This window comes from Spermophilus citellus, assembly GCF_964194105.1.
Source record: "Spermophilus citellus genome assembly, chromosome: 10".
NCBI lineage: Eukaryota > Metazoa > Chordata > Mammalia > Rodentia > Sciuridae > Spermophilus > Spermophilus citellus.
In genome coordinates this window covers 58,879,578-59,023,756 of record NC_138197.1, presented here as the reverse complement: position 1 = coordinate 59,023,756, position 144,179 = coordinate 58,879,578, and positions in this window count along the sequence as shown.

The window sequence follows — 144,179 nt, the reverse complement described above, 5'->3', positions numbered from 1 at the left end:
TCACCAGGGGCATACCCTTTCCTTTTAAAGACATAGTCTACATGATTTATACACCATTTCCATTTCCATTTCTTAGTTACAAGTTTGTTATATGACTACATTTACAAGGAAGGATATTTTTATTCAGGGTAGCCATGTTCCAGGAACAGCCATCATTCTATGTTATAATTTCAATGTTCCTATTAGTATGTTTTATATATGAATTTAAATTTTATTATAACGAAGTTCTCTAAGACAGTGGTACCTAAACTTTTCTTACAATGAAATGTGAAACCCAACATACGAACTGGAGAAAGTTGAGCTACTTGATTACAATGGTGGGTGTAGAAATGTAACCTGTGTCACTCATGTGCTCCTTCCCCCACCATAGACCCATTCTCACAAAAGAGCTGGAGTGATCTAGGGATTTGTAATTCAGTATGAAAAATACTCTATAGTTTTAAATATGTTTCAATGTAAAATAAAGAGAATATTTTGACAAATGCTTTTAAAAATGAACAGACATTGTCAAGAAGAATAAAAATAATTTCACTGTGAATAAAACAGATTCAGATACAATTGCTTCAATGTTTGGTTAAATAATTTTACAAGTAGTATCCATGTTGTGATGCTTAGGAAAATCAAGCAATATATGATTATGAGCAAATATTTACAATAACTTCTTTAAATCATGAAGCAATTATTAATTCATAATTATCAAATTTCTATAGACGCTTCATTGTATTTTTGTTTAAAATAAAAAATTGCAATTAAAGAAATAACCATGGGGCTGGGGATGTGGCTCAAGCGGTAGCGTGCTCGCCTGGCATGCGTGCGGCCCGGGTTCGATCCTCAGCACCACATACAAACAAAGATGTTGTGTCCGCCAAAATAAAAAATAATTATAAAAAAAAAAGAAATAACCAGATATTTTTTAAAGCTTAATTAGTGGCTTTTCTATGTCAATTACAATCTCTGACTTTGGAAAATGTTTTCACATTTCATCCTTAAAACATATCTGCAAGCATTCCAGTTGTTTTAGTTAGCATTTTCATTGCTATAAACACCTAACAAGAACAACACAGAAGAGTAAAAGTTTATTTTAGTGCACAGAGTTATAGAGGTCTTGATCCATAGATGACTGACTCCACAGCTCTGGGCCTAAGTTAATGCAGAACATCATGGCAAAAGGGCATGTCAATAGGAAGGAGAGAGGGAGAGAGGGACATAGGAAAAGAAGGAGAGAGCGTGAGAGGAAGAGGGAGAGGGTGAGTGTTTTACTTACCAGAGACAAAATATGAACCCCAAAGGCATGCTCCTCTGGCCACAACTTACCTGCCTACATTTACAAACCAGTTAGTCTATCAGTGTATGAACACACTGACTAGGTCAAGGTTTATATAATCCAATCATTTCACTTTTGAATTGTCTCATATGTGAGAGTTTGGGGGATACCTCATATCTAAACCATAACACCAACTAAATAAGATATTTTGAGCATAACTTTAAATCTTCAAATACAATAAAGATAGCCTTGCTTTTATGATTTTCACAAGAAATTTTATTATAAGAAAGCAATCTAATTCTGTGCTTTGAGCTACATCAATGGAGAACCATATGGTTTTATAAACACATGTTCAAAAGTAATTTATAAGGGTCAAGTACAATGATGACCAATTAAATGTACTCTAATACTAAAGGATCCAAGCCATTGATGAACTTCTACAGGGGTGGGCTTGAATTAAAGAATATATACATTATCACCTCAATGTAATTTTGCTTTTTTTCTGTTTCTATATTATCTTTTTGGAAGACCAAACTTATTATTATTTCCTTAAAAATAGATATAGTACCCGGGTGGGGTGGCATAGCCCTGTAATCCCTGTGGCTCCAGAGGCTGAGATAGGAGGATAGTAAGTTCAAAGCCAACCTCAGCAAAAGTGAAGTACTAAGCAACTCAATGAGGCCCTGTCTCTAAATAAAATACAAAATTGGGCTGGGGATGTGGCTCAGTGGCTGAGTCCCCTGAGTTCAGTCCTCATTACCCTCACCCCCAGAATAAAGAAATAAATAAAATAGGGTATAGGAATAACTTGAAGACAGAAAATGTTAAATTACTGAGCCTAATTATACTTGCTTATTTTTTTAAGGTGACAAATAATTGTCTCATAATCTATGGCCTCTGAGGAAATTACTTGGGAATAAATTTAATAGTGACTTGATGTAGCTACACGGAAGGCAGTACTTAGATTTCTAGATTCTAGAGATACACCCAGATGATTTGGGAGCAAATATTGCAAAATTATTCTGAATATCATAGTTGTAGGGCTCCTTTTTATTAAATCTATTAGAAAGTTTTTCAGCAAATAAGCTATCTGATTAGAATGGTAGAATGTGGAGTTAAGTTCTAACCTAGATAATCTAGGGAAAATAAAGTTTGCATTATGTTCTTATTACTGCTCTAAAAGTTGCCAAAGTTTGATGTTTTAAAACAATACATATTTATTTTCTTACGATTCTTGAAGTCATATCTTCTAATCAGTTCACCAAGCTAAAGTTAAGGTACCAGCAGGGACATGATTCCTATTGGAGGCTACAGGAGAGAATTCATTTCCATTAACTTCCTCATTCCTTTAAAATCAGAAGCATCAGGGGGCTGGAGATGTGGCTCAAGCGATAGCGCGCTTGCCTGGCATGCGTGCGGCCCGGGTTCGAGCCTCAGCACCACATACCAACAAAGATGTTGTGTCCGCCGAGAACTAAAAAATAAATATTAAAAATTCTCTCTCTCTCCTCTCTAAATATTAAAAATTCTCTCTCTCTCCCCTCTCTCACTCTCTCTTTAAAAAAAAAAAAAGAAGCATCAGGTCAAGTGCTTAAAACATCACAATACTTTAACTTCCTTTTCTGCCCCCACTTCATATGTGAGGACTTTTGTATATAGATATCTACTGGATAATTCAGGATAATCTCCCTAGTTTAATGTTACTTGATTAATGAACTTAATTCCTTCTATAACTGCAATTCCTACTATAATTTGCCATTTAACTTTACATGCACACAGATTCTGGGGACTAGGAAATATGAACCTTTAAAGGACTATCATCCTGCCTACCACAGGATTTTAGTCAGTATTTTCAAAATCTTGCAAAAAACATTTTACAAAGTTATTAACCATATTGTACATGGAGCTGAAATCTTTAGGAAGGAGTATTGTATTTTCTGATCAGATTTAATTAAGTAACAAGGAAGAAAAGGCACTAAGCTATATTTTTAATCTCTCAATTCAGTTAACATAAAACATATCTTCTATTTACCTATCTTTGTACTTAATTAAAGTAAAATCAGCTGGGTGTGATTTCACATGCCTATAATACCATCAGCTCAGGAGGCTGACACAGGAGAATTGCAAGTTGAAGACCAGCCTTGACACACTTAAGGCCTGGTGGGCAACTTAGTGAGACTCTGTATCAAAATAAAAAAAATTTTAAAAAATGACTGGAGGTGTAGTTCAGTGGTAAAGTGCCCGGGGTTCAATACCCATAACCACCCCACCCTCCCAAAAAAGGATAGTTCACAACATGGAGCCATGAAGTCAAACTAAAATCTCACCATGCTAGAGGTTTTATGATGAATTAGGAATTAAAATCTAGGAGGCAGATTTACTTGTTAAAATTACTAGAACTAGTAAAAATGTTGTCAGCATCACTGAAGGCTGCAAGTCGGTTCAGAAAGGTTATTGCTCTTATTAGTAATGTTTTTGTTTCCTTGAAAATGGTTGTGTTTATGCCCTCCCATAATACAATCAGCATCTGTGTTCTATTTTTGCGCCCCCACGGGTAAGAAAACTGTGTCAAATTCTTTCCCCAGATTTGGAACTCATCAGTCACTTTCAGCAGAGGGCCTTCACAATGCACAGTCATACAATATGTTTTATGGGCTTGAAAACATTATATAAAAGTAACACATGTTTCTGGTTCTAGAAAATCAGTTAAAGCTATAACACAATTTAGAAAAACTGAAGGGAACTTATGATCCTCCAAATCATCACTATACAGTGACCCCATGTCTGTAAAGGAAAAGAAAGGGGACTATATGAAATGTGGCAAAAAACAAATTATGATAAAAACTGGCAGCATTTTCATTAAGATGGTAATTTTAGATATGAATTGAGTCCAAATTCATTGACATAGTTACTCTGCCTGTAGCAGATTATGCCTCCTCCATGATGGCTGAGGAAGAAGAAGATTCTGCTGGTTAAGCCTGCAGTTGGGGTTTTTACTAATGTATGGACATCCAACATGCAACCTATCTGAGAGTTTTTCAGTGAAACAAAAGTATTTTCTAATTAGTAAGTCCAAATGAATGTTAGTCCTACAATGTTCAAGTCAGATCTTCAAGAAAAGTTGTGCCTGCCACTAACTGTCAAAGGTTGAGTCACCAGGTCAAGAACAATTACTGGTTTTAAAGGGAGGTGAAAGTAAATGATTATGAATTAGAATTGTTCAAGTTTAATGTCAGTAATATCCTGAAGTGGCACACCGTGGGTGAAAATCGTCATGGATAAATAAATGCACTGGTTTGGAGTTAGAGTCATGTACAGCATCCACATGACAAGTAAACATCTCTCTTTACAATAGGTAATGTGAAGTTCATATGGCACATTCACATAGCACACAAGCTAAGATGCCTCACCACTTAACAAATCAGCTGTTAGCTGATTACAGCTGTGGGAGAAACCTTACTAAAATGAACTGATATTTTCAAAGGAGTAATAGTGTTTTTTGTTTTTTTTTTTTTTTTTTGATCTTGACTTGGCATCATAATGTGACTACTTTCTTTCTTCCTTTTTTTTTCTCCAGAAAGGATTCTTTTTTGATTCTGGCTACTGGCATACTTGTTTGCCACTCTTAGCAGACGTTTAACAATTACATTTATAATCTTGACAAGAAACTTTTAGAAATTGCCTGAGAGTCTATAATTGGGTTCATTTTTCTTCCTTCTGTTTCCTCTTCATAATAAGATGTTTGTTCCTTGTAAATAACTTCCTTAACGGTGTTTTCACTTCAGGGAGACCATGCAGTCACTGTGACCCAGCAGTCTTGTTAGGGTGGTGAGGCCCTGGTATCAGGCAATAGCCAGACCAGCCAGGTCCCCATTGTCACCTTTTTCATGGCTGCTTGCCACGTGTCACAGCTGGATATAAATAGCAGCAGCAATTACTAGTTCTCCAAAGGTAGGCATGGAGAATTCTTTAAAAAAAATAAAGTTAATAACGATACACCTATAGAAAAATAGAATAGATTTGAAATGTCAAAAGGAAACTTATCTTTGAAGAAATAATTTATTCTCTTTCCTCTCTTTCTTCCTCACCTCTCTTTTCCTCATTATTATTTAACAGTCCTTTCTTATGTTTTCTGAAGAACAAATCATATATCATTCTTTTTTATTAACTCCATCCCATCTATAGCTACAAACCCTCTATGAGACATAAATTAACATAGGTGTACTCATATCTGCAACACATAATTTTCTGTGGTTATTTGAGGTATTACAATAGAGAAAAACAGCCTTCTCATGGGTACTCTTCATCTATTTTGTGTTGCTATAACAAAATACCACAGACTGCGTAATTTATAACAAACAAAAATTTGGCTTATAGTTTCACAGGCTGGAAGTCTAAAGTGAGGACCTGACACCTGTTGAGGGTCTTCTTGCTGTGTCATTGCATGGCAGAAGGGAAAATTAAACATGAAAGAGGGGAAAAGAGAAGGTGAAAGGGAGAGGGGGAAAGAGAGCCAAACTCACCCTTTCATAAAGAACCCACTCTCTGCATAATAAATCCATTCCTGCCATCACCGCATTAATCCAGTCAAGAGGACAGAGCTTTTCTGGTTTAGTCACCTCTTAAAGGTCCCACGTTTTAAAACTGTTTCAATGTCAATTAAATTTCCTCATGAATTTTGGAGCAGATCAACATTCAGACCATAACAGCTATCTATGGATGGTGGCTCAGTCTTCTCCTCCCAGAGTGGGCTAGGTAAGAGCTGCTCTACTGTCAGTCAGTGGAGCCCTGTTAATTCTGTCCATCCTGTGGCCACCAAGAAGGGCTTCCTTGCAGGGCCTCAAAGAAGCTTGGTCTCCCTTCTAGTCCCTCAGGTCACTGAGCTGATAGATGAAATAATATATGTCACTGTGTCTCAGTCTGCTTGGGCTGCCATGAAAAACAAACAAAACCACCACGACAAAAACACCATAGACTGTGCAGATTAAGCAACAGAATTTTCTTTCTCATTGTTCTGGTAGCTCCAATTCCAGCCCAAGATCTGGCATTACTGGTTTTGATAAGGGCTCTCTTCCTGGTTTGTGGATGGCCACCTTCTTGTGTGCTCACATGACCTTTCCTCAGGATATGCTGGTGGAGAGGGTGAGAGGGAGTGCCCTTATGTCTCTTTTTATAAGGGCACAAATTCATTCATACTAGGGCCTGCCCTTTATAATCTAATTATCTTCAAAAGACTTCCATCTCCAGATACTATTATTTTGGGAGTTAGTGCTTCAACATAGGAATTTTGTGGGGAAACATATATTCAGTCCATAATATACTTTTTTTTTCTGAATTGCCTACTCACAGGAAATACTTGGGAGCTTATAAAATAAACAACCTAAGCAAATCCCAGAAATACAAAACATTTTAAGTGGGTCTGAGTATACATTGCCAATAAAAGTGGAAAAATCTGTTGGTATAATTATTTTCCAGTGAATGGACAGGTCAGCATATAGTTTACTATCTATAATTATAGTCATCATTCTTTAATTGGGGGTGTAGCTCTGTAGTAGAATGTTTGCCCACCATGCATGAAACCCTGAGTTAGATTCTCAGTAACGAACAAACAAATAAATAAAAACATGTTATTCATGTTGTCTTTTCCCTTAAAATTATTCAGAATCATATTACACTCTGGTAATATCCAAAAACAGATTCTAGGTAATGGTACTTTGTTGAGTGCAAAATTTTGAAAAACCACAAATTAAAAAAATATTGTAGGCTTTAGCCAGCTTTGCATCAAGGAACCCTTATTAGAAATAAATATATTTACACCATGTATTGTGCATGAACATGCATATTAATTTTAATTGGAGTTTAAGTATTAACACCATCTAAATTTACATAGGTTTGTTTTGCCTCTGTACCTGTGGTATTTATGATGTGTCAAATTTATTGACATTTTTCAGTGTTTCTCTCCCCCCCACACACACACAAACTAAAACTGTTATTACATGGTATTTAAAATGTTAGTTTATTTAGTTAATTAAAGGTGGATCAAAGTAACTAAACACTGTTACATTTTATCTTTTCAGCTCAGGGGACATCTAACTCTCTGTGGATGAAGTTTGCAGCCAAATTGTAGAAGAATCTTGCTTAAGGACCATACTTATCTTTCCTTAAGTCTTGTAAAGTTATACAACTTTTCTTGGGGTGGGGAGATAGGGAGAAATGTCTCTTTGGTAATTAGTATTCTCAAGTCACACATTCTTCTTGAATGCATAGTCAAAGTCATACTTTGGCTGCTTTGCCTAGTTCTGATCAGTTCTGTGCCTGATCTGTATGTATTTTGTCAGTGATGCCACAAGTAATAGAGTTGAATAAAGCATATTTTATAGACACTACTGAATCAGTCCCTTTATATTTCTCAAATTCTGTTAGAAGATTTTGTTTCTTTATTTGTTTTTAAACAGTTCATGAAATACTATTTATAATAAAGGCATATTTTCCTTTATAAATATTGTTAAGTTAGTTGGCAAAATATACAGATAGGTTTTGGAAATCTGGACTTAAAACCTAAAGAGAGAAACTTTTGAGTTGGAAACAGAAGTAAAATACTGTTTTCAGAACCTAAGCTATAAGCATGTAGTAATCATGATTGAAAATTCATTTATTGTTCATGATTTGGGGCCAAATAAATGCATTAAAGTGTGGAAAAAGAGCAGCTTAAAACTTTATTTTCCAATTCAAATATTGGAAACTACAAAAAAATAATATATTAAGGCTAATACTTTTTTGAGTTTTAGGATTATGATGATATGTAACATTGTTATTCATATGAGCAGCTCTGAAAAGAAACAATTCTCTACTAACAATGTGAGTAGTCTGGAGGCAGTATGATATTGATTTAGGTTTGGAAGCATTAACATATATTTTTGGATTGCATTATAAATTTAAATTCAAGAATAAAAAGTGAACTGTCTATTGCTTAAAGGTATCATCATTAATGAGATTTGGTGCTCAGAAATAAGACTGTGCCCAAGAATTTCTGTTTTACTTTTTTATATTTTGACTTCTTAAGATATTTTTTATTAAAAGTTATTTATCTTATGTTAATAACAGATTTAACACTAAATATTCTCACAAAAAGCAATTAAATAATTTTTTTCAATCTATGCAGTCATCCATCCATATCTGTAGAGGATTGCTTCCAGAGCTCCTGATAATACTAAAATCTGTGGATGCATAAACTCCTTACATAAAATCTGTACTAGTTTCATAAAATTTATTCATGTCCTCCTGTATATTTGAAATCATATCTAGATTTCTAATACCAACACAAAGTAAATGCTCTATAAATAATTGTTATACTGTATTGTTCAGGGAATAATTACTGCATTGCTTAGAAATAAAAATATGTACCTGTTCAGTCCAGATGTGATTTTTTTTCAAATATTTCATGAGTTACAACAAATTCTAACATGTAAAATCCACAGATACACAGGAGTGACTACATGTGTATGTATGATGTTCTCAGAATTGGTTAATACAAAAAGAAATGATATTGCATTATCAAATTAATCTTCTTATTAATGATTAAGCTTTGAGGATCTAAAATTTGGTAATTTATGATAATAAACACTTTCATTCTTCCTTCCTTTTTCTGTTGTGGTGCAGAGATTGAACCCAGGACCTTGCATGTGCCAGGGAAACATTCTACCACTGAGCTAAATCCCTGATCCTCATTCTTCTTGAAGAATTAAGTTTTAAATGTGCCATTGGTGTATTGATTAAATAAATGGCTATCTTTTTACATATCATGTTCTTATCATTGTAGAATTGAAAAATCGTAAGCCTTGGTAAGTTGGGAACCATTTTTTAGTATCTGTCAAGTAGATAAAATATCTGGAGAACTCAACTTATACAGGCTCATTCAAATGTTCAACATTGAATTTTAAAAAATCTTAACATTTCAGTATAATGGTATCAATGATTGCAGTACTGATAAAAAGCATATTTATTAATATATTAAGAAAAGGAAGGAAGATAATAAGTAATTAACTTCATAGCTGATAAATATGGCAAAAATATGGAGGAATTATGTAATTCCCCCTCAATCTCCTTTTTCTACTCCACTGATCTTATATTTAGCCCTAATGCAGGTCCCTGTTGAAGCAGCACAACTATCATGTTGTGGATATTTTGCTGTACCGTGAAGACTATGAAAATCTCTCTGCCTTTCAAGAGTGAGCAGACATTGAGGAAAGTGACATGATACCATTTGTACAACAATTCCCTATTTCTCCTTCCTCCCAGATCTTTGCAAACACCATTCTACTGTTTTTATGAGTTTGGCTATTTAGATACCTCATATTGTAGATTTTGAAAATATTTAAGCATGACTCAAGTGGGAACATTTAGGTTGTTTACCAGGTTTTTGTTATTATAAATAAATTGATAAATAACTTACTTTGGAAATCTTCGGAAATATTTCAGGTTTTTTTTTGTTGTTGTTGTTGTTGAACTTGCAATCCTCCCGTCTCTTCCTCCTGAGCAGCTGGGATTACAGGTCTGTGCCACCACGACAGATTATTTTTTAAATGAACTTAAAAATGTATAAGTGAGTCAAGAAACAAGGAGATTTAAAATTTTTTTAAGAGATACATACCATTTCATTTAGCTTTCAATATGGATGACATATGTACAACCATGATTTTTTCATTTTTCATTTCATGGTAGACATGACACAATTTTGGTAGTAAAATACTTATTTTAAATTCTTGTCAAGAGTTGTTCTGTCCTAAATCTAAAGTAAATTTTGCATTTTTTTTTTGTTTGGTTTGGTTAAAACCAAGAGTTATGTTAGAGCAACACAGTGACTGGATTCACATGGCCCTGGGCAACACTTGTCTCAGCTGATTAGCTTTCAAAATATGTTTCATATTTGCTTTTAAAAACATATTTCTAAAAAAATCGTGGTAGCCCAGGGATAATAAGAGGGAAGCTGAAATCAATAAAGTAAGCCTGAAGTGTTTAAGGAGAGGGGAGAGAGATTATGACCCTGAAGAAAATGGCTGAAGTTCAGGAAAGCAAAATTTGGGGAAAGGTAAAAAGAAGGGAAATCTGAAATATGAAGGGAAGACTAATATGATTTCAGAACAGAAGGGAAATTTGTATGCAGGTTGGGATGGGTTAAATGACTGACTAGTCTAGAAATAACTTTAGAAATGACAGGAACAAGCCCATTCTATCTTCAGGCAAATCCTTAGTTCCCCTGAAGCCTGCAAGAAATTCAGGATGAGCTGAGGCATGAGAGGCTAACACAGCTCTTGTCTACCCTAGAACCAGATGGGCTGATCCTGGCAGGTATACTCTGTGGCTGTGGACCTGGCCTCCTGCTGTGAAGATATTTCTTCAGGAGACAACTTTGGAAGATTGTCAAGGACTGGGAGCCAAGTTCATATATCTTTTTAATCACTTACACACAGAGCAAATATTTGTTGAATGATTATTTGGGTCAGACAGTACAGTAGCTTCTAGATGTACCTGCAAACCAATACAATTTTTGCTTAATATAGATTAGTTCTAAGAGCGGGAGGGAGGAAGGAGTGGAGGAAAAGATATAAAGAGAGACTGTTCAAATAATCACATACTAAATGGATACTTGCAAATTGGAATAATGCATAAAGGCTTTCAGGTCATATAACAATAGGGAGACTGTGTGGTCTTAGGAGCCACAAGGAAGTAATTCTAGAGGAATGACTGAAGGAAGAAAAAAAATAGAAGACGACTAGTAAGACATTCAGAGTTAAAGGGTATCATAGAATTGGTAAGACTGGTGGATAAAAATTATTATGGTCAAAGGCCCTGAGATAGAATAAAACCTACATATTCCAAGAAGTGAAGGAGAGCCATTGTGGCTAGACTACATAAAGTGAGTCCAGAAAATATGACTGGCTAAAAGGATCTATTACCCCTAGGTATAAGTAAATCATTAAACTTAAAGGCATTATCATCTCTAGAGATCTTATATTGTACCAGAGTAGGACCACTGAAAACAAGGAGTTTATATTAAATTATAAAACTTCAAATATTGCCAAATTGCTTAAAGTTCCACTGGTGAGTAAAAAAGCTTTCATGACACTCTTGAAATATATCAATTAACTATTTGTAATGACACTTCTATTTAAAGGTACTGAATTTATTGATTTCATAATTAGGTCATCATCATATAAAAATTTGATGGCTCAGTGTAGAGCGTGCACCTAGCACATGCGAGGACCTGGGTTTGATCCTCATCACCACATAAAAATAAATAAAATAAAGGTATTGTGTCCAACTACAACTAAAAAATAAATATTTTTAAAAAATAAAAAAATATAAATTTGACATATAGAAGAAAGTGAGAAATAGCTACAGAAATAAATTTTGATTTGCCAATAACAACAACTCCCTTAAACCAACAAACAGATATCAGAGAAACAAAGCAGATTCTCAGATCTTTTTACCTCTAACAATGAGTAGGGTTCTTTATAAGTGAACATTATTACCCATTTTTCTTACAGTTCACTTGCTAGTTATTTTCTCTATTGGAAAGTTCTTTAAACTTACTGTTATTAATCCTTTGTTGCTTAGCTGTAGTTCATGAATTTCATGTTGACCTTTGCCTCAGTGAAGAGCAACTGTATGTGAATAAACATTTCTAAAGTAATACAGAATGAGGTGGTTGCACAACACATGTAGTTGTTATTAGTATCATTTATAATGCATTTATAATTGGTATAAAAGAATGTGTAAAATATTTTTTCATTCCTAACTGGAGTGTAATCTGTTTGACCTACTCTTGATCATTTTTGTGTCAGTTATAACTATTTTAACAGAATATAATGCTGCTTGAGTTTCATATATCTGTTAGTGGTACATTGTAGTCTTAGGGGAAGATTCCTCCTTCTCTCTGCTTTGGAGGAACCTCTGGCTCTGTGAAAACTATATGGTCCTTTTAAGACAAGCTCTGTGCCAGCCCATAGGAAGATGCACTTCCTCCCGTGTTTTCCTTGGATATGCTATGACTTCACTCTTCTTGCCTTCCATGAAATAGAACATGGGGATAAGAGCACAGTTGATGTTGGGAGAAAGGCTCCCAGGACAGTGTTTCACATGCCTTTTGTGTATTAATGTTCCTGATGATATATATTACATAGCATGGTGGTACAGAACAATTTGAGGGCCAATAGAAACTAGTAACAAGGTGTGACTTCATCTGGAATGTTTTATTTTTATATCAAAGCTTAACATACATGTTACGAATGACTAATCATCAGTTTATAATTATTTGTCTATAAGTGTTTGTTTCTACAGATACTCTTTCCCATGTCTTCTTTTTAACTTAGACAAAACATACAACAACTTATTTTATCTTTGAAAATATGCAAGTTCTTTTTTTTTCCCTCATAGTAAATTGTAGGGTCCTAGAGAGAAGGGGCCACATTTCCTTAGTTTTCCCCACAGGACTTAGTATCTTATTCTTGATACTTATTAGACCAGGGTTTAACATTTGGTGGATTAATGAAAGATAACCAATCCACTGGAATGTCCTACTCCATTTGTCTTATTGTCCTCTAGTACCCAGAGGTTCATCCTCTCTGTGTCACCATAGAACTGAGTGAGGAGTTCCAGGAAGTTGCCTAGAGCCCTGAAAATGTTCTGTCAACCTACAAAGGCACGCAGGGACTGATGTGTGAAACTCATCAACAAACCTTGAGACAGAAAGCATGCTTTTCTTCATAGAGGGAAACCTCAGCAATTTTTGGTGGTTCTAAATATAAAAGCATGACTATAGTAGTATTTAAAATGAAGAGATGACTCACAGAAGAAAGAAACATTATTAAATGTCTGGAGATAAGGTCTGTGAGGGAAGGTTTAAGGATTCAACTGGAAAACAAAAGAAGTCCTTTAAGAAAAATAGACATTTCCCACAAAAGATTTATACTTAGAAATGCCCTTAGGTGCAATAAAACAGTCTGTTAAACATAAAAAGACTAGACTTTTTCATAAATGTTTGAAAATTTCATTTGATTGGAAATAGACTGATGAGTAGATATTATAAGGAAGTAGATAATTGCCTCAATATAAGATAAATGCTCTGTTTATGTCAGAAACTGAAATGAATCATACTGGGAGAAAAGACAGTCCCGGTTGCTCAGTGCAGATTTTTAGAGAAAATGCGGAGGTCACACGTGAAGGATTTTTCAAGGCTTTTCTGGATATCCTCCAAAGATCTTTCCCAACTCTAATCTGATGAAATGAAAAATTATCTAGACAAGAGGAAAGATTGTGTATGTAATTGTCTCTTGAACTCTTCTTGTTTCTGGATATTTTCATGTTATGTCTTTGATTCCTTTATGAGTACTGATGAGAAGGCACTTAAGGTAAATGAAGAGCTGAACTATCTAAATAACCTTTTGCAAGACTGAAAGGACTGCATAAGCAAAATAAGGGACTGCCCTATGGGGTCCAGTCAGCTTGATCAAACTTGACAGTAGCAAGGTGATACTCTGTTCATCTTCCAAGAACTTTCCTTCCCCACCAGTGGAAATCCCTTTGTTATTTTGTTGATTATATATGTTTTCATTAAATATGCTAAATATAAAAATAATATAAACAGGACTGTATAAGATTATATTCTACAATCAATTTACTAACCTAATAACAAAGTATATTTTGATTTTAATATACTTGTATATAAAAATTTTTAAACATACACATGAATAAATGTTATTGTATTCCATATACTGTTTTTTAATCTGTGATTTTGAAATTGAAATATGTTATGAATATTTTTTATGCCAATACTTGTTGAAATACTTTGCCTTTGAGATGGATCCATAGTAGCCATTACTTGAGTGTGTGTCATTATATAAATGTTTTTATTATTTCATTTTTTATTTTTAATTTTGTTTTCTTTTTCTTTCTTTCTGCACTCATTTAATTATTCTTTAAATCAGTACTTCTTCCACTTTTTGGACTATTTTATTCTCTTCAAAGTTATTACTAAGGAAAAAGAAAGAAAAAAAATACTGCCAGTATTTGACTGTGAAAAATATGACTACCAGAAAAGTTTGATGTTGCTGCCTTGATTAATGACTAAGATGTCAGCTACTTTATGCACCCTTGCCTTTGATCATTAGTACAAGTGTCAACCAAGAACAAAAGGCAAACATCTTAGTATTATCACAAAAATAATTTTCATATCACCAAAGTTCTCTGAGACCTTTGGAGACCTCCAGGTTTCAATGGATAACTTTGAGAAAACCTGTTTGAATACATGACCAGAAATAGCATTGCTTTGTTAAATGGTATGTTTCTAGATTGAGGAATAGTGCTTCTGACTGGATTCTTCACTGGGTACCAGTTTATATTGGAATTGATGGATTATAAGTACATTTATTCAAAGACATCTTTTACAACACTCAACTAACTTGGGGAATAAAAATCAGAATCTCCATAAGATTTTCAGTGGGGAAAAAAATCTGGATTTGTCTTACCACTGCTCCCAGGAGATACATAAAGGGGAAGTTGAACACAGATTCTCATTAGTTTTTAAAACATTTTACTATTTTCCTCCTGAACACTTTCCTTTGTGCTCCTAAGTTCATGTTTCTTAGTCTAGAAATCAAGATTATTTACAAACTTTCTGCAACCTACCTTTCGAGGGATATGTATGTTCTTTTTTTGCATATTCTTTTGTTCTAGCTAAACAGAAATATTCCCAGCTTTTCTAATGTGACACCCTTCCCTATGTTTTGGTTGCTCTGTGGTCTCAGTCCACCATTCTCTCTTCCCTCTTTGACCTATACAAATCCTCTTTGCACTTGAAGACCCAGAACAATTCCACCTTTTCTATGAAACTTCTGTCATCATCTCTATCAAAATGAAGGAATTCAGTGGAGAAAATAAGAATCACAAACAAAAATTGAAAAATAGTACAAGACAATCTTTCTTGCTAGCTCTTCTGCAAAAACAGTTTCTTCCTCTTAGAGAAAGAGAACATGTTAATTTCCTAATTAGATTGTAGAATATTAAAGCACAAGAAGCACATATTACCCTCATTTCAGTATAGCTAGTCAATTGCTTGAGTGAATTAAGAAAAATGGTGCTGGGTTTTGGAAAAGATGAAGTCCATAACTATGTTAGAGTTGCTACATATGTGCCTCTTCTTTTTGGTTTCCTGCATTTAATCTGTTCTTCTTTGACTTTCTCCCTTCACTGAATTTCTGTATGATTTTATCTGTTACACAATTTAACATGTGATATAGTATTCTATTATATTATTTTGCATGCATAAGTTTTATTTATTCTATTTCCTTCATCAAAATTGAGAGTGTGAAATATACTGTGCTATAGTTTAGTTGTTGAATGTCCTTCAAAAGTCCATGCATTGAATGCTTGGTTTCCGGGTTGGCACTATTGGGAGATGGTTTAGGAAGTGGGGCCTAGTGAGATGTTCTTAGGTAAGAAGTTCTTAGGTAAAAAGTTTTTAGAAATTAAAGGAAGAGAAAAAACCCATATTCCACAATTCCCTTTGAGAACACACTATGACCTAATAACAAAGTATATTTTGATTTTAATGTACTTGTTTCAAAAGGGAATTGTGGGATATGGGTTTCTTCTCTTCCTTTAATTTCTAAATTTATGATTAAGCAGGATTGTTCCATCACATATTCCCACCATGATTTACTGCCTTAATACAGGCCCAAAGACAAAGACCATGAACTGAAGCCTCCAGAAGAATCTTTTTCTCTTTATAAGATAGTTATAGCAGGTAGTGTATTATAGTAATAGAAAACTGAGACACACACTACTCCATAATATATGATAAAATAGAAAATGGCATAGTCTCTGCTTGGTTAAGATCAAGCCTCTGAGCTCACATTTCTGTGAGTTGAATAAGGATAACAATATTTGTAAAACCAAATATTGGATGTTTGTTGCTTAACTGAAGAATAATTGAGGTAATGGTGATTCACCATATCTTGTATCCAGTGTAAAACTCTTGTACCCATGTCTTTTTATAGACCTTGCATGATAGTTGAGATTGTCATGTCACTTGCCTGGATTGAAATTCCAGTCTAACAATTAAAAATTGAGCTGGGCCTGGTGGTGCACCCTGTAATACCAGCCACTTGGGAGGCTGAGACAGGAGAATCACAAGTTCAAAGCCAGGCCCAGCAAAAGAGAGGCACTAAAAGACTCAGTGAGACCCTGTCTCTTAATAAAATACAAAATAGGGCTGGGTATGTGGTTCAGTGGTCTAGTGCACCTGAGTTCAATCCCCGGTACCCAATACATAAATAATAAATAAATAAATAAGTGACCTTTAATGTTTCTTAATCTCTCCAAACTTTGGAAACAGAACATAATCATACCTATTTATGGAATTATTATTTAACTTAAGAATTAATATACAAGATGGTTAATACATGAGTAGCAGTAATACCAACAGAAGACTTAATGCTTTGAAATTATCTCTGCATGAGTTTTCTTCATTGTAGAGAATAGTCACAGTCTGAAACAACATATTCTATCTCATGTCTAGAATAATGATCAGAGTAAACTGATCTTTATATGTCCATAATGGGGCAGAGAAATTTCTACATTACAGAAATCCATGGGACAATTATTTTTAACTTCTAAGAATTTTGGTTGGTTTTAAACCATTTTATAATTCTTATCTTTTTACCAAAATAGAGTAAGTGAAGAAAATTGCCCAGATAATTTATCCAATGAATTATTAGCCAGTGAATTAATAAATTCACCAGCTGATTCCTTTATAGAGCTCTGAGGAAACAATATTTTTAAATGAGTTAAGCTTAAATTTTAGATCAGACATTGCTATGATTTGAAAATTCTTTCCCAAGTTCCATATGTTGCAAATTTAATCCCATATTTATGTATTAGTGGTATTTGGAGGTAGTTGGAGTTATATGAAGCTATGAGTGTGGGGTCTCAATCATGGCATTGGTGGCATTATAATAAGAGAAAGAGAGACCTGAAGTGACACTTGCTCTGTCTTGCCAAGTGATCCCTCTGCCATGTTTGATGCATCAGGAAGGCCCCCATCAGATGCTGAGCAAATGCTGATGTCACACTCTTAGACTTTTCAGCCTCCAAAACTATAAGCCAAATAATCTTCTACTCGATAAACTTCCCAGTTTCAGGTATATTGTTATAGCAACAGAAAGCCAACTCAGACAGACATTAAATTTTATCTTCAAACAGGTATTATGGTACATACCTGTAATTCCAATGGTTCAGGAGGCTAAGGCTGGAGGGTCGCAGGTGCAAAGGCAGCCTCAGCAACTTAGCAAGACTCTGAGCAACCTAGGAATACCTTGTCTCAAAATGAAAAATAAAAAGGGCTGGGGATGTGACTTAATGGTTAAGCACCCCTGGGTTCAATCCTTGGTACCAAAAAATAAAATTAAATTAAAAAAATATTTTTGCCTTCACCACTTACTATCTAAGAGAAAGTTCATTGCTTTGAATGTCAATTTCTTCAGTTTACAACATATACAATAATTAACACCCACAGAGTTATTGTGATAATAAAAAGTATTAACATATTAAGCACTTAGACTCTGGCAAATATTAGCCATGACTTAAATGTCAGAATAATTCTCTGTTCTTTCAGATCATTTAAATCAATATTTGATTATAGATAATCATATTATACATTGCCTCAAATTACATACAGACATACTTACACACATACACACAAGAGTGCAAGTATATGTGTCTTTGACACAAAACATAAAAAGCTGAGTGTTATAAAAATCTTTATAATTATCACTTATGACTTATTATTAGTTTCTGTCTGGCATCTCTCTACCTACCTATTTCGCTATTATCTATCTCAGTATACTATTTGGATAAATAAAGTAAAAGTCACATTTTTCATGAATGAGTTATGCATAAGTAGTGACTATCAAATGGCATGTAATATATTTAGAAAATTATCACAAAAACTAGTTGAGATGTCAAGGCCACCAAAGACTTGGTGTTCTTTTTCTGACATCTTGCCAAAGGTGACTGTGAAGATCCAAGGATCCATTTCTTTTGTTAAGATCAATATTTCACAGTCCATGATTAGGTGGGAGTAAAATTCTCATCAATGGAGAACACTAGTTTTCCTTTAGCCTGATTCTTGTGATTATAAAAGAGTAAAAGAGAGCACTTCTTCACATACTGTGTGTTTATAGATATGTTCCTTATTTAAATTGACCAAAAAACTGACTCAAGAAAAGCATTGTTCTGAAAATTCCAACTGAAAGAATAATAGAGGTTAGGTCAACAGTTCATAAGCCAGTTTCTTAAACCAGTTTAATCTACAAATATTTCAAAACACCTAAATTTATTACTATGGATCTTATAAATAAAGACACAGGAGGCTCTGAACCAAAATGACTACTATAAAAGAGGAGAGAGGAGAATGAAATGCTGATGGGAAAACAGTAAGCATTGTACTAGTCACAAATTTAATCTCATGTTCTTAAGACAGTAGCATAATGGACTCTATACAATGCTCCTCTAAAAAATATTTTCAGAGGAAAACCCAAGTCATTAAACTCCTTTGCTCCTTTTTTTATACAAAGGTATAAAAACTTTAATGGTTTGGAAATTTTTGTAGGTAAATTAAAATTTTCTGTCCTTACAGATGATAAGGACTTGCTTTTAACTTTTGTGCTAATATCCTTGGATCCTTCAAAATATTTACTCAATGTTTTCATTAGGGAGAGTGGAAAATGTCACTTCAGCTATAAATGGTAATATAAGTAGGTTTGAGGGGTGTTAGAAAGCAGTGTATGTGCATTAGAGAATTCAGAAATGTAAGAGTACTGGAAAGAAATTGCAACTGTCATGGACCTAATTTTAAGCCTTTGTTATCTTTCAGCTCTGACGTCAGAAATTAGAATTATGGGGATGTGGCTCAAGCGGTAGCGCACTCACCTCGCTTGCGTGCGGCCCGGGTTCGATCCTCAGCACCACATACCAACAAAGATGTTGTGTCCGCGGAGAACTAAAAAATAAATATTAAAAAAAAATTCTCTCTCTCTCTCTCTCTCTCTCTCTCTCTCTCTCCTCTCTCACTCTCTCTTAAAAAAAAAAAGAATTATGGAAGGACTGTACATCCTCAGACCCCAAGAAAACTCATGAAAATGTTGTAAAGTTTTACCATGACCATTGGCAGTGATTTCACTAGAAGTATCTGAGAGACTCTTATTTTCTGTGCCATCTGTGTCTTCAAGCCTGCAAGGTTTTGACTGAGGTGGCATAATGTGCCTTTTAGTGGATAGGAACTGACTCAGGGTTTAAAATAAATTGAGAATTACTTATTCTGGGGCTCTTTTTACATTCTCATTCTATCCACTAGATTATCCACAATGAATTGTATGCAATTCAATATGATCTAGGCAACTAATTTATTCCTTTGCCATTAAGAACTGGATGATTTACCACATGCAGTCACTTAACTAATTTTTGTGAAATGTCCCAATTGTTCTCTAAGTAGGACTAACACAATCTTGTGAAACAAAGACTGTGTTTTGTGTTCCATTAACAGTAGCAGTTTTTCCAATGGCTGGTATCTCTCAGAGCCAGAGGAACACAAATATTATCCTGACATAAGGAGAGCAAATCCTGCTCACATTAACTGCAAGTAGGCTAACCATAGACTGACTTGAATGTTTTGTAAATTGTCAATTCCATTCAGTCTTCTGGCTCTTAAAGTAGTTAAATCTCCTTGAAAATAGGTCTAAGACTAAATTGATCCCAAGATAAAAATGAACAAATATTTTAAAGATCAGCCTCCATGATGGCACAAGACTTATTTGAAAAAGGAATATGTATATTAAACCTGAGTGATAAATTTTGTTCTTTTTTTAAATGATGTGGTATTTTCTGATGCTTTGAATGGTCAGTAAGGAGATCAATGCAGATGGACTATAATGTGAGTGAGAGGTAGATTAGTAAGGGATGAGGAGAGAGAATTAACAGGAAGCAAGATGGCATGGAGCTTTGTAGGCTAATTTAAAGAAACCTGCTTGTATTCTAAGGCTATTAGGGGGTTAATAGTATTTTGAAATCTAAGTTATTAAGGGATTTTGAATATACAAGTAATGTGTTTGATTTATAGTGTTGAGAATACATAGGTGGGGGAGTGGCAAATGCTTAAGCTGAGACCAAATACAGGGTAATCTCAACAGCCTAGGCAAGAGGTGCTGGGGATGGTGAAACATGTTAGCATTTTTGCTAAATTTTTACTAAAGCCAAAGGACTGCCTGATGAATTTTAAGTAAGTCATAGGAGTAAAAGATGTCAAGAATAAATCCAAGAATGCTGAGCTGACGTGGATCTGGGGCGAACAGTCTGGGCCTCTCAGAACACACACTGAGCCCGGATCGGCTGAATTCAAGCTCCCGTTCGCCTGCTTCCCGCAGACAAACAGCTGTGACTCAGCACTAATCCATCCGGCTGAAACAACTGGTCAGCCCTTCTCATCCTACGGAGGTAAATGCCTACCAAGCCTTCATAGGTAGTGGCCACAGGTTTGAAACGGGGCTTGGGAGAGACAGTAAGGACCCACCCGTTGCATTGGTCACCCGGCAAAGGGAAACGAACTGTCGCCATTGGCAAGAGATACCACCATGGCAGAGAACTGACGGCATCAGACTGCGGCGGCAGAGGAGATAACTTCATTGAAACCTGTGGCTACAGGTGTGTAATTCCCTAGCCTTCCCTCTCCACACATCGGGGAAACCTTAAGGGCCCCTCCCAGCTCTCCCGTGAGCACCATAGCCAGACCGAGGGAATCAGAGGTGGCGCGGGACCCGTGGCGCGGAACTACCGCTCCCACCAGTGCGGACAGCTGAGGTCTCTTGCACTAGCTACCGGGGGCGTGGCTACCGGAGGGCAAGTAAAATTCGCTGAGGATTCTCAGCCCCAAGCTCTACAAACTTAGGGTCTGAGAGAATGGCAAACTGGAAGCGTGTGCCCAGTCGTTCATGAAAACAGGGCTCCCGGGAGCAGCAGACCTGGCGTGTAGCCAGTATTGTGGTGCGCGGCACCCGTGAGAGGGGCCTGGCTAGAGGAAAAGTGGGAAGAGACTAGACACAAGAGGAGGCCCTAGGCACTCAGGATTGTATTTCAAACACTGAAGGACAATGGATGCCGACCAAGAATTCTGCATCCAGCAAAATTAAGCTTCAGATATGACAACGAAATAAAAATCTTTCATGATAAACAAAAGTTAAAAGAATTTGCAGCCAGAAAACCAGCATTGCAAAGCATTTTGAGCAAAACACTACACGAGGAAGAAATGAAAAACAATAACCAAAACCATCAGTGGGAAGTGCCTCGGTAAAGACAGAGGGCGAGGGGAAAGATAATCATGGAGAAACAAACTAAATTTTTTAAAAAAAGGATAAATAATCAAACATGGCTGGAAGTACAAACCATATATCAATAGTAACTCTGAATGTGAATGGCTTAAACTCTCCAATAAAGCGACATAGGCTGGTATCATGGATTAAAAAAACAAATCCAACAATATGCTGCCTCCAGGAGACACATCTGATTGGAAAAGACATACACAGGCTGAAGGTGAAAGGACGGGAAAAAATATACCATGCACATGGTCCTCGTAAGCAAGCCGGGGTGGCCATCCTCATATCGAATAAAATCAACTTCAAGACTAAGTTAATCAAAAGGGATAAAGAAGGACATTATATACTGTTAAAAGGAACCATTCACCAACAAGACATAACAATTATCAATATTTATGCACCAAATAATGGTGCTGCGACATTCATAAAACAAATTCTCCTCAAGTTCAAGAATCAAATAGGCGACAACACAATAATTATGGGTGACTTCAACACACCTCTCTCACCATTGGACAGATCCTCCAAACAAAAGTTGAATAAAGAAACTATAGAACTCAATATCACAACCAATAACCTAGACTTAACTGACATATAGAGAATATATCAACCATCATCAAATGGATATACTTTTTTCTCAGCAGCACATGGATCCTTCGCAAAAATAGACCATATATTATGCCATAGGGCAACCCTCAGTAAATATAAAGGGGTGGAGATAATACCTTGCATTTTACCTGATCATAATGGAATGAAACTGGAAATCAATGATAAAAGAAGGAAGGAAAAATCCTACATCACATGGAAAATCAACAATATGTTACTGAATGATCAATGGGTTACAGAAGACATAAAGGAGGAAAACAAAAAATTCTTAGAGATAAATGAAAATACAGACACAACATATCAGAATCTATGGGACACAATGAAAGTAGTTTTAAGAGGAAAATTCATCGCCTGGTGGTCATTCCTCAAAAAAAGAAAAAACCAACAAATAAATGAGCTCACACTTCATCTCAAAGCCCTAGAAAAGGAAGAGCAAAACAACAGCACATGTAGCAGAAGGCAAGAAATAATTAAAATCAGAGCAGAAATCAATGAAATTGAAACAAAAGAAACTATTGAAAAAATTAACAAAACTAAAAGTTGGTTCTTTGAAAAAATAAATAAGATCGACAGACCTTTAGCCATGCTAATGAAGAGAAGAAGAGCGAGAACTCAAATTACTAACATATGGGATGAAAAAGGCAATATCACAACAGATGCTACAGAAATATAGAAGACAATTAGAAATTATTTTGAAAACCTATATTCCAATAAAATAGAAGATAGTGAAGATATCGATAAATTTCTTAAGTCATATGATTTGCCCAGACTGAGTCAGGAGGATACACACAATTTGAACAGACCAATATCAATGGATGAAATAGAAGAAGCAATCAAAAGACTACCAACCAAGAAAAGCCCAGGACCAGATGGGTATACAGCAGAGTTTTAAAGAAGAATTAATACCAATACTTTTCAAGTTATTTCAGGAAATAGAAAGAGGGAGCTCTTCCAAATTCATTCTATGAGGCCAACATCACCCTGATTCTGAAACCAGACAAAGACACCGCAAAGAAAGAAAACTACAGACCAATATCTCTAATGAACCTAGATGCAAAAATCCTCAATAAAATTCTGGTGAATCGAATACAAAAACATATCAAAAAACTTGTGCACCATGATCAAGTAGGATTCATCCCTGGGATGCAAGGATGGTTCAATATACGGAAATCAATAAATGTTATTCACCACATCAATAGACTTAAAGATAAGAACCATATGATCATCTCGATAGACGCAGAGAAAGCATTCGACAAAGTACAGCATCCCTTTATGTTCAAAACATTAGAAAAACTAGGGATAACAGGAACTTACCTTGACATTGTAAAAGCTATCTATGCTAAGCCTCAGGCTAGCATCATTCTGAATGGACAAAAGTTAAAGGCATTCCCTCTAAAATCTGGAACAAGACAGGGATGCCCTCTATCACCACTTCTATTCAATATAGTTCTCGAAACACTGGCCAGAGCAATTAGACAGATGAAAGAAATTAAAGGCATAAAAATAGGAAAAGAAGAACTTAAATTATCACTATTTGCAGATGACATGATTCTATACCTAGAAGACCCAAAAGGGTCTACAAAGAAACTACTAGAACTAATAAATGAATTCAGCAAAGTGGCAGGATACAAAATCAACACGCATAAATCAAAGGCATTTCTGTATATCAGTGAAAATCTTCTGAAACGGAAATGAGGAAAAACACTCCATTCACAATATCCTCAAAAAAAATAAAATACTTGGGAATCAACCTAACCAAAGAGGTGAAAGATTTATACAATGAAAACTACAGAACCCTAAAGAGACAAGTAGAAGAAGATCTTAGAAGATGGAAAAATATACCCTGTTCATGGATAGGCAGAAATAACATTATCAAAATGGCGATATTACCAAAAGTTCTCTATAGGTTTAATGCAATGCCAATCAAAATCCCAAGGGCATTTCTTGTAGAAATAGATAAAGCAATCATGAAATTCATATGGAAAAATAAAAGACCCAGAATAGCAAAAGCAATTCTAAGCAGGAAGTGTGAATTAGGCGGTATAGCGATACCAGATTTCAAACTATATTACAAAGCAATAGTGACAAAAACAGCATGGTACTGGTACCAAAACAGGCGGGTGGACCAATGGTATAGAATAGAGGACACAGAGACTAATCCACAAAGTTACAACTATCTTATATTTGATAAAGGGGCTAAAAGCATGCAATGGAGGAAGGATAGCATCTTCAACAAATGGTGTTGGGAAAACTGGAAATCCATATGCAACAAAATGAAACTGAATCCCTTTCTCTCGCCATGCACAAAAGTTAACTCAAAATGGATCAAGGAGCTTGATATCAAATCAGAGACTCTGCGTCTGATAGAAGAAAAAGTTGGCTCCGATCTACATATTGTGGGGTTAGGCTCCAAATTCCTTAATAGGACACCATAGCACAAGAGTTAATAACAAGAATCAACAAATGGGACTTACTTAAACTAAAAAGTTTTTTCTCATCAAGAGAAACAATAAGAAAGGTAAATAGGGAGCCTACATCCTGGGAACAAATTTTTACTCTTCACACTTCAGATAGAGCCCTAATATCCAGAGTATACAAAGAACTCAAAAAATTAGACAATAAGATAACAAATAACCCAATCAACAAATGGGCCAAGGATCTGAACAGACACTTCTCAGAGGAGGATATACAATCAATCAATAAGTACATGAAAAAATGCTCACCATCTCTAGCAGTCAGAGAAATGCAAATCAAAACCACCCTAAGATATCATCTCACTCCAGTAAGATTGGCAGCCACTATGAAGTCAAACAACAACAAGTGCTGGCTAGGATGTGGAGAAAAGGGTACACTTGTGCATTGCAGGAGGGACTGCAAATTGGTCCGGCCAATTTGGAAAGCAGTTTGGAGATTCCTGGGAAAGATGGGAATGGAACCACCATTTGACCCTGCTATTGCCCTTCTTGGACTATTCCCTGAAGACCTTAAAAGAGCATGCTACAGGGATACTGCCACATCGATGTTCATAGCAGCACAATTCACAATAGCTAGACTGTGGAAACAACCCAGATGCCCTTCAATAGATTAATGGATAAAAAAAAAAATGTGGCATCTATACACAATGGAGTACTATGCAGCAATAAAAAATGACAAAATCATAGAATTTGCAGGGAAATGGATGGCACTAGAGCAGATTATGCTTAGTGAAGCTAGCCAATCCCTAAAAAATAAATACCAAATGTCTTCTTTGATATAATGAGAGCAACTATGAACAGAGCAGGGAGGAAGAGCAGGAAGAAAAGATTAACATTTAACAGAGACATGAGTTGGGAGGGAAAGGGAGAGAAAAGGGAAGTTGCATGGAAATGAAGGGAGACCCTCATTGCTATACAAAATTACATATAAGAGGTTGTGAGGGGAATGGGAAAATAAACAAGGAAAGAAATTAATTACAGTAGATGGGGTAGAGAGAGAAGATGGGAGTGGAGGGGAGGGGGGATAGTAGGGGATAGGAAAGGTAGCAGAATACAACAATTACTAATAGGGCATTATGTAAAATTGTGGATGCGTAACCGATGTGATTCTGCAATCTGCATTTGGGGTAAAATTGGGGGTTCATAACCCACTTGAATCTAATGTATGAAATATGATATGTCAAGAGCTTTGTAATGTTGTGAACAACCAATAAAAAATTTTAAAAAAGAATAAATCTAAGGATAAATTCTTGTATAAAATACTTGGAAGGATATACAGTCAATCTTCTGTATACATAGATTCTGCATCCATGGACTGAACCAATCATGAGTCAAAAGTATTTGAAAAATAATTGTGTCTGTAATGAATATTTACATATTACCTAAACAATGGAGTACAACAATTACTTACCTATTCATTTAGGTATTATTAGTAATCTAGAGATGATTTAAAGTATAAAAGACAGACTGGAAAAAATGGTAAGCAAGTGGCATCCAGTGTGTACTGACTGCTGCCTGATATTAAATCAATTCAAGCAGCTGCACATTGAGGAAGGGGAGCTGTGGGAAAGTCCAACTCAGAGAGTCAACAACCATGTGAAACCCAGAAATAGAGGGCTTTTTAGAATAGTCAGAGAGTTACAGGAAGCAAAAGATACAGACTACATCAGTGTCAGGTGCCTGCCTGCATGGTGAAGCTCCCCTTCAGGCTGAAAAACAGAATGACAAAGATTTCAGGAAATGCAGACTCCAATGCAAGGTAAATGTGCAGTTTGAGCAGAATGGAGACTTAGGTACTGTGTAGTGAGAAGGTGTAGAAGAGCTGATCTGCATTAGTCTGTGGATTTGGTGAGATCTAGGAAGGAGAATATCAAAGAGAATTTCATAATCTAGGCTGTATGCACAGATCAGAAATCCCTGCATGCTTTTTACAACTTTTTATTTTTTTTTCTCTTAGCCAATGGATACCAAAACCAAAAATCAGCTCAGGCTCAGGAGTGATGCTGTGGCAAGAGCCCACTGGGAACACTAAGCTGAGGTAGGGTGATGGCAGGTCATTTGTACTTGCTGGCCCAGGACTACAGGGAGGTGTGCACATCTGCCCCGGTTTGGCATGGTTTAATCTGTCCCAATAGGGGGAACATCAAGCACCAGAATTCATTGCAAAACTTTCAGAGCCACCTTGGCTTCACCCTGGAGAAAGGAAGGGCAAGGTCTATATTGGTAACCTGGAAACACCATAGAAATATAAGAACTTCCCAAGTTCATGCCATAGGTAGGTAGGAGAAAGCTAGTGTGGATAGGAACAAGGACTTGAGTTCTTGGAAGCTTTTAAAATAGAAGGCTGAGCAAGATAGGAGAAAATTACGTATACAACTCCCCCAACCCAGTGCAGAGATGGCTGGTGCAATTGCTTCCTTTATGCCCAGAGACCTTCATCTAGTGGAATCCAAAACTAAAAGCCCCATGAGAATCTTTCCATGTCAAATATCTCAGCAAGGAGTAATTTTAGGTTTTGTAATCTAAAATTTTTAGATTTTTTATTTCTTCGGTATGGTCTTCTGTATTGATTTGATAGGTTCCCTGTCCCACTATTTGACATTATATGCCTTCATGCAATTTTGTGTATTCTTTTTAATATTAAAATTATTAAGTGGAGTTATTGGCTCTATCATTCTTCTATTTTTTAATACTCTCTTTTTTTTCTATCTTGTTTTCTTCTTCTATCTCTCTTCTAAATCTGTAAAGAACTAACACCAGTGCTCCTCAAATTATTTCATGAAATATAAAGGAAGTGAAGACTTACAAACTCATTCTAGAAAGCTGGCATCACCTTGATACCAAAACCAGATAAGAATACATTAAGAAAAGAAAATTATAGACAAAATCCTGGGTGAACAGAGATGCAAACATTCTTAATAAAATACTTGCAAATTGAATTCAGCAACACATTAAAATATCATAAATCATGATCAATTGGTTTCATCCTAGGGATGCAGGGATGGTTCAACATTCACAAATCAATAAACATGATACACCACATAAATAGAAAAAAGCACTAAATCACATGATCATCTTAATAGATGCAGGAAAAAATTGATAAAATTTAAAATTCCTTAATGATAAAAACTCTAAAGAAACTAGGGACATAAAAACTTACCCCAACACAATAAAGGTTATATAACATTATACTTAGTGGGGAAAAAACTAAAATTATCTTTTCTAAAATCAGGAATGAGACTAGGATATCCACAATCACCATTCTTATTCAATATAGAACGTCAAATTTGAGTGAGAAAAATTAGGAAAGAGAAAGAAAGAAAAGGGATCAAAATAGGAAAAAAAAGCAGTCAAATGATATCTATTTGCGAATTATATGATCTTTATAGTAAGAAAACCCTAAAGGCTCCACCAAAACACTTCTAGACCCAATAAACACATTCAGTAAAGTAGCAGAATACAAAATAAACATACAAGAATCAAGTTTATTACCTAAGAATAAATCTAACCAAGGTTGTGAAAGATTTCTACAAACAAAATTATAGAATGCTGAAAAAAAATAAAGAAGACAATAGAACATGAAAATATCTCCATATTCATAGACAGGCAGAATTAATTTCATTAAAATAGTCGTTTTGAAAACTTCTAAGATAGTTTATTGCCGAAGTCTGGCTGGGCAAAATAACCGGGAGGTGACAAGCAACTTGAAGGTTGAAGCAGGAACTGCTTTATTGCGAGGAAACTCAGCGGGAACTGAGCAGAAACTCAAGGTAGCGGGCACCCAACGTAGCAGGAGCTGCTTTATTACAAAGCAGCAGAGGTATATATACCTAACTGATTACCCATGGCTTGACTCAATTAGCATCATCCAGTTACAGCAATCAGCCAATAAGGAATCCCTACCATCTTAATGACTCGGTGGTGTTGCCTCACAAACCACTCCTCCTTGCAAACTGCCAGGCACCATCTTGACTTGATTTGTGGTCCCCAACAGTTTATTATCCATTTTTCAGATAAAAACAAATGGATCTGGGAATTTATTCTAATTAAAACATAGGGTAAAACCTGTTTTATCATAAACACCTATCTTAAATTCAAATAAATCCTATCTACCTATCAATCATTCAGTTTGAAACTAGGGAGGAGAGTGGGACTATGATGAGGATAGAAACTACAGTTCCTGACTCCCAAGTGTGGATCATATAACTTGGCTATTGTGAATTGTGCTGCCGTACACATACATGTGGGTTACCTGTATCTCTAAAGCATGCTGTCATTAATTTTTTGAGGTAACTCCATACTGATTTCCATAGTAAGTGTACTAAATTCACTTCCCACCCATGGTGTATAACAAGTTCTTTCCCCCTGCACCCTCACCTGCATTTGTTTTTATTTATTTGTTTATTTATTTATTTTGATGAATGCCAGTCTGAATAGAACAGATGGAATCTCAGAGTAGTTTTGATTTTCATTTCCCTAATTCTTAATGGTGTTGACTTTTTTGGTATAATTGTTGGCAATTTGTTCTTTTAGAAAGCATCAATTGAGTTTATTTGCCCATTTATTTAATGGGATACTTATTTAATGGATTGCCGCAGTCTTGGCTGGGCACAGAATCACGAGCCAATCAAGCAGGAACAAAACTTTATTTTGAAAAAGCCGCTAACACTCTCAGCGCCAGCAAGTCAAAAACCGGTCCTCCCACGAGGGTGTCCGACCGGAACCGCCCGCCGACCGGAACCCCCCCGTCTCCTCCCACCTCCTCCGGAATTCCCTCCTACTATCCTTCCCCAACCAATGGGAACTCTCCAGCAGTCCCGTAAAGTCCCGTAACTTGAGTCCGGTAGCAGGCCAAGGTGAACAGCGGGAGTCCAGTTTGCATATGAATGTAAATTTTAACATAATCATCTCAGTGGCTAGCTGGCGTCACTTTACAACCAAAGGTGCCATACATCGTATATATGCTTGTGGCTCCTAGCATCTGCCCCCTTCTGTTTAATTAAGCAACAAGCAATGTGGCTAGGGACCGTGCCTGGTAGGTTGTCCAATTTAACATATGGTTCTTACCCGTCATGGGAGAACTGACCTTTAGGCGTCAGCTTCCTGTCTTAGGTTGAATCCACTGTAATCAGAGCAACCCGTCGCTGACTACCGGTCCAGCATTCAGCCATGCTTGTGGATAGGCCTATGCACCAGTGGGGGGGTGAGGTTCTTGCCTCACCTCTGTTGGCCCCCAAATTTAGCCTTGGTGCCAGTGGGGGGGTGAGGTTCTTTGCCTCACCTCTGTTGGCCCCCAAATTTAGACCATCACTAGTAGAAGGGAGGAGGATACAGAAATGCCACGACACCAAGCCAATTGACGGCTCCTTTGGAAAAATTGCGTCACTGGTGACACCATCAGCAAAGATATGCCAGTATTACCACAATAAACATGGGGTGAGCTGGCAAGGAAATTGCATCACTGGTGACACCATCAGCAAAAATATGCCAGCAGTACCACAATTCGGTGCACCAGATGATATTTCACAATGTATGCAACTGATATATAGTCCAGGCAAGTTCTGCAAGCAGTTCAAATTGGAGGAGTCTATCAATATGTCCATATCCTCCCAAAGTAAATCAAGTCCTTGATTGAGCATTACTTGTTGAGTTATATTCATTGATGCATCAGTTTATACAGTTTACTGTGATAGCTATCATAGAAGCTGTAGTTTGGTTTTATCTCAGTCTTCACCGGAATTGGGATGGAGATGGAAATTCTGGCAATGATGGTAAAGAGACATTATCCTGAACAGAATTATTAAATATAATAAAAAGAAAAGGTGAAAGTAAACAAACAGATCTGTTAAACTCCTTTAAAAACAATCCTTAACAGCCGTTTACCAAATTTAAATTAGTAAACAAACAGATCTGTTAACCATCTTTAACAACAATCATAAACAGCTGTTCACCTAATTTAAATTAAACCATATAAATCACGTGAATAAAGAAAAAATTCGGATCCATTTTTTCATGAGCGCTCCTCATATAAGAAATATGGACATACACACATACAGACATACAACACAAAACAGAAGTGTGCACACAACATACAACACATAAGACAATAGTAAATAAAGGCCTTGTAACTATACTTAGGTGAAATCTCCATTGCAATGTTTAAAAACTCCACAGTCAAAAAAAAAAAAAAAAATAAATAAATAAATAAATAAATAAATAAATAAAAAATAAAACACAGTCAAAAAATAAAACTGATCAGAAAAACATTAACCTAGGTTTGTATGAGCTCAAAAATAAAATAGAACTTTATGATGTGGAAAAATGCAATAATAAAATAGATACTGAAAAAAAAAAAAAAACCTTGGTTAATCACTGTCGCAGATGTAAGAATAGCCAAGCTGGAGCTCTGGATGTCAGCTGTTATGGATTTGAGTCAAATCATCTTCTTTTTCTGTAGAAATTGTTTTAGTTAATCTCTCTGGAATCCAAATCGGTTGCTGTTCATCCTGTGGGAAAACACAGACAGCGCCCCGATTCCAGACTATCACTGGATCCGGGCCTTTCCATTGTCCTGTTAGAATATCTTTCCAAAGTACCTTAGGCTTATGTACATTTTTGGGGTACAAATGTCTTTCCGCAGCACTAAGTCCCGATGAATCTAAATTTAAAAAGTTTAGAGTAAAAAGGGTTATTTTAAGTTTATCTTTGGGGGATATATACCCCTTTCCAATTCCCTCCTTTTGTTTTAATAAGTACATTTTAATAGTTTGATGAGCTCTTTCAACTATGCCTTGTCCTTGTGGATTGTATGGAATTCCTGTTATGTGAGTAATACCAAATGATGAGCAAAATTGTTTAAAAGAGGAGGAAGTATAACCAGGACCGTTGTCCGTTTTTAACTGTTTTGGAACGCCCACAGTGGCAAAATTTTGTAAGCAATGAGCTATAACATCTTTAGTTTTTTCTCCGGCATGAAGGGAGCCCATCAAAAATCCGGAAGAGGTATCAACTGTAACATGTAAATATTTTAATTTTCCAAATTCTGGCAAGTGTGTGACGTCCATCTGCCAAATATGGTTAGGTATTAGTCCTCTAGGATTGACTCCAAGATTAACTTGTGGTAAAAATGTCACACAATTTTGACATTGTTTTATTATATGTCTGGCCTGTTCTTTAGTTATTTTAAAACGCTTTTGTAAAGTATTAGCATTGACATGGAACCTTTTATGAAAATTTATAGCTTCTTCTATTGTGGAGAAAATATGTATGTCATGTGTAGATTTATCTGCTAGTTCATTGCCCATACTAAGGGCTCCAGGCAATCCTGTATGTGCCCTGATATGACCTATGAAGAATGGATCTTTTCGGTCCCAGATTAGACTTTGTATAGCGGAAAACAAAGAGAAAACAGTAGAGGAAGGGGAAATCCTACCAGCATCTTCAAGGGAATTAATAGCATTAACTACATACTGACTATCAGAAAATAAATTAAATACAGAATCTTTAAACATCATAAAAGCTTGTAATACTGCATTAAGCTCTACCTTTTGAGCTGATTGTTTGGGTACTAAAAATGTAAAAGTTTGATCAGGAGTAACTACTGCTGCTGTACCATTGTTTGACCCATCAGTGAATATATTTGGAGCATTTATGATAGGGGTTTTTCTTGTCATTTTTGGAAAAACTACAGGATGCTTAGACCAAAAAGACAACAAAGGATTAGATGGTAAGTGATTATCAAATGAAACACTAGTTTTACACAGGATTATTGCCCAAGTATTTAACTCATTAGCTAACTCATCAATTTGATCCATAGTATATGGAGTAATAATTTTATTGGGAGAAATCCCAAACACTCCCTTAGCTGCTTTTATTCCTTTGAGTATTAATTGTCCTACAGCCTCAGGATATCTAGTAAGAATAGTGTTAGGGGAATAAGATAAATGTATCCACAATAATGGACCTTCTTGCCAAAATACTCCTGTAGGAATATTTTTTGTTGGTAGTACAATAAATAATAAAGGCAAACTTATATCAATTCTATCCAAATGCATATTTTCCATATATGTTTCAATGATTTTTAATACTTTTCTTGCTTCAGGCGTTAACATGCGGGGTGAATTTGGATCTGATGGACCTTTTAGAATATCAAATAAAGGTCCTAACTCTCCTGTTGGTATGCCTAGATAAGGCCTTATCCAATTTATGTCTCCCAATAACTTTTGAAAGTCATTAAGTGATTTGAGTTGATCTACTCGTATTTGAATTTTTGGTGGACGGACCATGGTTGAGGATAATAGAACTCCTAAATAATTAATTGGAAGATTTAATTGTACTTTATCTATTGCTATCTCTAGATTATAATTTTTCAATAAATTTGTAAGTGTGGCATAACATTCTAGTAATGTGTTTTTATCTTTATGTGCCAGTAACACATCATCCATATAGTGAAATATTTGTAGTTCAGGATTTTGGTTTCTAAGTGGCTGGATTGCTTTATTAACATAAATTTGACACATAGTTGGGCTGTTAGCCATCCCTTGAGGGAGTACTTTCCATTCATATCTCTGATCAGGACCTTCATGATTCAGTGCAGGGATAGTAAATGCAAAATGTGGACTATCCTCGGGATGAATTGGAATTGAAAAGAAACAATCTTTAATATCTATAACTAAAACATGCCAGGTTTTTGGTAAAGCAGACAATTGAGGAATCCCTGATTGAGCAGGTCCCATAATAACCATCTCATTATTAATGGCTCTTAAATCTTGTAATAATCTCCATTTACCAGATTTCTTTTTAATGACAAAAATGGGAGTATTATAGGGGGATACGGAAGGTTGTATATGTCCTTCCGCTAACTGTTGTCTGACCAAGTCATGGGCTACTTGTATCTTTTCTTTAGTCAAGGGCCACTGAGGAACCCACACTGGTCTTTCTGATTTCCAAGTAATTTTGATTGTCTCAGTGGCCCTTTCTGAAAACCCAATTCATGTCTATTTATTTCTTGATCTATTTGAATAGGTGCTGTCATACCTTGTTCTTGTTCTCTTAATCTTTTTTCTTTCCTAAAGCCTTGTTTAGCCCTAGTAGTGGGCGCGTTAGGATTGATGTTATTTGTTAATGTCAATCCTAATTGATCTAGGACATCTCGTCCCCATAAATTTACAGGAAGATGATCCAATACATAGGGCTGTATAGTTCCTTCACATCCTTCAGGATCCCTCCAATCTAATACCATAGCACTTCTATGGGGATTTGTTGCCACTCCTAGGCCTCGAAGCGTTTGAGTGGCTTGTTGTAATGGCCAATGTTCTGGCCATTCTTGACGAGATATGATGCTGAGGTCAGCTCCTGTGTCCAGCAGCCCATTAAAGTCATGTCCTTGAATTTTTAATTTTAGCATTGGGCGAGAATCTAAATTTAAAGACAGCATAGCCCAATCTACACCTGTGGAGCCTAATCCCTTGGAACCTCTTTCTACATTACAACTGGAAAATTTATCATGCAGGCTGGGTATTATTAATAACTGTGCTATTCTATCTCCTGGTGAAATTACTGATATACCTCTTGGAGAACTAGCTATAATTTTTATTTCACCTTCATAATCGGGATCAATTACCCCAGGACTTATCATAAGTCCTTTTAGTGTAGAAGAACTGCGTCCCAATAATAAGCCTACTGTTCCCTGGGGAAGAGGTCCTTTTACTCCTGTGGGAATGATTTGAATTCCCATCTCTGGGGTTAGTACTGCTCTGGCAGAGGCGCAGATGTCCAGCCCTGCGCTCCCTCTAGTTTGTCTGATGAGGGATTTAATGGATAATGCGTCCTGGGCACTACCTTGATGGGGCTGTTGGGTTCCTCCATTGCCCCATATATTTGTGGTTTGGGGCCCCGGGGCATTGGGCCCTCTAGTCCGTTTTTTGGCAATGGAGCTTGATACCTTTCTCCACGATATCGTGGGTAAACACTTGGTCCTTGTCCGTTTTTTGATAACGGAATACCCTCTATGGTGGTTTGAGAACGGCATTCATTAGCCCAATGTCTCCCTCTACGGCATCGTGGGCAAATACCTGGTATTCTATTCCTTTGATATCCAGCTTTGTTAAACCCTCCTCTTATGGGGCAACTCCTTTTAAAATGTCCTGTTTGATTACAATTATAGCATGTTCTTGGCCTGGCATCTAAAGCCTGTTGTACTGCTGCTAAGACTTGCCCCTGTTCATTAATGTCTCTACATAATTTAATATATGTGTTTAAATCCTCATGTCTCCATGGTCTAATGACCTCTCTGCAGCAACGATTTGCTTGGTCATAAGCCAGTTGTTTTATAAATGGCATTACCTGTTCTGTATTTCCAAATATCCTAGAGGCTGACTGAATAAGTCTATCTACAAATTCAGCATAAGGTTCATTAGTTCCTTGTATTACCTTAGATAATTGACCTTGTAAGTCTCCATGCCCCTGTAAAGTTTTCCATGCCCTAACTGCATCTACAGCAATTTGTGCGTACACACCAGGGTCATATTCAATTTGTTGTCTTTGACCCTCATAAGGTCCCTTCCCCAAAAGCATGTCCATATTTCTTTGAGGGTACCCAGCTTCTGCATTTCGCCTAGCTGTCTCCATGCAAAATTCCTCATTGGCAACCTTCCATAACAAATATTGTCCTCCGTTTAGCACAGATCGACACATGTTAGCCCAATCTGCTGGTGTCATGTCCAAGTTGGTAACAGATTCAACCATGCTTATTGTGAAGGGAGCTTGCGGCCCATAGGTCGTTACAGCCTCCTTTAATTGCTTTATTGTTTTGAAATCTAAAGCACGGTGAATTCGTTGCCCTCCTGCCTGCTCAAGTACAGGGCATGCTAATCTTTGGGGTCCTGCCTCAGAATTCCGTCCATCAACTACGGTAGTTGAGGGCCGCTCAGCGGTAGATGGAGCTGTTGGCTGAGTTACGCCCTCTGGTGATAGAACGGAGTTGGTAGCAACCTCCTGTTGTAATTCTCCACCTGATGGCTGCTTGTCCTCTAAGCTTGCTTTCTTTAAATTCTCCTCTGTCTGACTAGCTTGAGAGACCTTCTCTTTTGCTTGACCTAGCGTTTTTTCTACCATAGTCTGGACCTCTAACAATTTACTTAACAGTTTTTCGGTTTGTTTTTTATTGGATTCTAATCTACTATAACCTAACCCAATAAGGTAGGATAAAACAAAGCCGAAGCAGAATGAAACAAAGACGGAGCAGACAATGGTTGTATCAATTTTCTCTTTCTCAGGGCTGAATAACTTCAAACCTTGAGCCAACCATTTTTTCCAGTTCGCCTGAGAAAATTCTAGGGCTAGGGAGCTCGAAATGAAAACAAAATAAATCAAAACAAGAACACATTGTTTTCTGAGAAGGTCATCCATCCTGTCGCCTTCCCTCAGGGGCGAGCAATTTACTCACCTCTAAGCTTCAGGCGTTCCCCGCACGGGCCGCCAAATGCCGCAGTCTTGGCTGGGCACAGAATCACGAGCCAATCAAGCAGGAACAAAACTTTATTTTGAAAAAGCCGCTAACACTCTCAGCGCCAGCAAGTCAAAAACCGGTCCTCCCACGAGGGTGTCCGACCGGAACCGCCCGCCGACCGGAACCCCCCCGTCTCCTCCCACCTCCTCCGGAATTCCCTCCTACTATCCTTCCCCAACCAATGGGAACTCTCCAGCAGTCCCGTAAAGTCCCGTAACTTGAGTCCGGTAGCAGGCCAAGGTGAACAGCGGGAGTCCAGTTTGCATATGAATGTAAATTTTAACATAATCATCTCAGTGGCTAGCTGGCGTCACTTTACAACCAAAGGTGCCATACATCGTATATATGCTTGTGGCTCCTAGCAATGGATTACTTATATTATTTAATTTATATTGTTTATTTATAATAGTAAATGGATTTTGTTAGTGTTGAGGGTTATTTTTTTAGTTCTTTTTATATCTTGCACATTAATCCTCTGTCAGTAGTTGGAAAAGACTGGTGTTATTCTCTGAATTTTAGAAGTCCTACTTAGAAAATCTTTGCCTGTGTCTCTGCTGGAGTGCTGACCTTATAAAAACATAGGGTCCTATTTAACTCTCATTTGAATCTATGTCCTCTGAAACATATATGCCAATACTCTAACATAGCAGAAGCAATGACTTCCTCAATAGGACTCCTAAAGCTCAGAAAATAATAGCATAAATTAATAAATTGAATGACATCAAATTAAAAAGCTTCTGAACAGCACAAGAAATAGGAGCATGATGAGAGAACCTAGAGAAAGGAATGAAATCTTTACCAGCTACTTTTATGACAGAAGATTAATATCCAGGACTCAAAGAATTCCAAAAACTTATAACCCAAACAAACAAATTAAAAAAGTAACCCAATCAATAAATGGGCCAATCAACTAAATATTTTTCAAAAGAAGAAATATAAATGCCCCCCAAAATATGAAAAAAATGTTCAACATCCCTAGAAATTAGAATGGCAATCATTAAGAACACAAAAAATAATAAATGTTGGAAAGATTGTGGAGAAAAAGGAAAACTTATACAATCTTGGTTGGTTTTTAAATTATGTAACTAATATTAAAATCAGTATGGAGGATCCTTAAAAGACTAAGAACAGAACCATCTATGACCCATTTATACAAGCCCTTTGTACACAAGCCCAGCATACTACAGGGGCATGCATACCTATGTTTTATAGTAGCACAACTCATAATAGACAAATTATGGAACCAGCTAAGGTGTCCATTAGCAGGAGAATGGATAAAGAATGTGGTATGTATACACAATAGAATTTTATTCAGCCATAAAAATGAAATTATGTAATTGTTTGGAAAATGTATAGAACTTGAGACTATTATATTAAGTGAAGTAGCTAGACAGAAGACATCAAGGGTAACATGTTTTCTCTCATAGTGGAAACTAGAGAGAAGAAAAGGTAAAAAATGGGGGCGAGGGTTCCTTATAAAAATTGATTGAAGGAAGACCAATAGGGTAGAGGAAGGAGGAGGGGAAGAGAGAAGGAAAGGGAAATGTGAGATATTGGGGAATAAAATCGACCAAATTATATTATGTGCAAGTAAAAATATGTAAAACCAAATCCTACTATTACATATCATTATAATTCAACAATTTAAAAAAGATAAACAGAGGAAATGAAACTTTGAGTTGACTTTTGTTCAGGGTGAGAGATAGCTATTCTGTAAAGAAAACAAAAGGAGACAGAAGCAAGGTGCAGAGGCAAAGTGGCAGAATTGCAGAATGGCAGAATGTGTCCTTGTCCAAGTTGCCAGCTTTATTTATATCAATAGGTTACATCATGTGGCTGGCTTTAGTAGTACATTATTGTTCATTTTGTCATTAGGCACATTACAGAGTTAGTAAATTATGCAGCTTATTCCTCAGTTACATACTATAGTTGCAATGTGCAAAGTTAGGAGCTTTGTGTAGCTCTCAAGAAAGTCCATTGTTTAAAGGTACTATTATGTGGACAGGTTCAGGCACAGCTGAGCTTGGTGAAACATTGTAGTTGTCTAACAAGAGAGATTCTTTATTCCCAGGAGCTGAGTGCCTCTGATTAAGGTGTAGGCTGAGAAGAGTCTAGCACAGAGCTTCCTCTGCAGGACATTGATACAGCAGCTAGGCATCCTATGTCTTTATACAGAAAATTTCCTAGCAACTAAGCATTTCATACCTTTGCCTAGAAACTTTCCCAGGAGCTAAGCATGCCACAGCCATGAAGTCACCAGAGACCCCAATCCCAAACACAGAACCCTTACAGTGATCTTGTTTCATTCTTCTACATAAGCATATCTGATTTTTCTAGCACTATTTGTTAAAAAGGCTATTTTTTCTCCAGTGTACATTTTTGTCAAGGATCAGATGACTGTATTTGTGTGGGTTTGTCTCTATTCAATCCCATTGGTCTATATTCTATTTTATGCCAGTATGATGAATTTTTGTTACGACAGCATGGTGATATAATTTCAATTCCGGTATTGTAATGCCATCAGCATTGTTCTTTTTACTTAGCATTGCTTTGGCTATTTTAGGTCTTTTGTTCATCCAAATTAATTTTAAAATTTTTCTCCTAGTTCTGTGAAGAATGTCATTGTTAAGTTTTGCTTTTGTTTTCCTGTCTTTTTGGAATCTTATAAAAAATATTGTCATCTGCTCCAATGTCTTAAAGCATTTCTTCTGTGTTTTTCTTCAGTAGTATCAGAGTTCTGGGTGTGTTGTTGTTGTTGTTCCTTTTGGTTGTTATTCTTTTTAGTTATGCATGACAGCAGAATCCATTTTTACATCATTGTAAAAGCATGTAATATATCTTGTTCTAATTCACCCCCTAGTACCTTTCCTTCTACCACTTCTCTTCCCTTACCCCCTGCTCTCTTCCCTCCTTTGATCTTTCTGCTATTTAGCCATAGTTTATTTTTAATGTGGGTATACATGATGGTAAGATTCGCTGTGGGGTATTCTTAAATGTGCATGAAAAAGTTATGTCAGATTCATTCTACTGTATTTTCTTTCCCATTCCCCGTTCCCTTCATTTTCCTTGTCTACTCCACTGAACTGCTATTCTTTCCCCCTCCCATCTTACTGGAGTTAGCTTCCACATTCAGAGAAAACATTCTACCTTTGTGTTTGTTTTTTGTTTGTTTGTTTTTGTGATTGGCTTATTTCTCTTGGAGCCCAGGGTTTTACATTTAGGTCTTTGGTCCATCTTGAATTGGGTTTTGTACTGGGTGATAGAGAAGGTCAAGTTTCTGTCTTCTATATGTGGATATCCAGCTTTCCCAGTACCATTTAATAAAGAGCCTGTTCCTTTTTCAATATGTTTTTAACACCTGTGTCAAGGTGCTAACTTCAGGTACCTTTAAATGAATGGATTTATTTTTAGCATCTGTATTCTGTACAATTGATTTGTGTGTCTGTTTTTATGCCAATAGTGAAAGGAGACCTGGTTATACCTCAATTATAAAGTAGTCCAACCTCAATCGTAGGTGTCTGAATACAGAAAATGATGGCCTCCTGCCTTCTTCTCTGTGCTCATATTAAGCTAGTGCCAGTGAACTCTGATCAAATCAAATCTTCCCTTTTCCTCCCTGCCCCCTCACCCTTCCAAACCAATAGCAGATTATACATTCTTCTCAAGATACATGGAACATTTCTAAAAGTAGTCACATTCTGTGCTATAAAACATATATTAACAAATTTTAAAAATCAGAAATAATGCAATATCTTCTCTGATCACAATGGAATTAAACTAGCAATAATATAGAGAGAACTGAAAAATCCCAAAAGCCCTGGTGATTAAAAGATATATTTCTAAATAACACATGGGTCAAAGAAGAAATCTCAAGAAATTTAAAAAGTAAACTAAATGAAAATAAAAATATAACACCAAAATTTGTAAAAGCAGTGCTTAGAAGCAAATTTATAGTGGTATCCCGAATAATAGAAAAGTACTGAGTGTATATTACAAAACATATTACAAATCAATAATTTAAGCTGCTATCCTAGGAAAGTAGTAAAAGAAGAGTACAATAAATCTAAAGTACAAGAAAGGAAATTTTTAAAACTTTGAACATAAATCAAACAAATGGGAAACAGAAAAATCAATGGAAAAAATCAATAAGACCAAAAGCAGACTTATTGAAAAAATCAATAAAATCAATAAACCTCTACCCAGACTAAGAAAAAGGAGAGAAGAGACAAATTTATAGTATCAGAAATAAAGAATGGAATTGCTATAGACCTGTGGGCATTAAAAGAATAAAGAAGGAATATTGTGAACAAACACTCTACACCTATACATTTGATAACCTAAATGAAATGTGCTTACATTGCAGCCATATTTTACTCTAGTATTGGTGCTTGCTCATTCTCTTCATCCTGTGATTTATTTATTTTTCTTTATACTACATTTTTTTGACTTTATGATGGCTTTGTGAAAAGGTAGACATGATTATCGAATAAAGGAATTGTAATAAATAGGCATTCTATTATTCTGGGAGTAGGTCTTGGCCTTTGGTGAGTTTCTGCCTGAGGTATGAATGTGCTGTGATGCTTCTCAATACTCCCATTAGGTAGGACAAGATGGATCCCACTAGAACTTGGCATTTCCATTCTGCCAGATAGTTTAAGCTGTAATTTAACTCCATCTAAACAGTTTGCCATGAGGGAAAGTCTTTTAAAGTCCATCAGAATGCCCCAGTGTACACTTATGAGGATATATACTGGAAAACATGTAATGGGCGATTTCATCATTGTGTGAACCTCTTAGAGTGTGCTTACCCAAAGTAGATGGTATAGGTCAACCATGTGTCCTACCCCTTGATGCAACCAAGAGACAAGATAAACATGAGATGCCTGAGGAGGCTGCTGCCAGCATAACACAACATACTGTTTTACTTTGTCTTTTGAAATAAATAGAGGGCATACACATGAGAAAATAATTATGAAAAACAGTATAATATGGTGAATACATAGTCACTTATCATTATCAAGTTGTATGTGCTGTACACACCTGTTTGTTCTGGACTTTCACGTGACTGGCGGTGCAGCAGCACCACCACCAGCACGTGAGCCATGTGCTCCACTGCCACATTACAAAGCTGCAAGGCCATTAGGCGTTGGGAACTTTTCAGCTTCTTTGGAGAAGATCAACCAAAACGTGACTGTGGTTAAAAACAGGTTTCTTCTCTCCTCCCTCTACTAGAAGCAGGAGGGAATGAAGATCTGGTAGGAATCCAGAAAGGAAAACTCAGGAAGGTGTGGGCACCTCTATTTCTGAGTCCCTTTGGCATTTTTAATTCTCAGACTTGTACAACACTAAGCCAATTACAGTTCAGATTTTCCTCCCCCAGTACTGAACTCCATGGAGGTTTCTGCTCATGTGTTTTTGATTGAGTTAAGTTGTGCTTCTCTGTATCTGCCCATGTTTTTCTCCAATTTGGGGACAGCAGTGTGCTCTGTGACCTCACATCTATAATGGGTGTAAAAAAAGTTGATTTTTTCAGCTGGTTCAGCTTCTTAGTTGTTAAGACAGTGTAACAACTGTCTTATAATAAGTTTTTTACATGCCAGATCAGAAACTAGAAATATATTGATCCTTAAATCCAATGGATCTTGTGTAGTAGTATAACAATATGTCACTCCCTTCCCTGCCTAACTTGTTTCCATTGAAATGATTTGAATCAATTGCGGACATTCTTCTTTCTTCTTGTTCTGGACTATTTTGTCTAGAATCAGTTTCATTATTCGGTTAACTCAGTGGACATGTTTCTGAAAGGGACTTTTGAGTGAGTAGAATGTTTCATTATAAGAAAGGAAGTTTGAGTATTAATTCTGCATTCCAAAACTTAGCAAGGCTCATATAAGTGTAGTCCACTTATATGATTTATGCCCCTTTAACTCTGCTAAAATCATCTCAGACTTATTCAAGATGACATTATATGTAGCTAGATTTCAGCAAATTCCATATTTTACCTTTGTAACTGTCAATCACTTGATTCTCTCTCTGCTGAAATTACCTACCGTACTATCATGCAGTGAGGAATATCTACAATGTGTGAATTCCTTTTCTTTCACCTAAACTTTTAGAGCTCAGTACAAAGGGCAGGTTCTGAATTCCTCAGTAATAGTCCCGTCTGCATCAGTGCTCCTTTGCTATTCCTATTTCATCTCTTCTTCAATGCTAAGGCTTACGCTGAGGATATCCATGTTTGAATATAATTCTCTAATCATTTCTTTTTCTTTGGTCTTAAAGTCTAAATGGCTCCAGAAAAAAAATGAGACTAAGTTTTACAGCAACCAATAAACAAAATATCAACTCTTATAGAATTTCAGAAATATAATTTTAATAATTTTCTATACTGGCAGGAAGAATAATGCCTGGACTTAGTTCAGAGTCCCTGATTAGTAGTCCAGGTCCCAAAGGAAGATTTATTCTAACTATGTTTGTTTTGGAATCCAATGGGAAAGAAAAATAGAGCTGGAATTGAAGGAGAAACTAGAATAAGAAATTAAAAAGGCATTAGAACTATGTATTTAATCAATGCTTATCTTTTCAAGTCTGTGTCATCTCTTTTCCTGTAGGCTGCTTTTCTCTGTTTTCCCAGCTACCCTGCTGAGGGCCTGGCATTTGTTGCTGTTCGAGGGTGATAATTAATCATACCCTTTCCCCCCATTGGGAACCAATTTTAGAGTTACAGGAATCAGACAGATAAAGATAAAAATATCGGCTTTCTTCTTGGCAAGATTAGGTTGGAGAATGTGGGTTGGATTTAAGGCAGAATTAAATTTCCACTACTTTCTCTTCTGAATTAAACCCTCCCAGAGATACAGGCCTTACACCTGCAGAGACAGTCTCCCCAGGAAGCTGACATTATGAAGGAAGAGACAAGAAGAGCAGATCCTGGGGAGAGGAGCTACATATGTGCAAGGTTTTAATTCTGCTCAATAGAAAACCAAGGCACAACAAAAGTCAGAGTTTCACTAACCTGTCAGATAAATGATCATGTAATGCACAGACAGAGACTGAAACTATCGCTCTGGGAAAAGCTACCAGTGAGATGAAAAAGACTTGTATTTCTTTTGAAAGAAGTCATTTAGTCCTATTTTTTAAAAGGCTTGATTTTGGGTGAGGTATCTTCAGTTTAAAGTAGGGGTAACCAGGAGTGGAACACTGCTCAAGACAAATTTGACTGCCAAAAATTCTCCCTGTTGGATTGTGGGCAAGACCCCAGAGAAAAGCAAAAGCTATAAACTTGGCACACACCTAGAAATGTTTAATACAGGCTTCTGGCAGTCACAGAAGACCCCAGTATTTCTTTGATAACTTTTTTTTAATTCTCATATAATTTCTAGTGTACAAAAAACTGTACAGTATAAGGAAGTCCAGATTCATCCATGGTTGATACATTGTCCCAAGTGCCTTATCACTCTCTATGTATCTATAGTACTGAAAATTAGTTCTTTCTGGAACGTAATAGTAATTTGGAGATACCATGTATCTTTATCTCTTTGTAATTCACTGTATTTTTCCTAAGAAAAATGACATTCTCTAACATAACCATGAGATAATTATTATAATCAGGAAATTTAACATCAACATGACACTATTATTTAATCAACTTTGTTTTAGTTGTTCCAATATTGTTCTTACTAACAATCTTTTGCCCAGAACAGAACTTCTTTCAAGGTCGTATATTGCATTTAGTTGTCAAACATCTTATCTTCTTTAATGTGGAACAGTTCCTTAGCCTTTGTCTTCTTGAACTTGACATTTTTGTGGTGTACTGTTATTTGGTAGAATTTCCTAGAATACTAACTGAAGTTTCCTTAGATTTAGACTATTCTTTTCATTCAGAAATATCACTGAAGTGAGGCTATGTTCTTTGCCCTTTCCACATTTATATTAAATGTCACTTTAAACAAAAATTTAATTGAGCTCAATATTTATTATCAATGTTTTATATTAATATTTACATACAGCTAAAGATACCACTTTTTATTCTTTTTTGTTTTTGGATACTGGGGATTGAACTGAGGGGCATTCAACCACTTAGCCACATTCCCAGCCCTATTTTGTATTTTATTTAGAGAAAGGGCTTTACTGAGTTGCTTAGGAGCCTAGCTCTTGCTAAGGCTATCTTTGAACTCATGATCCTCCTGGCTTAGCCTCCAGAGCTCCTGGGATTACAGGAGTGTGCCACCACGCCCAGCAAGATACCAATCTTACATACCGATTTTCATAGTTTTTGATATACCTATTAGTGATCACACCTATGTAACCTAGTGATCACACCTATGTAATCTCTACCAAGACATGGAATATTTTCTTTACCCTAAAATGTTCCCTTATGGCTTTTACTGATATATTTTTTAACCACATAATAATTTTAGCTATTTTAGAACTTCATATAGATGAAATTACAGTTTGTATTCTCTGGGTCTGACTTCTTTTTACTAAACATGTCTAAAAATTCATCCATATGTTTAGGGTATAACAGTGTAGTAATTACTTATAGCTACTAATATTTCATTGCATGACCATGCCATATTTTAAAAAATTCATTTAATGACATTTGCATAGTTTTAAATAAAGCTACCGTAAGCCATAATACTTTCATTTTCCTTGGGTACATAATTAGAAATAGAGTCGCTCAGTTTATGCTTAATTTTATTAGAAACTGCAAATTTTACAACATTATTTTACTGTTTTACGTTTTTATTAGCAGGGTATGAGAGTTCCAGTTGCTCTGTGATTTCAACTATACTTGAGATAGCGAGCATTTGCCATTGTAACCATTCTAATGAATGTTATGACATTTCATTATGGTTTTAATTGTATTTTTCAGTAATTGATTATGTTGAGCATTTTCATATACTATCAATCATCTATCTTCTTTTGTAAACTAGGTATTTAATTATTTAGCTCTTTTAAAAAACTGTTTCCTGTCATTTATGTATTCTAAATATAAGTCCCTCATCAGATATCAGTATGTAAATATTCCCTCTCAATTCATGGCTTGCCTATTCACTTTCTTTTTTTGTGGGGTGGGTACCAAGGATTGAACTCAGAGACCACTGAGCCACATCCCCAGCCCATATTTTGTATTTTTTTAGAGATAGGGTTTATTGAGTTGCTTAGCACCTCACTTTTGCTGAGGCTGGCTTTGAACTTGCAATCCTCCTGCCTTAGCCTCCTGAGCTGCTGGGATTACTGGCATGTGCACCGTGTCTGGTTCATTTTCTTATGGTGCTTTTGGATAGGAAAATGTTTGTGCTTTTTGACAGTTTCTGACTTCCTGATTTTATTTTATGGTTATCACTTTCTGTGTGCTATAAAAAAAAACAAAACAAAAACCCCCAAACCAAAAGTCCTTTACCTGACTGAAAGACATGAAAATAATATCTCATATTTTCTTATATTTTATTCATTTTTAGTTGCTACATTTAGACCCTTGGGTAGTCTAGAATCAATATTTGTGTATACTGTGAGGTAATAATTGAGGGTCTTTTTATTCCACCTGAATATAGAGTTGTTAGTGCCACTTGTTGAAAATTTTAATTTCTCCCCTTGTGCTTATATTGGTGTCTCTGTCAGAAGTTAATAATGCATGTGCAGATCAAATTCTGGGCTCTAATCTTTTATTGTGTTATTGTAATATCAAACTATCTCGATTAATGAAGTTTTATGGTAATTCTTGAAAATTGCCATAAAAATGTAAATCCCTCAATATATTCCCCCCAATTTGCAGTCCCATCAACAATGTATGAGTCTAACTTTCTCCCCTCGCCAACATTTATTTTTAGTTTTGATAATTGCCATTCTTACTGGAATGAGATGGAATCTCTGTAGTTTTGATTTGCATTTCACTAATTACTAGAGGTGTTGAATTTTTTTTCATATAAAATTTGTTGACCATTCATATTTCTTCATCTGTGAAGTGCTTATTCAGTTTCTTTGCCCATGTATTGATCAGTTTTTTTTTTTTTGGTATTAAGTTGTATATGCTGGAGATTAGTGCTCCATCTGAGGTGTAAGTGGTAAAGATTTTCTCCCATTTGGTAGGCTCTCTCTTCACATTATTGATTGTTTGCTTTGCTGTGAAGAAGCTTTTTAGTTTCATACCATCCCATTTGTTGATATGTTTTTCAATTAATTAGTTAATTAATTAGTTCTAGTTTGTTATACATGACAGCAGAAAGCATTTCAGTTCATAGTACACAAATGGAGCACAAATTTTCATTTCTCTGGTTGCACACACAGTAGAGTCACACCATTTGTGTCTTCATACATGTACCTAGGGTAATGATGTCCATCTCATTCCACAATCTTTCCTACCCCTATGCCACTCCCTTCCCTTTCCTCCCCTTTGTCCTATCCAAAGTTCCTCTATTCCTCTCATGCTATCCCCCAACCCCCATTATGAATCAGCATCCACGTATCAGAGAAAACATTCAGCCTTTGGTGTTTTGGGATTGGCTTACTTCACTTAGCATGATATATATATATATATATATATATATATATATATATATATATATATTCCAATTCCATCCATTTACCTGCAAATACCATTATTTTATTCTTTTAATGCTGAGTAATATTCCATTGTGTATATATACCACAGTTTGTTTATCCATTTATCTATTGAAGGATATCTAGGTTGGTTCCACAATTTAGCTATTGTGAATTGAGCTGCTACAAACATTGATGTGGCTGCATTTCCATAGTATGTTGATTTTAAGTCCTTTGGGTATAGACCCAGGAGTGGGATAGCTGGGTCAAATAAATGGTGGTTCCATTATAAGTTTCCTAAGGAATCTCGATAGTGCTTTCCAGATTGGTTGCACCAATTTGCAGTCCTACCAGCAATGTAAGAGCCTGCCTTTTCCCCCACATTCTCACCAACACATATTGTTGCTTATATTATAACGGCCATCCTGACTGGAGTGAGATGAAATCTTAGAGTAGTTTGGATTCACATTTCTCTAATTGCTAGAGGTGTTGAACATCTTTTCATATATTTGTTGATTGATCATATTTCTTCTTCTGAGAAGTGTCTATTCAGTTCCTTAGCCCATTTATTGATTGAGTTGTTTGTTTTTGGTGTTAAGTTTTTTTTTAATTCTTCGTATATCTAATCTAAGCACTAATCTAATTTAAGCACTAATCTCTTTATATAGAGATTAGTGCTCTGAGATGCATGTGATAAAAATTTGCTCCCATTCTGTAGGCTCTCTCTTCACCCAATCAATTGTTTCTTTTGATGAGAAGAAGCTTTTCAGTTTGAAACCATCCCATTTATTGATTCTTGATTTTATTTCTTGCACTTTAGGAGTCTTGTTAAGGAAGTAGGGGCCTAAATCAACATGATGAAGATTTGAGCCTACTTTTTCTTTTATTAGATGCAGGGTCTGTGGTCTAATTCCTAGGTCCTTGATCCATTTTGAGTTGAGCTTTGTGCATGGTGAGAGATGGGGGCTTAATTTCATTTTGCTGCATATGAATTTTCAGTTTTCCCAGCACTATTTGTTGAAGAGGCTATCTTTTCTCTAATATATGTTTTTGGCACCTTTGTATAGTATTAGGAAACTGTATTTATGTGGGTTAGTCTCTGTGTTCTCTATTCCTTACCTTTGGTCTATAAGTCTATTTTGGTGCCCATACTCCATGCCATTTTTGTTACTATTGCTATGTAGTATAGTTTAAGGTTTGGTATAATGATGCCACCTACTTCACTCTTCTTGCTAAGGAGTGCTTTGGCTATTCTGTGTCTCTTAATTTCCAAATAAATTTCATAATTCCTTTTATATGAGGAATGTCATTGGAATTTTGATTGGAATTGCATTAAATCTGTATAGTGCTTTTGGTAGTATGGTCATTTTGACAATATTACTTCTATCCAAGCACAAGGGAGATTTTCCATTTTCTAAGGTCTTCTTTAATTTCTTTCCTTAGTGTTCTGTAATTTTCATTGTAGAAGTCTTTCACCTCTCTCATTAAGTTGATTTTTAAGTATTTTATTTTATTTCATTGTTTTGAGGCTATTGTAAATGGGGTAGTTTCCCTGGTTTCTCTTTCAGAGGATTCATTACTGATGTTCAGAAATGCATTTCATTTACAGGTATTGACATTATATCCTGCTACTTTGCTGAATTCATTAATTAATTCTAGAAGTTTTCTGGTGGAGTTTCTTGGATCCTCTCAGATAAAATCATGTTGTTGGTAAATAATTTGTTTTGTCTAATTCCTTTGGCTAGAGTTTCAAGGACTATGTTGAATAGAAGTGGTGAAGGAGGGCATCCCTGTCTTGTTCCAGTTTTTTAGAGGAAATGCTTCCAATTTTTCACTATTTAGAATGATTTTGGCCTTGGATGTATCATATATAGCTTTTACAATGTTGAGGTACATTCCTACTATTCCTAGTTTTTGTAGTGTTTTGAAAATGAAGGGTGCCATGTTTTGGCGAATGCTTTTTCTGCCTCTATTGAGATGATCATATGATTCATATCTTTAAGTCTATTGATGTGATAAATTACATTTATTGATTTCCATATGTTGAACCAACCTTGCATCCCTGGGATGAACTCCATTTGATCACGGTGTACTATCTTCTTAATATGTTTTTGTATTTGATGTACCAGAATTTTAGTGAGAATTTTTGCATATATGTTCATTAGAGATATTGGTTTGAAGTTTCTTTCTTTGATGTATCTTTGTCTGGTTTTGGAATCAGGGTGATATTGGCCACATAGAATGAGTTTGGAAGTGTTCCCTCTTTTTCTATTTTATGGAATAATTTTAGGAATATTGGTATTAGTTCTTCTTTGAAGATCTTGTAGAATTCAGCTGTGAATCCATGCAGTTCTGGGCTTTTCTTGGTTGGTAGGCTTTTGATGGCACCTTCTATTTCATTGCTTGAAATTGATCTGTTTAACTTGTGTATATCATTCTGATTCAATTTACGTAAGTCATATGACTCTAGAAATTTGTCAATGTTTTAATATTTTCTATTTTACTGAAGTACAAATTTTCAAAATAATTTCTAATTATCTTCTATATTTCTGAAGTGTCTATTGCGATATTTCCTTTTCCATCATGAATTTTAGTAATTTGAGTTTCTCTTTCCTTTTCTTCATTAGCATGGCTAAGGGTTTATCAATTTTATTTATTTTTTCAAAGAACCAACTTTTCTTTTTCTCAATTATTGATTTTACTTTTTGCCCTTTATGAATCTTATTGAGGAATTTGCTTCCTAAGCTGACATGATGATGAGTTGGGACTACTTGTTCTTCTAGTAACTGCAGGGTCTCTGCTCTGATGTCTAGGTCCTTGAATTCTTTGTGTTGAGTTTTGTATAGTGTGAGATATAGGGGTCAAATTAATTCTACTATATATGGATTTCCAGTTTTACCAGCACCATTTTTTGAAGAGGCTATCTTTCCTCCAATGTATGCTTATGGTGCCTTGGTCTGATATGAGATAACGGTATTTATGGGGGTTTGTCTCTGTGTCTTCTATTCTGCTCCACTGGTCTTCATGTCTTTTTTGTGCCAATACTATGCCATTATTAGGAAGGAACCACATTTGATTCAGTTATCCCACTCCTCAGTATATACCCAAAGGACTTAAAATCAGCATATTAGAGTGATGCAGCCACATCAACATTTATAGCAGCTCAATTCACAGTAGCCAAGCTATGGAATCAACCTAGGTATTCTTTATCAGATGAATGGATAAAGGAACTGTGGTACATATACACAATGGAAAATTACTCAGCCTTACACAAGAATGAAATTATGGAATTTGCCGATAAATGGATGAAACTACAGAATATCATGCTAAAGTAAATAAGCCAATTCCAAAAACAAAAGGCCAAATATTCTCTCTGATATGTGGATGCTAACCCACAACAAGGGAGGGTGGTAAGGGAAAGAATAGAAGTCCATTGGATTAGAGAAAGAGGAATGAAGGGAAGAGAGGAGAGAGGGGACTAGGAAAGACAGTGGACCTATTTTCCTGTCCTTGTATTTGAATACACAACCAGTGTGACTCCACATCATCTATAACCACAAAAATAGGATTCTAATTAGAATAAGTTATTCTCCATCATATGTATAATATGCCAAAAGACATTCTACTGTCATATATATCTAAAAAGATAAAATTAAAAAAAATAAAAAGGTTATATAGTGTTTTGTTTTTAATTTTCAATGCAGATGTTTTTCACTTGGTTTTTTAATTAATTGCTATGTATTTTATGTTTAGTTATATCATCCATAGAAAATTTTAAACTTCATTTTCCATTTTTTCCTGCTATTATACTGAAACACATAAATATAATTCAATTCTTGCATCTTATTATTTTGATAAATTTACATAGACTATATAAATATTTGTATTGTAGATTCCTTACAGAGGTTGACCATTATCATGATTTGGGTCTGGAATGTCCCCCAAAGGCTCATGTGTTGAAGTGTTTGTCCCCTATATGGCAATGTTCAGAAGTGTGGATTTGAGGAAGTGATTGGATCATAAGGGATGTGACCTTGTCAATGCATTCATCCACTGAATTTTTCATAATTTTATGGCATTATCAAGATGTGGTAGAAAATGTAGGAAATGGGGCCTAGTCAAAGGGAGTGGTTTACTGGGAATGGGTTCAGGAAGGTTATATCTTGTTCTGGCTCCTTCTTTTCTCTCTTTCTCTACTTCCCAGCTGCTTTGCTGTGAGCAGCTCTGTTCCCATGCCCTTTGGTCATGATGTTTTGGCCCACTTCAGATCCAAAGCAATGGAGATGGCCTGTTGTGGACTGTAACCTCTGAAATGAGTCAAAATAGAGCTTCGCTCCTTTTAATTATTTATGTCAGAGTAAGTCAAGTTATTTTGATCAGAGTGAACAAAAGATGACTAACACAAAATATATGGCATATATAACTAGTGAAGCCCACTGCTGAAATTTTTAAAAATATTTTTTTTAGTTGTGGATGGACACAATATATTTATTTATTTTTATGTGGTGCTGAGGATTGATCCTAGTACCTCATATGTGCATGGCAGATGCTCTACCACTGAGCTACAGCACAATGACAAAGATTTCTCAACATATTTAATTGCACCTTCAGTGAATAAAGCTTTATCTCTTTATTTCATATTTTCATGCCCTATATCTGACAGTTTATTTTTACTGTGTGAATATGAGTAGCAAAAATGACAATACTTGCTTTGACCTGTTCTGAATAAAACATAAGTATTTTATTATTAAATATGATATTGCTGTGTTCTTTTCTACTATAGCAAATGATTTGGAAGGTAGAAGTTGGATTATGTTTAAAAAGTAATTTTTGTAAATAAGAAGCTGTTGGTAAACATTGAAAGAGATGTTTCATTAGGTTGTAAAGCCAAAAAACAAAGAATATAATTTTCAAATTTAAAAACAATTTAACCAATACCTAACATTAAAATCATAGACATTTATGGGGTGTCATGTGATGTTTCAATATATCTATACATTTTGTAATATTTAAATCAGGTTAAACATATCTACTTCCCTAAACATTTATCATTTCTTTATACTGAAAACATTAAAAATCTTATTGTGTTTTGAAATATGGTTCCATTATCTATAGTCATTCTAGTAATCAATAGAACTTTTTATTACTAACTAGATGATTACACAAAGATTAAACCCCTCCTATAACTCCTTTTGTCCTAATATTCCTAATGAAGCTCAGCACTTTCACTTTTATCCATAATTTGCCAAGAATTATTATAAGAAATAAATTTTTACTGGAAATCCAAATGTATCAAAATGAAATTAAACCCTCTCAACCTTCACAAAAAGTATCTCAAAGTGGATCAAGGATTTAGGCACTAGAACAAAAACTCTGTAACTAATAGAAGAAAAAGTAGGCCCAAATCTCCACCATGTTGGCTTAGAAAATGATTTTCTTAACAAGACTCCTAAGTGTTAAGAATTAGAATCAAGAATCAATAAGTGGGATGGAATCAAACTAAAATCTTCTTCATAACAAAGGAAACAATCAATAACATGAAAAGAAAGCCTACAGATAGAAGAAAATCTTTACCATACATACCTCAGATAGAGCATTAATATCCGGGATTTATAAAGAATACAAAAATCTTAACATCAGAAATAGATATAACCTAATCAATAAATGGGCTAAGAAACTGAACAGACACTTCACAAAAGAAATACAATCAATCAACAAATATATGAAAAAATGTTCAACATCTCTAGCAATTAGCAAAATGAAAATTAAAACTACACTGATATTCTATCTCACTCCAGTCACAATGGCAATTATCAAGAATACAAGCAACAATAAATATTGGCGAGGATGAGGTACACTATATATTGCCAGTGGGTCAGCAAATTGGTGCAACCACTGTGGAAAGCAGTATGCAGATTCCTCAAAAAACTTGGAATGAAACCACCATTAGACACAGTTATCGTACTCCTAGGTTTATACCCAAAGGACTTAAAATTAGCATACTACAGTGACACAGCCACATCAATGTTATAGCAGCTCTAGTCACAATAGCTGAATTATGGAATCAATTTAGATGGCCTTCAACAGATTAATGGATAAAGAAAATGTGGTATACAGATAGAATGGAATATAAATCAGCCTTAAAGAAGAGTGAAATTATGGCATTTGCTGGTAAATGGATGGAACTATAGAATATTATGCTAAGTGAAATAAGCCAGTCCCAAAGAACCAAAGGCTTAATGTTTACTCTGATATGTGGATGCTGATTCACAATAAGGGGAGGGGTCTAGGGGAAAATAGAGGTACTTTGGATTAGACAAAGGGGAGTGAAGGGATGGGAGTGGGTATGGGGGTAGAAATGATAGTAGAATGAATAGGAAATTATTATCCCATGTGTATATATAATTACACAACTTGTGTAACTCTACATCATGTACAACCAGAGAATGGGAAGTTGTTCTCCATTTATAAATGATGTGTCAAAATGCAATCTACTAATGTATAATTAATTAGCACAAATAAAAAAATAAATGGGTTTTTATTAATCAAACATTTTTTCATCTATTGAGAACATATTTATTTTATCTTTTCTTCTGCTAGTACATTAAACTTCCTTAACTGAAATTTTATTATTTTTTTTTCTTCGTCTACCTTCTATTTTTTTAAAAGTCTTTTGAGTTCATTATAAGTCATACAAAATAGCACGATTTTTTTGACATCTCCATATGTGTATGCAACATAATTTACACCATTTTCAATCCCCTATACTTACACTTCCCCTCCCTTTCTCGCTCCTCTTTTTTTCCACTACTCTATTTAGATATTTGTTTATGAATATATTTATATATTTATATTTATTTATATGCATATATATGTAAATAATGTAATATATATATACATATATATATATATATATGTATATATATATATTTAATGTGGTGCTGAGAATCAAGCCCCTCATATGTGCTAAGCAAGTGTTAACTGAAATTTTAGACCTGAAACAGCTTTGAGTTTATAAGTAGAAAAATTTTAATAATAGTGTATTATATATTTTATACAGCACTGCATTATCTGCAAATATTTTAATGATGATTTTTATATTTATACAAATGGCATATTTTAAAATATTATTTGCTTAGAATATCTTCATTAGGTTTTATTATTGTGTTATGCCTGTCTAATCAAATAAGGCAGTGACTTAGGTAGCCCATGCTTTTAGGTTATTGTTGTTCTTTTTGAAACCAGATTGATAATTTATGCCTTATAATTAGAGTTTAAAATTTATTTATATTTAATGTAATTATTAATATATTTTGGATTTAGAAAGACCATCTTATTCTTCCATCTGTTCATTCAATAAGTTATGTGTTTATCTCCCTGCCCCACCCCCTTTATTTTTTTTTATGGTCTATTATTTTCTTTTTGCCATCAAATTAATCAAATGTTTATTATTATTCTATTGTAATTTCTCTTTGGGGTTTTTAGCTCCATATTTTTGTTTTGTATTTTATTGATTTCTCTATGGAATACAACACTAATCCTCAATTTTCACAGTGTATTTGGAGTTAATATTGTTCCATTTCACAAGATATGTAAGAATCTGTCAATTACATACTTTAATCCTATATAGTGGTGCTATTGTCAACTATATTACTTCTCATGTATTATAATCCTACAATTATCATTTAATTTTAATTTTGCTTAAGAGAGTTATTAGGCCTTTAATGAAGTTAAGAGGAAATACATAGTCTCATATATTCACTATTTCTGGTGCTCTTTTTATTCCTATCATGTACTTCCAGGTTTTCATAAGGTATGAATGTCTTTCAGTTAAAGTGACATTTACTATTTCTTTTATTGCATATCCCTTACCAAAACATAAAAATTAAAAAAAGAAATTTATTTTTATAATTTGAAAGCTATATTAATTTGCCCTCACAGTTTAAGGATATTTGTACTGTATATACAACTCTACTTAATAACTACTCCCATCCCCAGCACTTTTATATTGATGGTCCATTATCTTCTGACCTACATTATTTCTCATAAGAATATGCTATCATTTAAGTGCCTTTTCTACTGTTTACAATAATCTTTTCTCTTTGGATATTTTTATTTTTAATTTCCCTTTATTATTGTTTTTTCCCAGTTTGACTACATTGTACCTAGGAGTACTTATTCTTTATATGTTATTGAGGTTTGATGTGCTTCTTGGATTTATAAGTTAATATTTTTATTAGTAAATTTGAATGATTTTTTAACAGTATTAATTTAAAAATACATTTTCTGCCCCAACTATTTTCTTCTCCTTCCTCTTAGATTCCAATATCTCATATGATATACTGCATAATAGTCTCCCTACATATTACTAATGACTTATTTTCAGTACTATTTTTTCTTTCATTTAGAGTAGATAAGGGTTTTTGGTCAAGTTTAGTAACTTTCTTTTTCTTTATTCAATCTTACGTTAAGACTATTGTTTTAGTCAGTTTTTCCTTTGCTGTGACCAAAATACCCAACAAGAACAACTTAGAGGAGAAAAAGTTTCTTTAATTCTCATGGTTTCAGAGGAATCAGTCCATAGAAAGCCAATTCCATTGCTCTCCACCCAAGGTGAGGCAGCCCATCATAGAGTAAAGGCCCAGTGGAGGAAAGCTGCTGAGCTCATGGTGGTGTCAGGAAGTAGGGGTTGTGGGGGGCTCAATATGAATATTCCTTCAAGAACACCCCCCAGTGACCTATATCTTCCAGCCATGATCCATCTGCCTACAGTCACCACCCAATTAGTCCATTTATAATAATATGTACTGATCAGGTTACAACTCTCATAAACCATTTTACATCTGAATATTCCTGCATTAATAGGAACTTTTGGAGGGAAACCTCATGTCCAAATCACAACATTCTGTCCCTGGCCCCTAAAAGCTCATCCCCATCTCACAATGCACAATGCATTTAGTTCATCACCAAGAGTTCCATGGTCTTAACAGTTCCAGCATTGTCCAAAAATATAATCCAAGCCCAAAGTCTCATTCAAAACTCAAGATAAACTCTCAGCTGAGAGCCCCTGTAAAAATCAAAAGTAAGCTATGTATATCCAATACACAATGGCACAGAGTAACCACATCCATTCCAAAAGGGAGGAATAGGGACATAGAAAGAAGGCATGGGACTAAAGCTGTTGTGGCACCCCTCCTCCACAGAAAATCATAATTAAGCTTCTCCAGAAATCTTAGGACTGTCAGCAAAAGAATCTCTATGAAAGAGTTCAATGTAGTTAAGCTTCCTATTTCCTGATGCTCTATCTTATGATAGTTAAATTTGGCCACTGGCCTGAAAGAGATCAGCACTCCAGGTGCTGAACACCTCTTTACTAATTTTTTTCACAAAAATTTATGAACTATCGTGTGTGTGTGTGTGTGTGTGTGTGTGTGTGTGTGTGTGTCACATTTTGTAAAGGTTTTCAGGGGAAGTGTGTCTGCAAATGCAGAGTGTGGTAAGAAAAACAGATTCTTTTAACTTGGCCTCTGGCCTTGTGCCTGAGCTTCACAGAAATGTTTACATTTCAAAAATAAGAGAAGAGGTTACTAATTTGGCTCCATGGTAACAGCAGGCAGGTAAAGGGAAAAAAGGGAGAAGAAGCTCTCCCCTTCTCAGGAACTGTCCTTGAAGGGTTAACTTGCCCAGAACATTGAAAGAAAAAGCTGCTTTTGTGTGAACTTCTGAGACTGTGAACTTCTGAGCCCCTCCCCTTACATGCTGGGTGTAAAGTTCTGAAACTCCCTGAACTGGGGGTTCAAGGGAATCAATTGATTACAGTGAAAGCTATCCCCTCTGAATCTAGCTGCAGCCAAATAAAACTATCTTCCTGTCCTGCTTCTCTACCCTACAACTGAGCAAGACCGAAACCCAGCTGGGAAAATTGTTCCTGTAACTTCACCTGCAACACCATGTGCACTATCTAGAACATATGGTGGTTAGATATTATTTTCAGAGGGCTTGCACGTGAGCTCTCTTTTAGTCTGCCTTTTTCCATAGTCAGCAGCTTTTCTCAGCAGACAGTCCACAATATGACTATCTCTTAATTCCTACGGTCTCTCTTTTCCAGATTTGACTTCACTTCCACAGCTTCATGCATTTTCTCAAGGGAAGCTTGCAAGGTCTCTGAACCTGCTATACTTTGCTGGGTCTCCAAGGCCTTCCTTTGAAATCTTGGTGGAAGCCTCCATTTCTCCTTAACTCAAGCATCCTGCATTATTGCAGAACCAACTCACGTGGATGATGCTAATTCCTGAGTTGCCCTGAAGTCATCTTTTCTATTGACTGTGCAAAGTACTTAGCATATCTTTAGGGGCTGAGATTTCTTCAACAGGCACAACTTTCTTGGTCTCAGCTTTATATGCACTTTCCTAGTCACACTGAAGCTGTTTAAAATCTGTTAGCTCTGCTTTCTGCTTCTATTTCTCACAGTAAACCTTTCTAAAAGCTGACAACATTATTCATGCCACTGATTAAATGCTGTGTTGCCTTGAAATTTCCTCTGCTAGATTACTATTAGGCCATTACTATTAAATTCAGCCTCACACAAAATCTCAGGATATGTATAAAATGTAGTCAAGTTCCTTGACAGAATATAACATGAGCGGCTTCTAGTCCAGTTTCCAACAGAGTTCTCATTCCTTTTGAAACCTCATGACCACAGTCTAGATTCCTATCAGCATTCTCATCTTCTGCATTCCCACCTGTTTCCACCTGAATCACCCACCAAGCTTTGCTTAGAACATTCTAAAGCTTTTTCAGCTTGTGTCTCTAAACTTATCAAAATTCTTCCCACAACCAACTCGAAAGATTTCTGAATGACTTGGTCACATTATTCACAGCTACAACTAATTTCTGTTTTAGTCAGTTTTTGCATCACCGTGACCAAAATACATGACAAGAACAACTCAGGGAATGGAAAATTTTGGTCTCATGATTTTAGAAGTCTCAATTCATAGATGGCTGGCTCCATTGCTCTGAGCCCAAATGAGGCAGCACATCATGTGGAAGAAAGAGTTCTGCAGAGAAAGCCACTCAGCTCATGGGGTCAGAAAGTGGGGGTGGGCGGTGGGACAAATAAAAACAATCCTTCAATTTTTCTGAGAGAGAGAGAGAGAGAGAGAGAGAGAGAGAGAGAGAGAGAGAGAGAGACAAGTAAAAGCAATCCTTCAAGGGTATGCTCCTAGTAACCCACCTGCTTTTGTCACTCCCCACCTGCACAGTTACCTGTCAGTTCATTCAAACTATTAGGTTAGAGCTCTCATAAACCAATAATTTTACTTCTGAATATTCTTACATTAACAGGAGCTTTTGGGGAACATCTCATAGCCAAATTATAATAGCTATCCAGATTTCTCAGTTCACACATTATGTTTCTGGCTTCTAAAATTTCCAAATTTATTCTTCTGTAGGCTCTATTTCTATGCTAATATTTCTCCATAAACTTGAATATTGATTAACTGTGAATATATTTTTTCATAAATCATCTAATATATATTGTGATTTTTGATTTACATTCTTGTCTGCCAATTTGAACATTTGTGTTATCTTTCAGGGTCCCTCCCCATTAACTTCCCTCTTCCTTCATATTTATATGTCATGTTTTCTTGCTTCATTTCAGGCCCAACTTTTTACAAAGCATCTGTCATATACTGGGGTTACTAGGCAACTAAAAGTGGATTTAGGTGTCTTTCTTTAAGAGAGAGTAAGGTTGGGTTTTTGGTTTAATTTGGTTTGTTCATTTGGTTTTCTCTTAATCAGTTTCTTGGTCAATTTACCTTATCCTTTTAAATTTTGTGTTTAATTGTTGTTAACATTACTCTAAAGTAACCATTACAATATTGGTAAAAATGTCTTTCTCTAGGACTCTCTTCGTGTCAACTGAAATAACTATTGTTCAGCAAGGTATGGCTTCTGTAGCTATTCAGAAAATCCTGTACATTCCGACATTATGAGAACTTCAGAATCTTTAGGTTGCAGAATTCCAGAAACTTTTGTTTTGCCAGAACACATAGTTCTCCATTACCTGTTCAACATTCTAAAAACAGTTGCCTAATCTCATGTACATATATATGTATGTAAACTTATATATATTATATATAAAATATGTATATAAAATATATATTATTTATATATGTATATAATATATATATTATATGTAAAAATGTATATAAAATACATACATAATGTGTGTGCAAAATTTATGTGTGTGTGACTTGGACAAGTGAAATTATGTTAAAAACTGTTGACTAGTTTTTCCTGTATTATACAAATATTTTATATTCATTATAGATGAATTATAAAATAAAGAAAAATTTTAAATTAGGACAATCACCTATAATACTAGCAAGTACAGGTAATTAGTATGTGTGTGTGTGTGTGTGTGTGTGTGTGTAGATATAATATATATACTCTCCAAAGTTATATACTCACAAAATATAATATATATTATATATGAATACTATTCAAATGCAAAATATTTTTCCAGTAGGAACCTATTTATTTACCTAGTTTTCCTTTCAATATACCATTAACTCCCTCTCTTTTTCATTCTTTTTATCTTATTTTCTCCAACCAAATAAATTCTTATTCATTCAACATTTGGTGTTTTATAATATTTTAGTGTGCACTATTTAATTTGTCTTGCACAAACATTATGGTGTATGAAAAACAAATTTTAAATCGTTTTTTAACGAAGAGTACAAGTCACAAAACAATTTAATGCAGTAAATTAAAGTCACATGGTTAGGAAAACAATAGAGGAAGAACTGAGATAATGTTCTTTCATTATTTCATATCTCCCATAATTTCTCTGGTATTCATAATACTTTTTGTATCCATTTTCTCTTTTTATCCCCACTCCAAATTTAAAGGTAAATTATTTCCTGATTGTACTATAATCTTATACAACAGCATATCTACTATTTTATTCAATCAACAAACATTGCATGCCCATTAATATCATGTACTAGATTCATTATTATTAATATGAATAAACATATTTTGTAATAGAGTTTTTCAGAAAAAAATAGGAAATTATGTGTGTGTGTGTGTGTGTGTGTGTATAAAATGAAATACAAATGAAAATATATTTAAATTGGAAGTGGCTTATACAATTATGGAACCTAGAAGTCCCATAGCAATGTGTGTCTGCTAGCTGCAGAACCAGGAAGCTGGTGTGTAAGTCAGTCTGAGTTCAAATGCTGAGAGCCAGTGAAGCCAATGCTGTAACTCAGTCTGAGGTCAATGGCCTGAGAACCTGGGAAGCCAATGTTGTAAGCTTCAGAGTCTAAAGGCTTGAAGAACACACGAGCTCCAATGTACAAGGCAGGAGAAGGTGGATGTCCTATCTCAAGGAGAGGTATATTTACCCTTACTTTACTTTTATTTTCCATGTGGGTAGGCTCTCAACAGATTGTCTTGGTGTCCCTTAACCTAGTTAAGTTGATATGGAAAAATCAAAATTAACCATCAGACCATCCCTATGTTATTTTCCGATTATATTATTTTCCGATTATATTAAAGACATATTATATTCTCAAAATATACATCATATAACCCTCAAAGTATACATCAATGATTAAAATGATTAAAATATAATAGGTGCTAGGTAATTACAGTCATGTACTGCTCAACAGTGGTTTAGTCAAAGACCACTTATCTGTCAGAGATCCTATATGGTAATGATGGAGTAGAAAAATTCCTTTGCCTAGTGAATGCAGATGAAGAGGCATACATATGAAACTGCTAAAGGAAAGAAGAAAAATCCCCAAGAAAATTCACAGTGAAGGATTTATCAAAAGTTTTGGAAGACCTCAAAAAGCTCTTTAAAAAGTGAAAGCACGGATGGACCCCAATACTGAAAAATTTTCATCAGTAGACAGGAATGTTCATGGTGCATGATCTGCTCACAAGCAAATCTATGAGGAAAAAAATTAAAAATCAAAGCGTACCACTATAGACATATTTCTGAAAAGAGTGATGCCTCCTCAGGAAGTCTCAGGTAGGTCGTGCAGGAGGGAATCCAGAGGAAAGCATCGTGACACATGGCTTTATTTGAAAATCAATTTGCTATGAATATTCTTTAAGGAGTAAAAATCCTGAAACATTTTAAGATAATATTTGGCATGCAGGTGTAGTGTGGGACTAGATGAAAGGTCTGAACCCATATAGGCAATTTCAGTGAAGGGGCCAATTTTCCTCATTTCAGTTTTTCCCCATTTTAAAATGTAAAACAAGACCACTTATTTTTCAGTGTTATAGAAGGCAGGGGTAGAAATGTACTCCCTAACATTGTAAGGATATCGGAGCAGGTGAGTGGGAAAACTGGAGGAATTCTGACCAGTATGTGTGCTGGATTCTGGGTATTGTGTCCTACAATTACTCTAAAATGTTCTGGACTTCCCTGTGGAAACTGTTGCTGTCAGCAGAGTGGCAGAGGATGATGGGGAGGGGCTTACACAATGCCAAGGTTGCTAATCTGACTCCTGGCACAGAAGTTCCCAGTAGGTTAGTCTAGCAGAGAGCATGAGGTGGCATGAAAACAGCTATTCGAGGATTTCTTGATCTCTGTATGGGGAATGTTGGTATCTTTTCCTACTTTCTAAGGGAAAGCAATTGAATACCTTCTCTTTCTCTCTCATGTCTCTTTTAAGCCACATTATCACTAATATTTGGCAATGCTACAAGAGACTATTTTCTTTTGTAATGAAATAAGGGTTGAATCTAAAAACTAATTTCTTTACAAGAATTACATAAAATTATTTCTAGGATCCTTCAATTTACCTAGTTTGATTTAAAAAAAAATGATTAGTTTTATAACCCCAATGAGTCACTAAAACCCTTCTTAGAGCTGGGTGTGGTGGCACATGCCTGTAATCCCAGTGACTCTGGAGACTAAGGCAGGAGGAATACAAGTTCCAGGCCAGTCTCAGCAACCTATCAAGGCCATAAGCAACTTAGGCCCTGTCTCATAAATTAAAAAGGGTTGGGGATGTAGCTTGGTGGTAAAGCACTCCTGAATTCAACCCTTAGTACAAAAACAAACAAAAATATAGAATCCTCTTCATAAGGTCTTTCTGTGACACTTACATTTGTCCTGATTTAAGAGACCTTCTCATCATGTTTTATATGAAAGAACAACAGATGAGCCTTCACAAAGCCATTGATATTGTTATGAACATGATTGTTTTATCTCTCTCCTGAGCCTCACCACATATTAGAGAACCAGTTTGGCTTGTTAATATTTAGCTTTTCCTTTAAAAAAATCCCTTGACATGAATGTGTTTCTAGTATATTCAATATGAATTTCTGACACTAGACATTTTCAATACATGGCCTGCTAACTCTGGAAGTCATATAAAGTTGAGCCTAATGTGCATGGATCAGTATGTCCCCACCTATAAGTAAAAAACAAAGAATTTTACCATGCTATCAAGCATCTAGTATCTACAGGGAACTGTGATGAAAGAATTAATACTTCTTGCTAAGGAATCAGCCCTTCAGTCAAATAGTTACTCCACGAGTATGAAGCTAGTCTTGAAAAACATTTATATTTTATGTAAATTTTATGTAAACATACATAAATGGCCTTCAAGAGACTCATATGATAGGAAAAGACATACACAGGCTGAAGGTAAAAGGTTGGGAAAAATCATACCACTCACATGGCCCTCGGAAGCAAGCAGGAGTGGCCATACTCATATCGAATAAAATCAACTTTAAACCTAAGTTAATCAAGAAGGATAAAGAAGGACACTATATCCTGTTAAAAGGAACCGTCCACCAACAAGACATAACAATTATCAATTTGTATGCACCAAACAATGGAGCTGCAATGTTCATAAAACAAACTCTCCTCAAGTTCAAGAGTCAAATAGACCACAACACAATAATTATGGGTGACTTCAACACACCGCTCTCGCCATTAGACAGATCCTCTAGACAAAAACTGAATAAAGAAACTATAGAACTCAACAGCACAATCAATAACCTAGACTTAACCGACATATATAGAATATATCAACCATCATCAAGTGGATACATGTTCTTCTCAGCAGCACATGGATCCTACTCAAAGATAGACCATATATTATGCCATAAGGCAACGCTTAGTAAGTATAAATACCATGCACCATATCTGATCACAATGGAATGAAATTGGAAATCAATGATAAAAGAAGGAAGGGAAAATCCTACATCACATGGAAAATGAACAATATGTTGCTGAATGATCAATGGGTTACAGAAGACATAAAGGAGGAGATGAAAAAATTCTTAGAGACAAATGATAATACAGACACAACATACCGGAATCTATGGGACACAATGAAAGCAGTTTTAAGAGGAAAATTCATTTCTTGGAGTTCTTTCCTCAAAAAAAGAAATAACCAACAAATAAATGAACTCACACTACACCTCAAAAACCTAGAAAAGGAAGAGCAAAACAACAGCAAATGTAGTAGAAGACAAGAAATAATTAAAATTAGAGCAGAAATCAATGAAATTGAAAAAAAACATTGAAAAAATTGATAAAACTAAAAGTTGGTTCTTTGAAAAAATAAATAAGATAGACAGGCCCTTAGCCATGCTAACAAAGAGAAGAAGAGAGAGAACTCAAATTACCAACATACGGGATGAAAAAGGCAATATCACAACAGACACTACAGAAATACAGAAGATAATTAGAAAGTATTTTGAAACCCTATATTCCAATAAAATAGAAGATAGTGAAGATATCGATAAATTTCTTAAGGCATATGATTTGCACAGATTGAGACAGGAAGAAACACACAATTTAAACAGACCAATAACAAAGGAAGAAATAGAAGAAGCCATCAAAAGACTACCAACTAAGAAAAGCCCTGGACCGGATGGGTATAGAGCGGAGTTCTACAAAACCTTCAAAGAAGAATTAATACCAATACTTTTCAAGCTATTTCAAGAAATAGAAAAAGAAGGAGCTCTTCCAAATTCATTCTATGAGGCCAACATCACTCTGATCCCAAAACCAGACAAAGACACTTCAAAGAAAGAAAACTACAGACCAATATCTCTAATGAACTTGGATGCAAAAATTCTCAATAAAATACTGGCGAATAGAATACAAAAACATATCAAAAAACTTGTGCACCATGATCAAGTAGGATTCATCCCTGGGATGCAAGGATGGTTCAATATACGGAAATCAATAAATGCTATTCACCACATCAACAGACTTAAAGACAAGAACCATATGATCATCTCGATAGATGCAGAAAAAGCATTTGACAAAGTACAGCATCCCTTTATGTTCAAAACACTAGAAAAACTAGGGATAACAGGAACTTACCTCAACATTGTAAAAGCTATCTATGCTAAACCTCAGGCTAGCATCATCCTAAACGGAGAAAAACTGAAGGCATTCCCTCTAAAATCTGGAACAAGACAGGGATGCCCTCTATCACCACTTCTATTCAATTTAGTTCTCGAAGTACTAGCCAGAGCAATTAGACAGACAAAAGAAATTAAAGGCATAAAAATAGGAAAAGAAGAAATTAAATTATCACTATTTGCAGATGTCATGATAATATACTTAACAGACCCAAAAGGGTCTACAAGGAAGCTGCTAGAGTTAATAAATGAATTCAGCAAGTAGCAGGTTATAAAATCAACACGCATAAATCAAAGGCATTCCTGTATATCAGCAACAAAACCTCTGAAATGGAAATAAGGAAAACCACTCTATTCACAATATCCTCAAAGAAAATAAGATACTTGGGAATCAACCTAACAAAAGAGGTGAAAGATCTATACAATGAAAACTACAGAACCCTAAAGAGAGAGATAGAAGAAGATCTCAGAAGATGGAAAAATGTACCCTGTTCATGGATAGGCAGAACTAACATCATCAAAATGGCGATATTACCAAAAGTTCTCTACAGGCTTAATGCGATGCCAATCAAAATCCCAATGGCATTTCTTGTTGAAATAGATAAAGCAATCATGAAATTCATATGGAAAAAAAAAGACCCAGAATAGCAAAAGCAATTCTAAGCAGGAAGAGTGAATCTGGAGGTATAGTGATACCATAGTTCAAACTGTACTATAAAGCAATAGTAACAAAAACAGCATGGTACTGGTACCAAAACAGGCAGGTGGACCAATGGTATAGAATAGAGGACACAGAAACTAATCCACAAAGTTACAACTATCTTATATTTGTTAAAGGGGCTAAAAACATGCAATGGAGGAAGGATAGCATCTTCAACAAATGGTGCTGGGAAAATTGGAAATCCATATGCAACAAAATGAAATTGAATCCCTTTCTCTCGCCATCCACAAAAGTTAACTCAAAATGGATCAAGGAGCTAGATATCAAATCAGAGACGTTGCGTCTGATAGAAGAAAAAGTTGGCTCCGATCTACAAATAGTGGGGTCAGGCTCCAAATTCCTTAATAGGACGCCCATAGCACAAGAGTTAATAACAAGAATAAACAAATGGGACTTACTTAAACTAAAAAGTTTTTTCTCAGCAAAAGAAACAATAAAAGAGGTAAATAGAGAGCCTACATCCTGGGAACAAATTTTTACCCCTCACACCTCAGATAGAGCCCTAATATCCAGAATGTACAAAGAACTCAAAAAATTAAACAATAAGATAACAAACAACCCAATCAACAAATGGGCCAAGGACCTGAACAGACACTTCTCAGAGGAGGACATACAATCAATCAACAAGTACATGAAAAAATGCTCACCATCTCTAGCAATCAGAGAAATGCAAATCAAAACCACCCTAAGATACCATCTCACTCCAGTAAGATTGGCAGCCATTATGAAGTCAAACAACAATAAGTGTTGGCGGGGATGTGGGGAAAAGGGTACACTTGTACACTGCTGGTGGGACTGCAAAATGGTGAGGCCAATTTGGAAAGCAGTATGGAGATTCCTGGGAAAGCTGGGAATGGATCCACCATTTGACCCAGCTATCGCCCTTCTCGGACTATTCCCTGAGGACCTTAAAAGAGCACACTATAGGGATACGGCCACATCAATGATTATAGCGGCACAACTCACAATAGCTAGACTGTGGAACCAACCTAGATGCCCTTCAATAGACGAATGGATAAAAAAAATGTGGCATCTATACACAATGGAGTATTATGCAGCACTAAGAAATGACAAAAGCATAGAATTTGCAGGGAAATGGATGGCATTAGAGCAGATTATGCTAAGTGAAGCTAGCCAAGCCCTAAAAAACAAATGCCAAATGTCTTCTTTGATATAAAGAGAGCAACTAAGAGCAGAACAGGAAGGAAGAGCATGAGGAAAAGTCTAATAGTAAACAAAGACGAATGGGGGAGAGAAAGGGAGAGAGAAGGGAAAGCATATGGAAATGGTAGGAGACCTTCAATGATACACAAAAGTATAAGAGCTTATGAGGGGCAAGGGGGAGGGGGAAAAAGGGGGAGAGAATTGAACAACAGCAGAGGAGGTAGAGAGGGAAGATGGGAGGGGAGGGGAGGAGAGGGGGCATAGTAGGGGATAGGAAAGGTAGCAGAATACAACAGTCACTAATATGCCATTATGTAATAATGTGAGTATGTAACAGTTGTGATTCTGCAATCTGTATTTGGGGTAAAAATGGGAGTTCAAAACCCAATTGAGTCTAATGTACGAAAGATGATATATCATGATCTCTGTAATGTCTTGAACAATCAATAAAAAAAAACATACATAAATGGGTACACAGACATGAATACATAATATAACCCCATAGTATATAAGACATTCTATCATCAGATTATCTTTAAATATCTTTCCGCTGATTTTTTTCAGAAAATTCATATTTCCTTTATTGGTGCTTATGTTGGGCTAGGCTTAACTCACTTGTGAGTTAACTTGACATGTAGATTGCACAGATTAGATAAAAGGGTGATGAAATATTAGGTTATCAGTCCCTACTTCCCTTATGACACCATGAAGAGTAAATACAAAATCTGTCTTGACATTCTGGAAGATGGGCAGTAAACTTATTTTCAGCATTGCTCACTTTTTAAAAAAATATATTTTAGATGTTGATGGACCTTTATTTTATTAATTTATTTATATGTGGTGCTGAGAATCGCACTCAGTGCCTCACACATGCTAGGCAAGTGCTCTACCACTGCTATTGCTCACTTTTAATGATAAAGTAATGACTAAATCAAATAAAGTGCCATATAAGTGGAAAATAAATAGACAAAATAATTAAAAGTTAAAAACAGGATTGATTTTTTTTGATAAAGAGAAGATACTGCTGTCAGACATAAATAAAACAATAAGAGTTAAAGATAAATAGCTATGATCAACTTAATAACATTTAAGAATGTATGAATTTGTGTAAAAGAGTCTAGAAAATCCTACCTGGGGAAATTATATTAAAATTATATCAGTTGGATAATTTAATCTAAAAGATAAAATGCTTAGAAAAAATAATTAAAGAAAGCAGTCTGATAACAAATAATGCTTAGAAAATGAGATGAAAAGAAAGATAAGAAAATGAGATTAAATATAAGCTAAGAATAAATAATAGATGTAAATATCACCATCTAGAAGATTTTTAAAAACAAATTAAAATAGTATTTAATAATCATAAAATAGCAAAATAATAATAATAGATTCAGCTTAGTGACATTTTAAAACTTTAAAATTAATAGTTAAAAATTTTCAAGGAAAATGCTTAAAAGATAAACAGTTTGTTAGAATAAGTTAAAAAAAAGCCTAAGGTTAGAAAAAATTATAAAGTCAGAAATAATTGCAAGCAATGATATCTGTTCAAAGTGCATGTGCAACATTTTCTGGAGAAGTAAATGTGTCACTTAGTCTGGGGCAGTTGAAGCAAATGTGGACTGGTTTAGGGTTGTGTTCTGTAGGCTAAAACTCAGCAAAGAAGTTCATGTTGTTGAAGTCTGTTGTCACTGATTCTTGGTGTAGCAATTTGGGGACAGAGCCATCTTCCTCCCAAATCTCATCCCACAAAGACCATACAATAGGTAGATGATAACCTTTATTTTCTAGTACGTTCCAAACTACAAACTTCATCAACAAATAATGTAGCTGAGATCATTTAAAAGCTGCACATTTAATCTTTTGGGAAATATCTTTTGGGTGATTCCTTTGGGATAAACAGAATACAAGTCAAAGGTAATGAAATATTATAATTTAAGCAATGAATGTTTTCAAATTTTTGAGTCAGTAATATCACCCTAATTACTATATAGCTTAGACCATTCTGTACAATTTAATGTGCCCTGGAAAAAAGGTGCCAAATCTCAGGAAGGCATATAAGGAATCCTGACCTCCTATCTCTTTGAAGTTAGGGATGAAGAAGTGGAGTTTTCCATTGCTGTTCAGGGCATGACTTTCCATTGGCAGAATAAGTTATGTCTGTGCTCGAAGGATGTAGAGGTAGTATCCCAACAATGGAGAAAAAACCTGTATAAATCCTGATTTCACCAAGGGACTGAGTCTTCCTCAAGCTTCATGATGCTGAACTTGAAATGTAGCCCATGTTGACTCACCCCTCAACCCATGGAGGCACTTCAACCTATTTCTCCCCCAAAATAGTTAAGTTATACATATTAATTAGTTGATTCATCTGTCAGCGGTCTGTATAGCAGATGTTTATTTCTTACAGTTCAAAGCTTCCTTTCAAGAGAGGTAAATAAGGACAACTTCCTTAAATTTTTGCTTTAGTTTCTGTGTTTGTAAAGTATGAGATAATAATAATGTTTAAGGGAAGCATTTGTTAAATACTCATACAGATAATTATTCAGAGTTTGATTGAGATTATATATTTGAATTTTCAAAAATAATATTAAATCACTATATTCTTATCACAATTTATAGATGAATATATTAAAGCTAGAGAGATAAATAACCTTCCCAGAATAATTCCAGGATTACTAATGGAACTCAAGCTATGCCTATCTACCTAATAGCTTGACAATGAAATGAGACAAATTATGCAAAATTCTGCCATACTGCCAGAACATGGTACTTGCCAATAAATATTGATTCTTGATATTATTCTATGAATCCCCACTTACTGCACTTAGAAGTCCTGTCTTGTTAGTTGAAGTGTAACTGTATTTTAAATATCAAGGTATTTTCTGGAAGATTCATTCATGGGAAAAGTAGAAAATAGACTGTTAGGTCTATTTTAAGTAAATAAACTGATATCCCCATGGTTTTTTATTGAATTTATTTCAGGGATATAGAATCAACTTAGGAAAGAAAGTTAATTTTATAGAAAATAATATTTTTATGGTTTAAAATATCTTCTTCACAGAGAAAAATTCAGAATGTGTATTTTCAACTTTAAGTGTTCAGGGTTTATTTTACCTTTCAACCAATTCTCTTCTGCTTAAACTGACATAAGGAATGGAAAATGTCAGGAGTTGAGCATATAGCTCATATGCATATCAAAGTAAAAACAATGCTAATTTGGTCAGTTACAATTATATGCAGTATTTAGAAACACACTCATCATTGTATAGAATCCTTCAAACCTGAAAAATTATTATATAAGGTTTTACAATATTTAATACCCCATAGATTGTTAAGAAAATAAACCAAAATTTGTCTGTTGAAAGTTTATTATTGTGTCCAATCTGTTTTTCAAGCCATATTTTGTTTGAGATGAAATGAATCAAATGTCCAAGAAAAATGTGGTCACCTTTTCTTCCTTCCCATTCTTGACCAACAATTCATATTCTGTAGTGTGTAGACACTTCGGTCTCCTCCAACTCCCTTATTCTCAGCCTTATTTAAACATACCATTATTAGAGGAAAGGGGCAATGCTTTTCAGCAGGACACACCAAAATGTTGTATACTATATTTTAGAAGATATTCTTTTGCCAATTTAGTAATTCATTCAGTACATATATTTATTGTCTATGATGTGTGACATGCAGGCAAAACAAATTAAAATCATACATGTTGTTCTTTATGTTATCTTACATATCCTTACATCTGCATGTTATATGTGTTACATATGTATATATTTTATGTATGCTATTACATGTATCTGGCTATCTCTTTCTCTGTATATCTGCATACACACACATATCATGATATGTGCATATACATGATACTTAGGATATTACTGATAAATCTTTGCTTTTTTCATGATAGTTTCTTGTTCAAACTATCATCTTGTTCTTCTCCTCCATTTAAAAATTAAATAAAATTCCAGAGACTAGACCTCAAAACTCTCCAAACTCTAATTCCAAATTATCAGTTCAGTCTTATTCTTTTACTTTTGGCCAACAATCTTTTCAGTCCACTTTTGTGTTTTATTTCTTGCCTCCTATAATCCTTGGGAGTCAGCCTCTATTTTTGGTCAAAAAAGGAATCACATTAGCTCTACTACATTTAACAGAAGAAAACTAAAAGTAGTATATGAGATATTGATTGTCCAACATTTTACAATCAGGCAGTGTATAACAATCACCATGGAGGAGAAGAAAAATCCCCATAATTATTTCTGTTTTCTTTCTTTTGAAATTTTTTCCCTTGTGGATATTTCTAGTCATAAGTAGAATCCAAGGAAAGTGTGGAAGTTTCCTAATTTGATGAGGTAAAACTGGATGTATGGGGGTGTCCAGCTGGCTAGACTTTGCAGGACAGAATGCCATGGAAGCAGTAGTCACATTGAAAGAGATGAGAACTGCAGGGTGCCTTTGGAATCTTCCCCTGAATACTGATCAGCACATGTCTGTGAGGAATTATCCAATGCCGGGCAAAGAACCTTCTAACAAGGGAAGGCACACAACCCCTGGAGTTTACATAGAAATGGAATAGTTTGTTTTCCATTACTTAGAGTAGAAAACTCTCAGGATACATGAAGTCTCAGGTAAAGTATAAGGAAGATCATTGCCTCAGTAGAGAAATATAATTAGCCATTAGCTAGAAGCTGGGGTTTGTCTGTATAATAGCCCCCGAAATCAAGTGCTAAAGTTGTTTCCAAATAACTTCATTACAACTCTGCACAAAGATTAAGAATATTTCTAAAACACAAGAATATTCAGAACTGAAAAAAGTTAAAACCCAAAACATCTGGTATCCAATAAAACACTGCCAGGTATACAGAGAAGCATTGAGAGCTGCCATTTTCAAGAAGTAAGACGTAGCCAAAAAAGTTGGGCAAAATTTCTGAATATGAGTTTCTCTCCATTATTCATAAAATTAGGCACATTTAAGGTTAGCTGATTTTGATGCAGGAGATGATCTATGAATATAGAAATAAATACTGTGTTCACATGAATTTATTTTAAGAAATAGAGTAAATGAATGATGACTAATTTTCACAGAGGACATTGGTTCCTGTTTTCTATCTAGTGAGAAGTAGCCATGTTCAGCTTGAATAGATATCCCAGTTATTCACTGTGACAACCCCAACGTCAGCATACCATTGCAACCCTCACCCCAATATCAGCATACCATTGCAACCCTCATCCTACTTCTGTTTTTCTATGAGAACCTCTGTTAGTTAAAATGTCTTTACCACCTCTAACTGATGTAGCCCTCTTGTGCCTTTTCTGAGATACCTATTATCTATCCCTTCCCCTACTTTAGGACTTATCTTAATCTCTAATGAAAATAGTACTAATATGTTCTTTTATGGACTTAATATCTGTTTGTAATCACAATATAAGCAGTATAAAGAAAGAAACTACTTAGGTTTACCTCTGAGTCTTTTTAGTCCATTAATGATTTATTAGATGAATGAATGATTCTTACTGTCATTTCTTTGTTGATATAATCTATTTGCAATGTTCCATAAGTAGAAGTCAAAATTTTTCACACTACTTTTTCAAAACAAGATGCTAAGTGAATCCACTAAATTCCTAAATTAGAAAATGAATTCAGTGAAAAATAGATAATGAAGAGTTTAATTAATCCACTCTTACTATCCTTCATATATATGTGTACTACAAGTAGGGGTGTATAGAAAAAGCATTAGTTTTATCAAATTAAATTACATCAAGTTAATCAAATATTAACTCAGTGTCTTTTAAAGCAACAGTTCATAAGATATTTTCATGCTTCCTGCCCTCACAGTTTACAATCTCAATTTCTGGTAAATAAGTATTGCATTAATGAAATTACACAAGATTAGAATAACAACTATGAAGTTCTAACACAAACGATTTTGAATCTATGTGACAGAGAGTCTGGTTACTTTTATAATGAATAGAAAAAAATGTTGTGTAGGAAATGAAGAATATTACTGGTAAAACAGTGTATTATACATTGGTGTTGAATTAAAGATAAGTGTATGTCTGCTTCATGAAGTAATTGGCAAAGCTAACATAAGTATTCAGAAAATTAATGGTAAGATTTGTTTACTTGGGCTGGGGGACATAGGCCACTGCTAGAGTGATCGCCTATCATGTTTGATCATCAGTACTAAAAATAAATTTAAAAAGGAAAGAAAAAAGAAAAAAAGAAACAAGATCCATTTAGATACTTACATATTGTGAAGATCTAAGATAACAAATATTAAATAGGGTACTATCTATACCCTTGCAAGAGTATACTTTTGGATTAAGAAACTTCAAGCTTTTTAAAGTAATATAATTTAAACTTGTGATTTGGAAGTAAAAATATCTTACATCAGTGTAATGAAACCACTTCAGAAAGAAGACTTGGTTTCATTCTCATTTCTATCACTTATAAACTGTGTAACTAGAAGCAAATTCCTGGATTTTTCAGAGTTTCAGTGTCCTTTGTTAAATTATAATATTTGTCTTCCTTCAGAACCCATTGGGATTATGTTTTGGAGAATGCTTTGAAAACACTGTAGCTATATCATAGAGGTTTGAAAATATTGAATGAATTATATTTATAAATTGCTCAGCATATATTTTTGAGCACTTAGTAGATAATTTTGATAAAGTAGATAATTTTGAGTAGATAATCAATACATCCAGCTATCATTATATTAGAGATGAAAAATAGAAAGAAAAAAATTTTATATGGAAGAAAATGACAGCAAATTTTTCCAAGGAAAAAATTTTGAAAATGGAAACTAGAGAGATTTTTTTTTCTTCCTGAATATTGATGTGGATATAATTAGAAGGTAATATCAGCAGTTCACATACCAATGTGTGAAGCTAATGTTCCCCTCATGTTTCTACTTCAATTCTTTCTGCAGTGATGTTTGGTGAATCAGGGAAAGGTGAAGGGAGACCACAAACACTACTCACTAAATTGAATGTGATGTTGAAATGTCTTTCATCATATTACTTTTATTAATATTGGTTTTTTGAAACCCATTTGGGGCCATGCAAAAATCACTTAAGACTGCCTTTATAAATATTAAAGGCAGGATGAAGAACTTAGATGTGAATTTAATTTTGCAGGTAAAAAATATTTCTTTTTGCAAACTTTGGAATCAGAAAATAACATGAAAGTGAATATTAAATAAATATGGGATGCTTGCCAGAAGTTATTTTGTATAAAAAAATGTGAAACTTTGAGCAAGTTATGCACTTTGAGGATACCTTCTTTTGCTACTCAGTAGAAGCAGAATACTCACTCGAATTTAGCTATCACAATGTTCATTGTTTCTTGAAATGGCATTTCCCTTAAGAATTGCTTTCATTCCTTTAGATAATGGAGTCATCTGGTACAATACCATTCCATCATTATTATTAGCATGAAAGTTATCTTGGTTCTTATTATACAACCAAGTCACTTTTACTCTCATCATTAAAAAAAAAAAAGAACTAATTTTGCTAGTGTTACAACATGGACTAAGAAATATGACAATATACATTTTGTTCAAGATAAAATGTATTCTGGAAGACACTATTTACTAGACTTGAAAATGGATGAAGTCCCTTGCAGTTGTAAAGTCAGGTGATTCTACTCTCTGGAAGGTAGGAATAGTGGCTTAAAGCATAGACACGGAGTTAATTCTCTGAATTTAAATCTGGATTTTTTTTCTGGCTATGTGCTTTACTTCTTGCCACTGTGAAATATCCTGCTCTTATTACTTGAGAACAAAAAGATGGTAGCCTATTAATTGCATCTCTAATGTGTATTATACCTAAGTGCTGAATTATGTTTTAATTCATTGAAAGTGAAAATAAGTGTTTTCCTATTCCATGAAGTAACTGGCAAAGCAAACAGATTTATAGAACGTAAAACTTAATAAGATCTAATTTGCCTTTTTGCTATTTAGAAACTTATCTGTTGCTGTGAAAATCTAGTAAGATAATAAATGTTCAAGAATGTCAAAATTTTAAAGTACTGTATATTGTTTTTGTATTGTCTTTTTCTTCCACCTGTCGTGTTTTTCATTTACTCTCAGGAAAATTTACTAGTCAAATAAAATCAGAGAGGAGGTAAAAAGTAAAATTTAAGAAATTCATGGTAGCAAACTGAATAAAATTTAAATGTTTCAATTAATAGTCAAAAGATGAGTGAAAAATAGAAAGAAAAAATTATATGGAAAAAATTTATACGAAAGGAAGTTGTCTCCATTATTTTTTAAAAAGACACAAATTAAACTTTAAATGTATTATCTAGAAATACAGAATTTATTTAAAATTTTAAGGAAATAGAATCAAGGATCATAAGAAATCCCAGGAAGAAAAACTGCAATGTTTTCTCAAAAAACTCAAATTTTCCTTTCACAAAGTTTCAGATATCTTGTTTGTAGTTTCATTATCACCAATATTAATAGCAACTAGCATTTATGTTGCCAAACAATGTTCACTAAGCATCCCTGACATATTTATCTTATTATGTATATCTCTTAAATAACCTCATTTTCATTTAATAAATGAGGAAAACAGAAAAACAAACATGTGACTTGACTGAGTTGAAATTTTAAGACAGACGATCTGATGTTACAATCTGTGCTTTCAAGCACTAGACCACACTGTCTTTCATTGATTTCAAAACCCCCACTTGAACTTCCCACTCTTTGACCACCACTTCCTTTCTTTCCAACCAACTACCCTTACACCCCTTTGTGGCAATCAGTTGTTCTCTGTGAGCCTGAATGGATAATGTGGGTACTTCTCACACAACTCTTCCACCTGACTCACTTGAGAGAGAGAACAAAGTCTCTTAACACACTTTGAGAGGAGATGGGCCCCAGCATTTGATAGTTCCTGGAGGATGATAAAAAAGTAAAACTATTTTTTGAAAAAGTATGCATTCTACACATGAGTTAGGCCTAACCATGAATCATATCCCTGGCTTAGTACAGAATCAGTGGGTGATAACTCTGGTTCCCAACTCCCTGGAGATGAAAGGACAGAAAGACATACCTATTTACTATTCCAAGATTTCCAGTTATTTCTTGAGGAATTGGTTTCTATTTCCTGTGCTTCAAGGCATTAATGGGACTCTGCACACCCTAATTTCCTTTAATCCACCAAACTGGCAGTTTAGACAAGCACAAAAGTTTATGAGAAACCTAGAATCTAGCTAAATTGTTAGTAAGGTACATCTCCTACACAGGCCACCATAACAAGGCTGAGAGAGGCAGACATCATATGGAATGCACAGAAACAACACAGAGGATCAAAGAAAACTTAGAAACAAGAAATATGTTCCAAACACAAGAATAAGATAAATGTCCAATTTTTTTTAGTCTATTGCAAATGGTGTAGTTTTCCTAATTTCTCTTTCAGACAATTCATCACTGATTTATAGAAATGAATTTGATTTTATATCCTGTTACTTTCCTGAATTCTAGTTTTCTGGTGGAATTTTCTGGATCTTCTAAATATAGAATCATGTCATTGGCAAATAGTGATAGATTTGAGTTTTTTTTTTTTTCCTATTTGTATCCCTTTAATTTCTTTGGTCTAATTGCTATGGCTAGAGTTTCCAGGACTATGTTAAACAGAAGTGGTGAAAGAGGGCATCCCTGTCTTGTTCCAGTGGACTCTAATAATACTGTAAACCAAATGGACCTAACAGATCTTTTTATCCATCAGAAAAATACACAGTTTTTTCAGGCACAAACAGAATATTCTCCAGGAAAGTCTGCATGTTAGATCACAAAAAAAAAGTCTTAATAAATTTAGGAACATTGAAATTATACCAAGTATAATAATCATGGTGGCATCCACTGGGTCAAGGAAGAAATCAAAAGCGAATTTAAAAAATACTAAGAGAAGAATGCATGTGAAATTACATCTTATCAAATTTACGAGATGAAGCAAAACAGTATTGAAAAGGAAATTTTGAGCCAAGTGCCATGGTGCATACTGTAATCCTGGCAGCTCTGGAGGCTGAAGCAGAAGGATTGAAAGTTCAAAGCCAGCCTCAGTAACTTAGCAAGGCCCTGAGCAACTTTAGCAAGACCCTGTCTCTAAATAAAAAGGAAAATAGCTGGGATGTGGCTGAGTGATTAAGTACATTTGGGTTCGATCTCTGGTACCACTCCCCTAAATTTTTTTTTGAGTGATAAATGCCCACATGAGAGAAGAAATCTCAAATAAATAACTCTATACCTCACAGAACCAGTTAAAAAAACAAACAAAAAATAAATAAATAAATAGTTAGCATAAATAAGCAATATATAAAGATCAGAATAGAACAGAAATAAATAAAATACAGAATAGAAAATTATTTAAATTCAATAAAACTTAGTTTTTTGACAAAAATAAGCAAAATTAACAAATCCTTAGCTAGAATAAAACATGTAGAAAAGACTAAAATAAATAAATCAGAAATTAAGAGGAACAATAAAAAGAATTATTAAAGACTGTTATGAGCAATTATATGTTAATAAATTAGATAAACTATAGGAAAGAAATAAGTTCCTAGAAAAATACTATCTACAGGGCAAAATAAAGAAGAAATAGAATGCCTTAAATATAACCATAACAAAAAAGGAAATTGAAGTAGTAATTTAAAATTTCTCAAAAAAGAAAAGCCCAAGACCAGATAGCTTCATGGCTAAATCCTACCAAACTTTCAAAGAGGAACTAATACTAATTCTTAAGCCTTTCCAAAAAATAGAATAGATAATACTTCTAAATTCATTTTACAAGTCCTAAGCCACCCTGATAACAAAGTCTGACAAAGATCCCACAATAAGATAATTAAGGCCAATATTGCTAATGAACATAAATGTAAGAATGCTCAATAAAATATTAGCAAACCAACTTCAACATTACACCAAAAATATATATGACACAATTAAGAGGGATTTATCCCTGAGATGTGATGTTGGTTTTGCATAAGCAAATCAAACACTGTGGTATACCAGTTTAACAGGACAGAAGATAAAACCTTCATGATTGTATCAACACATGCAGAAAATACACTTGATAAACTTCAACATTTATCATGATCAAAGCTCTCAACAAAATCAATATAAAAGAAAATATCCTTAGCATAATGAAGGCCATTTATGAAAAGCCCACAGTTTACATCACAATTAATGAGGAAAACCTGAAAATTTTTCCTGTAACATAAAATACAAGGCAAGAATGCTCATTTACTATTTACTTTCAAAATAATATTAAAAATCCTCACCAGAGTAATCAGACAAGTAAAAAAAAAAAAAATTCAAGGCACCAAGGCACCAAAACAAAGAGGGAGTAGGGAGTGGGGAGGGAGGGAGAGAAGGGAAAAGAAAAAGAAGTTGTCATTGGGCTGGGGATGTGGCTCAAGCGGTGGTAGCAAGCTCGCCTGGCATGCGTGCGGCCCAGGTTCGATCCTCAGCACCACATACCAACAAAGATGTTGTGTCCACCGAGAACTAAAAAATAAATATTAAAAATTCTCTCTCTCTCTCTCTCTCTCTCTCTCTCTCTCCTCTCTCACTCTCTCTTTAAAAAAAAAAAAAAGAAGTTGTCATTGTTTACAGATGACACAATTTTACAGGTAGAAAATCTTGATTCCACCGAAGTACTATTTGGAGCTAAAATATAAATTCAGTAAGGTTCTGGATATAAAATCAACACATAAAAAGAAGTTACATTTCTACACACCAGCAATGACCTATCAAAAAGAGAAATCAAGGGAAAAGTCCATTTAAAATTACTTAAGAAACAACAAAAATACTTTGGAATAAAATGAACCAAGGAGATTACTATACACTGAAACTTGTGTAGTGTGAACATCCATATTTAAAGACATTTCCTCAGTTTTTGATAAGCCCTTCAATGTTAGAGATCATTGATGAATGCCACTAATTTGCCTCTAGGTTGATTGCCTATTGTTCATGTGTAGGCATTCATTATTTCCGTAGCCTATTAAGAAATTTTAGATTACTGTATTTTAAAAACTGAAAACCATTCAGAAACATCTGTAATCACATTTCTTATTTTATTTAATAGGAAGCTGCATTTCTTGCCCCTGTCAGCTTATGCAATGGAAAGTAAAGGTTTTACTGTGACATTTTTCTTGGGAGAAGAGGTGAAGCCAGTGAAAGCTCCAGCACAGAAAGCTAATGTACTCTTCTTATATCAATGAAATGAAGGAGAGAACCTGTCTGCAAACAATGAGAAACTCAAAATGAGCACCCACACACCTACAATCAGAAAGCTATCTTAAGGGCAGCAGAAGTGTGCATATGTGGCCATGTGCCAACCTTTCCAGCAAGACTCCTATGATTGAAACTGTCATTTTGGAATGTATAGAATGAGACACCCACTGAATTAATTACTCAGAGGAAGCAGGGAGAGAGAAAAAGAGGGAAAGCATAACTTATTGTCATGCATATTAATAAAAAAGTTGTATCAGAAAAAGAATATACTGAGGGAATAGGAAGGTAATTTGTTTTAAATTTTTTATCTGTAAATCACAATGGACGAGCAGGGTCATATAGGACCTTATAGGGAAGGACAGATGAAAAGTATCACTCAGTAAATGTTTTCTGTATCAGCTAACGATATTCTAATTATGTTAATATTCCCAATACTAATGGAAGCCTTGGATGTATTTATTCCTTTTCTGATATGGAGAACCAAAACTCAGAAGCATTAAATAACAGGTCCAAAATACATGGCTTATAAATAAAAGAGCTGAACTGTGAAAGGACAAATGATTTAGTCAATGCTTGAGCACCTTCATCTTAAAAATATAAGATCCCTACTTACTTGGGATATGAAAAAAAACTTGTTTTATATTATGCTTGCAATAAAAAGAGTAGAAACTTAGGATGGATATTTAAGTTTCTTTCTAATTGCTTCTTTATAACAAAATTATATTCTCTCTTAATTTTTAGAAGGGTATGAGAATGCAAAAGACAAACTTGACCTTAAACTTGCCATTTCAGATCACAAGTAGCAGTCAAATTTTCTCAAATTTACATATCTGTGTTACAGACTGTCAGCTATTCACCAAAATTCATTTATCCTCTTTTGTTCAATGTCCATAGCTAGTCTACACTTCTTGGTCACCCTTATGGTTAGGTGTGCTCATGTGACTGAATTCTAGCCAACTGAGTGTGAGAAGACAAGCTGTCTCTTCACAGTCTCTAAAAACAAATCTTCACTGCTATTTCGAGTTGCAAGGTCCTAAGGAATGGTGGAAACCCAACCCATCTCTGACTCTAACCAGTAGCATTTGTTTGACCTCTCATATGAGGGAGAAACAAAATTCTATTGCATTAGAATCATTGAAAAATGTTCACTAAACAAAGTGTTAGACAACATGGAATTTTGAAAACTTAGATTTGGTTTTTGTACATCCTAGCAGACAGATTAACTTCCCTGAGTCTATATCCTCTGTAGGACAGAAATTGTAATTTTCAGTTCATGAAGTTGTTCTAAAAATTAAACAATGTATATATAAGCTACTTTATTTGTAATCACTAAGCAAATGTAGCTTTATTGAAATATAATTTACATGTAATTAAATTTGCATATTTGAGTGTAAAATTCAATTGGGTTTTAGTATATTTAAAGAATTTTCAAACACCACCATAATCTACTCTTAGAAATTTCATATCACTCTAAAAAGAAATATCATGTCTGTTTGCAGTCACTCCCCATTCCAACTCCCAGTCCTAGACAACTGCTAATCCTCCCACCTCTTCATATATACAGACTTGGCTTTTTGTGAACACTTCATATAAATGGAATCATACAACTTGTGTTCTTTTGTGTCAAGATTCCTACACAAAACATAGTGTTTATGAAGCACACCCATGTCACAGCATGTACCTATTCCAGTTTTTTAATAGTAGTATTCCATTGCACAGACATATGAGATATTATTTATTTATTTACTGGTTAATGAACATTGAGCTGTTTTAATAAGAAGAAATGGTGACGCTAATACTGAAACACCAACAATGCATCCTCAACTTCCTATGCTCTTGTAGCTGTAGATTTTGAATTTCTGAGACACAGGGAGAGATAAACTTCCTAAGGTTATAAATAAACGTTGTGTTGAGAAGGAAACTTGTCTTGGTGGAATTCAGTGTGTGGTGACTGTGCTGGTGGACTGAGTAACTGAATGAGAATTTTCTCCAGAGGTAGGAGACAGTCTTGACACAATGTGCAGTTGCTCTGCACATCAGACAAGTCTATTTTGACCTTATTTTTTTTCTCCTCAAAGTCATTTTCACCTTCTTAGATGGGAGGGATTTACTTGGAATGAAACACAGTTTAAATAAACTTTGCTCTTGTATTTATGGAGAAAAAAAGAATTATAATACTCAGAAAAAAAATTTCAGGCTGCTACTTGGAGTTTGTGTCTCTGCCTTGAGAAAGAATGACCTGATGACTGCATGGATCACATCTGAGTATTTAAAAATACTTGATGATGAGAGATGTGCTGGGGATATTGATGACATGTGTCTCCAGCCCAGGAGATTAAGGAAAGAACTATTGCTAACCAGTTTTGTTTGCCACCAGTTATTGAAAAATAGGCCCCTATGCCTTTTTACATTAACCATTTATATCTCTTGAGAAAACCAAATAAGCACTTTAAAAATCAAATGTCAAAGTAAATATATGGCAAAAAAAAAAAAAAAAAGATTATCCAGTGTGGACTTTTCTCTTTTGAGAATGTGAGGGTGCTTGTGTATGTGAAGGGGAAAGTTTATGACAGCAAAGGAACTACTCTTTGAATTTGAAAAAAAATTCCATGAAATGATTGCTGTAGAATTGGTTAAAAGATCTATGGCTATTTTTATAAAGTAAATATTACCGATGTTCCCAAACTTTTACTTGTTGTTTGATAGACATTATAAAATGTTCTCTTTGCAAGAAGATAGTGCTAAAGACAACTCATGCCTATCCATTTGTTTTAAAATCACAACGTGAGCTTTGGCCCATGACTTATCCCAGAGGCTTGAGAAGCTGAGGCAGGAGGATGACAAGTTCAAAGTCAGCCTCAGCAACTCAGTGAGGCTCTACACAACTTAGCAAGACCCTGTCTCTAAATAAAAAAGGAAAGGGCTGAGGATGTGGCTCAGTGATTAAGCACCCCTGGTTCAATCCCTGGTACCAAAAATAAAATAAAAATAAAATCACTATATCCTATGACTTCTTCCTCCTTTTCTATACTGTAAGCTCTTAATTAGCCTGCCCTTTCCCAAGCCATAATGAAGAGTAAAGTTAAGTCTCAGAGACACTTCACCTTTGAAGAAGGCTGACTCATGCTCAGACCAGCAGAGGCTGCTCATGTTTCCCTAAGATGCTGAAAGAACAGTATTTTCTTTGAAATGAGATTTTAGAGCACATTTTTCTAATGTTGCTATGTTCTTCATTATGCCTTGTAGTTATGTGGTTCTCATTTTCAAAGAACTGATGTGTTTTTATGAATACTTTATTAATCTTCCTGGTGATTTGGTTTTGAATTACAAAGGGTGTGCCATGAAGAAAATATTAAGTGGTAAGAACAGCTCTTTACATCTCTGAATAAACCACACCATTTTCTACTTTCATTTTCTTCAATAGGAAGAGAAAGATTCATACTTCCAATGGAGTTCCAACCTCTGTGCTAACTCAGCCTTCAAGTGATCCTCTGGTATGTGAATGTAAGTTTCCTTCATATGTGCACTCCCCCGTATTGTCACTTATGGTGGTGGTAAGACGGTAAGTCTTTATTAGTTAGAGAAATTTTAAACAAATGATCATTTCAGTAATATGTAATTACTATACGTAGTAATTTCCTGGGTATGCTATGTATGTAAGAGTATGTAAAAGGCACCGCAGATGAAATGTTCAGCAAAAAACATTTTTAATATATCTAAAAGAACAAACTTTAAAAATGACATTATAGGAACATTTGACTAAATGGTATACTAACAAATAAAATATCAAGATCAAACTGTATAATCACACATGTGTATTAACATGTGGAAAGTATTATATAATTATAGAAATAATCATATTACATATAAAGTGTATATTTGTGTAATAATAATATTATATATAAAGCATGTGTAGTGTGAGTGTGTGTGTAAAAAACTGGTGTAGAGGTGATACAGGAAGATTTCTCTAAACATCTGTGTGACAGCTAAGACTGATTGCATCTGGAAAATAAAAAGCGTTTTTACTCACTTATTTAACTCATCTACCATATATCACCTTGTGCTAAATGCTAAGTATAGAATATGAAAATACAGCCCTCTCTCAGAATTATGATGTGGACAGAAATATAACATATTCTTAATGTAGATATGCAACAAGAAGTCAGAAGATAGTAATATTCTTAATGTAGATATGCAACAAGAAGTTAGGAGATGTTATAAAACACCACTGTGGGAACAAGTAGGAGGTGTGCTTAGACCATCATGCTCAGTACTTCAGAAAGATCTCAGATCTCAATTGGTATGGTTAAGTGTGTATAGAGTTCATGAAGAGTAGGGAAATTGGAGGTACATTAGATCCACAGCAATAAACTAGGAGGACATTCCTGCTATTTAGCCAATTGATGTCTGATATTTGGTAAAAGGAAACAGCAATAACCTACAAAATTGGTGTTGTAGTCCATCTTCTGTTTCAATAACAGAATACCTGAGATTGAGTAATTCACACACAAACAGATTTATTTGTGCTTATGGTTCTGAAGGCTGCTTGGCTTCTGGCAAGGGTCTCAGGGTGGAAAAGCAGAAGTTCATACAGGCAGGTGCAAGGGTGTGTGGGGGTGACAGACTTGCTTTATGACAACCCCCTCTCATGAGAACTAATCTGTTCCTAAGAAAACTAAGGCAGTTTTGAGAATGCTGATCTCTTTTCTAGATAAAGACATCTGTCTATTCAGAAAGCTGGTATCCCCATGACTCTCTCAACACCACTACATTGACAACCAAATTTCAACATGAGTGTTGGTGGGGGCAAACCACATCCAAACCTCAGTGACTGGAAAGGTGAAGAAAAGCCTATTCGGTAGCCTGCCAGGGTACAATGGAAATAGCAATGAAGGAAATTTCATTTAAAACATCAGTTCTCTCTCACCATGGCACATGGAGGGTTTTATCATAAACTCAAAAATAGTTCCTTTCTATGAGTTTCAAAAGGTGTGGTGAGAAATGACTGCTATTTTAATAAATGCAAATGTGATCTACAAGGCACAGGCCCTGGCTCTGCCAACTGAACATGATAATTTCTGACCTTCTTAATATTTTGTGGGAGGAAACATATAAAAAGAAGTGTCTCCCATACAATAAGTATCCTGAAAAAAAAATCAGGTTAAGAAAAATTACTGTAAGAATACAGAGACTGAGACACACTCAGTTCTGATGGGAAAGAGAATCAGTAATAGGTAGAGTCATAAAGCTTTTTTTTTTTTTAAATTTATAATGGTACTTCCGGGATGAACAGTTCATCAGACAGAAATTAATTCAAGCATGGGTTGGAGGAAGGAGGATGTTGACAGATGGGTTATGAGATTAGCTTTCCAAAATTTTTATGAAGTCCAGAGAGCAGAAGGATTAAAGATGGCAGGCCAGAGGGAGGCAGCATTCTGTATCTCTCCCTGACTCGGTCTCAACTAATAGGAATATTGCTTTGCTGAGAGTGATAGAGAGCCTCTCCACAGTTGATCCCACGCAGGGCCCCGGGCCTCAGCCTTAGAAAAGGATTCCTGACTCCCAACTACTTGCCCACGCAGGTCCCATGGGTGCCTTAGCAGAATCACTGGCATCAGCATCAAGGTAAAATTCCCAGACACCACTCTCAGGATGGACACTAAGCTGCTACCCACATGCAGGAACTCTGGCCAACACCCCTGTGTGGACCCCCATCTACCAACATGCCCGCCCCACTGCCATTGCCTCCATCTTGGGACTCAGCAGCTATTGCCATATCCTCTACACAGTAGCCTGCCTGCACCTGGGTCATCACAGGCTCTGAAGAAAGCCGACAGCAGCAACACTGCATGCTACAGAACTCATATCTGAATGCATTGTACAATGCCATTGCCTGGCTCCCCCCACCCTACCCAACACCCCATCGCTGAAAGCAGCCACCTCCATTTTGGGTCACCTTCATCACCATCTTTAGTTGGGGCAACTACCAGTTTGAAATACTGGATACCCAGGTACCATAGTTTCTAATTCCCCCCAATCCCCAGCAGCTGCTAACTCGACACAGTGACTCTCCAACACAAAACAGCCCTCTGTGGCAGATGTGAAGTCACCAGAGTGCAATACACAAGATCCACACAGACAAAGGTTCCTGATTAGGAAGTAGAAAGAGAGAAGGTGAGGGAGACCACACTGTAGAGACTAATTTAGAGGGCAGGAACTGTGAGGCCTACTAGGAAGTAGAAAGAGAGAAGGTGAGGGAGACACACTGTAGAGACTAATTTAGAGGGCAGGAACTGTGAGGCCTGTAGGCTAGTGGAGGAGATAAGACTCTGGGCCCACATCACAGGAGTAGGCCCCAAAGGAGAACCTTGAGGTGCAGTCTCATAATGAGACCAGTGGGTGCCATACCCCACTTTCAAGTGCCTTCCACCCAAGACCAACCCTCACACCCTGGTAAACCCCACCAGGAGGGTGGAGATACCAACTAAGAACAGACAATCCCACCTACTGGATGAGAAGAGAAGCAGGAAAGATACTGATCTCCAACCAACAATCCTTGTTTCTTCCTTCAAGATTTTTTCTTTCTTCTCCCTCTTTACTCTCCTGCCCTCACATCCCAAACATATGTGAAACCAAATACTTTGCATGAATTAGGATATTGAGGACTGAGTTGAATGAATAGTATATTACAGTTGTGTTGTATATTCTTTTTTTTCTTTTTTTTAGTCTCCAATTTTTACTATTTAACATGTTTTATTTTTCTTTATATATATGTGAGTGTTTGTTTTAAGTATTCTACTATCTTCCCTCTTACTTGTCTACCCCAAATTACTCTCTATTCTCCTGCTACTAACCTTCTTCTTTAGATTTCTCTTTCACACTTGCTAAGATATAATAACTCTATATCCTCATCTCATACTTTCTCCAAATATCTTCCTACATTCACCCCTGGTTCTTTGTCCACCATCGGAAACTATAAACCCTTTTATGAACCTAATGATTATATGGTAGATAATAATTGAATTCACTATTTTTGTACATTGTGACCAAACTATAAACATCTTAATAACAACTATTTGTTTTTGATGGCATTTTGTTTATACTGAGATATGTTAACATTGTCCTTCCCCTCAAAGGAGAGGTATTGGAACTCTACAGGGACACTATAAGCCTACAGGATAAAAATGGTAATGCCTCATACCCACAGAGCTAGAAAGGAAGACACATGAGCAACATGAAAAGACAAGGGAAGAAAGTGCCCCAAACAAATCAAGATACCACATTATTATAATACATGGCTAGCTCAGTAGATGAAATGACAGAAGGAATTCAGGCTGCACATAATTAAAATGTTCTATGAATTAAAAGATGATATAAGAGAGCAAATACAGCAGCAAAGATCATTTTGACAAAGAGCTACATAAGAAAATACAGGAAGCAAAAGATTGCTTCAATATGGAGATAGAGGTTCTAAAGAAAAACCAAACAGAAATCCTTGAAATGAAAGAAATCCTCAACCAAATTAAAAGTTCAATTGAAACTATCACCAACAGATTAGACTACATGGAATACAGGACCTCAGACAATGAAGACAAAATATATAATCTTGAAAAGAATGTAGACAACATGGTGAAAATGGTAAGAAACCAATTGCAGAACATTCAAAAAATTTGGGATAGCATAAAAAGACCAAACTTAAGAGTTATAGAGAGAGAGAAAGAAATAGAGTTCCAAACCAAAGGAATGAACAATCTATTTAATGAAATAATATCAGAAAAATTTCCAAGCATGAAGAATGAATTAGAAAACCAAATTCAAGAGACTTACAAGGCCACAAATGTACAAAATCACAACAGATCCACACTAAACACTTTATAATGAAAATGCCTAACATATGGAATAAGGAGAGAATATTAAAAGCCATGAGAAGAAGGAATCAGATTACATACAGGGGAAACCAATTAGGTTATGTGCAGATTTTTCAACCCAGACCCTGAAAGCTAGAAGATTCTGAAACAACATATATCAAGCTCTGAAAGAAAATGAATGCCAACCAAGAATTTTGTATCAGCAAAATTAAGCTTTAGTTTTTATGTTGAGATAAAAACTTTCCACGACAAACAAAAGTTAAGAGAAATTACGCTAGAAAACCTGCACTACAGAATATCTTTGGCAAAATATTCTATAAAGAGTAAATAAAGAAACAACAATGAAAATCAGCATAAGAAAAAGTTAATCAAAGGAGAAACCAACTCAAGTTAAAAAACAAACAAAATTGGCTGAGAATACAAATCATGTCTCAATAATAACTCTGAATGTTAATGGCCTAAACTCACCAATCAAAAGAAATAGGCTAGCTGATTGGATTTTTAAAAAATGACCCAACAATATGCTGCCTCCAAGAAACTCATCTCATAGAAAAAGACATTCACAGACTGAAGGTGAAAGGTTGGGAAAAATCATACCACTCACATGAACTGCAGAAGCAAGCAAGGGTTTCCATCCTCATATCAAATAAAGTAGACTTTAAGCTAAAGTTAATCAAATGAGATAAAGAAGGACATTTTATACTGCTCAAGGGAAACATACACCAATAATATATAACAATTATAAATATATATGCCCCAAACAATGGAGCATCTATGTTCATCAAGCAAACTTTCTCAAGTTCAAGAGTCAAATTGACCAAAACTCAATAGTTCTGGATGACTTTAACACACCTCTTTCTCCACTGGAGAGATCTTTCAAACAAAAGCTAAACAAAGAAACTATACAACTCAATAATACAATCAATAACTTAGACTTAACTGACATATATAGCATATTTCATCGATGAGTGAATACACTTTATTCTAAGCAGCATATGGATCCTTCTCTAAAATAGACCATATATTATGTCACAAAGCAACAGTTAGCAAATACAAAAAAAGTATAGATACTACCCTACATTCTATCAGATCAAAATGAAATGAAATTATAAATCAATGATAAAATAAAAAATAAAAAACATCTCCAACACCCGGAGACTAAATAATATGCTACTGAATGAAAAATTGGTTGCAAAAGACATCAAGGAGGAGATTAAAAAATTCTTAGAGGTAAATGAGAACAGTGACACAACATATCAAAATCTCTGGGACACTATGGAGACAGTAGTAAGAGGAAAGTTCAGTGCATGGTGTTCATTCCTTAAAAAAAGAAATAGTAAATTACCCAATAACAAAAAATGACCTAACATTATATCTCAAAGCCCTAGAAAAAGAAGAACAAATCAACAACAAAAGCAGTAGAAGACAGAAAACAATTAAAGTCAGAGCTGAAATCAATGAAATTGAGAAAAAGGAAACAATTGAAAAAAATTCACCAAACAAAAAGTTTGTTCTTTGAAAAAATAAATAAAATTGACAAACCCTTAGCCATGCTACCAAAGAGAAGGAGAGAGAAAACTCAAATCACTAACGTGTGATGAAAAAGGAAATATCAAAACAGACACTACAGAAATACAGAAGATAATTAGAAATTATTTGAAAACTTGCACTCCAATAAAATAGAGAATATCAAAGGCATTGACAAATTTTGAGGGTCATATGATTTGCCCAAATTGAATTAGGATGATATATACAATTTAAACAGATCAATTTTAAGCAAGGAAATAGAAGATGCCATCAGAAGTCTACCAACCAAGAAAATCCCAGGACAAGATGAATACACAGCTGAGTTCTACAAGACCATAAAGAAGAACTAATACCTATACTCTACAAATTATTTAAATATGAGGCCATTATACCCTGATTCCAAACTCAGGCAAACACATATCAAAGAAAGAAAACCTCAAACCAATATCTCTAATGAACATAGATGCAAAAATTCTCCATAAAATTCTGGCAAATCAAATACAAAAACATATCAAAAAGTTAGTACACCATGATCAAGTGGGATTCATACCACAGATGCAAGGCTGGTACAATATATGGAAATCAATGAATGTAATTCATAATATCAATAGACTTGAAGATAAGAATCACATGATCATCTCAATAGATGCAAAAAAAAAAGCATTCAACAAAATACAGCACCCATACATGTTCAAAAATCTAGGGATAAGAGGAACATATCTCAACATCATAAAGGCCATCTATGCTAAGTCCCAGGCCAACATCATTCTAAATGGAGAAAAATTGAAAGCATTCCCTCTAAAAACTGGAACAAGACAGGAATGAACTCTTTCACCACTTATATTTAACATAGTTCTTGAAACACTGGCCAGAGCAATTAGACAGATAAAAGAAATTAAAGGGATACAGATAGGAAAAGAAAAACTCAAATTACCACTATTTGCTGATGATATGATTCTATACCTAGAAGACCCCAAAAATTTCATCATAAAACTTCTAGAACTAGTAAATGAATTCAGCAAAGCAGCAGGATACAAAATCAACACTCATACATCAGTGATATTTCTGTATATCAGTGACAAATCCTCTGAAAGAAAAATCAGGAAACTACCCCATTTACAATAGCTTCAAAAAATAACATAAAATACTTGTGAATCAACCTAACAAAAGAGGTGAAAGATCTCTACAACGAAAACTACAGAACGTTAAAGAAAGAAATTAAAGAAGACCTTAGAAGATGGAAATATCTCCCTTGTTCTTGGATAGGCAGAATTAATATTGTCAAAACACACTACAGATTTAGTGCAATTCCTATCAAAATCTCAATGACATTCCTCACAAAAAAGAAAAAAGCTATCATGAAATTCATCTGGAAAAATACCCAGAATAGTCAGAACACTCCTTAGCAAGAAGAATGAAGCAGGTGCCTTCATTCTTACCATACCTTAAACTATACTACAGAGTATTAGTAACAAAAATGGCATGGTATTGACACCAAAATAGACTTGTAGACCAATGGTACAGAATAGAGGATACAGAGACAAACCCACATAAATAGAGTTATCTCATACTAGACAAAGGTGACAAAAACATACATTGAAGAAAACGATAGCCTCTTCAACAAATGGTGCTCTGAAAACTGGAAACCATATACAGCAAAATATAATTAAACCTCTATCTCTCACCATGCTCAAAACTCAACTCCAGGTGCATCAAGGACCTAGAAACTAGACCAGAGATCCTGCACCTAATAAAAGTAAAAGTAGGCTCACAACTTCATCATGTTGGATTAGACCCCTACTTCCTGAACAAGACTCCTAAAGTATAAGAAAAAAAATCAAAATCAATAAATGGAATGGTTTCAAACTGAAAAGTTTCTTCTCAGCAAAAGATACAATCAGTGAGGTGAATAGAGAGCCTACATCTTGGGAGCAAATTTTTACCACTTGCCCATCAGGGTATATAGGGTATATAAAAATCTCAAAAAGCTAAACACACACACACACACACACACACACACACAAATAATCCAATCAATAAATGGGTCAATGAACTGAAAAGACACCTCTTAGAAGATCATATAGATACCCATCAGTAGATGAATGGATAAAGAAAATGTATATAAAATAGAATGTTACTAAGCAATAAAAGAGAATAAAATCATGGCATTTGCAGGTAAATGGATGAAGTTCGAGAATATAATGTTAAGTGAAGTTAGTCAATCCACAAAAATACAAATGCCAAATGTTTTCTCTGATATAAGAAAAATGATTCATAATGGGGTTGTGAGGGTGAGCATGGGAGGATTAGATGAACTCTAGATAAGGAAAGGGGTGGGAGGAGAAAGGAGGGAGCATAGAAGTAAAACTTATGGTGGGATGAGATGAACACCATTACCCTAAATACATGTATGAAGACACACATGGTGTGAATATACTTTATATTCAACCAGAGATGTTAAAATTTGTGCTCTATATGTGTAATATGAATTATAATGCATTCTGCTGCCATATATAACAAATTAGATTAAAAAATAAAAATAAAAAAATAAAGAAATTCCAGAATGTGGTGCTCACGTGATAGCCACTTCTCTACCTACTTTATCTTTTGTGTATTTATTGTACCTATTTGTGACCACTGAACTGGAATAGAATTTGAATTTCACAGGTAAAATTTCATACTAGTATTAGGATACAATTTACTTAGAACATTTTTTGGTTACTTATGATTTAAGCTGAAGTATTATACATACAAGATACAAAAAGTGCACAGCTCCTAACTGTACTGCTTATGACATTATCATCTACACATTTAGCTTTGAAACAACTACAGACATTAAGACAGAGGAAATTTCCCAGATCCCACAGGGTTTCCTCAGCTCATTCTGCAGCCCATACCTCTCCTGCCCCACCACAAAGTTCTGTCAACACTCATTATTTTTAACCATCTTTGAGCCTCATATAAATACAACCAAATCTTAATATTTTGTATTTAGCTTGCTTCATTCAGCACAATATGTGTGAGTTTATCTATTTTTCTATGACTTTGTGTAGGTTTCCTATTTTTGTAGAATTCCATTATGGAAATATGACATAATCTATTCATTTTTCTACCATTGGATATTTAGGGCACTTTTGAATAATGCTGCAGAAAACACATCTTCTGGTCATCTGTTCTTGAGTGTTGCAGCACAGACATTCTGATTGATGTATGTATTATCATTGTTAAGCTAGCTATACTCCATGTGTTATCAATTGCTCTAATCAGGAATTCCTATCCCCAGGATTGTTACTCTCCTTTTAATCTGAAAAACCCTTTTCAGAAGAAGCTACTACCAAAGTACATTTATTCCATTATTTCATTTATCATTCCCTTTAGTTATATATTTTACAATTCAATTTTAGATACCAAGATTTGTATTTGTGAAATTATTGACCTCCTAATTAACATAATGAAAGATGGAAATGGGATCTCATTGGTGAACTTAGCAATAATAAAAATAAATGTTAGCTAAAACATTTTAAACACACTTGCCACCACTAAAATTAAATAGTCTATGTGAGCCTCCCAAACCCTGAAGCCTGCACCCCTGGAGAAGTGTTTATGGCCTGATTTTCAAACAGTGCTTTGTCCATCTGTTGTCATGGAGGGTTTTGGTTGGCTGACAATAATTGTACATCATCACTAAGGGTATAGAATCCCACATCTAAAATATTATTGTATCTACCTCAAGGAAACTGTTCATACAAAATCAGATGAGCACCAGAAAAAAAGAAATGGAGGGATAGGAATTTATCAAACTGACAACAGAGTTTTTCTTCCTTCTTCTAAAGAGTATTCATTTATTCAATAACTGTCAGTCTGTGTGGTACAATTCGGTCTGTTATTTGCTTATAGTTTTGACTTTTCCCAGCAGTCACACAAATGGAATCATGAAGTATGAAGCTTTTCTAATTTGATTTCTTTCATTTATCATGATGCATTTGAGATTTATCCCTGTTCTTGCATTTATCATTAGTTTGTTCCTTTGGTTTCTGAGTAGTACTCTGCAGTACTTATTTAACACAGCATATTTTTCCATTTGCTACTTGATAGATTTTGAATTGTTGCTATTTGGGAAATGTTATGAATATAGCTGGTTTTAAATATTTACATGTGTGTTCTTGGGTAGACATAAAATTTTATTTCTTTAATACATAGGAATGGAAATACTGAGCTGTTTATTAAGTGCATGTTTTACTGTATAGGATGATCTCAAACTGTTTTCCAAAATGACGACAATTTTACATTCTACCAACATATAAGCACTGCAGTAGTTTCATACTTTCAGTAGCCCTTGGCACTATCAGGGGTTTTTTAGTCTTTCTTGTTGTGGTTTATGTAGCCATTGCCATAGGTGTGAAATGGTATCTGATTGGGGTTTTAATTTGGATTTCTCTAATGACAAATGATGTTCTTCTTTTCACTTACTTATTTACCATCTGTGTTTATTATTTAATCTTCCTTGGTAAAGTATTTGTTAAAATCTTTTATTTTTTTAATTTTTTTATTATTGAGTTTCATGGATTATTTACATATTCGGAAGGCTAGCTCTTTACAAGTTATATGTATTCCCTCCCTTCTATGCCTTGTCTTATTTTTTGCTTATAACTGTCATGAAAAAGGCAGAGATTATTTTTTTTAATTTAGTAAAGCCCAGTTTATCAATTATTTTCTTTATGGTCATGTTATGTTATTATATGCCATCTAAGAAATATTTTGTTATCCCAAGGTCACAAGGATATTTAATGACATAGTTTTAGGTTATACTTTTAGGTCCATGACCTGTTTCAAGATCATTATATATATATATATATATATAGAGAGAGAGAGAGAGAGAGAGAGAGAGAAAGGTAACTTATAGTTTGGATCAGAAATGTCCTCCAAGTTCTCCTGTTGAAAGCATTGTCCCAAGTGTAATAGGGCTTTTAGGCAATGACTGGGTCGTGAGAACATTCTAACTTCATAAGGGAACTAATCCACTAATCCCATAATTGGCTATGGGAAGGTGAGACCCATTTGAAGGAAGTAGGTCATTAGAGAAGTGCCTTGGAAGGGTTTATCTTTTCCCTGACCGCCTCCTCTCTCTTTTTCTCTCTCTGCTTCCCTAGTGTCATAAGCATAGTACCTTTTGTATACCAAACCCTTTCACCATGATGTTCTGCCTTACTCAGACCCAGAGCAATGGAGCTGACCAACCACGGACTGAATTCTCTGTACCTGTAAATCGAAATAGTTGTTTTTGTCAGGTATTTTGCTCATAACAATGACCTCCTCTAGGCTGTTCTTTTCCAGTATTTTGGTTATAGCAATCAAAGCTGATTAACACAGGATTATCAATTGATTTTTTCATAAGTCAGTGAGCTTTGAGTTGTAAGAACTGTCAACTGACTGTTCCTCTTTAGGTCACCTAGAGAGAATAGATCTGTAGCATGATAGAAAGGTCCATATTTTATCCCCTTCTTTATCTTTTATTCCACTTTAAAATCCTTATCAGTGGAGAGCAGCGCGACATACTTAACTGCAGATGATCACAAGGTTCAGTTTTATATGCATGTTAAATGACACTTAGCAGCTGCTCTCTTGTCAGCTGTTGCTTCAAAGGGATGGCTGTCTCCATCATCATTTTTTTCTGTCGCTTAGCAACACTGTTTATTTTTTAAGCGAGGTACATATGATGGAGATAGACCTGACAGAAACACACCTTTGAACAACAAACATAAAAGCAATCTTTGTCTGGGTTCCAGATTTGGCTCCAGGGCTAGCACATGGTCTTTATTGGTAATAATATTAAAATACAAAGTAATCATCTTGTTTCACTTCTGACAAAATGTTTTTATGTATTTATAATTGTAATTGTTTTTATGTATTGATAATTTTGTTCCAATACTGGATTCCAGCACTTAGATTTCATGTGAATATTACTGTCCCTTTCCTCAAACTGGCTTTCAAACAGGAAGATGTTCTGGTATATATATTGAAACAGTTTGACTTTACTGGAGAAATCCTGTTATTAAAATGAACATTCACAAAATGGTGTTAATAAATCTGAACAATTGAACATACCGACTACTTAAATTTTATGATATATTCAATAATGTTTTGGGGAAATATATTGCTATGTGCCCTTGGCTGTATACACTACAGCCTCTCTTCCTGCCCCAGGATTTCTTTCTTCCTGGCTTTACTTTCATTAGAGAAGCCAAAAATATTGAATAATCACCTTACTAGCTTTCATTGCACCAGAACAAGAGAATGTGACTCAGTCCTGGCCACAGGCATCTTAGAGGGAAGTCTGACTCAGTGTTTAGGAAAGAATCTCTGCCTTAATACCAAACACCAGAGGAAAACTTCCTCTGTCCCTGGACGCAAAGCTCTGGCAGGCACTGTGGAAACTGTCTTGTACCATTAAAGTGAGATTGTCAATGAAAAAAATGTGTAAGTGACTCAAAATAGAATGCAGAAAGTATCAATCTGATGTGCACACCAGGCAGGAGTTGAAGAGTGGGTGGTGACTTCCTGATTCAAAGGGGGATTATAGTTTCACAGGTTGAGAGAAGGAGGTGAGGGTGTTGGTGGTTTGGATCAGGTAGCAGTTTGATTGGTTGGACAATATTCTAGTGGGTTTTGATTTTTCTGCTGTTTTCCATGCTCCTTACTCAGGATCATAGTGAAATTACAGAAACATACTTTTAAGAGCTCCTTTTATGTGCCCTGATGTTTGTCTGTTAGTTAAGTTTCAGGGGAAAAGGAGGAAACGAACGCGGGAGGGGGAGGGGTGTCAGTGAATAGGAAACAAAGAGAAACTGAGATACCTCTATCATCTATTTTAATCCACAGGATTAAACAAACAGCAAAGATGATGGAACAGAAAAATCAGTCCGGAGATATTACTAAACAGCCAAACAGCACCAGAATCAAGAAGAGTCTTAAAAGAACCACCTGTGTAGGCCACTAAAGAAAATATGCCTATCTGAAAATTAGTTATTTTGAAAATAACTGTATCTGCAAAATCTCTTCATGGTAGCAATTATATTAATGTTTGGATAATTGGGAGAAGATAAATGTATGCCAGGGAACAGGAAGTTTGGGATGATCTTAGAATTCTACCACATAAATTAGAATTCTACCGCCTCCCGCGTTCGTTTCCTCCTTTTCCCCTGAAACTTAACAGACAAACATCAGGGCACATAAAAGGAGCTCTTAAAAGTATGTTTCTGTAATTTCACTATGATCCTGAGTAAGGCACATGGAAAACAGCAGAAAAATCAAAACCCACTAGAATATTGTCCAACCAATCAAACTGCTACCTGATCCAAACCACTAACAACCTCACCTCCTTCTCTCAACCTGTGAAACTATAATCCCACTTTGAATCAGGAAGTCATCACCCACTCTTCAACTCCTGTTTGGTGTGCACATCAGATTGATACTTTCTGAATAAAATAGCTTAAATTTTAGAAGAAATCTTAATATGCAATAGGACATCCTTATTATTTGAGAGATGTTTTTATAATAAAATTTATATGAAAATTGTTAATCCTGCAACAAGGTTGAAAAATTTTACAATATATATTCAAATACCTACCACTTAGACCTACTATTAACATTTTATTATATATGATTTATCAGTATCTATACATCTATCCATTCTTTTATCCACCTGCCAATTCATTTTATTTTTAATGCATTTCAAAGTAAATTGAAGACATCAATACATCCCATAAATATCTCAGCATGTACATCATTAATTAATTAATTAACTACTAACTGCAAGGCTTTTATTTTGACCCATGAAATTTGCATACTAAGAAATTTACAAATCTTAATTGTACAATTTGCTAATAATTGCTTTGCTTGTTCTCCACTTAGGCTTATGGTGATAAAAATTTTATATGATAAAATTTTACTCATTTTACACATATAAGTTGATGAGTTTTGACTCTGGTAACTCTCAGCACAATTAAGATATAGAAAATTTTTGTCATCTCAAAAGTTTCCCTCTTGTTCCTATGCTGTTAATCTTTTTTTACACTGACCCCAATCAATTCCTCAGAAGATATTTAAGCCAAACATTAAAACAACAGATACTTGTATGGCAAAGATCTAATGATAACATTTCATGAATAACCAATAGATTAGGAAAAAAAAATCATTCCCAGAAATAAAAAGGCCAACAAAAAGAAGACAAAATAAGATTTTAAATTAAAAACTGTATCTAATCAAATGGCAAGAATATGGTATGCCTTCTTAATAGTTGAAAAAACATGAATTCAAACACAATATTAAGGCTGGGGATGTGGCTCAAGTGGTAGCATGCTCGCCTAGCATGAGTGCGGCCTGGGTTCGATCCTCAGCACCACATACAAACAAAGATGTTGTGTCCGCTGAAAACTAGAAAATAAATATTTAAAAAATTCTCTCTCTAACTCTCTCTTTACAAAAAAAACACACAATATCACTTTTTTACCTATCACACTGTAAAATTACAGAATCAGTTATTTTTTTAAAACTATACTGGGGATTGATCCCAGGGATGCATTTCCATTGAGCAACTTTTTCCCCAGCACTTTTATTTTATTTTTTTTATTTTGAGACAGTGTCTAGCTTAGTTGCCCAGGATGAACTCAGACTTGTGATCTTCCTGCTGCAGCCTCCTGAGCAGGTGGGATTACAGGTATGTAGTAGACAACTTGACATAGTATCTCTAAAATTGAGGAGGTAAGTAAATGGTAAAACATAAATAGTAAGTAAATAGATCTTTGTAAAAATATCCTGGTGATGTCATTAAAATTCTAACTACTGTCTTAGATGGCCTTAGAATTTCCCTCAGCATGGCTGAGTTTCAGAAAGGCTTCTCTCTGCCTCTAGGCTCCTGATCTTTCATCCTTATCCTTAGCAAAATTCAGATGGCCTAACTATGAAGAAGTTAAATTTTCTATGTTGGAAAATGACATGATTTTATATGTAGAAAACCCTAAAGACTCCATAAACATGCAATCTATTACAACAAATAAATTCAGTGAAATTAGGGCACAAGAAACATAGGGCACAAGATCAACACACACAAAAAATAAGTAACATTTCTATACACTAATAACAAACTCTCTGAAAACATAAACAGGACTATCATTTCATTTAACATAGCTACAAATATAACATAGTTAGGAATAAATGCATCCCAAAAGGTGACATATCTGCACACAGAACACTTTAAAATATGGATGAAAGAAACATCAAATGGAAATGTTGCATGTTTATGAATTGGAAAAATTTGTATAAAAATGTCTCTACCATTCAAGGTGATTTAAAAATTCAATGCAATTGCTATCAAAATTCTAATGTCATTTTCCCTCAGAAATAGGAAAAAAAATCTCTAAAATTCCGGGAAAGTAAAAGAAAAAAAAAAATCCCAAAGAGTCAAAGCAATTATGAACAAGAAGAAAAACAAAGCTGGAGGAATAAAACTACCCAACTTCAAAATATACTACAAAGCTATTGTAATAAAAACAGCTGTGTGTGGTGGTGCACACCTATAATCCCAGTGGTTTGGGAGGCTGAAGCCGGAGGATTGTGAGTTCAAAGCCAGACTCAGTAACTTAGCAAGTCCTAAAGCAACTCTGTGAGACCCTAACTCTAAATAAAATATACAAAAGGGCTGTGGATGTGGCTCTTTGGATAAGCACCCCTTGGTTCAATTCCCATTACCAAAACAAATAAATATAAATAAAAATAAACTAAAACAGCATTGCACTGATACAAAAACAAACATAGGCCAATGGAACAGAATAGAGAGGGCAAAAGTAAATCTGTGTTTATATGGTAACTGATTTTCAGCAAAGCTGTCAAGAATTCAAAATGAGGAAAGGACAGTCTCTTCAAACTGATGCTGAGAAAACTGTATATCCACATGCACAAGAATGAAATTAGACTTTCTTCTTGTACCATATATAAAAATCAGCAACCCAAAGTGGAATAAACATTTTTAAGACATGAAACTGTGAAACCACAAGAAAAAAAAAGAGGGGAAATGCTCCATAACATTGGGTTGGTCAATGATTTTTTTGGATATGATCCTCAAATCACAGGCATCAAAGGCAAAAACAGACAAATGGAATTAAATAAACTAAAAAATCTCCTACACAGACAAGGAAATAATTAGCAAAGAAATAATTAGCAAATAAAACACACACAACATAAAAGCATAATTAATGTTTTATATCTCATAATTAATGTTTTATATCTACAGTGTATGAGAAACTATTTACAAATGATATATTTCCTAGGGAGTTAATATCCAAATGTTTAAATAAGTCAAATAATTCAATAATCAGAAAGCAAATAACCCAGTGAAAAATGGGCTACATAACTGAATGGATATTTCTCAAAAGAACAAACACGTGCATATGGCCAATGCGTACATAATTTATTTTCAATATCACTAATCATCAGGAAAATGCAAATTGAAACAAAAATAAGGTACCACTTCATACCTGTTAGAATGGCTGTTGTAAAAAGTTGATAGATATATGTTAGTTAGGATATAGGGGAAAGGTAAACTTTGTATACTCTTGGTGGGAATGCAAATTATTATTATAATTTACAAAACAGTATGGAATTTCCTCAAAAAACAAATGCTAGAGCTATTTTATGACCCAGCAATCCAACTACTGTCTATGTATTCAAAGTCTTAACATCTGTATATTGAAGAGATACCTGTACTCCCATGTTCAGTGGCATTATTAACAATAGCCAGAATATAAAACTAACTTAAGTGTCCACCAGATTATGAATACATTTAAAAATATGGTGTATCTACATAATGAATATAAATTGGCCTTTTAAAAAAAGAAAGAAATTCTATAATTTTTGGCAACATGAATGAACCTAGAAGAGATTATGCTAAATTAAATAAACCAAGCACAGAAAGAAAAATACTTGATCTCATTTATATAAGAAATTCGAAAAATAAAATTCTGGGCTGGGGATGTGGCTCAAGCGGTAGCGCGCTCGCCTGGCATGCGTGCGGCCCGGCTTCGATCCTCAGCACCACATACCAACAAAGATGTTGTGTCCGCTGAAAACTAAAAAATAAATATTAAAATTCTCCCTCTCTCTCTCTCTCTCTGTCTCTCTCTCTCTCTCTTTCTTTAAACAAAAGAAAAAGAAAAAGAAAATTCTTAGTAATGGAGAGTTTATCAAAGGCTGGGATGGGGGTGAAGGAATCAGGGAGAGGTTGGTTGAAGGACACACAATTTTAATCAGATAGGATGAATAATTGCAAGGGATTTATTGTACATCATTTTGATTATATGGATAACAATATATTGCATACTTGAAAAATAGAGTAGGTTTTATGTGTTCTCACTCCAAAAAAAGAGGTATGCAAAGTAATACACATTTTATAGCTTGATTTATACATATATTGAAATACCATGCTCTGCACAATAAATATATACCATTTCTATGAGGCAATGAAAATTTTAAAGTAAAAGGAAATAAAACACACACAAACATAAAAGTGTAATTAATGTTTTATATCTCAAATTTGTGAGAAGTATGTAAACACAATTACTGTCGTAATATCTTTTTTCTTTGCAGTTGCCACAGGGCCAAACACTTGATAGATGCCAAGAACTAGCAATGATTTTAGAAACACTAATCTAGGGTCTTGCAGTTTGTAAATTCCATCATATAATCAAATTTTAAAATCTACACTTAGATAATGTATGATTGGCATCTGTTCAGAGCAATTATGAAAATTTAAAACACAAACATATTTCATAAAGCAAAGGCCATACAGAAGCAATTAATAATTTTCCTTATTTACTGGGGATGTAAGTGCCATCTGACATCCATCTGACAACCAAATATGTGAAGCAAACATTTCATCTTCACTCAACTGCAATTAAAATTGTGCTGTATATGTGTGAGGAGAATTGTAATGTATTCCGCTGTCATTTTTAAAAATCAATTAAAAATTTAAAAAATATTCTGAATTTGAAGGTCTTTACGTAGGGTCATATTCACTTGTTCTGCTGTGAGTTTATCTACTACCTAAACCCACATTGACTTTTCCATGATGTATGTCTCATTCCTGGCTCTTAAAATTAGATTTTAATTTAATTTTAATGTAAGGTCTGTGGTTTCTGTTTTGTGCACATATTGTGTGTCACAGTATGGATGTGTTAGTGAATATGAGTGTGTTTGTGGGGGGAATGTCCGTGTGTGTGTGTGTGTGTGTGTGTGCAGATAAAGGAGGAGAGACTAGAAAATCACATCAGCGCCCTCATCTAAAATGAGAAGTTGGCAGCAGCCTTTGTGCAAGTTGCCAGCCATCAAAAAATATTTACTTTCTTAAGTTATTTTCACATTTCAAGCTGCCTCAAAAGTTTTTTATTGTTGTTCCTTATTTTCACTCGGAGTTAAAGTAAGCTGGTTTAATACAAAAATAAGTGAAAGCTCAGGATAGCATGGCTCTGTGGACATGCACACCATCTTATTCCCTTTTATTTCTTCATTTGGGCATCCACTGAGGCTAGGGAATGGGGGCTATTTTAGGGAGGCCTGCTAAGTAAAGAGAATATCTAAGCATTTCAGTGAAGACTGTTTTAGCATCTACAGCATGCTGATAAACAAAGCGTGCAATTGTTCAGGATTCCAAGTCAGATTTATATTGCTATGATCTAAAATGCAAAGAATGTGCAAGGAATCATTACTATGATTCATTACCAAGATTATAGTAAAGAAGCTAGCCTCATCAAGGTTCTTAGAGAATGAATCTTCTATCTGGCCTTTTGGTCTAGGGTGCAATGCCATGGCCAAAGAGTTTACCCAGTGCATGCATAAGTGAATTACAAATTCTTAATACTGACATGAAGCAATCATTCCTGCATTCTTGTACTAATCAGTCACTTGTTTGAGTCCTTTAGTTGTAGTTCACTGTATCTTTCATCATTGCTATCACTTAGAAACCCATTCCCCAAACCACATACATGTTGTATATACCAGTATTGTCTGAAAGCTGAGGTCTCAGTGAACAGAGGCAGATTCTCAGATTGAGATTTATCCAGGAGCAAAGGCCCTCAGAGTATCAGCAACAAAATGGTTGGAGTCTCTGACTTTTGCACTTTGTTAAAGGTGTTGATTTCTATCCTCAAATTCTACCAAGAGTTTGACAGCTAATTATCTGTTTACACTGCTCATAATGATGACTTCAAAAGCATTAAATATAATTTTACTATAATAACAAACATACTCATACCTATACTCCAAACTGTTTCATCTTTGAAAGAATAAGTTAGCCTTATGCATATAGTCACACAAATCATATCACTTCCTTACTATAATTTTGACCCCAACACTGTCTATGATCTTTTTTCTTTAACTTTTTTTAGTTATACATGGGCACAATATCTTTATTTTGTTTCTTTATTTTTATGTGGTGCTGAGGATTGAACCCAGGGTCTCACACATGAGAGGCAAGCACTCCACCGCTGAGCCACAACCCTAGCCCCTGTCTGTGATCTTAATTCCTCTATTGTGCTACATTGCTTCAGATCCCTACACATTATTCTAACCTGAAACACGTAGCACATCACCCTAAGCAGTCTAATGACTCAGGCCTTCACTCCTACTGAATCCTAACCTAAGAATTTGTTGCTGTTTTACACCTAAGCTTTCAAATTATACTTGCAAAAAATTCCACATCAATCAAGACTGGAAATATAAAAAATGAATCATTTCCTATTTTAGTTCATTTTCTTTCCATAGTAATTCTTAACACTAAGTCTATGTCCTTAAGAAATTACTTCTGCCATGGCTTAGAACAAAGGTTTCAAATACTTATCTTTCTCATAATTCCCTAATCCCACCATATTGTCTTTCCACAAATCAATACATATTTATTTTTCTTTTCTTTTGAGGAGGGTACTGGGGATTAAACTCAGGGGCACTTGACTACTGAACCACATTCTTAGCACTATTTTGTATTTTATTTAGAGACAGGGTCTCACTGAGTTGCTTAGCACCTCGCTTTTGCTGAGGCTGGCTTTGAATTTATCATCCTCCTGCCTCAGCATCCTGTGCTGCTGGGATTACAGGCATGTGCCATTGCATCTGACAATACATATTTATTTTTCTTTCTTTTTTTATTTGTAGGTGGACACAATGCCTTTATTTTTATTTATTTGTTTATTTTTCTATGCAGTGCTGAGGATCAAACCCAGTGCCTTACCCATGCCAGGTTAGCACTCTACCACTAATCCACAACCCCAGCCGCCATATTTATTTTTCTATGGTTCAAAATTATCTTTAAAATCATTGTTGAATTTTGGTTAAATTAGTCTTCCTCTGCCACAAAGCTTTTTGAAAGAAGATTCTTCTCTATCACCAGTTTTATACCTCCATTCACTTTCAAGGATGTGGAATCTGAATTTAAATTTGGGTGAGTTGTATTTTTGTGCAATAATAGTGTAGGAGATCAAGCTTCTTTTGGAGATAGTGGTGGCAATGGCTGTGACTTTTAATGGAGGCAAGTCCGCCCAAGAGACCTACTGTTGGATGCCCAGTGTGGCAGAGCTGACTTCCTCTAGTACCCAATAGTGTAACCACAGCTGGGGCAGTTTCTCCTTTGGACAGTTGTCAATAATGATACTGTTTCTAAAAATTTGCCTTATGGCTTGGTTCTTCAACCTCTTACCATTCCTGTGGACTGCCCAGTATCATTTAAATAAATTTCTTTTTTGTTTAAGCAGCCAGTCACCTGTTATCTCTTAAAATTATAAATCTTTTTAAATTAATGTTTTGTAAGAAGCAAATTTTCTAGGCACTTGTAAGTTCTATGTTTTTTTTTTCATACCAATTCTCTTTGTGTTAGAAGATAATCTTTCTAAAACGAAGATCTGACTATGTTACTTTCCTCTGAGATCTCCTCTTTGCCTTCAGGATAAGATCCAAACAATCTGTTTCTACCTTAAAAGTCTTCAAGTGCTGTCTGCTCCCTTGTCTCTAGTTTTCTGTTCCAACATTCTCATTTGCTTACCTATCTCTAAATTATTGAAGTTCTTGAATATTGTCAAGATCATTCTGAGTTTTTTTTACATTTAACTGTGTATGTCTTTTCCTTTTCCTCCTCTCATTCAACTCCTTTCTTTCCAAACTTGGCCAATTTTTTTTGCTTCTTCTGAGTGTGTCAAGATATTTTGAGCTCTCTTTCCTACTATAGAATTTTATAATTTTATTTTTCTCTTTAACCCTAAGTTGAATTTTATCCTTCAGCTGTTATCTCATAGCAGTTTTTCTTTATAAGAAATCTCTTTCTGTATACCCAGACTAGCTTCTTTGAAATCACAGGAAATGTATATTGTCAAACTTGTTCTCCCAGTATCTATTTTTTTTTATCTTTTCAGCAAGAGACAAAGGGAATACAGACACATTTTTGAAGGAACAATTTGATTCATTTGTCAGGCTTTCATATTTGGACATTGGGATCACTTGGCACTCTAACACCATGAAGTAAAACTTTAATTCTATCTGCTGCAATTTGTGAGTGATTCCGTGAACTAATTTTTTTTTAATTCATGAAGATATCATGTTTTTTTCAATTATTTGATTTAACAGGTGCTTAGACTGTTCCACAAGAATATGTAGAAAGAAATTTTATTGACGTGTGTTTAAACTCTTATTAATTAACTCTACTAGGTTCTACCATTAAAAAGAAATAACAAAAGCATCCAAGTCACAGGCATTCTTCAAACTGTAATTGCTTGTAGAATAACTCTTAAATCTGCATTTTATTTTTAATATGTAGAATGTTTCATAAAGGAGTGGTTTCAGGGAGCAAAAGGAAGCATAGGGAGAAGTTGAGCTGTGATGTAGACACCACTGGAATATGACTAATCTATGAGGAGTCCTGGAGCTAGGAAGACCCTTCACAGTTGTCCCAAGGTGAGCCAGATGAACAGACCTTCATAGGCTCCTCAACATCAGTCATTGGATAAAGTCCAGTTTGGGAAGAGGCTTGACCCTGACGTTGGGCAAGGAAATACTCTGAACAAGGTGATCCCTGCAGGGCTGTCAACTGAATGTTGTGTGCAGGCAGCTGAACAGAAAGTTTCATTATGAAGGTGAAATCTGGGTGTCATGCACAATATCTATCAGTCTGCAATTTCTGACTTTGATCTCTGAGATTATCTTTTCATGGTTTTATCTCAATTTCCTCATAACCCAGGATGCAATATTGAATGGAATGGAATTTAACTTTGTATGACCTCAGCAGAATGAGAAGAGGGTGTGTTTGCATGGACAGTTGGAGGGGGGATATTTGTGCATGTGGCATTTTCCAGAGTTCCTTCATACCAGCAAATATGCAGTTTCCATAAGGAAGTATTTCTTGAATGTTGATGGGAGTTAACTATTCTTTTCCTCATCTGAGATGTCTTCTTCTTCAGAAAAGACTAACCTCTTCAGTCTGTTGGTATACTAAAGATTCATTTGCCTCTTTACTCAGAGGAAGATCTGTTTACCAGAAGAGCCCAGTGAACTACTGGGCAAGGTAGCTTTCAGTTAACAATATGTTCCTATGTTAGTTTGTATTCTTTTTATTATTTCTTATATACTCATTATGCAAAGGGTGAGCCAATTTTCATCTATCACTTTAATAACCATAGTGCATATGTAATCAGAATAAAAGATAACAAAATTAATCATACTCCATTTCTTTGTTCAGGTTCTGGTTTTGTGGCAAGAAAGAGAATATTACTTAAGAAGAAGACAAAATAGTTTTCTTTTTTTATACACAGGCATATTTCAAAGGACTCAACTTTTCAATAACACACCAGGGGAACTAGATTCATCAACTGTTTCCTCCATTGCTTTTTTCTTCCTGGGGTGGCTACTTGTTATCTCAATTCTGTTCAATGTCTTGACTGTCTGTCTCTAATTCTAAGAAACAGAATGAGATGCAAAACAACATCATTTATATGAATTAAAGATACATGACCATAAAACGACAATAGTCATTGTGCAGAAACATGAAAGATATATAATTTTAAGTTAGAATGGTTGTGTATAGCAGCAAGACAAATAGGAATAAAGAATGGAGATAGAAGATCAATGTAGCAAGAGAGGGAATATTCCCCATCTAAAGATAAATGTGTGCAATGAACTCAAGTCCATGTACCTAATGTTTAAATAAATGAGTAAAAGTAGAAAAATAAATAAGTGGAGATATGATTTAAGTGCTTAACTATTTCGAGAATATTTATAGAAAAATATATGTTCAGATACTTGCTTTAAAGTTCTCTGGGTTCCATTTATCTGTTGGTTTTCCCTATTCATTTTTCTTTCTCAGCTGGGAAGATCTCATCTGCACTGGCCATCTAACTCCTGTAATACTTAGCAAATTCATTTGCCTTTTTCCTTCTTTCTCATTTATCAATTCTAGAAAACCCCATCACAAATACAGCTGGTTCACATAATGACCAAGTTGTGAATTCAAGTGATACATGACAGCAGTGTGGCAAAATAAGCCTATTCTCTGGTGGAAATATTCTTATTTCTCTTTGAAATAAAAAAAAAAAGTGGTTTTGTAAAGTGAGCATGCTGGTACTTCAGGATCCAGGGGCCAATGACATTGAAACAATACTAGAACAAATCAGAAAGAAAAATTGGAAAATTAGACTACTTGCTGAGATTGGACTCCAAAAAAAATAAAAACATGTTGGACAACTAGGGCACAGAATTCAATAGGCATTGCAAGTACAAATAGGATTCCAATAGGTTTCAATAGTAATGGATCTCACACCAGGGAAGGATGAATGCCCTGTAGAATTCAATGATACCTAGAGATAGGCAGTTAGTAATTATTATGATTTGGACGTGAGGTGTCCCCCAAAATTCACATGTGATACAATGCAAGAAGGTTTGGAAGAGAAATAATGGGTCATAGCCTTAATCTAATCAGAGAATTTATCTCTGATGGGATTGACTGAGTAATAACTGGTAACTGGAGGCAGGTGAGGTGTGGCTGGAGTTCGTTGCTGGTGAAGTTACAGATTTTGTATCTGGAGAGTGGAGTTAAAGTAGAACAGAAGCATCTGGACACCCAAGGAATTTTCAAGAAGCAGGTTTATTGGCTGTAGCTCGCTGGTCCATAGTATGGCTCATGTCTGAAATTCTCCGCTGGACCATGAGTCTGAAAATTCTTGAACTTTATACCCAGTGGGGGTGGGGAGGAGCTTGGTGTTTTACATTTTTGAAAAAGTCTACATAAAAGTAATTTTTTGTTTTAAATTCTCAGAAAGTGCTTTTTGTCTCATTTCTTAGAAAAGTAGGGGATTTTGCAGGTTATACCACAAAAGCAGAGTAACATCCATAAACTTCATGGTTAAATTTAGTTTATGCAAGACAGAGCAGAGCAATGGGAAATAGGACATCTGACCACATGAGTCCCTTTGCAGAGATATTTGCTGATATTTTGTTAACAAGAACAGTTGTGGTAAGCGTCTCTGAAGAAGCTTAATTGAAGATGCATTGGTAGAGGAGGGGATGCCACTATAGAGTCTTCTCTCTCACTGCTTCTGATCATCATGTGAGCTGCTTCCCTCCACCACATTCTTTCACCATGATGTCCTCATCTAGATTCCAGAGGAATGGAGCCTGCCTTCTATGGAATAAGACCTCTGAAACTGTGAGCCCCTGAATAAACCTTTTCTCCTCTATAATTGTGCTGGTTGGGTCCTTTTGCCACAGAAGTGAAAAAGCTGACTAAACCAGGAATGATTTAGTTTTCTGGAGATTTTTCCATCTTCCACCTAATTCAAGGAATCAAATCACTAAAGGTACATAGAACAAAATCTAGTCCCCTCCATATCTGCAAAGAACTTTGTAGAATATCAGAACTGTAAATGGATTTCGATTTGGGTAAGTCTAGGTATTGTAAATAAATGTGTCATGAACTTTGCATACAATCTTTTTGTAGACTTATGTTTTCTTCTAAATATATTGAGATTTATTTTATGTAATAGTATATGTTCTATCTTAATAATTCTGATCATTTTATTTAGAAATGCATAAAGGGATTTTCTATCTATCAATCATCTTTAGCATTAGCTTCCAGCTTATTCTGATTATGTTCAGAGATCATATTATGAATGATAACTATTTGAAATTTCTGAGAGTTGCTTTATCGATTATTAAAAGATTATGTTGTGTTAGATAAGAACATAAAACCTTTACTTGCTAGACCTAGTTTTATATAACATAGTGCATCAAGCATTGAATTATATTGTTCAAAATTTTATATATTAACTGAAATTCTGTTTATTCAGCTTACTGATAATTGAGATCAATATCCTGAAATTTTCTAATAAGATAGTGAATTTGTCTATGTGCATTATCAAGATTAGCTCTATACATTTTGAATTATATATATATATATATATATATATATATATATATATATATATATATATATATATGTTTTAACTGTTACACAGAGCCGATAACTATCATTCTAAGGTAACAAGGTATGAAATTTTTAAAACAAATTTAATAGTTTTGCTTCAGAATTCATTTGAAAACAAAGACTGACCTGAATGGGTTTGAATCATCAATGTGTCTCTTCTCTCAACTCATGTCCTTTTGTTATTTGTATATATCTTTTTTTTAAGTTGTGATTTTTTTTTAGTATAACTGTTCTACAAATGCTATTTTAAAAGTTAAAACCAATGCTCACAGGGTAAGAATAAGTGGAAGATAAGTAAACAATTTTTACATATAGTATTAAAATCATGGTTACTGCAGAATCTTCATGGCATTGCAACTGATGCATCCTACAAAAAAGCATGGTATAAAAGTACATCTGCAACAGGGAATCCTTTAAAATCGGAAAATCTTAAAAAGACCCAACCATTGTCTTGACTAACTCCATTTTGTTTCCCTAACTTGTACTTTTAAGATATTTCTCCATCCCAGCTTCCCAGGCAGTCATTTCATGCTAAGGACAGAAGCTGAAAGGAAACGGCACTCGCCATCTGTGGTCCCAGGAGGACTCCAGAGGAGCCACAGAACAGAAATGAACTGTAACCCACCTCTAGGCTCCTGGTGCCAGAGCAGAAGCACACATATGTATGATTCTTGGCTCTCTGCTTTTATTTTCCCTCTATATAATCCTAAAGCTACTGTAATATGAAGAGGACACTTTTCTAGGATAGCTGTTTTCCAGGCTAAACCAAAAATACATTCATTTTTTGCTTCACCATTATTTCTCTCTTCATTAATTAAACTTGATGCAGTGGCTGTATGAATTTGTTTTTTAGGAAGCCCAGAGTCAAGGCACTGGCCAGAATCCATGGCAACACACCCATCATATGTGACATAAGAGGTAAAATTCATAATGCCTAGCTTTTTAAGTGATTGAGATCAAACACACATTATGTTTTTAAAAATAAGCATTACATTAGCCAAAGTGAAAATCTTAGCATATGGTAAATAAGTAGATTATTTAATAAAAAATTAGTGAGCATATACCCAATGGTTATTTGTTAGTCATGATGCAAGCTAGAAAATATCTTAAGGAACAAAGTATTTAAGGGAAAATAGGTATACAAAAAGAGGACTGTAGATATGAAGAAGGTATCATAGTGAAAAATGTTTGAAAATCTATGGTAGGAACTATCTCAAAGGTTTTTTTGTGTGTATGAATTTATTAATAAAATATCTGATGAACAAATTTACAAAACTTATGAAACAGTTCTACCTTGATGATCTGATCCTAGAGAATAGCTCTGTTTGTGCTCTATTTTGGGGTGTAAGTGGATGCTTTAGTCAGCTTTTTCACTGTTGTGACCACAGAGACCTGACAAGAACCACAACGTAGAGGAGGAAAAGTTTATTTGAGGCTCACATTTTCAGAGGTCTCAGTCTAGGGACAGCCATCTCCATAGCTCTGGGTCCAATGTGAGGGAAAACATTGTGTCAGAAGAGTGTGTAGGAAGAAAGCAGCTTGGGACATGACCACCAGGAAGCAGAGAGAGCTCTCCACTCAGCAGGAGCAAGATAAAAACCTCTGTGACCCTCCTCCAGCCACACCCTCCCTGCCTATAGTTACCACCCAGTTAATCCCTATGGGTGGACTGATGTTCTGATTAGGTTAAGACTCATAACCCAATCATTTTACTTCTAAACTTTCTTGCATTGTCTCAAACAAGAGCTTAACCACACTTAACCACAATAGTTGAGTTAAGGTTTGGTGTGAGATAGCTGATTAAGGTTCTGGAAACCAAATAGAAATTGATTGGATGAACTATGGTGTTTTGTTTTTGTTGCAGTTTTGGGGATCAAACCAGGGGCCTCACACATGGTAGACAAGTGCTCTACCATTGAGCTTTATCCCCAGCTAAATGTTATAGTGTTTGAGAAAGGAGAAACAAAATTGGCAGTTATTAACATAATAAGGGTGTGGTAGAAGAAGATCAAAAATTCGTTGGATTAGACAAAGTGAAATGAAGGGAAGGAGGGTGGATGTGAATAGGAAAGACAGTAGAATGCACTGGATATAACTTTCTTATGCTCATATATGAATGATCAGTAAAACTCCACATCATGTAAAACCACAAGAATGGGATCTTAATTAGAATGAGTTATACTACATGTTTATATAATATGTCAAAATACAATCTACTGTCATATATATCTAAAAGAACAAATTTTTAAAAAGAAATTAGCTATTATCAAAGACAATATTTTGAATGCATGTAACCTATCTGTTTGATATCTTACAAATAACAGCACAGATAACAAGGTAAATATTCACTGAGTGGTTCAATAATCACCTAAATTCTAGTTACCATATCAAGCAAACTGAATTAGAAGAATAATATAAAATTTTATTTTTCTTGGGCAACTCCTCTAATATCCATTCTGATGTGATGTCAATTACATAGCATTATAAACAAGAAATTTTATATTTGTGTGGAATAAGTACAAATGCTTCTTTTTAAAAAAGGCTTGATATTATTTCAACAGCTGAGAGAAACATTAGGATCTAATATTTTCTAAACTATTATATTTTTAAGTGCCATTTACTGAGTTGCTAAAACTTGGAAAGATATGGATAAACCAATAGTAATACATGTTAGGTAGAATTATTAATGTTTGAAAATAAACTTTCTGATGAAGACAATGAAAAATTTCATGTCATTGATATAATATCAAATGTCATCCTTTATGCCCAAATTGTATCAGGTTAATGGTACAGACTTAAAGAAGGTTGACAGACAAAAAATCTTAAACATTGATAATAGTTTACTTGACATTCATTGCTTGGGTAATGATGATGACATTTCTTACATAATGTTAAATATAGATAAGGATAAAGATACTACTGGAGACATAAAGACATTGCAAAAACAGAAAATTCCCACCTAAAATTTGTGAAAACGTCATCATTTAATTGAACAACATGCATTTACCAGTGAGAAAGATATTGTGGCTGTTTTCTCAATAAAGCAGCAAAGCTTAGATGTAAACTTATGGAGAACATAAGACACTGGAAGAATTTTTAAAATGGCCATATTCTTGTACTACTTTATCATTTGACAGTACTGTTGCTATATTATCAGCCCCAAACTGACAAGGATGAGGGTGTGAGCATTTAACTATGCACCCTCTTCACCAAGATTCTCAGATATGATAAATGATGTTCACTTAATTTATACAGTCAGAAAACTTAATTTAAAATTTTAAATAATTTTGATAAATTGTAATTCTTTTATAGTCATTAATTTCATTGAGTGTGAGTATTAATTTGATTATGGATATCCTCCCTTTTATCACTAGGAGTAGTATGTAATACATGGTGTATGTATATATTCCATTTTAAATCTGAAAAAATGCAAATTTTGAAATATATCTTGATCCAAGGGCTTTGGATAAAGATATTGTAAACTTAAAATTTCTTAATTGAATATTTTATCATCATATAGTGATCTCTTTTGATTCATCTCACCTGAGAATTAATACAGCCACCACAAGTTTCTTTGGGAAAATATTTATCATGTATATCTGTTTCTATTCTTTCAAATTCCCCAAGTTTTTGTTTAAATACTTTATTTTATAAAGAGGATAGGTCAGAGGTCTTTTTTAAGAATCTGGGGTGTTTATTTTTAAATGTTTAAGTTCCTAAATACTATTTAAATATATGTAATTACTAATACATTTTAAACTGTTTCTAATGAATTGTTTTGATTTATTTTACGATATCTATTCTTATTTTCCCCTTATACACATTTTTCTCTGTATTTAGTTATTTTAACTTTTTTCCCTAACCCATTTTTTTTTTTTGGAATTGAAACATTCTTTTTTTGATATATGGAAAGTTTGTTGGAGGAATTTACTTGAAATATTTAAATTAACAGAGCCTAAAGTTAAATGGAATCATCAATGCCTCTAGAATATAGTAAGGACCTTAACTATTACATTCAGCGAATATAATTTTATTTGTTTTTTTATTGTTGTTTTTGGTACCATAAATTGAACCCAGAGACAGTTTACCACTAACCAATATCCCCAGGGTCTTACTAAGTTACTTAGGGCCTCACTAAATTTCTAAGGCTAGCCTTGAACTTGCAATCCTTCTGCCTCTACAGTAGTAGATTTCAAAGAACAGAGATAAAGGGGACAGTCATACTTAATAAGAAACCTTGAAGAGACTTTAACAAAAGGCAGAAACCTTGAAGAGACTTTAACAAAAAGGTTATGTCAGAAGGTATGGGTCAGGTCAAGAGAACCAAGGGGGAGCATCAGGGCACTCAGGCTTGTAGGCCATCAGAAAGCACTGGCAAGCAAAAGCTGCTCCAGTGATCAGCTGATACCTAGGAAAAGGAAATCCTTGGAAAAGTGGACACTAAATGGGGAGGTAGTCCCAGACTTAAATGCAAGAGGGAGAAAAAGCCCAATGCCCCAACATTTATTTCTCATCTTCTGCCTGACTCTTACTAGACTAGTTCTTAACAATGTGATTCATTGTGCAGCATCAGGGCAGAGAAAAAGAGACAGGGACAGAGGCTTCTTAAGATCACAAATGATTTCAGGTTTAAATTAAACTTCCTTCCCTAGTTGAAGAGTTTCTTGGATAGCCAAATTCCTTGACAGTCTACCTTACAAGAGAAAGTCCAGATCTCAGAGCATGATTTGAAAGGAGAGGGTAAATCAAAGAGATATTCTGTTCTTCTTAAAGCATGAAGAGAAATTTGGGGATGAGAACATAAGAAGACATTGATTCAGAGAACTAAGAGAAAAATACTTAGAATATTCTCTTGTCAACTAAATGTTGTCAACCACGTTGGACACTTGTACAAAGAAAGTTCTCACTGAACAAAAAAACCCTCAAAACAGGCAAACAAAACCTTCAACATGCCTTTAACTGGGGGATAGGAAGCATTTCATGCAGAAGACACAGCAGCAAATACACAGCCTTGAGGTAAGGATGTGTGCGGTGTGTTCAAAGAACATGCACAGGAATGAAGCTGCAGATGAGCAACAGTGGGGTCAGCATCAAAGGTTGTCAGAGAGGGAATGCAATCAAATTGCCTGGGCTGCCGGCTTCTATGTTTAGTGAGCTGAAAGTCCTTGGAGGATTTTGAACAAAGAAGTGACAGGTTATGTTTACACAGGATCACTCTGACTGCTGGTTGAGAGTGTTTTGAAGGAGAGCAAAGGCAGAGCCAGGAGGACCAGTTAAACTTGAGCAAGAAGGACAGAAAGGGTGTTCAGAGACAGACAAAGTTTGGATATATTTGGAAGGTACAACTGAGGTTGTTTGCTAATGGGCCAATATGGGGTGCTAGAGAAAGAGAGGAGTTAACATAACTTCCAGCTTTTCAGTCTTAGCAACCAGAAAATCAGAGTTGAAATTTTCATATATTACAGTGAGTACATGTTCTTTGAGCTCTGAAATATATCACACATCTGAATCAACGTGGAGAAGCCACAACAACAGCATCATAGCAGATTCAAGTGAGACCAAGACTCTGGTGGAATATAAAATACAAGAGGTGGCCAAAAGAAGGTAAGGACTTGGGATTCACTGAAATCCCAGAGAGGCATGGGATTTTCCTGGGGATGCAAATTAGTGATTTTAATATTATTTGTGATATCAAAGAACAATGTGACTTTAGTTGACGTTTAGGGCAGACTTGTAGCTTATACAGTGATATTTTCCAGTCTCACAGTTAGTAAATATGTGGCTAATCTACAGCTGAATGGCTTTGCCAACATGTGGATAAATATTTGTATTTTGATATTTAGAGGAAAATAAGTTTAAAATACTGTGAATGTGTCACTCAGAGTAGAACTCAAAAATCATGTTCAGTTTTTCTGCTCGGATTTTAATTTTTTTAATGCTCTGCAATCCTCTACATCCTCTTCTCTAAATGCAAGAATTATATGTTTTATAGTATGAATTTGCTGCATCCCAAAGCTTATTAAACAAAATGCAAAAAATATCTGAAGCAACAATAGATTCAAACACAAACAATATTTACATCTACCAACAAATGCTGGCTGATATTTTATTGTGTTCTTTCACTCAATAGAAAAATTACAATAAAAATTAGTGTTGATAATTTTGAAAGGAATACAAATTCAAAAAAATATAATAAGCATTTCAAGTAATTCAAAATCAGGACATGTATTAAAAATCTGAACAACTGAAATAAGTGTTCACCAGCACTCCCACTTTGTTTTTATTAAGCCCTTAGTATAACTTTATTCTTTGACTCCTCTTGGTGAACATTTTGTGTCACCCATAGTTTCTATTCTGAACAGTCTTTTCACAGTGATCATCACTCAAGGCTCCCATGCTGGAAATTGGCTAGAAAAGACATTTATTCTTGTACAGAAGCCTGAATTGTCTCTGGAAACAACAGGGTGTCTCAGATCAGAAAATGGCAGACCTGACTCCAAAAATTCATTTGCCATTTCTCACTTCTTCAATGTTCAACATCCTGCTGTCCTGAACCAGTTGGACGGATGCACTTGATAATGATATCACCCGCCAAGTTGATTTTTTTAGAATCTTAGTCTAAAGTACTAACCTATCATGACACTGAAAACACAAATCCCTTGCAATCTTTAATAAGCTGCCTTATTCCTTATATCAAGGACATGTTTCTTCATTATCATTTCTTCCCTCTGTTTCCTTTTTATATACATTTATCTGAACTTATTCATTCAACCTACCTCATCCCCAATCCCGAATCCTGTATTAGCCCTAAAGAAGTCTTAAGTTTCAAAAAGGGAAAGGGCATGTGCTAAGAAGTAACTATAGACAGTCCTTCCTATCACTCTCATAATTGTTACTTTTATGCATTGGTGTCATTATTTGACTGTGTTCTGCTTCCTTCCCATGTGTTTGTGCTCAGTAAGGACAGAGACAATGGTACAGAGTACAGAGGCTTGGCTCATGGTAAGTGTGTAATAAGTCTATCTTCCCTCTATATATCAATGAACAACAAAATAAACTCAAGGCAAATACAACACTATGGAAAGAACTTTAGGAGATGGAAAGGAAGGACAAAGACCAAATACTATTCATTCTATGCAGTGTTGACTCCTCCTTTCCTTCTAGAATGTTGAGATACATCAGAATGTGCCTTTCATTATGGTCAGATAAGATGCATGGTATTATCTCTACTCCTTTATATTGTCTAAGAGTTGCTCTGTGACATAATATATGATCTATTTTTGAGAAGGATCCATGTGCTGCTGAGAAAAAATCAACAATAAAAGAAGGAAGGAAAAATCATGCATCACTTGGAGAATGAACAACAGGTTACTGAATGATCAATGGGTTATAGAAGACATTAAGGAGGAAATTAAAAAATTCTTAGAGATAAATGAAAACACAGACACAACATATCGGAATCTATGGGACACATTGAAAGCAGTTCTAAGAGGAAAATTCATTGCATGGAGTTCATTCCTTAAAAAAAGAAAAAACCAACAAATAAATGATCTCATACTTCATCTCAAAATCCTAGAAAAAGAAGAGAAAAATAACAGCAAAAGAAGTAGAAGGCAAGAAATAATTAAAATCAGAGCTGAAATTAATGAAATCGAAACAAAAGAAACAATTGAAAAAATTGATAAAACTAAAAGTTGGTTCTTTGAAAAAATAAATAAGATCGACAGACCCTTAGCCATGCTAACAAAGAGAAGAAGAGAGAGAACTCAAATTACTAGCATACAAGATGAAAAAGGCAATATCACAACAGACACTTCAGAAATACAGAAGATAATCAGAAATTATTTTGAATCCTTATACTCCAATAAAATAGAAGATAGTGAAGGCATCGATAAATTTCTTAAGTCATATGATCTGCCCAGATTGAGACAGGAGGATACAGACAACCTAAACAGACCAATATCAATTGAGGAAATAGAAGAAACCATCAAAAGATTACCAACTAAGAAAAGCCCAGGACCAGATGGGTATACAGCAGAGTTTTACAAAACCTTTAAAGAGGAACTAATACCAATACTTTTCAAGCTATTTCAGGAAATAGAAAAAGAGGGAGAACTTCCAAATTCATTCTACGAGGCCAACATCACACTGATTCCTAAACCAGACAAAGATACTTCAAAGAAAGAAAACTACAGACCTATATCTCTAATGAACCTAGACGCAAAAATCCTCAATAAAATTCTGGCGAATCGGATACAAAATCATATCAAAAAAATTGTACACCATGATCAAGTAGGATTCATCCCTGGGATGCAAGGCTGGTTCAATATACGGAAATCAATAAATGTTATCCACCACATCAATAGACTTAAAAATAAGAACCATATGATCATCTCCATAGATGCAGAAAAAGCATTCGACAAAGTACAGCATCCCTTTTTGTTCAAAACTCTCGAAAAAATAGGGATAACAGGAACATACCTCAACATTGTAAAAGCAATCTACGCTAAGCCCCAGGCTAGCATCATTCTGAATGGAGAAAAATTGAAGGCATTCCCTCTAAAATCTGGAACAAGACAGGGATGCCCTCTCTCACCACTTCTGTTCAACATAGTTCTCGAAACACTGGCCAGAGCAATTAGACAGATGAAAGAAATTAAAGGCATAAAAATAGGAAAAGAAGAACTTAAATTATCACTATTTGCAGATGACATGATTCTATACCTAGCAGACCTAAAAGGGTCTACAAAGAAACTATTAGAGCTAATAAATGAATTCATCAAAGTGGCAGGATATAAAATCAACATGCATAAATCAAAGGCATTCCTGTATATCAGCGACAAACCCTCTGAAATGGAAATGAGGACAACCACTCCATTCACAATATCCTCAAAAACAATAAAATACTTGGGAATCAACCTAACAAAAGAGGTAAAAGACTTATACAATGGAAACTACAGAACCCTAAAGAGAGAAATTGAAGAAGATCTTAGAAGATGGAAAAATATACCCTGTTCATGGATAGGCAGAACTAACCTCATCAAAATGGCGATATTACCAAAAGTTCTCTATAGGTTTAATGCAATGCCAATCAAAATCCCAATGGCATTTCTTGTAGAAATAGAGAAAGCAATCATGAAATTCATATGGAAAAATAAAAGACCCAGAATAGCAAAAACAATGCTAAGCAGGAAGTGTGAATCAGGTGGTATAGCGATACCAGACTTCAAACTATACTACAGAGCAATAGTAACAAAAACAGTATGGTATTGGTACCAAAACAGGCGGGTGGACCAATGGTACAGAATAGAGGACACAGAAACCAACCCACAAAACTACAACTTTCTTATATTTGATAAAGGGGCTAAAAGCATGCAATGGAGGAAGGATAGCATTTCAACAAATGGTGCTGGGAAAACTGGAAATCCATATGCAACAAAATGAAACTGAATCCCTTTCTCTCGCCATGCACAAAAGTTAACTCAAAATGGATCAAGGAGCTTGATATCAAACCAGAGACAAGGCATATGATAGAAGAAAAAGTTGGCCACGACCTACATACTGTGGGGTCGGGCTCCAAATTCCTCAATAGGACACCCATAGCACAAGAATTAATATCTAGAATCAACAAATGGGACTTGCTTAAACTAAAAAGTTTTTTCTCAGCAAAAGAAACAATAAGAGAGGTAAATAGGGAGCCTACATCATGGGAACAAATCTTTACTCCTCACACTTCAGATAGAACCCTAATATCCAGAGTATATAAAGAACTCAAAAAATTAGACAATAAGATAACAAATAACCCAATCAACAAATGGGCCAAGGACCTAAACAGACACTTCTCAGAGGAGGACATACAATCAATCAACAAGTACATGAAAAAATGCTCACCATCACTAGCAGTCAGAGAAATGCAAATCAAAACCACCCTAAGATATCATCTCACTCCAGTAAGATTGGCAGCCATTATGAAGTCAAACAACAACAAGTGCTGGCGAGGATGTGGGGAAAAGGGTACACTTGTACATTGTTGGTGGGACTGCAAATTGGTGCAACCAATTTGGAAAGCAGTATGGAGATTTCTTGGAAAGCTGGGAATGGAACCACCATTTGATCCAGCTATTCCCCTTCTGGGTCTATTCCCTAAAGACCTAAAAACAGCATGCTACAGGGACACTGCTACATCAATGTTCATAGCAGTACAATTCACAATAGCAAGACTGTGGAAGCAACCTAGATGCCCTTCAATAGACGAATGGATAAAAAAAAATGTGGCATTTATACACAATGGAGTATTACTCTGCATTAAGAAATGACAAAATTATAGAATTTGGAGGGAAATGGATGGCATTAGAGCAGATTATGCTAAGTGAAGCTAGCCAATCCCTAAAAAACAAATGCCAAATGTCTTCTTTGATATAAGGAGAGTAACTAAGAACAGAGTAGGGAAGAAGAGCATGAGAAGATGAATAACATTAAACAGGGATGAGAGGTGGGAGGGACAGGGAGAGAGAAGGGAAATTGCTTGGAAATGGAAGGAGACCCTTAGGGTTATACAAAATTATATACAAGAGGAAGTGAGGGGAAAGGGAAAAATAATACAAGGGGGAGAAATGAATTACAGTAGAGGGGGTAGAGAGAGAAGAGGGGAGGGGAGGGGAGGGGGGATAGTAGAGGATAGGAAAGGCAGCTGAATACAACAGACATGAGTATGTCCATATGTAAATCAGTGGAAGTGTAACTGATGTGACTCTGCAATCTGTATACAGGGTAAAAATGGGAGTTCATAACCCACTTGAATCAAAGTGTGAAATATGATATATAAATAACTATGTAATATTTTGAACAACCAATAAAAAAAAAAAGAATGTGCCCTCCTCTTGGAAGGTAATAATCCTAAGAGCTAAGGCAAAACCCAAGAAAATGGGAAATTAGGCCTGAACTACTCTAATTCTTGTTTTGGCCTCAAGGTGAAATGTTAAAGGCGGTTTTAGAGAGTCCTCCATGGTCAGCGTTATTATCTTGAGAAAAGCAGATAGATACCATTTTGACTAGGAATCTACAACAGGTATTATGCTCATCAACTATTCCTGTTACACTGGGAAATCTGAACATGCAACTGGGAATCAGCAAAAATTCATGAAAGATAATGAAGAACTAATATTTCAGAATCACCGTAATCTTATGCAATCAGGCATAAGGCATTTTTAATGTCTTTCTCAGCTAACAACTTGGTGGTTTGCCAATTTCATTTGTTTCCTTTTGAGATTCTGAGATTAAAGCATTAATCCTAAATGAGGAGATGTGTTTCAGTTAGCACTCGGCTTCTAGTAATAACCAGAGCTTAATTTATAATTGGTAAAAGAAAAATAAATTATTATAGATAAAGGAAAATCTGAAGTTTATCTGGAATTCTATGTAAATTGATGTTTCAGAAGAATAACACTTAACTTTTTAAACAATGACATTTTGAAATTTAAAAATTATTAAATATTTACTTATGGCCTTGTTGTTGATGTTATTTGATTTGAGGTCCAGTGATATTTTAGATGCTTGATATTCAATACTAAGAAAGAATTTGAAGGATTGATCTTAGAAATATGAATTTAATCTTATTAAAGTGATACACATCCATGAATTAGAAATTTTTTCATTTCTCTCTTCTAATTATGGCCACCATTTTCTTTTATGCACTACTGACATTTACATCCATAATTTCTAAATAATCTATTTATAACATCATTTCTTGATTTTTTTTCCTTTTACTTATTAAATTTTTATTCTGGAGTTAAGTATTATATTTCTTTCGCATTCTCCAAATAATTCTCTTTCCGCCTCCCTCTTCTTCCAATATTTTCAAAATCCCAATTTTCAAAATTTCACAATGACAAGCCCTGTTGTCAGTCTGTTTATTAATAAGTCCTTAGTGTAAATCTTCAGTATGGAGTCCTTTGATTTGGGGAAATTTTTCTTGAATAGTAATTGTTTTCTATAAATTTTGTCACCTTCTTATAAACACCATTTTTTTTTTCTGGAATGCCCATGTGATTATTGGATTATATAGAAACTGGTCCTCAAATTTTACTATTTTTTTCTCCAAATTTCTTTTAGTATAACTTTTATCTTTTATCTTTTAAAAAATTCTTTAAGTTCATGTTTCATGACCCTCTGTTTCATTTCTGTATTTTTTTTTTGCAAGAGTTCTTTTCATATATCATCAAACATCTATTTACTTAATAGTTTTAAATTTTTTTATGGATTCAGTGTTCACCCTATAAATAATAATTATAGCTTTATTTTGAAATTTTGCCTTATATATTTGACTCAAATGTTTTTATTTCTTTTGATGTTTGTTTTGGCTTTTTCTGTCAAACAAGAGGCTCTCCTGTAAAGTTTATTCACCTTAAGCTATCTATTCAAAAGTATGTATGAGCAATTATAGTGTACTCAGAAGCTGAGCAGTTATGATATAATTAGAAATTGGGCATGTATTTGTATGTGATTGGGATCTTCTCTTAGGAGTAATCTGTTTAGGCTGTTTCTTTGGAGACCCTCTAGCTATCTCGACCTAGAAATCTTTGTTCTTAATTCATAAGTTTCTTCAGAGAAGATGACTCCAAATTCCTTACCAAGTTGTGTGTGGGACTTGGGGGTAGCTACCAATTTTCATAAATTGAGAATGTGAGTTGGTGCTTGGGATAGTACAGTTTAGATAATGGATATTGGCATGATTTGTATATTCTGTATTACCTGTACTGTAGGCTATGCCTGGTTGTTACAAAATCTAGTTCCCTTCATTTGGTGGGTGGAGAATGAGAAGTCATTTGGTGAGATTTGAATTAGGAAAATCAATATATAGATATATTGGATAATTTCTGTTTATACTATTACATTTTAGGTTTACATGCACTTTAACTTGGTCCTCTTGCCTTCACCCTCACTTTAATTTTAGAGTACCTTGAACTATTAATTTCTGAATATTGCTGGGGTTTTACATTATGGGATATGTTATGAATGGGCTCTTACCACTGGTGAATTGGGATTCAGTTTTCACTGGCTTGCTAAATCAGTTAAATTCATCTATCTAATTTCTGGCTTTTGAAACTTTTAATTTTAAGACCTTGTCTCCTCTTACCTCTTTATCTTTGTGCATTCTTTTAAAAGAAAAATGTCTTTATTAATTGGAGAAGAACTGATATTAAGGTGTATATTTATTACATCACAAACACTACTTTAAACTACTGTTTAACAAGATGCTCTATATTCTTAAAAAATTATACAATATAAATTACAATTGTTTCTCTTTTCCTCTCTGTTTTGTTTTTGCTGTAACTAAGGATTATTACACCTGACAGAAATTATTATAATTAATTGTGTTTCATTCACACATTCAGCATATAACACTCAAGTCTCAACAAAGTCATGTACCTGGTGATGTATGCTGACTAGTGCTCCGAGTTTCTAAGAAGTCTTCTCACACAACATTTGTAGAGTCACAACAGAAAAAATCTCTTCCTTGATTCTGCATTCAGGGATTAAGATCCCTTCCCAGAAGCATTTGCAGATTTGTTTTGTTTTGTACCAGGGATTGAACTCAGGGGCACTAGACCACTGAGCCCCATCCCCAGTCCTATTTTGTATTTTATTAGAGACAGGGTCTCACTGTCTTGCTTAGTGCCTTGATGAATTGCTGAGGCTGGCTTTGATCCACCTGCCTCCGCCTCCTGAGCCGCTGGGATTACAGGCTTGAGTCACTGCACCCAGCCCATTTGCAGATTTGACCTAAACTTGTTGACTGGTATGTGCCATATTGTTTCTACATAAGCAATTGTAAATTAAGTAATACAGATTAGGGTACCACAGAATTAAAAAAAAATAATAACCAATCTCCAAATCTAAGTGGCTCAGCCAAAATAAATTTCTTAGCAACAAAAATGTTTCATGAAAACCAGTAAGTGAACTTCTTCATCCTGTCCCTCACCTATCCAGCCTCCCTCCACCTGGTATCATATATCTAAAAGTATGGCTACTAGTTTGTTTACAACAGGGAAGAGAGTGGGGAGGAAGCACACTGGCTTCAAATTTCAAACAGATCCTAAGTGGCACTCATCATATCCATTTATATTCTGCTTTCCAGAGTTGGTCACATGAACCTGACCTACCTGGAAGGGAGTCTGGGAATGGGAGGCTATTCAGGGGATGCAATTTCAGACTAAATTCACATATGAGCTCTTGTTCGAATGGAATAAAATCTAAGACATTTGTGAAACCAATTAACAGTATCTACTCATCTCCTCTGTAGCAATCTGTAACTAGCTATGGTTTATAAAACAAGATAACCAAGTTAATAGACCTGAGGGAAAGATTTTTTTAAAAAAATGTTCTGACAAATAGACTTTGATTAAAGTAAAGGCAGAAGACACAAGTTTGAAGAATTGTCTTTCATTGAGCCTTCTTCTTACATTTAAATGTTCATTTGAGTATCAGATAAATTATATTCACTAAATAGTGCTTCATATAAATAGAATATTTTATGTTGTTTATGTCACCTGGGCGGTGATCATTGCAAATTTATAGTAGAATCAACTAATTTATCATTTATTTACTCATTAAGCATTTCTTGATCAGAGTTTACCATAAGTCAAGTTATATTCCACAATAGTGAAAAATTAGGACAAATACCTTTCATGTAGCAAAACCCAACTGCAATATAATAAAAACAAAATGAACCTAATATTATGTATAACTATAGTGCACTAATAAAAAAATGTTGGTGAACTAGAGGAAAAAACAAGTGGGAAAAGGGGATCCAGTTTTTATTGCTACAAAACAAACTATTCTAAAATGTAGTGTTGTATCACAATAATTTTATTATGGAGTTGAAATTATGTGAGTTGAAAATTTGAACAGGACATAGTGAGGACATTGTGTCTTTGCTGCACACTGTTTGGAAAGCTGCATTTAACTCAACGGCTGCATGTTTAAATCCTCTGGGGTCATCTTCATTCATGTTTGGTGACTGATGCTAACTTTGGATCTCTAATGATGCTCAATAGCTAAACTATGGAACCAACCTTGATGTCCTTCAACAGATGCATGGATAAGGAAAATGTGGTATGTATACACAATAGAATATTACTCAGCATTAAAGAAGAATGAAATGATGGCATTTGCTAGTAAATAGATGGAGCTAGAAAATATCACGCCAAGTAAAATGAGCCAATCCTAAAATACCAAAGGATGAATGTTTTCTCTGATATGTGGATGCTAATTCACAATAAGGGAGGGGTTAGGGAAGAATAGAGGTACTTTGGATTAGGCATAAGGTAGTGAAGGGGGAGATTAGGGAGTATGGGGGTAAAATGAATTGGACATGAATACCCTATGTGCATATATGTCTAAATGACCAGTGTGATCCTACACCATGTACAACTAGAAGAATGATGAGTTCTATTTATGTATGATGAATCAAAATGCATTCTACTGTCAAGTATAACTAATTAGAACAAAAAAATAGAAACAGTTGTCACTTTTTTGTCCCTTGATTATAATAGCTAATGGTTTATGAATTTTATCTTTTAATGACCTGATACTGGAATTATTAACTGAACATTACTCTAAGCATTGCTTTAGATGTATCACATAGGATCTGATGCGTATGTTTCATCAACATTATTTTATTTAAATTATACAATTTTGGTTTTAATTTCCTTTGTGACACATGATTTTTTGTTTTTTATATTTACTATTTTTGTTGTAAGATTTGATTTAGAGGTGTAGGATCAGAAAATTTCCTATTTTTCCTTTACTTTTTGAAATTCATTTGAGGGACTCTACATGTATATATGTGTGTAAAATTTACCTGACACATATATGTACATTTTACATGGTAATCACACCCACATACCCACATACATATGTATTTGAAATTGTACACATATATGTGTCCATGTGTATATATAGATGTATATGTGTGTTTGTTTATGTATATTATTGTATATATGTGCATGCATATATATGTAGTCCAAATTCCATGCTGATCAATAATTAAAATATATCTGATGGAAAACAAAAAGGGCTGTGCTCACTATGTGGTCTCTTCAGGTAGGCTGGTCCTAATTTTCTCAGAGGATAGTAGCTAGATGTCTTTCAAAAGTGACAGGAATTCCAGGAGATGGGAAGAAAACCTACCACTTTGTTAAGTTGTTGCTATGGGAAAATCTCTATAGGAGGTGAAATATAGCGTATGTAATAGCTAATCTTGTCAACTTGACTAGGTCATAGGGTGCCCCATTATTCTGGGTATCTCTTTGGGATATTTTTGGATGAATTAGTATTTAAATCATTAAAGAAGATTGATCTCCATAATGCATATGGCCTGATACAACTCGCTGCAAGTCCAAATAGAATAAAGGGGTAACATCCACCAAGTAAGAGAGAATCCTCCTGCTCATGGCCTTCAAACTGAGACACAGACTCTTCCTGGTTCTCTGGCATCTTTCCAACCTTGTACTTTGAGACATCAAAGGCTCTAAACTTGTCAGATTTGGGCAAAATTTTGGACTTGCCAGAATCCATAATTACATGAGCCCATTGCTTATCCTTATCCCCTTCCCTCTCTCACAGGACTATTTATAGTATATAAAAGTATGTAGTGTACTGGTAGGTATAGCACTCCCCCAGATTGGAATAGAATGAAAGTGTCTCAATAAAAATTTACTTAGGCTTACATAATAGAGAGAATGGGGTAATATTTAAGCAAGAGGCTCCCATGTATGCAAATATCCTCAAGTTATAAACAATATTTCTAAGTGTGAGGAACTGAAACAAAGTTCATTGTGACTAAAATTTGGTAGATACAGAAAAAAAGTAAACCAAGGTCAGATGAGGCATGCAGATGAAGGGCATCATGAGGAATGAATTTTAAGTTTTTGAGATCATACAAGTGTTTTTAACTAGGGAATAACTGATTGTATGTGTTAAGAATAACAAGGTAAAGGTTAGGGATATTGAAAAATCTTTTAGCCAATTAATAGAGGACATCAAAATACCATAATAGGTAAGATTAGTGGTAAAGCAAATAAGAGGGAAAAACAAAGTGAGAAATCAGAAACTCAATTTTTGTTTCAGAATTTTGTGCAGAAGATGCCCATTTTTTCTCTGTCACCTGGCATCAAAGCTTTTACAATTATCAGTTCCTAAAGAATTAAGAATCTTCACTGTGAGCTCTCTCAAGGGAATGAAAATCCATTGGTCAGGAGAAAGTGAAGAATTGCTTTTGATTTGGGAAAAGTATATCCAGGGATCAACACCCGAATTTACTGCTGAATCTGCTTTTAACAGTATTGCAATATTTTTCCATGGAGGCTCAAAGGTGAAAATTATATGATGTATTTTCCAAAAGATCAAATCAATGTTCTGATCATGCAGTGGCAGGTTAGCTGAGTACCTTGGAAATATCAGCTTGTAACTGTTTGTATCATATATGTGCCCTGTAGTAATTGCTCTTAACCACTTAAAAGAGAGAAGAATCTGAGAGTGAAAGTAGCATTTACAAACACCTACTGCAGTCTATTATTAACTCACAAGGAAATAATCTGTAGGTACCACAGGGCTAGATCTTATTCCCATCAGGGATAATTGTGATCCTTTAAGCCATGGTAGTTTGAAGGTTTTTAAAAGTTTTGCTAATTTTATTCATAAATTTTGTTCATAAATGTTTTCTTTATGTTTTAATCTCCTGAAGCATATGAAGGATAAAAACAGTGCCATTTCTAAAAACAGGGAGGACTTAGATTTCCTTTATTAACACTATCACTGTTAATAAAGTGTATCCCTGTTATTAGAGAGATAGGTTGAGACTCCCCAAAAGCTATAATGCAAAATCAAATATTTGTCTCCACTGTTATGAACATATCTCTATCCCTCGTGGCAGGATCTGGGGGAGAAGCATTAACCAAGATGTATCATAGCACTTTGCATGTGTTTAAAGGAGCCACATACTTCAGTTCTTGGTTATTTTTTATTTTTAGTCTTACCAGGATGATTTTGCTGACAGGTATGACATGCAGTAGAACAATCTCAAATGTGACATTTAAAGTGCACCATCAACATTGATTCATTATAATGGCCAATATGCCTCTGCCACAGTGAGCACAATGTGCTCATCCTCTACTTCTGCCACACTGTTGGTCCTTGAATAGTTTTCTGTACTCTGAGATGGAGGAGATGGTAGGGGGACGTGGATCTCAAAATATCTCTTCCCCGTCAACAATAGGTTTTCACCAGTATCCTAGGATTGTTGCTCTAGTTGTCTACAAAAATTTTATAAGAGAATTAAGACAGAAGGTTGCAGACTGAACTTAGGACTTTCACCATTTTGTATGTGAGTTCCCAGTGACGTCTATGCAGAAGCTTTTTCTATACCTGTAACCCCCAAGGGCTCCATATGCTCTCACCAGCCCACGTTGACCTCCCCATATTTGTTTGATTAGTCTAGCAGAATTCTGGCAAATGTCAATACAGTTGAGTAAGTGCTTGCATTCTCTCTCCCTGGAGGCAGGAGCCTCCCCTCATATTTTGAACTAGTTCCTTGTAGGCTAACCTTAGATTTCAGAGTGTAGAAAATATTTAAACTTGAAACTAGTTTGATTTTGTACTTGTAAGTGTGAGAGTAATGCTCTTTCTAGTATTCTAAATCCCTGAGCAGAAATACAAAGCCTTCACCTTCATTTTAGTTATATTTTTAGTGAATGTATAGTTCTACATTGACAGGTATCTTCACTTTTGGCACATAAAGGGTGAAGTTACATTGTCTTTTGACTTTCATGTTTTGAATATAAAGATTTCAATTTCCTTGTAACTGTTTCACTATATACAATGTCTTTCCCCTTATCTTCTTTTTTTCTCTTCATAAAAATTATGCTTTTCATAATTTTTACTACTATTATCTCTGCAGTGTGTGTGTGTTCTGCTTTGGAACTTCCTGGATTATCAACTTATAATTTTCATCACATTTGGAAATATTTCAGTAATTTTCCCACAAATATGAACCATACCTTTCTCCTGGGGCTCAATTGCATGTATGTCACGTCATCAGTATTTCTTCACAGGTCATTATCAGTCTATTTTTCCTCCCTTTCTTTCCTCTTTCCTTTGGACAGATTGTATCACTCTGTTTTCAAGTTCACTGATATGTTCTATTCATTTGATCAGCAGTTGATCTCTTTTTCATTTCAGGTCTTTTACTTTTTATCTCTAATAATTTTATTTGGCTTCTTCTATATCTTCCACTTTTTTTCCTCATTATGCTTATATTTTTTCTTACATGCTTGAGCTTATATACAATATTTCCTGTAGTTACTTCAATTTTTTTCACAAAGCATTATTAACCTTGTAAAAAGACTATATGGTGGATTGATAGAGTAAAAAAAAAATGGACTATTTCAGGACTGAAGAGGAACTGAGGGAAAACAAAGACAAATATTTTCTCTGAAAAGTTCTCTTGGGTAAATAAGCAGACAAGTGTGAATTAAATTGGGAAATAAGAAATTTAGGAGGATTTAAAATATCATACTTCTGCATCTTTCAGTATTATTGAAACAACCTAAAGAAAATGAAGGGACTGGACATGCAGATGGAAAAGCTAATGATAGAAATAATGGAGTCCCTCTGTAACAAGATAATTCAGCCTTCATTAGAACAAGGAACATGCCATCAGCTGTTACAAGAAGAAAGAATTTAAAAAAAGAAAATTAAAACTTCTTGAAGATTTAATGAGAAACTGAGACAGTTTTGGTTCATAGATTCTATTTCCTTTCTTTTTGCTTTATTAAATTTAAATTATTATAAGACAGTTCTATAATACTCATAAGAATTGGTTGGTTTATTAGAATAATTTTTAATGATTGAACTTCAAATTTTAAGCTGAAAATTATTCTGCCTCAATTGCCATCTATTATATAGTTTTTCTACCAATAATTCTAACTGCATTCAGATTTGTTACTCTAAATAAAATGTTATTCTTTTCTCTGTATGGAAGCTTTTAGAATGTTGTGCACATATCCCAGGTTTTGGAACATAACAATATGCTTTTATTATAAATACCTTTTATCCATTAGGTAAAGCCTTCCATAAGTTCTATGAACCTGGGATATTATGTTATTCAATTCTATGAAGTATCTTTGAATTATTTTATTAATTCTTTTCTTCCCATTTTGTTTCTCACTTCATGGAACTGCAAAGACAGTGATATATCTGACTTTCTTTTTGGATCCTCAAATTTACTTTCTTTCTCCCTAAGTTTTTTTTTTTTACCTCTTATTTTCAAAGATATTTCCTCAGCTTTACCTTTCAATGCTTTTAAAATCTTTTATTTTTTATATTTAATGTCCCTCAGCTCTTTCACTAAAGCTGTCCTATGTTTCAAATGCAAATTTCTTTTACTTCTATCCTTCTTTTAGTTATATATTCTTAATTTTTTATCGTTCATGTTCATGCATTTAAATTTTTTTCTGTATTTATTCTTTTTGTTCTTGCTGGTAGTGTTTTTATCTCTGATATTTGTGTTGAAGACCTTGCTTAAAGTCTGATGATGCATGGTTCTTCATGCAAATCTGCAAAGGTAGCAACAAAAAGCTGAAAGTGAGCTTTGGGTTTGTGGGTAGATATGTTAACAGTTTCTCTGTGTGGCGAAAACCATATCTATTGGTGGATTTACAAAGAGTACATTAAAAAAATGTTTCCTTAAAACTATTCTTTTATTTTTTTCCAGAAATTTCCCAAGTTTTCCAACTGGGAGTAAAGGTATACATTTTGCAGGCAGAGGGTAGGCATGAAGCTAGCAGTCTCTAAGTTCAATTTTTGGACTTTGACCTCATCCCTCTCTTTTCAGTTCAGTACATTAACTTGTGCCTAGAACTTCAACTTTATGGCCATGCTCATTGGAAACTCCTGTTTCCTGCTGGAGTCAGGGATGGATGATCCTCTCTCTTTGTAGTGTATTTTGTGGCATCTGTGCCTTTAAATGGTTCTTTACTGAATTTACTGTAATTCAACCAGTTCTTCTGCTTTCCATTCATACTTGTTTCCCAACTTGGCAGATACTTGCTGCCTTCAATTTATTCATCTTTCTTAGGTTAAAAACTGGTTTGCTTCTGTCACCTGCCTCCAGAGGGTTTCTGTCACAGAGAACTTTCTCTATTAAGTCATCACTCATTAACTCACTATCTCCAAAATTATAGTTATTTCTCCTTTCTTTCATCTTATTTTTCAAATTTTTATTTGTGATTATCTTGGAGTGGTTTCAAAAAGAGGCAGCAATAAATGAATGCATTTAATTTCTTTTGAAAAGAAAATATATCATTAAAGTGCAAGGCAAAAAATATCTCTGGGAGGAATAGGAATATTATAAAAGCAGATTCTGAAAGAAAGGCTTATGAAGAAAATAACTTTTGAATTTAGAATACACACTAAAATAATGAACTTATAGTGTAATCAGTTTGCTTGGTTGTGCAGTTTGTTTTCCAGAAACATTTAGCAATTCAGATGTAAGCAAGAAAAGGAAGGTGTCTGAGTTGCTTCAGGGTTAGAGGATGTTCTGGTGTTTATGGTAGAGGTAGAGACAAGCAAGTGGGTGGAGGTTGCTTCTAGTGGTAAAGAATATCTCATCAGGAGATGGTTCTAATAAATAACAATGTAGTCTAGCCTGAACAAAATACAAATAATGCTTGATGCATACTTTGATCTGTAAATTGAGTATCATAAGGAGGTGAAATATCCCCCATAACACAAGGTCATGAGCATGTAATTTGGAGGGATTGAAACTTGTAGTCAAAGAGAGTAACATATTTTAACTCTGGATTTTTGTTTTTGTTTTTATTTTGTGGTGCTGAGTTTGAACCTAGAGCCTCACACATGCCAGACAAGTGCTCTAACACTGAGCCATATCCCAAGTCCCTTTTCTTTTTAAAAATTTATCTTGAGATAGGGTCTCACTTAGTTCATCAGGCCAACTTCAGATGTGTGATCCTCCTGGCTCAACCTTCCAAGTAGCTGGGACTACAAGTAGGCAACACCACACCCAGCTCAGAATTCCAATTGTAGCACAGATTCTCATGTGGACAAGCTCTAGAGCAAAGGCTGAGGAGGACTAGAAGGAAAAGTTAAAGATTTTAAAGATTTTAGAGAAACTAAAAGATTGAAGGTTCAGATGAACTAGTGTATATGACTATTTGGATCTTATTTTTATTCATTGTTTGATTTCTAAAAGTAAATTTTTGACTATATGAAAGTTTTTTAAAAACATATTGCCTTCTTTGTCATATTGTCAAATATCAATTTGGGTGGAAAACTTTTGAGAAAGAAATTTAATGAGATATGCATAATGACATTATATATTAACAATATAATTCCAATTATAGGAATTAAAAAGAAAACTAAACATGTTGAAATTTTCTGAAGGAAGATAATTGTAGTTAGGTTTTAGCTACCTTTTAGATAAGTTGGATCTCATACATGCAAGTGTTAAAAAAAAAAAAAAAAAAGCTCCACATCACAGTGAGTTAACAGCAAAAGCAGGAACTTTTTTATTTTTTGCCTCTCTTCAGTATGTATTACATTATAAAGGCACCTGGATTTTTGATACATTGTAGTTTGAATAAGTTATTTCTGAATCTGAGAGAGCTGGACAATAAAGAAAACTTTCAAGGCCAATCATGGTAGCCCAGTAAAGACAGAATTACCTGAAAATTTTGTTCCTTTTTTCTTGTATTCTAGTCTTACTGAGGTATTAAAAGTGATGGTTAAAGTTTGTATATATTTAAGTTGCGCAATTTAATTATTTAATATGTGTAAACATTATGAAATAATGGCCACTCAAACTAATTAACATATTCCTCACCTTATATAGCTACCATTGTACTTGTGTGAATGAGATGAACACTTAAGATCTTCACTCTCAGCAAATTTTAAGAATATAATACAACAGTTTCATCTATAGGCACATTATTGTACTTTGGTCTCCAAAACTTATTCATCTTGAATACACACGAAACTTTGTACTCCTCAAGAAACATCTCCCCATATCATCTTCCCAACCCCCGGTAAGTACTATATTCTACTCTCCATTTCTATAATGTTGACATTTTTAGATTCCATATATAGATGAGTTTAGGCAGTACTTGTGCTTTTATATCTGTCTCATTTTGCTGAGCATAAGGTCCTCAATGTACAACCATATTATTACAAATCACAGGAATTTCTTATGTTTTTAAGGATGAATAATATTCTAGTGTTTATGTGTGTTTTATAGTTTCAGATCTTACATTTAAATATTTAATCTATTCTAGTTGATTTTTTACTATATAGCCATCCATTTTTTTCTTTCTTCTGAATGCAAATACTCAGTTTTCCTACTTCTACTTACTGAAAGCTTTCCTTCACCAGTTGTATATTTTTGGCACCTTTGTTGAAGATCAACTGAACATAGAATGTGTGGATTTATTGCTGGGTTCTCATTTGTGTTCCAATGTGTGTATCAGTGAAGCATTACATTAACCTGTGTATGTCTATAATTGCCATCAGCAGTGGGATTAATGTTTTCATATGCTTTCATATGTTTTCCAAGTTTTCATTTGAATTTAAAGAACTTCCTGAAGTACATCTTATAAAAGAAGCCTAGTGATGTTGAACTCCTTCTGTTTTTTTTTTTTTTTTTTTTCTGGGAAAGGCTTTCTCATGTGTTTTAGAAGGGAAATTCTGTCAGATGTAGTACTCTTCATCTCTTTGTGGATTTTGAATGCATCAACCTATTGGCTCCTGGTCTGCAAGTTTTCTGTGAATTAATCCATTGATTCTCTCATGAGGATTTCCTAATATGTGGCTATTCACTTTTACTTTGCTACTTAAACAATTATCTCTTTGTCCTTGATTTTAGGCCATTTAATTACAAAGTGTTTCAGAAAAAAATTTCTTGATATTCAGCCTTTATAGGGTTCTCTTGGCATCATGGATCTGGATGTTAATTTCCTTCCTCAGATTTGGATTATTTTCTGAGATTATTTTTTCATATGATGTTTCTGCCCCTTTCTTTATTTTAGCCCTTTGTAATACTACTGAATGCATATATTGTTTGCTTTATGTTGCCCCTTAAGTCATGTGGGTTTCTTCAAATTTTTCATCTTTTACCTTTTTGCTCTTCTGACTGGATAATTTCAAATGACCAATTTTCAAGGTCACTGCTTTTTTCTTCTGTTTGATTTGGTCTACAGTTGAAGTTCTCTATTGAATTTTTCAAAAGTATAGCCATTATATTCTGCTGCTTCAGGATTTCTTTTTGGTTATTTTTTATGGTTTCTTTGTTGAACTTCTAATTTTGTTCACGTATTACTTTCCTGATTTCATTTAGTTGCCTATCTTCTCTTATAGTTCACTGAACTTCTTTAAGTTGGTTATCTTGAATTCTATGTGGTGTAAATTGTAGATCTTTTTTTCTTTGAAGCTGGTTACATGTTATTGAAAATCGTTGTGTCTTTTGTGTTTATATTTCCTTGATATTTTCATGTTTCTTGTAGCTATGCATTGATGTTTGTACACTTGTGGAAGCAGTCCCCTTTTCCAACCCCTACAGACTGATTTTAGTGGGGAAATATCCTCAACTATGGCTGAGCTTGAGGGTATTCGATGGGTGGGATGCAGTTGTTCTATCTCTGAGGAGGGAACAGTTATGTAGTTTTGTGCATCAGTCTTACCTGAGATCATCATTGGCAAAAACTGTAGAAATACTTGATGGCCAAGACTGTGGTGTCTGTGGTGGTCAGAGTTGTTAAGCTCTTCACTAATGAAGGCTGCTGTTCTCTTTTTTTTTCCCCAAGGGGAAGTTGTGGCTGAGAGAATCCATCCTAACATTGTATCTACCATGATGCACTCATGGTTGCAGCAACCCTAGTATTCTAGTATGTATGTGTATGTAGGGAGCAGCTGCTGGTCCGTGGTATGAAATATGGGTGCATACATAGTGCCTGTTTGTTGTTCAGGGTCCAGAGTACTGCTCTAGCACAGGTATTGGTATATGGAGTGTATGCAGGCATGGTAGAGTCATGGGGCTAGGATCCAGTGCAATGGCATGCACATAGCAACTGTGTCTCCTAATTTTAGGGTGTACCCACTAGGACTGTGATTCCAGTGCTGTGGTACCATTATGCTTACTGTCATAGGATGGGAAGCACAATCACTCATGGACTGGACTCTGGATTATAAGCATGCATAGACTGACTGAAGTTCCAGGGCTTGGGGAATAGGCATGACCACTGCAGTGGAGATTATGTCTGAGGCATTGTTATTCACACTGCGTTTCTGAGACATAGACACTTGTGGAAAGGCCTTAAAGCTAGGATCTGAAAAAGATGGGCATGGAGTATCCAGGGTGTGGGGATATGCATGTTTGCAAAGAATAGGAGGGAAGCTGTGATAGTCCAGTGCTGCAGTCCGGCTGCAGCAAAATAACCGGGGGGTGACGAGGAACTTGTGTACATTGATACAGCAGGAGTGGGAGCCGTTTATCGTAGGACAAGAGGGGTATATATACATTCCACACAGCTTATCTTAATTAACATAAACTAGATACAGCAGTCAACCAATAAGGAATCTCCACACTTAATGGCTTGCTGGCGTTACTTCACAAACCACTCCCTCTGGCAAAATGCAAGGAATCATCCTGACTTGTTTACAGACTCTAACAGTCCAGCCCAGAAGTCAGAGCAGCATTTTCTTTTTCTGGTTAAGGTCTTCTGCTGAGATGGCTATTGGGTCCCTGTAGAGTAAGTCAATAAGGGTTACAGTTGCACCTGCTCCATCACTGATACTGTGTTTTTCCTAGCTATCTCCACATATCTCAGCTATACTGATATTCCCAATGTAGGTGGGGGGAAACCAAATTGGGTATTTCAAGCAGAGACCCAGAAGAAAGGGAAAGCTGGGCATTTTTCTCCTCAAAGGAAAGTCATGGTCCAGGGAGTGTCATCTCAGCATTTGTGCTCTGCTGGACTGGGGGATGAGATGATGTAGGCAAAATTAAAGTGTTCTTTCTACTATATCTGTGGGAGATATATATATATATTTACTCTTGACTGCAGCTATATTAATTGTACCCCTGACTTTTCTTAGAGCTATTGACATTTGTGGATAACCATCCAATTTCTATTTATTTATTTTGTTGGGACAAATGCTGACATTTTTTTTTCTCTGCCATCTTGATGGCATTGCTCCCCAACCTTGTCCTTTTATATTTAAAGACATCTGTTGAAATATGTGCTTGAGGAGGCTTTTGAGAGCTTCAATTTGAAAATGAAAAATTTTGCAAAAGAGACTAGACTTTGAGAATATCTTCTATACATTAATCTAATTAGCATCTCAATCAGTACTTTGGTTTCACAGACTTGTACTGACTAATAAGGGTCATGGTAATATCTTCAGTGTGAAGCAAATTATTAACTTTGTAGGCAAGCGCATGCATGTGCCCTATGCTTTTCTCTTTCTCTTACACACCTTTCCAACTTTGAACCCAGAGTAGTTAGGATAATTCTTGAATGATATCCTTAAGGGTTGGCTTTTCACAAGGCAAAGACCAGAAGCTTTCATTTTAGGTCAATCCCCATGTGGTTACTTTTAAAGTTCATCTGAATTAACATTCAGTGATATTTTTGTCAGCTATGACTGCAAGCAACATCATTACAGTGGAATAGTAATGCAAATAACTCTTCATAGCTCCATTAAATGCCACATCATACTATAATGGAAGTGACATTTCATTATTTCTCAGACATCAAACACATCATGGCACTTATATCCAGTTATACTCTAGGCACATTAATATTTGTGGCAGATGTGATAACTCCAGAAAGAGTCAAAAGAATAAGGATGACTGATAGGGGCATAACAGTTACCAGATATGCATATCAAGCCCAATAAAAATGAGCCATGAATAAAATGTATAATTATCAGTGACCTTATCCATCCTACTGATAGAGCTGGTGAACCCAGCATTCTGGCATCCAAAACCATACACATCCTGTTTCCCTTAATTGCCTAAGAGATTTTGCAAGGGACTTGTCATATATGTGATACTTTGGGGTTCTTTGTGTACTTTTAAGAAAAATATCTTCCTTGACACAATGTAAGAATACTCATTGACAAAAGCTACTGGGTTTTAAAATATAATTTTCAAACAAGAATGTTTGAAGCCACAAAACAAAAAGTCAAATGCCACTATAAACTGGAAATTAAATGCAAAAAAAATGAGATAAGTAAAAGAAAAATTTAAGAATACTGTTAGCCTATAGGGTGAAGGAGAGAAAATTTGTTTTACTATTGCACTCACTAAAAGAAACTCAATTGGATCATTCCCAATTTTAATAATCAATGAAATTTCTACCATATAAATATTGGCAAAATTGAAGAAGTAACTTTTCCAAGACCTATAGGAGAAGAAAATAGACATTGCAAACATGGATTTTAGTGAGGAAAGGACAAGGGATCATAAATTTATTTTGGATACACAAATTATATGCACCAATGAAACTAATCCTTCAATTCAAACCAATTGTAATAGATGCTAGAATTCTACCACAGGAGATCACATTTTTTCTTTTATTGGCTAATAGACAATTTGGAGTTGAATTGTAGGAAAAGGTAAAAAAAAATTACATATGGTTTTCTGTTTTACTATACAAGTTTTCTTTAACATGGAAGAAATAGCTCAGCTGGAAGGCTAACTGAAAACTTCTCAGGAAGTGAAGAGTTCCCAAACTTACCAGTATACTTTAAAATTGGAAAAATGTGATAAAAAGGAGAACCTGCAAAAGAATATCTCCTTATTGGAGCTTCACTACTGGTATGGTGTTGTGTCTGAAAGTATGAAATGGGCCTCTCAGAGAAAAAAGACTTGGCTGTGCTTCAGTTAATTATAGTAAGAATTCATGAGATTTTACATGTTCAAGAACTTTTGATAAAAAAAAAATCTTGAAACAAAATATGAACTTACTAATTATTTAGTCAAATTGAAAATATGTTTACAGTTCAGTGAATATTTAATTATTAGACCTACCATATTATGCAGCAATCCCACCTCTGAGTATATATTTAATAAAATTTAAAACCATATTTCAAAGACATAATAGTACACCTATGATCATTGTAATGTTATTCACAGGTAGAAGTAACCTATATGTCCATCAACAAAATGAATAAATAAATAAAATATTTACATATACAATGAATTAGTATTCAGGCTTTAAGAAAGGAAATGCTGTCATAAGCTACAATATTATGTGAACTTTTCAGTTCCAAGTAAAATAAGCTAGTCGCAGAAGGACAAATACTGCATGATTCCACTTTTATGAGGTGTCTAAGTCATAAAATTCACAGAAGCAGAAAGCAGAATAATGACTACTAGAGTCTGTGGGGAAGGAGGAATAGTAGTTGTTGTTTGCTGGGTACAGAGATTAGCCAAACAAAATGAAAAGTTCCAGAGATATGCTGTACAACCAATACATCTAATTAATAATTCTGTACTGTCCACTTAAAAATTTAAGAGGGCAGATTTCATATTATGTGTTTTTAAATACAAATTGTTAAAGATCAAAATTTTATTCATGTATTGAAAATTTATTTTTAGCATTCATTTATAATAGGTAATGCAGCTAAATTTAAAAAAACTACTCTCTCTCTTCTAGTCTAGAATTCACATTTATATATGTTTGAGGACATCCGTGCATAGAATATACTGCTATGGCCATTATGTTATAAACTACACAGCCTCATTTTAATTTAAATTGCTAATCAGCAGGAAGAAATTGATTCATCTGTTTGTCATTGAAGATGGAAGGATGGAAGGTTGGTAGCTAAATGAACTAGAGGGACTGCCTCTAGAATGGACCTTGGTCAAATCACATATTCATTGGAACATAGTGGGTCTAATTCAAAAGGGCATAAACTCACACCACTAATGAGAAGATGAACAAGGAGTGGGAAAAAAGGCCTCTAGGAAGCAAGATGTGGTTACTACAAGGAACACTAAATAGGATACTGTCAAATACTCTGATTTTTCTGTATTTGCAAGGTGACATGTTCAACTGCCAACGTTTCATGGATTCTTGTTGATAGGTTCATAGATCAGAGACAAAGGGCTATATTATAATAGCATGCTGCTTGAGTTTCATGTTTGCATCTGTTTCCCTTGTTTACAGGTCCCAAGGGGGTGCTGTGGGGTAGTCCAGGTGGATACTGTACACATTCTGGGTTTATCGTGTATCTGAGAAATTCTAAGTTTAAAGAACCCAGGCTTTTGCAATGGACAACAAACAAGTTTGCCCTGTCTTTGCCTCATAGGGAGACATTATTTTTATTACATTGGGTAATCAAACTGTCCCTGGTCCCATAGAAAACACTATCTCTGTCTGCCAATTATGTTAGATACACAAGTGTCCTTGAAAAGAATAGTCTAGAGCAAAGGCTACCACTGACTCTGCTACCAAGCCACCTACCCTGCACAAATGTGAAGGACCATAGAAGAATCTTCTTCCAATAGATAGAAGCCCATTTAGTTTAGGACAAGTTGCTGCAGAGAAGATTGCAACCCAGGAGAAGGAGCAATTAGTCTTGAATTCAAGATTCTGCTTATAGCAGGTTACTTAAGTTCAAACCAATAACCAAATAAAAATGCAGTAAGCTGGTCCCATAAGGTTAGGTTGGACATCTATAGCAAAATGCTTACAGGGAGAGTCAGTCTCAGGTGCCTCCTTGACAGAGGTCAGAGGTTTCTAAAATATTCCTAGAGCAATTTGCCTGTAGGGGGTCAGGAGCTAATATTGCTCAGTAGCTAAGGCTGTGTGTGTCAGGTTGACTGGCGGTTTGGTGTGACTTGACATGCCCACATTGCTCTGAGGCCATTTTCAATTTAAAGGCTATGGCAACTGGGGATATAGCTCAGTGGTAAAGCAGTTGCCTAGCCTGTGCAAGTCCCTGGGTTCAGTCCCCACATTGCAAAATAAAACAAAACAAAACAACAACAACAACAACAACAAAACCAATTTAAAAATTATGGGCTGCTTATTTCTGTAAATTTTTATTTAATATTTTTAGGCCGCAGTTGATCACAAGTAACTGAAACCATAGAAAGTAAAAGCACAGATAAGGGGGACTACCATAGACTGTTTTGATAATATTCTGAGTAGAAAGATTCTCTCTTTTACCCAAGAGCATTAGCATGCACATTAAAGAAACAAATAATAACCAGCTCCTGCTTAATATAAATAATGAGATTTTTCATCATTCTGCTTTTTAAGAGGTATGAAAAGATAGAGACAGTAATAGGAACCTAGTGCCTGTGTCTGAGGATGTGGCCACCAACATGACTGTGTGAAACTATACTATATTATTTGCCACAGAGATTTTTTTTCTGAGGTGAAGTATGATACTAGGAAGGCATGACTTAAAAACAGCTCATCAGAAATTTTGATAATGATTTTTCATATTCTTTTTAATATGTCATATGGGATTCTTTTATATCTTTGTTCTATTAATAATAGTGTATCATTAATAAAATATAGTAACAATACCCAGGTGAAAGTCAAGATGTAACATATTGAGGAGAAATTAAGAATATATATATTATATATAATATATTCAACTTGACCTTTACAACTCTTTAGATTTCACTGTGTGTGCTTTTAAAAATATTTTTTATGTATTAACTATACATATTAATAGATTTTGGTGCTATATTTAAATATATGCATGAAGCATGCACTGATCACATCCAGCCTCCCTTTACTCATCCAACTTGCCTCTTCCAACATTCCAAACATTCAAGTCAATGTTTTCTTTCTTTCTTTCTTTCTTTCTTTCTTTCTTTCTTTCTTTCTTTCTTTCTTTCTTTCTTTCTTTCTTTCTAGTTCTATACATAAGCGAGAGCATGTAGTACTTGTCTTTCTGTATCTGGTTTATTTCATTTAACATAATATCCATGTGATATGCCATCTATTTTACTGCAAATGATTGAATTTCATGTTTTTTTTTTAAAGAGAGAGTGAGAGAGGAGAGAGAGAGAGAGAGAGAGAGAGAGAGAGAGAGAGAGAATTTTTAATATTTATTTTTTAGTTCTCGGCGGACACAACATCTTTGTTGGTATGTGGTGCTGAGGATCGAACCCGGGCCGCACGCATGCCAGGCGAGCGCGCTACCACTTGAGCCACATCCCCAGCCCTCATGTTTCTTTATAGCTGAAAAATATTCCATTGTCTAAAATACCACACTTTCTTTACCTCATCAGTATCTCCTTCGCATGATGACTTAATTTCCTTTGAATATATACCCAGAAGTTGAATAGCTAAATCATATGGTAGATGTGCTTTTAGATTTTTGAGGAAATTCCTGAGCTCCATAATGATTCTACTAATTTATATATTTACCAGCTGCACTTATATGAGTGCTTATTTCTCCATGTCCTCACCAGCATTTTTTATTTTTGTTTGTTTTTTTATAATAGCCATTCTAAGTGGGATGAGATAATATCTCATTGTAATTTTATTTGCTTATTCCTGTTAATGATATTGTTTTTTCATATTATTTCTTTGTCTTTGTTTGTATATGTCCTCCTTTTTAATTTACCACTTTGAAGAATAATAGAATTGTTCTACTAATCTATGAATAATTGCAAATTGCAATTAAAGGAAGTAGCATTTTTAAAAGACACTCAGCCTAGTAAATAGAGAAGTTGGTATCAGACAACATGACATTCTGTGCTCAGCCCAAATTTACTACAAGCTCTTGTTATATTATTTTTGCTGTTGTTGTTGTTTCTAAAATTGGATAAAACCCTAACAAATATTTTAGTTTCAGCTTTGGTGACTTTTTAAAAATAACTCATAAATGTGAAAAATAGCCTTCTGAGCCTCCTGTCTTATTATGGTTCATTCCTGCAGTTCCTTATTTCAATAGGTTATCACTAGCACTGTATATTTTGTTTATTATACTATTACTTTACCTTTTCAGGAAGGCAATAACACAATTTTTCATTTAACTTCAGAGAATTTTATGCAAATAATATCTTTTTTAAAATGTTTGCCATTTGTCTCAATTTTGTGAGTGAAGAAATGATTTTTCAACCCTTATTTTAAGCTATTATATCTATATTCATATTCTTCTGGTAGCTGTCAATCAGTAGTAATTTTAGGAAGGTGGATGAAATTCCATTAAGTAAGTTAGCATTTGACTGATCTTGTAGATCAAGAACATAATGCTTAATAAGTCACTAGGCAACATCCTCCGCCTAGAATTATTCTAATTTTCTTTCTGTCATATGAGCTGCTCTCCCTAGATATTTCAAAGACTCTACTTTGCTCATTGCAAGGATATTTTAAAGCTTCTACACACTTGTATAAGATAATTTCTGTCCCTTCAGCAAAAGTTTTTACATTTCTCCTTAGTTAAAAAATATCCTCCTTTCTGCAAATTAGGAGTTGTTAAGCCATTGTTTAAGCCCATAAGTTTTTACCTAATGTGTTGGTATTCATGACTTCTTTATACATTAAATAAATATTCACTGAACACTTATAAATTTATAGCAAATATGAAAATCCCACATAAAAATAAGCCAAATATGTAAAGGTATAAAATTATAATGTGTTTTATTTTTCCACCTGAGCAGAATACCCACCTGAAGGCATGAGTTTACTTGATGGCCAGAAGTCTTAATATAGTCAATTCTTGAAAAAAGTAGAGATTATTTGAAAAAAAAGGCAGGCATTTAAGATGAGGCAAATATTTCCTACTAGTGGTTAATCAAATATTTACTATGTAATGTTTTATAAATAACAAATAATATATATATAACACATATATTAAAAATAAGGCTAATAGTAAAAAGAATCCTTGAATAATTTAGTAACTAGAATATTGTCTTTTCTTGGATACTCTTTCCTGTCCCTTAGGATTACCTCCAAAGTAAACACAATGTTGATTTAAAAGACATTCTCCTTTTAAGGTATAGGTATGATTTTACCACATTATCTATCACTAAAATATGTATTTCTCCTCTGTGCTTTCTATCATGCATTACACAAATGATATGTTTTAGCTTTCTATTTCTTAGTGAATGTTCTAAGATTAATCAAAAAGCATCCCAGCAAAAGTATGTCACCATCTGACTATTCTAATATTTAAAAAGGTATGTCACCAACTTTTGGAGAATAAATTAAAAAGCAACACTTTAGCATCATCTAAAACTTATTGTTAAGGCCAACTTAAAGTTAACAATAAAATTAGAGAAATTACAATTGCAGGCAAATTTATCTAAAAAAATGAAAAAATTCAAAAGAAAGTATTATCAAATCAAAGTCATACCTATATACAACAAATAATACTATAGACTAAGTTGACTTTGTACCAGGACTTCTGGCCATTATAATATGTCAGTCTAGGTTCATCAATTATAAGAAATTTATTTATTTATTTTTTATTTTTTTTTATTTTATTGTTGGTTGTTCAAAACATTACATAGTTCTTAATATACCATATTTCACAGATTGATTCAAGTGGGTTATGAACTCCCATTTTTACCCCGTATACAGATTGCTGTGTCACATCAAAAAAAAAATTATACATAATATATATAACAAGAAATTTCCTATTTAAAAAAAAAAAAGAAAGAAATTTATCACTGTGGTGATGGAAGTTGCTAATGGATGAGGCTACCATGTAAGGGTGCAGAGAGCATACAGGAAATTTCTATACTTGCCTTTCAATTTTGCCAGGAATCTGAAAATCCTCTAAAAACATGAAACCTTCTAAAAATGTAGGAATTGAGAGAGTATTTTACTATGAATTCTTATTACGATATCATATAAGGAATAAGTTTCATCTGACAGACAGTAGGAAAATTATAGCTAAATAACAGATACATCTAATAGGCTTAATCGTGAAAACTAAAACAAAAGTGTGGTAACAATGGAAGAATAATCATAAATGCTACATATGCTGCAAAAAACAAAATAACTAAAATAATTTTGTTAAGATATATGGATTTTATCATCTGTGCAGATCAGGGTGTCTGTTGCCAATGGTCCATCACAAGGATGCCTGTGTTGCCCCTTTAGAGCTCAGTTACTTCCCTTGTGCCTCCATCCTGACAACCATTAACTGGGTATTTTTAAAGCAACAACTGGAAAAACACATCTATCACCTAAAATACATCTATGTCAGTAAATATTTTTAATCTAGTTAGACAAGCTGATACGGAATCACATACAGAAAAATAAGCATGAAGGAATAGCCAGGAAACCATGAAAATAAAAAGAAATGAGGGAGCAGTTCATTCAGTCATTGAGAAAGACTTTATGTCTCTAACATTTAAAAATATTAGCATTGATACACTAATAGATACATAGAGTTCATGATATGGAAAGTTAGTTATATTAAAACTAGCAATACAAATCACTATGGTAAAAACACACTTTTAAATACATGGTGCTCAGTTACCTGAATGACCATTTGTAAATGGAAGATTAGACCCACATACCAGAATAAAATCGAGATTGAACACTAACATAAATGGGAGAAAAATTAAGCCTTATAAGAAGTTAAGAGGAAAAAACATGAGCATAAAAGAAGCTGTCTACCAGATTTTTAAAATGTATGTTAATAAAAGTTTGTTAAGTTTAACTACATTTTAAAAAAATACTTTCTCATGACAAAAACACTAACATAGTAATAAAAATCAACCAACAAACTAGGAGTAAATAATTGCAACATGTAAAAGGATAGAGGGATGCTATAACTAAGACAAAAAAATACCTCTTAAAAACTGTGGAGAAAAAGAACAGAACACTGTTCAATGGATAAACTAAACAAAACAAAATCCAAACAATTCACAGAAAACAATATGAAGTGATGTAAAAACAGCCCCAAACATATGAGATGATGTTCAAATTCACTTGTAACACTTCAATGAAAATTAAGCTACATCAGATCCATTTCTAAACCTTTGAAATCTAAAACTTCAAAGACAATTTCTAATTTCTTTTTTTAAAAAAATATATTTCTTTTTTCTTTTTTTAATTTATTTCTTACATACATGACAATAATGGAATGTATTACATTCATAATTATCCATTCAAAGCACAATTTTTTGTAACTCTGTATATAAAGTATGTTCATGCCAAATTATGCCATTATACATAAGCTCTCTTATTTTTTTGCATACAATTCTTAATACACCTTTATACCACCACTTATCATATCTATGTTTGTATATAAGGTATGTTGACACCAAATTCACATCTTCATACATGTATTTTGTATAATGATGACCCTCTCCCAAGCTCTGCTGCTCCTGAAGCTGTTCACAATAACAGTAACTTTAAATAAAGAAATTTTTTGAGAACTACACAAAGCTCCTTACATTGCACATTGCCACTGTAGTTTGTAACTGAGAAATAAGCTGCATAATGTTATTAATTCTGTAACCTCTCTAATGATACAATGAACAATAATTTACTAATGGAGCCAATAGCTAATGTAACCTATTGAGATAAATTAAGCTGGCAGTTTGGATGAGCAGCCAGTTTGCCTCTGGAAAGAAAAAAAAAACTTCAAAGACAAACTTACAATACCCTCTGTTTCATAAGGTTTTATTGATGATAAGAATGTAATTGGATGCAACACTTAAGAAGAATAAACATGGCATGATATGACAAAACTAGATGTGAATTCACCTCTGAGCTAACAATAGTGCTTTTAGAAATTTACACTTAGTGACTCTAGGTTAATGATGTATGGAAGTTCTTTGAACTTTTCTACTACATCAAAATGAGACTTGACAAAGCTATTCAGTGGTGTTAATAAAACAGTATGTTGGGGGATGAGTGTTCAGTAGGGTAGATAAAAGAGGTTCTATGGTGCGAGGGGTATTCTGCTCACATGGGTGGCTAGGTAATAGTTTACTTTGTCATTGCTCACTGGAGTGTGTATTCATGTTTTTTTACACTTTTTGGTAATTATTTTATAATTCAATAAAGAATGTTATCAAATAAGTTTTATTCTAGTTTCGAGTCCTTTGTTTTTGATGAATAGACAATAATAATATTCCATTATGGGAGAAATACTAAGTTATGTATCCTTGATGATCAACATTTTGTCCTTTACCAGTTAGTGGTTTTAAAGAATAATGATTCTTTATAATAAAAAAGATTCTTTACATGAAAGAAAGACACATTTGTCTTTTCTTTAAGTGCTTCTCTGAGGGGTGTACTTGAAAGTAAACTAAGTGGTAGGATGCATACAAGTTCAAGTTTATATGATAATGCAATTGTTTTGTTTTCTAAAGTATTTCTAACAATTTATGCTGCTAGTCACAATCTCTTCACAATGATGTCTTCTCTACAGTCTCTTCACTACAAAAGATTATCAAAGTTCTTAGTGTACATGATCAAGTAAGGAAGAATACTTGGAAATTCCCTCAATTCCTATGTGCTAATCAATCAATTTTTTTAAAAAAAGTGTTTATGAAGGATATAGATACAGATGTATATACTATACAGATGTAGAGATGTTCAAGAAATATGTTTTATTTTATTGTAAGAAGCTCAAGCATAGTAATATTTCAATTTTAGAGTCAAACAATGCATGGCCCCTCCCCACTTTTCCCTCATCCCTAAGGTGTTATCTAGTTCTAAGAGACTCTTGTCTGGGCAGTTGTGGTTGCAGTACCCTTTGAGGGCAGTTCCTTGTTTTTATGTTGGTATCTCTTGAGATTTACAGTCCTACCTGGTCCTTGGCAAGGTTCTTTCTTGACATCCTGAGGTGTTTTCCAAAAAACTTTTTCTCCAAATAAACTCTTTTTAAAAAAATTCTCCACATAAACTTTTCCTCCTCTAAAA